General features: G+C 36.0%; 1 protein-coding gene across 1 annotated transcript; it reads right to left on the bottom strand.

The window, feature by feature from the left end:
• Positions 1 to 12,687: 12,687 nt before the first annotated feature.
• Positions 12,688 to 72,493, bottom strand: LOC118200633 (uncharacterized). Its single transcript, XM_035372597.2, has 13 exons — positions 72,378 to 72,493; positions 60,934 to 61,236; positions 55,602 to 55,719; positions 54,059 to 54,132; positions 51,779 to 51,897; positions 45,984 to 46,171; positions 45,033 to 45,131; positions 40,985 to 41,081; positions 28,300 to 28,384; positions 25,472 to 25,508; positions 23,249 to 23,268; positions 17,971 to 18,037; positions 12,688 to 14,071 (listed from the first exon to the last, which is right to left on the bottom strand). The coding sequence occupies exons 2-13, from the start codon at positions 61,209 to 61,211 to the stop codon at positions 13,907 to 13,909; spliced, it is 1,347 nt and encodes a 448-aa protein (XP_035228488.1). The 5' UTR covers positions 61,212 to 61,236; positions 72,378 to 72,493; the 3' UTR covers positions 12,688 to 13,906.
• Between the last annotated feature and the right edge of the window lie 61,146 nt (positions 72,494 to 133,639).

The raw sequence follows: 133,639 nt of genomic DNA, 5'->3' as shown, positions 1-133,639 counted from the left end.
ACTCTATGTGCTTATAATGCGTATAATTTCATGAAACATACACTTGCCCTCAAAAGAAGAAGGATGGAAAACCTGCAATGTGTGCCCTCTGAATGGAAGCACGTGCATCGTCCTATAAGGTTTCCAGTAAGCACCCAAAAAACATAAAAAAAAAAAAAAGCTATCAAAAGTAGCAAGAAATAAAAGAGAATCCCAAAATTCCGGGAACCAAAATAAATTCAACTTCAAAAAAGACATATTCCTCACACTTTCCATAACAACGAAGAGCAAAATAATACTGAATCTACTTCAGGTTGGTTTCGAAAGAATGCCCAAGAAGATCCCAAAGAAAATGAACTTTTTTGAATGGATCAAAATTCATTTAAATAAGGCTAACGAATTTCTAAATAACTCCAAATCTGCAAAATCCATAACGGACAAGTTAGAAGTTGGCATAGCAGCCGTAGATTTTTTTCTCAAACATTAATTTAGATTTCTAGACAATGTTTGGCGCAAATGGATCTCTTAAGTTTCTACATGCAAACAGCGGTTTGCACTCATCTCTTTGTAAATACTCATTCAAACTTGTGAAGCTTTACCCTGACTTTGTACATATTTCCATTACTCAAGATATTTAATTACTTTTCACCCAAATTATGTTTTAACTGTGTATTCAGCATGTTACCGTAATACGTTTTGACATTGGCTGAGGTGAAGTCTCGCCCACAAGTTTCTCAATTAAATGTGTCATCGATGAACTTCGAACTATTATTTAACCCTTTGTTGCGTCATATCCACTCTAGCAGACAAAAGTTTAAATTTGTTTATTCTTCTGTAAATGCCTTAACAGATTCCATTCCTGTGTTTATTCATTCTATATTATTAGGATTTTCAACTGTCGATCATAGATGGCTGTATAGCATCACTAAGTAACGCACTGCTATTTGGAAAATGGCTGCTTCTTTTGTTTCCAAGTTAGTACAATTTCTCATAGTAAACATTATATAATATTTCTTACATTTTCTTATACTGCCATTTTTTATTCATAATTAGTAATTTTAGACATTTTACTTTAAATGTCAGTTTGAGGGGAAAGGTAAAGATCTACCGAAAAGAGTGAATTGAAACTCAAATGTACTGCTTATCAAGCCCAAACACACGGAAATGTTTATGTTTGGCAAATAATTTCTAGAACATTTGACATTTGAATCCGATATGTACAGGTTACAAAATCGTAGCAAAATGAATTCAATCACAATAGACGAAATGAAGGTATTTTGGGGGATCTGTATGTACATGTCAGTTGTAGATTTACCATTTAGAAGATGGTAATGATCACTGCAAACAAGGCAGGAAATGATTTCAAATGCAATGACCGTAAATCGTTGGGAAGAGATTTGTATGCACGTACGTATATGCATGCTATCCACTGTAATGAACAAACTGTAGCAATTATTTAAAACGAAATTTGAATAATTTTTTTTAGTTACTAAGGTTGCTTTAAGTAGAAAAAATACAAACATTTTCGTTTAACTTAGATTATTTGTATGCAACAAAGGGTTAATGAAAAGTGCTATTATTTACTCGATCATTCAAGTTATTTACAGGTTTATTTAGTTTTCAGGTCTAGCCAACCAGAGTCACTCTTCATGTCACGCGTCTTGCCATGCTCTGCCTCCATGACTTTTATCGCATCGGCTTGAACTTTTAAATCATTTACTTTGAAATTTCATGATTATTCATTTGTATTTTCGCCTCTGTGCGTTGGTGCATTAGTTAGTTCACTTTGTTTGGGAAATCAAGCAAATGTTACTGTTACAAATTTCAATGTACTGGTTAAAACTCTCAGTAGTTGTATGCCAGCAGTAAAGATACGATACTAGATACTCTTGCATTTACGGTAACTTCCTCAAGTTTACCGAACATTTCGGTTTTTTTTCGGGTCACATTTACTCATTACACATTCATGCTTAATTTAACTAAAACCACTTTTTGGCTTTCCACAATGTGTGGTGCAAAACGCAAGTACTATATGTCAAAGTGAACAAACGCTCCACCTAAACACATATCAACTTGTTAGCGCATAATAACCTTCTTAGACACACCCTAGATTCACTTCTTAATTTTCCATGAATTAATAAACATGAAAATTACTAGAGTGTAGGTGAAGAGCCCTAAAAAACACACGCATACAATACAAAATTTTCCCCACATTCAGGCTTTAAGCACATGCAAGCTTTCGCTAGAAAACGCATGATTCGACTTGGCTAATTTTTCGTTTGTGCTATTTCAAGATTTTCTTTTGAATACATTAACTTCTAAATACATTACCTTTACATTCTGAGAAGTTTAGCACTAAATATTTATTATATATGCACTTTGAAATTTAAACCTACATTTGAAGATAATTTCACATTTTACAATCACATAATTATAGAGAGTAAAATGAAAATTTTTACTTGACTCCTTTTTTCGCCAAAAGTGCGAACCTATAAACCAATTTTCAATTAATAATTGCTAATACGAAGCTGCTTGTATCAGGCCAGAACTTTCGGTATGTTTACATAAATAGTCTTTCTACAAACAAAACCGAACTACTAGTCTTGTACATTAACTTTACATTTTTAGAATACACTATAGCTTTGTTCTTTCGCCAAATAAAACTAAAATAATTTTAGCCCTCAGCCAACGCAAATTGACTCTACAATGTAACTTCGTGTGTGAAAGGTTATCATAGAACTTTACAAACAGAAAAGATTTGTTGTAAAATTCACATATCTTTGTTTTTGGTTGCTTGGTACTCATCCATCCTGTTATTGGAGAAATCCTTTCATTTGAGGCTATTCACACTGGAGATTCTCAACAATCTCAACAGTGGATGCGCTTTCTAAGAGCTGTGGACTTTGAGCTGAACGGAACTTAGAAACGAATCGCTGTAGACTTGACTGGACTTCATTCAAGCAGACAGATGGTAAGACTTTTTCCGATATTTCGGGATGCCGGCACCTTACTTGAGTTAGGTTAGGCTAGAATTACTGTGGAATCATGAAAAAGGAGGTTCTAAATTTAAATTTAGCATTATAGAGAGCACATTTGGTAAAACTGGTACGAAGGAAAAAGTTCAAGAGTTTAATCTTAAATTGCAATCAGAACACTCTCAACTAATGAATCAATCCACTAAAAATGATAAAGATAACTCTCGCATTCAGTAAATTGAAGAAACAATTTAAAAAACTGCACACGTTTGGCTATGGAAAAAATGAAAGGCCTAAGTGTTAACACTTCTTTTCAACCACAATCACAACTCACTCGGAGTTCTAGTGCGAAAGCACGTAAAAAGAAAATTCAAACCGACTCAGAAGGTTTTTATCACCGAGATTAACTCAAAAAAGAACTAGATCAGCTGTAGCAATTAAATTACAATATGAGGACCCCGCCCCAAAAAATAAATTTGAAAATCTAAACCCAGATGACCAAATGAAGCAAGACTCAGAAAATGAAGGAAATAAAAATGATTTTTATCACTCCAAAAAAGACAACAGGGCATATCCCGGCGATAATGTTAGGTGATTTTTAACTCAAATTAAGAAAAACTAAAGGGGAAAATTGAAAATAGAGGAATAAAAAAAGTTAGCGATAGTCTTAAAGGTGTTACTCTAACGATAAATGTTTTTTAAAGTAGATGACTACAGGGAGATCACGAAAATGTTCCAAGAACAAGGAGTACCATTTCATACCTTCTAGATAAATTCCAGAAAGCCGATTAAGGCACTGATTCGTAAACTACCTCGAAATAATAATATTGAATTAGCAAAAAAGAAATCTTTGATCAGGGATTTCCCCTTTTGAAAATCAGGCAGTGAAACAGCTGTAAAGATCGTAATGTTACCCACTTCCCTTATTTGTAGCAGAATGTAAAAGAAACTTAGGAAGACAGATAATTTATCGAATTACTTCTCTCAGAGGACTTGACGTTAAAAGGTAAACTTACAGATCTCGAGCAGGGCCTGTGCAGTGCCATAAGTGTCAAGGATATGGTCACTCACGGCCGCTGTGTAACTAACTATAAGTGAAGATGCCTAAAATGTGCAGGACTGCAATGAAACTCGTAAACTCACAAGAGAACAGAGACCGGCAGTCTGTGCCCTCTGCGGAGGCCCACACGTCTGGTCCTGTAAAGGTTGGTCACAGCACCCAAATATTATTAAAAAAAGCATAGAAAATCGGCAAAAGCAAAATGCAGAGAAATCTAAAAATTTTACTCTAAAAGAAAATGAATTTCCTTCGCTCCTAGGAGCTAAAGCAGATGAACCCCCCAAAAAACAATCCGGCTGCATATAAGCATTCTGAACCGAGCCACAGACATAGGGAAAAATCCCTCCTCGTGATTGGATTTTTATGGCTTCCGATAACATCATTTCCTCTACGTTTAGGAGCGCCTTGACTTTGCTTGGGCTCGAGGGTACACCTCCATACCGCTTGTTTACATTTTGGTATCAGTGCCGAACAGATTATTACATGCGTTGTATATTTGTTCCTGTGAGATTATACTTCTTACAACACTATAGTGTAGTGAACTTAATATAAAAAATGCAGTGATTTTTTTCCCTAAAGAGGAAACGTATTGCTTCTTCTTGAGCTAACTTCGTAAATGTGTATTAATATTAAATGCATAGATTTTTAATAAATGTATTCTTAAATTAAAACCATTCATATTAAAAGTATTGTGATTATTTCATGTTCATTATATATGTATCTATTGTTTGTTGATGCAATCTGCGAAAGCATGAAACAGGTGAGTTTTCGGAAATAGCAAGCACGACGTTCGGAGCTAACATTACACAAGTACACAGTAATTTCGCGATATTTATTATCAGTCTTAAAAAGTAAAATATATTTTTATTAAATTCCTACCATTAGCTCACACTCTCCCCATATCTTGTTCAAATTTTCAATCATTGATAAAATACATACTTTGATACTTTAGTGGTTATACTGGGGTTCTACCACATTAGAGCAGTACTTCCCAGTAACCTGAGCGAGTTCCCGGGGGAGGCATGACTTAAACGCATGATTCGAGCAGTTGAAACAAATCAGAAAAACATCAGTAAAGAATAAAATACTTTTTATCATCCACTCAAGTTCAAATATATTTTTTTAACTTGTAGAGAATGACACTTGATGTTAATATAGATCTTTCACATATTAAAGTCAATTCCTACTTATTTATTCCTGTTTATGGGAACTAAAGATATGCTGTTTTTATTAAATATATTATAAGTTTTACAAATAATGACCATTTATTACGAATTCTCACGCGCTGTAAAAATTAATTTTATAACAACTTATAAATAATAGTACATGACTGTGATAAATGGGATTGTAATATTTAACAAAAATAAGTGGCAACAGTAAGACAAAGTTCTAGAGATTTTTAAAGTGTATGAAATTAAAGAACTGCAGCTTTATAGAGTGGATGAAGCGGATGTAATGTCCCATTATGTAGCGAAAATTCTCCCATATTTTTAATGTGTTAACGTGATATTAATATATGTTTAAAATATAACCTTTTAAAATGTCCCTTGATTCACAAACGGAGAATGCAGAAAGAAAGCGAAAAAAACTACAACACAACGCAAGCGACGATTAGAGAAAAAAGAAAGCATAAGGGCCAAGAAAAGCTTCCTACGAAACCTCTTCGTAGCAGGTCAAGCATATGTAGCCTTGAGTCTTGTGAAATCATTAGATGGAATATTAATTGAAGAGCTGGGCTACTCGAAACTCATTGGAAAGGTTCCTTGCAGTAATGAAGCATTACGAGAGATGGACAGAATGAGGAATTAGAGACCACCATCAGCTTCATAAATTAGAAACGAAAAAATGTTAAATAATGTTAATAAAAAATTTTTATTTGTTGACCTAAGTAGGAATTGACTTTCATTTTTTTTTAATATTGCCTGTTGAAGTTAGACAAATAAAGATTTTGAATGAAGCAATAGATATATTTATTTTAAATTGAAAGATATTACTTTATGAATATTACCCATTTTTAATGTGTAACCTCTTTTGTACCTTTGCATAAAAATAGTATTTGTCCGAGAAGGAAGTTTCCACAGGAAGCCATCTGCAGAACGCTAAAGTTAAAATTTTTCGTTTCAAAGGAAACAAACGATAATTTTCACGCTTCCGTGTCACTGATACCCCTTATTCAACGAAAACAAAACAATAAGATCCCCGCCTAAATGTCATTACCCCAAGAGGAAATGATGTCATCTGAAAGTATGTCCAATCACAAAGTGCAGATTTTTCCTTTTGCGCGTGCTTTGATATGCTTTAGTTGCGTAGACTGGTGTTCAGCAGGAATTTGTCCTGCTCTTACCAGAGCTATCAGGAGGGCGGAGTACTCATATATGCTAGAAGGACTTTTGACTCTTATCTGAAAAGTACAGATAACGCTGATGGTATGGAAAGTGTTAAAATGATAGTGAATCTACCCAAAATAAGGAAGGTCACTTTTTGCGCAGTGTATAACCGCCCTGGATACAACTCAGTGCTGCAATCCTGGACGGACTTATAAACTCGAACTCCCCCATCTTTCTAGGTGGTGATTTAAATGCCAAGCACCTCGATTGGTGGTGCCGCAAATCAAATTATAATGGATTTTGTGTGCATTCACATTGTTTTTCTGCATGTGTCGGGTGAACCTACTTAGAGACCTAATATGATCAACCGTCCGACAGATATCCTGGATATTATTATTACAACATTTAATACTTCCATGGGTATCACGGTAACATGTGACATGTCATCTGATCACGTAGCAGTGCTTGCTTACCTTGGAGTGGAAAATACCAAGAACCTACTTCCAATTAAGTGAACCGATTAGATTCTTTATTATAATATATTGATGACCATTGATTTTAAATTTGGCTCTTTACAAAGCACTTCGGACATTGAACGTGCTGTGAAAAATTTCTCTTCGCACCTGTATCACGCTAAGTCCCTAGCTACGACTGAGATTGACCGTGTCAGACATGAGCACACACTTCCAGCCAATATTCGCGAAATCATCTACTTCCGAAATCATCTCCAGAAAGAATTTAATCCTACTATCAAAACCGAAATTAAAAAGCTTACTAGGAAAATGAAGCAAAAGATTCAGGCTCATCGCTCCAGCTTATGGCAGGATAAGATCGAAATGTTTAACGACACACCTGGCTCCTTCTGGCATCATACAAGGACACTAAAACGCCCCTGCTCTGCTAGAAAGCCTCTTAATCGTGATATTATCATCATCATCATCATTTATTTACGGAACACCTTTCTGAACAGTTCATTCCCAACTCTTTCCCTTCAGATTGTATTTCGGATATTTAAGTTCATTACTTTAACGATCAATAGCTGCACTCCCCTCCCAAGGAACTTTCTATAAAACTAGCCAGGCCGCATGAAGTGCAGAGGATTATCAAGTTACTAAAATGAAAGAAAGCTCCTGGAAAGGACGAGATTACGAAACAAATGCCGAAAAAAACATGCCCTTTAAGACCATAGACAAAGTAACAGGCATTTTCAATGCATGCTTTGTATCAACATTATTTCCCGCTTATCTGGAAGCAAGCAAGCATCTTGATGATTCCTAAGCCAGGGAAAACACAGGATAATCCAGCTAACTTTAGACCCATCAGCCTGCTGTCTCTCTTAAGCAAATTCCTGGAACGAATTATTTGTCTGAAAATGCAAGAAAACTTGGATTTTCTCGTTGATCACCAGCACGGTTTCAGTAAAGGACTATCTACTACAATGCAGTTAGTTAGGTCTAAATCCAAATCATACCCTGGTAGGAATTCAAGCCAAAATCCCAGCGATAGTCGTTCAAAGACGTGTATCCAGTCGAAAGAGTCCAAAATCCTTCTCATCAGAAAACGCAGACAACGTGAATGTGCCAGAACTGAAGTTAAACTATTCTGTAAAAGCTTTCCTAGAGTTGATAAGGCAAATTATTTGAGAGTTACCCTAAACAAGAACTACAACTGGAAGGATCATATACTCAGATTTTTAAAAGGAAAAGTACACGGAATCATTTTCAGAATTTTCCCATTTTATAGTTAATAGTTTTATAATTTCCCTTATTATAGTTAATTTTTTTCAATGTGCTTGTACTGTATATCATGTTAAAATACGTGGCATTTGAGTTTGCATTTGAGTATTTCTGAAAAGATGGAAAACTCCAAGAAAGTACCTCAAAGTTCCGCACATGTCATATGAGAAACACATCATTCCAGATAACATAACCTACACCACTCAGCCAGCCACGAAGAACTCCACCTGCTCGTGGATCAAGCTCCACCATTGAACTATCGTATGCTAAAACATCCGGACTGGCTCACAAGAGCTCTTGATCACCTCAGATCTTCTTGCCTGACGAACAGCATCTACTTCCTAGACGCCACGTATTTTAACGCAAGAAGACTCTGACCATTTTTCTCATGCAGTCTTGACGCAAGTGGAAAAAGGTTATACCCCTTTTGCCTTTCCCCTCCACTAATTCGGTTCCGACGGGATACCCGACGCCAGAATTATTCATGTCATGCGTGCGTTGTGAGAACTCACCAGCGCTTTGCTGGCCAATTCAGCTATTCGTGTTACATCGGTTTGATTGGTAAATATTCTAACTGTAATAAAAGATTAGTTGCAGCATTTGCAACATGTGTATTTTTATGGTATGATGATTGGTATATAATATGTGCTGAATAATTACGTATTTTATGTCTATTTTAATTGGGAATTTTAATTGGCCCTCTCCCACAAGCAAAAATTTATTTAAATCTCTTACAGCCTTGTACCAAGAAAGGTCTCACCGGCAATAATCAAAGAAAAGGGTGAACATACCATTGAGGAACTCATGACCTCAACTCAAGATCTGACGATCGACTACACAGACGGCTCTTCCGACTCCAATCTGAACAGAGAAGGAGCGGGAGTCTTTTTCATCGGACCAGACGAAGTGCAGAAATGCCACAGTATTCCTGTTGGGAAAATCGCCTCCAACTATACATGCGAGCTCGTCGCCATCAAAAGTGCTCTGGAGATTTATCTCTCTAAAGAAGACCAGAGTTCCAAGGGCATCATCATCTTCTCTGACTGCAGATCAGCATTTCAAGCGATCCAGAAGGGCAAATGTCAACTCAGTCATCAGATCATTGAGCTCACAAACAAAATCATTGCTGGCCAAAGATCCTGCATCTTACAATGGATACCGGCTCATGTAAATATTTTTGGTAATGAGAAGGCCGATGAGCTTGCAAAGGCATCCCGTGATTCTCCTCAGCCATCCAACTGCCTAACCCTCGTTGATGCCAATGCAGTTGCCAGCCAAAGACTAATCGGTCAAGTTAAAGGAAACTCCATCCCGGAATTGAACTGTGACAAAGCCATATCTACTATTGTAACCAGACTTAGGACAAATCACTTAAAAGGGATGAGGATTTCTGCAGACGGACAGCGTAATTACACCAACATTTGTCCTCATTGTCCAGATGACATCCCACTGTCTGCCCATCACATCTTCAGCTGCCCAACAATCCAGAATAGACTGTTTAACATCGGCATTGAAGACCCAGGGGACCTACTTTACACTGATAGAGCTGCCGAGGTTGCAAAAGCTGTCTTTGACAGCTTCGGAGCTATGTAATTGCACTTTGTCATAGACACGACATCATCATCATCATCAATTGGGGATTAGTTCCTGTTTTCCATTAGACGTTTTATTTTAGAATATGTGCTTTATATTGTTGGAATACCAGTCAATTTGTATTGACTGGAACTGTTTATCAAATCTGTAGTTTTGCACAATTTAGAATTGTATTGAAAAATTTAAGAATTAGTTTCCTTCTTTTTTATCGTCTGGGAGCCAAGTCATTATTTACAAAACATTTGCTTCTGTGGATAATGGTAAAGTAGTGTACATATTACAATGAACTTCCCAGCTGCAATTTCGTGATTCCCTTGTGGATAATTGCGACACAGTGTGCAAATTGCTATGGACACACATAATGAGGTGTGCAAGCTGTTAAGGACACGAAGTTATGATGTATCGAAGTGGACAAGTAGTATTTACTTGAAAAATGAACTTAACAAACGTGTACTTCGAATTTATCAAACGTTAACTTAGAATGCAGTTTATATGAACATAGAATAGCCTACACAACATCATATACTTTGGGCTATGGAACTATCAACTGCCTTATCTGACTAGCTTACTCTGTGGATAACTGCAAAAATAATACGGACACAGATCATTAGGTGCGTAACTGATAAGAATATGAAGTTATGACGTATTGAAGAAGACATAGGTTTAAAAACTAGTTAATATATAAGTTCCACTCTCCACAACATAGATCCTATCCATGACAATGTAGTTATTAATTGATCGTATATTTATTTTTCATACGGATTATTATGTAACAATTATTGTATAGATGGCATTATCAATTTAGCATTGTAATATTACTATCATTGATTCAGTGAATGCCACTGGCGGTGTATGGTAGATTCCTTTTCGTCGCATGGACATATAACTATGATTTGGTGTAGAACCTTAGGTCGGAGGTCCATGCAACTGCGTTTCGGTATCGATTATATCGGTAGTATGTCCCCTCTTGAAATGGCGAGTAAGGTAGAATAGGGGACCCTTTGCGTCTTCCCTATCATCTCTGCAGCAGCTAAGAACGTCAAGATATTCGTTTTCGCTTATCCAAGCAACGATGCTGAGAAAATCTTCAAACTTTCTTACTTACGCTTTTATGGTCATATAACGGGGAGTGCTTTAAGAAACGGCTACGAATACTATTTTATTCGTTCGCCGAATGTAGTTCCCGGTAAAAGATTTTTCACACGAATGTTGAAATAATTTAACAACCTCGAGGAAAAGGCCCATTTGTTTGAAAGAAGCCACGAGGTTTGAGAATTATTTTATTCTGTTTTCGTCTAAAAATTATCCTTTGTGTGTAAAAAATAATTACTTATTAGTCAAGCAAGATTAAAATTCGTTGAAATTTCATTCGTCAAGTGCAAAAATAAAAAATATTAGAGAAGATGTACGTGGACCGCCGCTTGTCTTCGATCCGGTTCGACAGAACTTTAAGAACTATTTTAATATTGTAGAAAAACTATGTTTGATTGGTAGCTTTATGTCGGGAATAATGACCACATCAAGTAGCTACAAGTAAGAAATCAAAATTCTATTTTGGCACTATGCAGTAAGTAAATTATTATCATCCTTATTTTCGATTATGGCATTAACACAAAGCAATGAAATAGTCATTATAGTTTAAAAATTATCTTTATTTATTGTGGCACAATTAATTAAAAATATTTAATATTTAGCTATATATTTTACTAGATTTAGTATGCTATCACTAATTTTCTATATCTAGATGATTCTGATTTTCTTCAGAGATGCTAGCCTTGAGAAGCTTTCTATCGGGGATATCCATTGTAGACGAAAATATGCTTACGGTGTCTCAGTGCTTTTATCGATAGCTACGTTTATCCGACTATAATCTATTTGAACAAAGGTCTATGCGCAGCAAATCTATTTGGTTTTTACAGTATCCAGTCATAAAATATATGCTACATATTTTACATATTAATAACATAGAAAACAATAATGAAAGTTTTTCTTGCCAATTTGTGCCCATTTTATGGCAATAAATGATAAAAACATTAACATGTGCAGATATTTCATGCACTTATAACATATCCAACTTTCTCCTAATTTTTTTCAAACTCTTTGGTACATTAATTCATCTACAATATTTCGAAACAATAAAAAACCTCCAAAATGTTTTCCGTTATATTAACTGGAAAAAGTAATTTTAATTCCCATTTCTCAATAGTGAATTGATCAAAACCCATCTTTCAATAGTGAATTGATCAATCTTTTAATGCGAAACCTGCTATCATAATATTTAAGAAAAGTTACCAAAAGTTCGATTACCAGCATTTCTTCGCATTCTGCTCTGCTGTTTGGTTGATAAACTTCAGGTGATAGCTCGAGTGAGCACTAAGTGGAAGTTTTCTCTGCGCGCATTGGCATAAAAGGTTTGCCTAGTGGTCCTAGGAAACACTAACTGCTTTCTCTGGTATGGTTTGTCTAGGTTTGATTTGATTTTATTTTTTTTTTATGGTATAGGAGTGAGGCTTCCTTGAAGGGCTTTCTAAGGGGAAATGGCTCGTATGCACGTTACATATGAAAAAGGTCCAAGAAAGGCCTCTGCAGCCAGCCTTCTGATCTCAAATTTAACCCAGATTGAACTGTAATATTCAATGACTTTACAGATTCGCCGCTGTTGGGCACGGTTTGTCTAATAGGTCCATCACAGAATATGTTGGTTTTTTTCTTATGAGCATTTATATTCATTCAGAAATTCAGTTTGTTTCTGATCCTTATAGTTGCTATTATTGTTAAGTTACTGGATTTATTGCAGTAGAAAATATGCATTTTGAAAATGTCTTGCACTGGCTGAAAATGAATAAAATTTGATAAATACAACAAAGGACTAGTTTCTAAATTATAAGTATCATTTCTTTTCGAGGGGGAAGGTGCCATCCACAACTAAGATGTGATTAGTTACTACTGAAAACATTATATATAGAAAAATTATGAAGGGATGCCTAAGAAAAATACAATTTTTTGTGTTAATAATCTTTAATGAATATAATCCATTGAAGAGATATAGCTTAATACAGATTTTTTTCAATTTCTAATAAAATAGCATACATTTCTCCAAACTGAAATTGCAATACCAAGAATAAAAAGCAGTAAATTCAAGCAAATTTGAGAGAGGGGATATAACTGTAGCTAAGAGAAGCAAAATATCGAATTTTGTAACTTTGAGCTTCTATCAGCAAAAGTGAGGGAGACTTAAATTGTATAAAAGCCTGATCTATTGCAAATATTTCTCTCTATACGAAACTTCAGAAATCATATTAATTCTCATGCATTGATAATGCGATGCCTCGATTTCGTTCCACGAATCTCCTACCGTTACCTCTCGCAAGCTGAGAGAGATAGCTTAGAGGAGAAGAAAAGCTATTTGAGTTTACAAAGTGTTTGTTTAGCACGGCGGCAAATCATCAGACATTTTAGTCAAAATATGACTAAATCAAGCAAACGGTGGTTACGGATGAACTTCTGCTTAAGTGATCAGACACAGAGTAACATAGTGACACAGGGAAATCACTTAGTGAGTCTCTATCTCTGATTTTTGGACATCATGACATATTCTAAGCTCTGAAATGCAGCATAATCTATACAAATTATCACACTGAAGTGCTCCAGGATTCTGATAGTTATGATGGTGTATCTTTTAGGTGGCAATGTTGGCTAGAATGGAGGGTTATGTTTTCAGCGAGGAGTTTCGCTTTTGTGTCAGGACCTGTGACAGCTAGAAATTGATCTGAAGACAACTTCAAGAAGCCTTCAATACAAAACGTCCTATTGGCACATCTGTGATGCAATATCATTTAAATAAATTCGTTTAGTTTTTTCTCCGAGTATATTGACGTTCAATATTATACGTATTTAGTCGCAGAACTAAGGTACATCCATTCCTGAAAGCTGTCCTATGAGCTAATGTTTAATACGATAACAGAAAGTAGCATTTTGCTTTTGTAAACAGCGTGTTATTATATCTGCATCGATATGGCATGTTAGCGTTCAGCATTTCCAGACTTAGTTCCTATTGATTACATCCTCATACATAACTGGCTTGTTGTTTTCCAACTTCTAACCATTTAAATATGATTAAACATTATCTTTTGGTATTGCAAGTTCATTCAAAAGCAGTTCACAAAGGTTTCATTTTCTACGCAAGATATTTATATGAATAGCTGACATTTAAAAGACAATATAAAGCGAACTTTCTTAAACTTGCGACATATTTGGTTTCTTCGTTGAAGAACATCCTTTGCAAAAAATAGCATCTCTAGCAATATGAAATATATAAGCGAAAAGAGAAAGTATGGAACAAATAGAGAATCCAATCCAACAGCCCATGAAGCCACCGATGTTGCTAAATAATTCCACCCCCTAAAAAGAATTCAAGGAAAATTGATTTTTTCCGAAATGGTAAAAATATAAATTTTGAATTATATTTACATATGTCTCACCCATTGCGATAATTTCGGTGCTTTCCATTAATTGGTTCCTTAACGAAAGCAGCAATGTGTTCTGGTAAAAGGTTTGCCTGTTTTAGGTAAGATTTTTACTTAAAGCAATCATCCTTTGATTCTTACTTTTTTATATTTTAAAATAAGTTTGCATTTATTAAGTTAATCTCCAGCAGCAGAGGTATACCTACCGCACTGGAGCTATGTTGTCTTAAATTATGCAAGTAATTTGCTTTCAAATTTGTTTGAATTAAATCATCGTAACATTTCTGCATTTAAAATTAAAATTGCATGCCTTTAAGAATCTTTTTAAACTTCTTAAAATATCCATACTATTGATAGAAAAGAGAAATAGGTCAACAGTCGGCCATATTGGGAATCTTCAAACCCATTTTTGCTTTTTGGTTTCACGAGTGGGAACAAAACTTTCCTTAGGGAATGCTGGAATGTTAGGGGGACATATTTTACTTGGATTGATATATTAGGATATACTTAACATTTTGTGTAAAGGAAAGAACAAGGGGCCCGTGATATGAATAAAGTTTTTAATGAGCTATATTAGGTAAATATATCAAAGCAACACAATCTCTGCACATTTCCTTCTAAATTTAGTTCGCATAAACAATAGCTGTATATATATATAATAGCAACATATATATATACATAATAACATAATCAAGAAATGGAAAATAGGACGATTTTTTGGATGTCATTTTAAATTGTATTTGCTTTAACTGATAGCTCTTTCTTAACGGACAGGAAATAACATTTACCAGATTCACTTCCGTTCTTCAATATCCTTTAATTTAATGAATGCAATTTTAAATAATTTAAAATTTAACTAAATTTAATTCGGGGAAACAAGCTGGAAAATTTAATTTAGTTTATATTTAAACCGTTATTGGAGTTGGCGTATAAATTGCATAGTTAATCAGGTTTAACTTTTGACTTCTCATTTGAATTTATTAACATTTTGTCTATATAGGCACAATCTAATAAGGGTTGTATTATTTTTAATTTCCTTGCATTAGTTATATATATATATGTGTGTGTGTGTGTGTGTGTGTATACACACATATGTACACACTGGATTCAATACTGGCTTTTCCTATACGGTGCATATATATATACACTGGTTATCATTAGTTAAGGAAAATTCACAAAAATTACGATTACTCAAAATTTTACATGCAGAATTTAATGAAATTGACCCCAGTATCTATCACATAGTAAGGTATAAAATAACATGAATAGAAATTGCCAGACAGTTATGGTATTAACATATGTATAAAATGAACAAGTCGGATGTGTCAGTTTAGTATAGAAAAATTACCTTCAATATTCAGTATGATCTCCCATAGCAGCAATGCAACACATAAAGCGATGTGAGTTGCGATCAATTATGCAGTCTATAAGTTCCGTAGGAAGTGAGAGTGATTGCTCTTACAAAGCAGTTGCAAGCGTCTGAAGAGGAGGACTGAATGCAGCTACAGGTCTTCCTAAAGTATCTCTAACATGCTCAATAGAATTCAGGCAATAAAGTATCTCCAACATGCTCAATAGGATTCAGGCCCTAAAGTATCTCTAACATGCTCGATAGGATTCAAGCCCGGTGATCGAGCTGGCCAATCCGTACACTGAATTGTTTGCTTGCTGAAGGTAATCATCCACGATGCGTGCCCTCTGTGTTCTAGGTTGTCGTCTTGCAGCAGGAAATTATCACCTATTGCCCCTCCATAAGAGCGTAAATAAGCATCAAGAATGTCATCTCTGTAAGCATGAGATTCATGGTTCCACGTGGAAAGGCATGAAGGTCTGTGCCTCCACCCAAAGAGATACCACTCTAAACACAATCACTGCTTCCTCCGTATCCCTCTCTATCAGGGATGTTTGATAGATGATAACGGGTTCCAGATCTTCTCTAAATCAAATAATGATTATTATCGCTTTGGAGGCTGAATCCGGACTCATTCGTAAAGAGAACAGTCCTCCACAGATCAGCTGTCCAGTGGGTTGACGAGCCGAACTCAAACGTTCTCTTTTATGATATGATGTGAGCGGCACACAAATGTCTGGCTGCATCGCGTACAGATATCCTTCGTCAGTCATTCTACGCATGTCTGACGTTTACACCAACCTTCCAGTGGCTGCAATAAGGGAGGATCTGAGTTGAGTCGGAGTTGAGGTGCTATTCCTTCGGAGTTGAGGTGCTTTTATAACAACACATTTCGGTCATCCGAGCTCGTCGTAGCGCTTGGTGGTCCTTGGCTGAACCTCCTGAATGCCGAATTTATGGTTAGAAATTGTTGCCGAAGTCTATGAACTACAAAGGGTCTCACATTTAACTATATGGCCACTCCTCTTCTGACTTTGTCTTGTATCTAGTCTCCCAACAGCTCTCCATCGCAGTTCTTTGGGAAATGATGCCTGGAGTTCATTGTTACAAACTGGCTATCCCACATATTTCTTATCTCAGTAAAATAACGAGATTTGCAGGCTTGCTCTGAAATATGGAATTTTATGTTCATCGCAGATGATGTATTTCGATTGCAACACCATTAATTTGAATACTGCAGTTTTACTCAGCAAGTCTTATTTCACAACACATTCAAATTTTATACGGATTGGGTTATGTTTGAACCAGTTACCGCTATTTTTGTGATTTTTCCCTACTTTTTGGAAACCAATATATATATAAATCCAAGCAGACACGCGGAAGGTGAGAGAAAAAAAGGAATGTGAGCCGCACAAAATAGGATGCCTTCCTCTAGACAATGAAATAATTCAAATCGTTTTACATTAACAAATGGGAGATATAATAAATTAATAAATCCTAATCTATTTTTAAAGGTTAAAAAGAATTTTTAAAAATATTAATGTTTTAAAGATATTGAGATGACAAATGACATTATTCTAGATGATTTTTGAAAGTGTATAATGAACGTCTCAGGTAAATTTGATATTTTCTGTACAAGTATTCGACTTTTCGCTTATTTAGGGGAGGTCAGCAGATTTAGATAGGAGATGTGTTGCGCTTCTTTACATTATTTGTTTAATGCAAGTCTGTGTTCTTTACATTCATTTTAAACACGAATTGACACAGTTCTTAAATAAGGAAACAATAGTTAATGATGGCTTAGTTAAATGAGAATCGTTTAGTCAAGCAAAAATTTTGCAACCTATCGGTGTACTTTGATTCGGCATTTCAAACTGTTTCCTAGATGTAATGGAGCTTTGCGTCAGAATTGCAACAAAGCAATTATCTTCCTAAGGGAAGGAGTTCCTTTGTATTAGACGTTGTAAGAGAAATTGGCTCTGTGTTCACGCTATGCATGGAGAATGGTTTTCTCCATGCATAGCGTGAATGCAGAGCCAGTTCTTTGCCAGCCAGCCCGTTTGCTGGTATTTGATAGTGAAACCAGTATTGAATTATCTCTGGTTTATCGCGCGAGGCATGACGTTACCAGCTCAGCTGAAGTACCGCCTCTAACGGCACTCGACTTTGCTTAATTCATGACAGTGTAATGGTAACTAATGTTTGAATCTGGCTCAAACTAACAGGTCAATGATTTTAATACTTGGTCACTGGTGGCTCTTAATATGACAACAAATTTGATACCACTCATTGCCTATACTATTATTTTTACCTTTTCTTTTATTTTTTGCATCAAAACTTGTAAATATACAGTATTGATTCTTTGTAATATCTCTTTGCAATTCAAGAAGATGTAGCAATAAAAGTCTTCTAAAACTCTCACGTTTGTCTAGGCAGTGATGTGTTTGGGGAAAAGTATAGCATATTTATTTGAAAATACTTACCTCATATTTCTTTTTATGTGACATAACTAAAATTTCTCTCTTTGGGAAACGGATCTCAATAAGTGATCTGTGAAAGAGAAAGCGAGTGCGATGATATACATAGAAGCAGTAATATGCAAATGAAAATCAAAGCATCAGACAAAAGTACTTAATATTTTTTATGTTTTTGGTTTATATACTATGTTGTAAGAATCTAAAAACTAGAAAAAAGAATTATTTCATCGAAATTTTGTTCCAGTAATTAGCAGGACATTATTTACAAATTTAATTAATTCCAATAAGAAATCGGGTAAATTTAAGGGACTAGATTGATGTAAACGAATAAAAAATACTATACTATAACAAATAAAGATATTATTTCTTAACGATTAATATAAATCATGTAACACAAGAACAAACCCGTACTGTCCTGCTATTCCAAATGCAGAGGGGGAGCGAGGAAATCTTGCGAAACCATCTTAAAGATGCAGCAAGAATACCATCATTTACGCTACATTTCTTATACTTCGAAACATGTAGGATGATTCTCTACAGGTATTCAGAAGTACACATTGCAGATATCAGGCATTCAGATATCAATAATTTATTTTCGGCAAGCAATTTTTATTTCAATTTTATCTCGATGCATTTACTTCAGGTATAGCAAAATGATTCGGCCAGATGCCTCGACTCTAGGGACTATAGCTCTTTCACAGAAACTGTTATAATTGCTTAATAGACTACATTTAGTACACTAAACTCGCTGACCGTCAGGCCATCCTCATGTGCAATAAATCCTCTGATTACAGTTTACGATTATAACTTTCTTTCTTTAATTTAGAATTATGGGAAGCCTGCGGTACCATAGCATCAAGGTATTGTAAAAGGACAATTTATAACAAAGCATGAAAGGATGGAACGTCGAACTTTGGTTCCAAGCGCGCTGCAAAACGGTTTTATAAGCGTAAAGGGTTTCGGCACTTGTATCGTTTTATTGTCGTTTGCTAAAATTTCATTGATTTGAAACTAGATTTGAATTAGGGAACGAATTTTGGATTTTATTGCAGAAAATGTTCACAGTCTGTAGTCACTACAGGAGAAAATTAGATCCCTAAGCGTAAACGAATCTATTAAAATGGACATCCTGATCAAAATTAAAGGAGTTCTCAATCTTGAATTTAACTAACAGCTTGCTATATTTCATGGTAAGCCTGCCACTGTTCCTACCTACGATGAATTAATCGATGCTGAGTTCCACACAGCTACTTTCTCCAGTTCCCAAATTTTACAGTGTAAAGGCAAATGCCGAATCTATGTACATTGAAGATGACGCAGCGTGTTCCAACAATAAACACCCAATAAGCCTGACAGGTGACAGGTGACGGAGGACGGGGACGCCTGATGTTTAACAGAGGTAAACAGGCATATGTCCCGCGCCCTCCCCTATCTAGTGGCAGCAACTCCCAGGAGCCTCATGAGGCCACCTTGGGAGTTTATTGAAGAATTTTACGTAATTGTACATGGCCATACAGAGGCGTCTTAGGAATACATTAGTTTTGATCGATAGGCGGATGATTTGTTACATCTTGGTTTTTAGACACTGTTAGACACTAATTACAGCATATACATACACATACAAGTACATACAATTGCACATATAAAGATACATACAAAACACTTGTAAAACACATATAAAAGCACATATATAACACATATAAAACATGTAAGCACATTATATAAAAATAGAAATTAGATACTAGTTTGCACACACTTATACAAGTAAAACACATACTTATAATGAAACATATTTAAGCTAATATATAGTATACACTTACACTAAAGACACATTTAGATCATATAGACACATTTAGATCACATATCACATGTAAAATGCGCAAATAAACATACATAAAGCATGCAGGCACACTGTAGAATATTAAATTTTGTTATTAGATGATATAGTAATTACAGATGAAACTTTACTCTGGAGAATACATTATGCAATACATTATATCAGGTACACAATACTTATTTAATTTGAATAGATATGCAGCGCTTTTATATACATAATAATTACAGAATTGATACACAATGTAAAAACAGATACACTATGCTTGTAAAGCATTAGATATTAGAATTTATACTGCGCACAATTGTACAAACGAAATAAGATACTATACTACTATATACAACACAGTTATGGTGTACAATTATGCAAACACAATTATACTAACGTATTAAAACGCAGAATAAAACACTATACTACGGTATATAACACAATTGTGCACAATTATATAAACACAATTATACTTACACATTAAAAAAAAAATCTATACTATTGTATACACACAGTTATAGTACGCAGCACCATGCATGCTATGTTGCCAAGATATATATTTCTATGCGAAGCTATGAGATTATACAGGTAATGCAGATACAATATTTATAGATATAGATGAATTATACATTATGCATATGTCAGATACAGTGCAGATATAATACAGATAGTTTGAGTAATACAGATATGATGTGCAGGCAATAACTGTAGTGGAGACACTATGTTATAGAATGCGCTGAGCTTATTTTATATTATATTAGATGCACAGTGTTTATTGGATAAAAGTAGGTACACAGTACTTTTTATATACACATTGCTCACAGAACAAATGCACAGTGCAAAATCAGATACACAACAGGTTGTAAGGTATTGCAGGTAATGCACACGCAATGTAGATAGTTGCATAGTAATTATATGCTTTATATACAGCAGATACTGTGCAGAATTTGACAAATTCAGTGCAGAATGAGGTCTTGAGTGTAACGTTTCTGTATTAAATCCATATGATAAAATCTCGCTAGATGAAGATGAAGTTAAAATGAAAAGTTCAAAAATGGCTAACTACTGACGTGGACATAAAAGCTGAACTCAACACATAGCTCGAAAGAGCCTACACCCTTCTCTTGCCTAAAAAATGATGAAGCTTTAACATCAAAAACTCCAATAATGATGCAGATGCTAATAAGAATATTTCAAACTCCTATAAATCAGAAAGTCGAAATTGCAAATAATTCAGAATTTCAGCACCCGAAACTGACTGCCAGAGTACCTCTTATTATAGTGATAGACTCCGCGTGCAAGTAGATGGGCGTCATAAAAGGGATTAGAGACACCAATACCACGAACACTAAAGGAATAAAGTGTCTGATTACCCCCTTAATTGACCGGAACTCAGTTCTCTCTATTGATAACAAATTGCTCATTTATAAGACCCTTTTGCGTCCCATACTCTCATATGCCTGTCCTGTTTGGGGATACGCTAGTATTACTTATGTTCAGAAACTTCAAACACTGCAAAATGTATTACTTAGACAAGCGGCGAACTGTCGATGGTTCATCAGAAACTCGGCAGTTCACCAAGAGCTTGAGATGCCTGTTCATTTTGCTAACCTTGCTGAAAAATTCTACAAAAATATTCCAAATGTCAACAACAGCACTATTCCAGTGCTTAACTACGACTATAATACTGAAAGCAATAGAAAACAACCGCTCGAGGTCCTCAGGTACCTCGATCAGAAACTATCTTTTTAATATATGCATTCACCTAATTGTCACAAATTAAATACAGAGTATCTATACACTATCTCATACTGATTGTTTTATGGCGTTGCTGTCTTTGCTGTAAATGTTTGACCTGTATCTATTGTACATATTTTATTTTACTTTTCACTATGCTTTATATTCAATTTTATTTTATGTTACTTACTACTATCATGTTAACTTCACACACGAGGACTCTCAAATTCAGTGAGCTTTAGGCACTTTTTTGTTTTTCTTCTCTCCATGCCAATTGCTTATCATGCGCACTTACCTTCGTCATGGCCTGCACTGCAGGGGTGTTTCTGTTGGACTCATTTACGTACTCTCCCAGATTTTACTACTGCTCTGAATTTTCATTTGCATCGATATGTACCATAAACTACAAAAATTCGAAAGTCGGAAGCATTACGCAGGGATAGCGACTTCACTCGGGTACCCGTTTTTGAGAATTGAATGTATCTATGAGAAACGTTCAGACTCACAGAGCGATGACTGCTTTTTTGACTCAAAACTGAAACTATCAGCGTTTAATGAATGACCCATAGTTGGCATCCAAGCTCAGTTCACCTCGGCGCTCCGCAACCAGTGCTCCCAGATTACAGCCCCTGTTACTGCCAGAGGGGGCAGTTCTGTGAACTGAATTCTGCACACTATTTACTCCAAACCACCTGCAAACTTCACGTAATTATACTGTATATTGTACAATAAATATATAATTCTTCTCTTTGCTTTCTTTCCTAGCGTAGTAACTTTAATGGATAGCAGTGTATATTTGAATTCCAGAATAATTCCGCTCCGTATAAATACTTCCATGTTACGTCATTAAAACAATATTTAGAGACTTCTTTCATAATGACGTGCTCATCATGCATAAAACTGAGAAAACCTTTGCGGTTTTTAACAATTAAGCAAGAATGCATTCATTCACACGTGCAGCAATTTCAGAATGCGTGGCAGTTGATGGTCTTCCCTCGTGCTCAACGTCATCAATATCTGTACGTCCGTTCTCAAACATGTCGCATCACTTCGCGATAGCTTGACGTAACATTACGTTTTCACCACAATCCTTAACTCTTTAGATTTCAACCTTTAGACTTCACGCAGCTGCCGATAAATTTCACAGCATTTATACCTTTTCGCCCACAAAAAACGAATCACTGCACGCATTTCCACTTTGGGCGCCATTTGCAGCTGTCGAGACATGTTTACGACTGATTATCAGACAAACTCAAATTGCCTCGTGAAAGCCGCTACGTCACACGATGCAGCTAAAATCTGAAGTGTTGCCGGACAGTTTCATCAAAATAGCCTTTGACAGAAAAGTTTTACAAAGAGTTGCAACTAACTTTATGGCTGACCTACGCAGATGTTTTACTTAACGGGGGCAGTACAAAAAGTTAAATTTCGTGTTTGAGAGGGAAACAATTCCAGGCTCACACTAAAACTGCTTTCATAAAAGCTCACACATTATTTTTATGTTTCGCAATTAAAAATACAATGTCTATGATCAATATCTAAATCAACAAATCATACAGCCATCTTTTCTTCACCTCGTGTATTAAGCAATGAAAATTAATAAAGCTGTAGTATTATAATTAAAATATTTCGTTTGGGAAAATTTAGGTGAAATTGTAACAAATAAGTGCATTTAATAATACATTGCTAATTATCAATAAATACCAATAATATACCAATACTTACACATCCGATTCATTTGGAAACTGCAAAATGAAATAAAACATTTAATAGTGATAAAATAAGGAACGATAAAATAATTACATTAAGAATATGTATGCCAAAACTATAGTTTTTGAGAAATCAAACGCCGTGGGATTATTTTTAAAGTAAAACATAAATGTATTAGCTCAAGTAATTATATTTAGCTAGGTAATGCTATTTAATTGGCTTGCATTTTTCCATACTGCATGTCTTTGTGAATTACCACTTTGATGCTAATCTTATGGTTTTTAATCCTTATGGTTAGTCATTTGTAATTTTTTAAGTGATTCATATAAGTTATTCAACAATACAAGTGCATTTTATCTCAATAAAAATACACATAATGTTACTAATACACGAAACTTTATTACCAGTTTTTAAACCGCCCCCAGATTTTAACAAACTAACAAGGTTTCACTAACAGAGTAGATTTTACATTTCATGATTCCGTACGGATCGATGATAAAAGAATAATGTAAAAATAATTTGTAGTCTAATATATCTTGTAAAGAATGAACAATTTTTCATTTTAAATTAATAGACACCCCCATTTTGCGTAATATACTTTTAGTGTTTACTCTAAAAGTTTTAGAAGATTGTTTACTATTCCTTTTTGAGGACCGTAAAAAATTGCAGCGTAAATGTGCAAAAGCGCCAAATCTAGCAAACGCGCCCATTTAACAGCGCGGCAAATCTAGCGTGCGTGCTGATTTCAAATTGCATAAGTTTAAATAGTTTTTTTATTTCTTAAGACGCCATTGAAGTACTAGTTTAATTTTTAAGTCTTTTTTTGATTTTAAAACCTTTTTTGGTATCGTATGGATTTAACAATTTTGGAATTGTCCATGACGAAAACTCTGCAATAGAATTTTGGGGAAAGTGCAGAATCACCCACTGCTTGGCGCATTTTTAAGAATTGCACATACTCGGTATCCATGTACACATCGACCTATTTTCACTTAAAAAAAATCCGAGAATTGCACAAAAATGGCACTGCGCACACCCTTGACTTTATCTATGTACACATCGACCTATTTTCACTTTAAAAGTAAAAGAAAATTGACAAAAATCCAATTGTTTTTACCCTTGTAAAAAGCGCCAAACAAATAAGTGGGCGATTCTGCACTTTACCGAGAATTTTTCAAAGAAAAGGCATCATTCGTTATAGAAAATTATGTTTGAACAACCGAGATTAAATTATGCTTTAGCGATAACTCGGTAGCGAAATAGCGATGCAGGAATCCATTCAGTTATGTTTAGCCTTTTTTATATATAAATTATAATAATAAAAAAGTATTATATGAAATTAATCTTTCATCTAAATTAAAACAATAATCTTTGGATAGTTATTTATTATTATACTTCCTTTCTTGCTTTAGGGTTGCCGCAATTATTTTTGGCAGCACTGGCATCAACAATAGTTTGGCAATTTTTTACGGTCCTCAAAACGGAATAGTACCGCATATTGTTTTGTGTTTAATGTCGTTGCTTTGAATTACCCGAAATATTTTTTATAAATAAGGTAATGGACTGGTTTGCGTATTCATCAGATATCAATCCTTACTGGAATGCACGAAATCATCCATGATAAGGGAGCATAAACTAATCGTAATCTGAAGAAAAAATTGAAGTATGACTTAAATGTTATTTGTATTCTTTATTCTGGCATTAACATTGGTGGGCACTTTTTGAGTCGCCCTGTAAAGTTTTTCTGCTATGACAAGTCGTGTAATTAAATTAAATGCTAAAGATAACTACATCTGTAATATTTGTTAGCAGTGCACACTTTCTTTAATTTTATTAAAGATTCTATTTAAGTGTTTTATTTAAAAAGATGGCTCAAGAATATATTAAAATCCTTCTGATCTTTCCATAAAAGTTTTAAAAAATGTGTTTTAGAAGGTTTCTGTTTCATAATCATATTTTATTCGTCTGAGCTTTAGCAGTTGAATAAAAATCCGAAAACGAGTTATTCAAAATTATTTTAATTTGAAGGACTGTACATGATTTCCATTAAATTTATTTCTTGTGAATGACTAAGGATACTGTCAAAAATTTTCGGACATATGTTTCAAATCCCAAACTTGCACTGTTTGATAATTTAATACGACATTTGTGTAATTTAAATATATGCTTAGATTATTGATAAATCACTTGACGCACATAGGAAATATAAACTATGAATAAAAATAGAATTATACGTACCGGTACATCCAAAAGTTTATAATTATACTTCACATCTCTAAGAAAATGAAAAAAAAACATTAATAAAAATTGCTTTATACATTATAAAAATAATTAATTTAAAAGTATAGAAAAAATTATAAAATTTACTTATGGACAAAATTTCTGTTTTAAAGTGTTTTCGGGTAGAGCATCAGCGCATTTAAAGGATAAATCTGCAAGGACGAATGGACCTCATGCTTTGCGTATAGCTTTGAAGAAAACTCCTTAATAATTACGTCAGAAAACATAAATAAACTGATACTTTATTGAAAGAAATCATGGCTCGCATAACAGTGTTAACAGTCACATGTAGCTGAAGCAAGGTAGCAAATATATAAAAGAAATTCTCCTTAACACGCGAGGAAAATCGCGAATCATCGATATTGCTCACAGAGCAAGGTCTAAAACAGTAATCTACAAGCAGGAAGCCAATACAATTGTATATTTTTAAACTGACTGATTCACTATATGTGATCATACAGCATATTATGTATATAAGAACTGCTGGGATACTTCTGAAAGCTTCGAAAAAAATCACTCCCAATGCTTCCAAATCGCGTTTTTCGAGAATTAAAAAAAAGTTGGCAAGTTGGCGTGGAATGGAATTCTTGCCAAATTGGAGACAAACGTTATCGCGAAAGTTTATTAGGATACTTATTTATCCCATTTTAGATTCTATTTCAGCTGTCTTCGCAGTTTTGACATCGATCGATCCAGATTTGAAAGATCTACAATATAACACGCAACATGAATATTTACAAGTACGGAAAGCGAACATAAATTCCAATAAATAAATATATATATATTACATGAAAGTACCAAATAAACAACTAAATGAATAAAAATACATAAAACTTATAAAAATATTATTAAGACTGTAATTAATATATAGAAACCAACCAAAAGACGATCTCATGAACACAAATATTTTTAAGATTCCTATTAATCTGGTTGTTGAGTCATTAGGTTATTTTGATGAGGGAGACGTGAAAAGGGTGCAATGCCCTCGCCGGGACTCCAACCTGGATCTCTCGAATACAGGCCTATCAGCGGCCGAGCGGTAAAGTCACTGAACACTGGTAGTTCGGTCCGAGGTTCGAATCCCACAAACGGGCTGGTTGCATGGGTGTCTCCATGGTTTTCCACATGTGTAACGTGTATACGAGCCAGTTTCCCTTAGAAAGTCCTCCACAAAGGCATCCCCCCTCAGGCAGATAGCACTAGTGTGCTTTGCCATAATTAAATACACCATACACCACCACCTCTCGAATACGCGCCGAGTATGCTAACCGTTTCATCACGAAGGCATATTGGAAGGAGGGAGAAAGTACCACCTTTTAAAGGGCGACTGGGAATTAGGGGACCCAATCGCCAAATCCTGGTGGTGAAGAATCGTCATTTAGCCCCTTTTTTAGTTCGGGTGCCATTGTAGAGTCATTAGGGTTTTTGATCCTCGAGAAGTGAAAAATGAGCAGTGCTCTCGCTGGGACTCAAATCTGGCCTTCTCGAATATGTGCAGAGTGTGCTAACTGTTACACCACGAAGGCATGCTGGAAGGAGGGAGAAAATACCTTCTACGATAGCTGAAGTTATGTCCTGCAGATCTTACTACGCAGATTAGTGAGCTATGGTTATGTACTAAAAACTCACAACGTACTGAAGAAGATTTTAAAACAACCCTTTTATTTAATCTGAGCTTTTAATACAATAGGCACGAGTGATGCCTTTGGCTACAGACATGCCACCTCTCGTGGCGATGTAAATTGAGCAAGCTATATATTTTATTTTAATAAATGTGTAATCTTATACCACTTTGTCAACTTTCAAATTTATTTGACTGTTATTGCTTAATTAATCAATAACAGTCAAATAAATTTGAAAGTTGACAAAGTGGTGTTGCTTAATTAATCAATAACAGTCAAATTAAATTTGAAAGTTGACAAAGTGGTGTTGCTTAATTAATCAATAACAGTCAAATTAAATTCGAAAGTTGACAAAGTGGTGTTGCTTAATTAATCAATAACAGTCAAATTAAATTTGAAAGTTGACAAAGTGGTGTTGCTTAATTAATCAATAACAGTCAAATTAAATTTGAAATTTGACAAAGTGGTGTAAGATTACACATTTATTAAAATAAAATATATAGCTGACTCAATTATTTTTACCGGCGCAGAAGTTTAGAGTATGGGCTACTACAAAATGGAAAGTCAGAATAATATCGTTTAGACAGAGCTGGGAAAATTTAGCTGACAACGGAGTGCAGCAAAATTATAACAACTTGTTATTTAAAAATAAATTCTTACATGTTTATAACAATACGTACATTTAGAAAAATATCATGGTAGTTTCATGGTAAATATTTCTGACTACAGAATGGTGATTGCTAGAATTATCTTAGATTTTTAATAACTGTTACACATATAAAAATACCGAATATTTTCGATCAACATATAACATTCATAGCATGTTGATTTATCCATGACACCATTTTCCAGACCCTTATATATAAAATAACTGTTTCTGAGAAAAATACGTTTAAAGTTTTAAAACATTTCGAAAAATCGAGTTATGATTTTTTACATTACAATTCTATAATAAGCTTCCTAAGAACACGCATAATATAAAGCTTATACTAACATAAAACTTCGAAAAACAATTTGAAATAATTTTAAAAAAATGAAAAGGATTTATTTTTAAGGTTTTGAGTAATACCAGCTTTTGTGTCTACTACGCAAAATTTCAAAATTAAATAAAGGATTATATCTTACAATGCTAAATGGATCCTGAAAATAAATATTTTAACGTACCGACAAGCAGGCTTGCAGCTTGAGTAGCATTGGTTGAATTCTGGCATAAATCGTTCATCAGTGCAGTCATAATATTGATCTATATCTGAGGAAAGAAAGTAATGCATATCACTGACAAAGCAATTTAACTGCGTTAAAAAAAGTCAACTTTCATTGTTTGATATTATGCCAATTGTATTTTCTGTCACTGAGCTGAGGAACGAAGCAAAGGTAAGTTAGGATTTAATCTTGCGGCTGGAGCTTCAGTGGGTAACCTGGTCCCGGCAAGTTCTCTATCTTGTGGTGATCCTCGATAAAACTCTCTCATAGGCCCCACACATTACATGTATTATCAGAAAGTTTCGAGTACGTAAACATACACTATTCCCCTTAATAGCTCGAAACAGCGTTCTTTCTATAGACAACAGGTTACTCATTTACAAGTCCCTTCTATGTCCATTATTGTGTTATGCTTGCCTTGTGTGGACTTATTCTAGTAGATCTTTAAGGAAAATGATGCACAGAATGGGGTTTGAGACTAATTACCAATGCCCCATGGTATGTTCGAAATCGCAGACTACATACTGAACTGAAAATTGATTATATTAGAACTTTTTACTACCGACTGGCCAAAAAATTTCACGAAGACCTGGAGTCCATTAGGAACCCTGTGATTAAAATTTATGATTATGATGTAAATGATCAATGTAACATCAGAAGGCCTATGGCCATTCTTAGTGACGCTGTTGACTAACTTCAATTATACCTTGATACCTTCTGTATGGCATGTTTTGCAATGTGTATTAATGTTACTTCTTAGCTGTACTGTATATGTAAACTATTCTATGGATGTATTCATATTTTCATTTAATATTGCACACTGGGTCTTGCACTTGCCAAATTTTTGCATTACTTTTGCTATTTACTGTTGTTTCTGTTCTGCTAGTAACTTTCTTGGACGACATTTTTTCCATGTGATCATGTACCCTCTCATCGATCATTATTAATCATCGTAATTTCATTATTAAGCCCATAAAAAATTCTTGTTAAAAAAACTATATTTATGATTAAAAAATTAGAAAAAAATATATATAAAAAAATTTATTAGAAATCTTGGGCATATTATTAGTTTGCATTCTGTTCGAACTAGCGCATTTTCGATTGGGGGTAGGGTCTTTTGACCCAGGCACCCCGGTGGTACACCATCACTCGTTGCGTACATGTTCAGTGGATAGTTACTATTTTTCTAACGATGCAGATGTTCCTTTGAGATAGCTAGGTAAAATTCGATGTTTCGCCCTGTTTAGCAAGTGGCCGTTCGTCATTCAACGGGCGTTTAAAGAAGGGAATAAACGATATTCAATCAAGATACAAATTCGTGATTTTTTTAAGTTTTACTGAAGGTATGCGACAGCAAGTCAACAGAATACTATCTACTGAACATCAACGACGGATGATACAATTATACAGGGACAAATACACTAAAGAGATTTGGGTATCATATGTTTCGAGGGTAAAAGTTTACAATTGGGTGCCCCTTGTTTATTGGAGATTCTTTTTTGACGCCAAGATCGGCGCCAGGAAGGCACAATTTCAAGGTGTCAGCTACAGAAAACCAAAATAAGAAGTCAAAGAATTGCACAAGATCTGTGTCCATGTACACATAGATCTGTTTTTACTTAAAAAAACATCCTAGAATTGCACAAACTAGGCATTGCGCACTGCTTTAAATATGTCCACGTACACATCAATCTACTTTCATTTAAATAAAATCGAGAAGCTAAAACAAAGTTAAAACTATCGTGGTAACCAGAAGTGAGGTTACATCGCCAAAATTTAAAAAAAAAATGTCGCCAATCGAAGGGGCACCCAATTCTACACTAGAGCCGTTTCGAATGAGGTTGAACTTCTCATATGTCATTTCAAATTAAATAAGAGAAATTAAACAATTTCCGATCTAAGTCAAGTTATATGACGTGCATCGTGCCTAGAGTGAGAAGGTGTGAAAATCACGATTATGCAAATACTTGTGATTTAGGGACATATTCCTAAGTTAAGTTTGAAAGAATGTATTACTTATGAATACTGATGGTATCATTGCAACTAATTCGCAAACCAACTAAACTCCCATAGTCAACTTTTCAATTTTAAGATGCACAACGTTCTCATGATTCACAAAAACGTTTCAACAAGCCAGAACAAATTAGTAGAATTGATATAGGTGTCAGTGTGTCTCCGCATACTCCAGAGTAGTGAAGTAGGAGTTTAGTCCTTAGCAGAGAGAAGTGAACTGCGTATTCTGAGAGAGATCTCTCACTCCAGATCCCACTGCAATCCAGGTCTCTTCGCGTACTACTCTATCTTCATCGGTCGACTAGTAAAGTCTCCGCAAAATTAAGGTTTTGAGACAGAACGAAAATGGGGATCATCAACCAACTTGCACCAGAAGAACTTCCTTACCTGATTTGTCTGTTATGCTGGAACGAATTTCTTCAAACTTATTTGATCGTAAAGTCATCAAATTTGGACGATTTAATCAATATTAATATTCATGAGAAACTGCTTTCAGTAGTTTCTTGTTACTGCTTGAATTAGGAGGGCGCGTAATTGAAAGCACTGGAGCAAGAATCCTGAACAGAAGAACTGAGTCGCATAAAAATACCATTATTAGTCAAGTCGCAAAAATTCTAATGTTGGCAATCCGTTTTATATATAATTGATTTTATAAATCTTGCTTTAAAACATACTAATTAAATGCCACTCTTGATGAAACTGGTATTAAATTTGACTCTTGAAACTGTTATTAAAATTGATTCTTGAAAATCAAAGGAAATACCACATTTAGTCAAATTGAATTCAATAGTATTAGCAAAATTTCTGATTCAGTCACTGTAACACTTACAAATTTCATAAACTGTAATAAATACGAAATTCGATCTCTATCTCAGTCATTGAAAGTATGGCCAGAACAGCTCTTTTTGTCTGAATATTATTCTGCTAATTTTTTCCCATTCTCAGCTTGTTCTCACTAATTGTCAGAGGTCCCTGGGAGGGAAAAGCGCAAAAGTTAAGCATTTTACTTAAAAATTCTTCTCTAATGCATCTCTCCCTTTAAGTACATTTGCCTCACGTGTTTTGAAAACGCAAATTTAACCAGCCAGCTTAGGAGTTTCCCTGAAGAACTTTCAGAGTCGAATTTCAATATCGCATTTATTTCATTTATCACAAGCTAGGATGACTTTTTACCGAAAGCATGCGTATCAAGAAGATATTCAAATATTCAGATTCCAGCGTTTAATGAAACGCCGAGTTTGAAGCTAAGTGCAAGACTTTTGTTGCTGTTTCTTGCAAACTTTTTTTAAAAACAGGCACTTCAAGACAGTTGCCAGCCCTCATTATTGCTGATCGTAACGTGTCGTCATCACCGTCATCGTAACGTGTCGTCATCACCGTCATCGTAACGTGTCGTCATCACCGTCATCGTAACGTGTCGTCATCACAATATTTATTTCCTCCTGTTCAACTGAGACTGTAGTTCAAGGCAGTCTTCATTCGCGTAGCTGGAAATTCATTCTCCTAGCTGGAAATGAATTGAAGGAGGGAGGCTAGGCGACACGATTCACCTGCTGCCATAGCTGTCGTTCCTATGGTATTGAGGAAAGACGAGCGTCGGAAAATGACCCTGAAGTTCTTAATTTAATGCAACAGACCACACGTTAACGTTATGCATACACGACCTCGCTCTGCATAGTACTTAAAAATGCTGGCTGCTGTAGCGATAGCACTTGGTTCGGATCCTGGAGAACGTTTCATTATTTGTAAATGTATTATGCCTTTGTGGTTTGATCCCACGTAAAAGGCAAAGTTAGCCGAAAGTCTTCTCGAGTAGTTTGATGGCATGACTAAAAGGATGGGGCAACCCTTCTGTGGAGGATTTTCTCCAAAATTCGGAGAGAACTAGGTAATGTCGTAATCTTCTGTATAAGGCATCTAAAGCTCATACCAATAACAAATGCAATCTTTTCTCATATTCTTTAATTTTTTTCTCATATTACTATTGATAAGTCATTAAAATTATGTTATTATTTGTAAATGACTTTAGCAAAAGCAATTAAAACTATTATAAAGCACACACTTTTGTTGTTGTTTGAAGTTCAATGGAGTAAACATGCATTGTTCATGAAGTCCATTTAAAGCTCAAGAATTTTACCACACTAATGAGCAAAACGTAAGCAACGTTTCTGCTTCTGGCCGTAATTTCGCAAACAACCAACTGGGAGACATGAAATTCTAACGGGAAGAGACACAATGTAGTGTAGGGTTTATATTTATTTTAACTAACATTTATTTTAAGTTTAAACTATCTTTCCTGTCAAGCCTTACTTTCCCCTGGAACTGCCAATGCCAGAGTATGTAAATTTTTAGTAGAACGCGCAAGGATTCAAATTATCAGCGGAAGTATTCTGAGTTAAATAGAAAGGAACAAGTTTGAGGTGTGCTGTTCTTACTTCACGAGCGCGGAGGTTGTTAGCCAGAAATTGAAGAACCCCGCGTTTCGGCCTGTGTGCTTGCCTAGGAGAATTGTTAATCGTTGTTTGAACGATTAACAATTCGTTCAACAACCCCGTTCATAGGGATATTCCAAAGTTTGCTGAATTAGCAGCGGTATTGTAAAACGCGGTGAGGTTAGTTACTTTTAGAGAGCCTCGTAATTAGAGTCTTGTTATTAGTTTCTTTTCAGGTTCTCATTTTTATTTTACCGCCGAGTTGGCGTAGTTTGTGAGCGTCAAGAGCACGCACTTGTAATTTATTACGTTGAATAAAAAGGGACTTAAACCCTTAGCAAGACTCTGTCATTTATCCAGTTTCAACAGTCCCCTCTTGGTTGCGTGCAAGTTGGAGGCGCGCAACTCTACATTGGCGCCCGAGCACTTATCGAACTGAAATGGCCGAAAATCGGATGGAAGCCTCTGGACAACACCAAGAAATGGCAAGCCAATTGGAAGGATTTGGATACCTGGTCCAGACTTTGAGAGCATCAATCAAGCCAAACGTCAATTTCGACGGAAAAAATTCGGTGGCGATATTTCTAGAAGGCCTAGAAAATCACTTTCAGCTCTACCCTGTGTCTGAAAGACAAAAAGTTGCCATCGCCACATCCGCACTAAGAGGACAGGCCGCGCTATGGTGGAAGAATATAGGCAAATTTTTATTAGGGGAATTTGGAAGCCAGACATATACATTTGAAAATTTCAAAAAATCGTTAGTAAAGGCCTTCCGCATAGTGAAAGATCGAGCAAGGCTGGAAGCCGAACTATATAGTTTCTATCAACGGGATATAGAAGAGTTGACGGACTTTATTCTACGAAAAATTAAGCTGACGGATATGCTGTATGGGAAGAAACCCGATGCGAAGATTATTGAAATAATCTTACCAAGACTGTTACCCGCTGTTCAAGACTACTTCGAAATTAGAAACCCAAGAACATTGCAGGAGCTCTTCGAATTGGCGCTGAAGTTTCAAAATCGCAGAATAGCGGAAAAAGCTAGAGGGGCAACGTATTCTCAAAATACTCGAAGGAAATCTTCAAATGAGGAAACCAGAAATGCAAATCGCTCTTATGGGGGAAAGAGCTATCAAGCTAACTCATCGAACCTCGAAGGTCAAGGCCCAAAAAGAAAATTCGAAAATAAACATCCGCGTACCCAGAAGGCACAAATTGAAAGGAAAGCTTTAAACGAGTAGAGGGGCCTGTGAAAGGGAGGGTCCAGACCCCGGAAGTTTTAAAAAAACCCTCAAAAAGACATTTAAATGCGGTCATCGTAAAAAACTCACATCTACCAATTATACAAGTCCTGGTTGGCGATGTACCAGTAGAAGCCCTCATCGATACAGGAGCAGAAGGAAATTTTATGAGCGAAAATTTCTTCAAAAAGAATTTTTATAGGGTACGATTATTTAAAACCAAAAATACGGAAATTATAGCGGCGCAAGGAAAAACATGTCACTGCATCGGGAAATTATCATTAAACATACAGATAAAAGAGGAAAGCCTCAAAGTATTAATTTTTGTAGTGAAGAATCTGCAAAATCCTCTTATTTTAGGTATGGACTTTTTAAGGGCCGCGAGGGCCAAGCTGAATTTTCAAGACAGTTCCGTGGTGCTGGAGATGGACCAGAGAGTGGTGGAACCTGTGGAGAAACCGCAAATGGACCTTAGCCATCTGAATGACCATGAAAGTCAAGCCATCCAGCAAGTGGTGAGTAATTTTTCTAACTTGTTTTCAGAAAAGCCGGGTAGTTGTCAAATAGTTACGCATAAGATACAATTAACTGCCGAAAAACCTTGGACTAATCCTTATCGTTACGACAAACAAAAAGACGTAATCATCGAAGAACATATTCAGGAGATGTTAAAGAATAAAATAATAACGCCCATAAATAGTGAGTACGCGAGTCCAGTTGTACTATGTAGGAAAAAGAACGAGTTTCCTCCTTCGGATAAAAGGGCTTGGAGGTTTGCTATCGATTACAGAAAACTAAATAGTATTACTAAATTCCCAGTTTACCCTTTGCCGGTTATAGAGGAAATTATTAGACAGATCAAATCGACAAGATACATGTCTACTTTGGACTTAACGTCTGGCTACTATCAAATAGCTATGAGACCCGAAGACATACATAAAACCGCGTTTATAACAAAATCGGGCACTTATGCATTTTTACGCATGCCCTTTGGGTTGTGTGGGGCCCCATCAACATTCCAGAGAGCTATGGACATTGTTCTAAAGCCTGTCCTAGGAAAATCAACTTTAATTTATCTAGATGATATAATTATAACGAGTAGTACGTTGGAACAACACATTAATGATCTAGAACAAGTTTTTAAATTATTAAAAGAGGCCGGTCTTACAATTAACGCCTCAAAATGCAAGTTCGCAACTAAAGAACCTAAATATCTCGGTTATAAAATTTCGCAAAAGGGTATAGAAACGCAAGATTCAAAAATAAAAGCCATCAAGAATTTCCCACTGCCCAACACCGCCAAGAAACTTTCTTCTTTCCTTGGGTTATGTTCTTACTATCGGTCTTTCATAAAAGATTTCGCTAATATTGTTGAACCACTCTTAGTAATCAAAAGAAAGAGAGGTAAATTTACGTGGACAGCGGAAACAAATACAGCATTTGAAAGATTAAAAGAAGCGCTCATCAATGCCCCTGTTTTAAAATTCCCGGAGGGGGACGAAAACCTGGATATTGCAGCAGATGCGTCAGACTATGCGGTGGGTGCGGTTCTTATGCAAAATAGCCATCCTCTGGCATTTTTTAGTAAAACGTTGAATCAGACAGAAAGGAATTATACAGCTACAGAGAGAGAAACATTAGCCGTATTAATGGCTGTACACAAATTTCGAGTTTATTTCGGCAAAGCGCCAGTAACAGTCTTTTCGGATCATGCGGCTGTTGGTAGACTTTACTCGGGGAAAAACCTAACGCCCAGGTTAATAAGATGGGCTTTAAAACTCCAAGAATATAATCTCAGAATAAAATATAAACCGGGTAAGGAAAACAATGTAGCTGATGCACTTTCTCGTATAAAACTGGACGATGAAGGAAATGAACTTAAATGCGCTGTGTTGACTTCAAAAATTTTAGATTCTAGAGATACGATTATCACTGAACTGAAAGCTGATCCTGAATTTGGAAATATCTATGCATATTTGAGAGACCCCGAAAGCTTTGAGCACACAGATATCGATGCGATAAGAAATAGAGCAAAAAACTATGAAATAATAGATAATTTATTATTTTATACGAAAACAACAAACGAAAATCTTGAGTACAAACCAGTCATCCCAGCCTCGCTTCGATTAAGCATTTTGAAGGAATTACACGACGCGAAAACAGCGGGTCATTTAGGGGTCAGAAAGACTTTAAAAAGGGTACGCGAGGCGGTATATTTCCCGCAATTATACAAAATAGTAACAGCGTATGTCAGGTCCTGCAATCAATGTCAGTTAATAAATGATATTAATTACAGCCCGGCCGGGTACTTAAATAGCATTCGCGCTACATTTCCGAATGAAATTTTAGGCATAGATCTTCTTGGTCCCTTCCCCCAGAGCGAGTTAAATAAAAATCGTTTTCTTTTAGTAATAGTAGATCATTTTTCAAAATGGACAGAAATTGTTCCACTTAAACGCGCGTCAGCCAAAACAGTCGCAAATGCATTCTTACACAGATACATTTTAAAATACGGTGCACCGATAAAAGTCATTAGCGATAACGGAAAACAATTCATTAGTCAAATATTTGAAAACATATGCAATGGACTTGGCATACGCCATATAAAAATGGTCCCGTATAGACCACAGGCAAACATAGCAGAAAGAGTGAATAAAAACATAGTAAAAATAATTCGCAGTTACGTGAGCACACATCACAAGCGCTGGGATGGCTACATAAATGAATTAGCTTATGCTTTAAGAACGGCAAATCACGATACTACTAGAAAGATGTGCAAAAACGTATTGATCAGGCGCTTAAAAGCTCGGATACGGCAAGAAATAAGCAAAAAGCGTATTATGATAGAAAACGCCGTGAAGCAGATTTTAAAGTTGGGGATAAAGTATTGAAGCGGAAATTTTCTTTATCAAGTGCTCCAGACAATTTTACGGCAAAACTAGCTCCAAAATTTGAAGGCCCCTATGTAATTCAGGAAATCAAAGGAGTCGTATTATACCTTAAGAACGAGAGAGGGGAGATCTGTAAAGCAAGTCCCGACCAGGTGAAAAAATACTATAATCCAAATGATTTTGAAATCCTTAAAAGTTTCTTGCAGGACTCAAGTCTAAACGAAGTAGAAGGTCCAGAAATAACAACTGTTCCACCACCCAAGAAGCAGAGAACTGAAGAGAGACCTAGCCCTTCTACAACCCGGACGACGGTACCAAAAAGTAAAAATAAAAACTTTCAAACTCCAGCATTTAAGAAAAACAAGAATGCAGATGCACCACGTAAAGAAACCGTGGTAAAGAGAAAAACACCACCTACAACGTATCGCAGGAGAAATTATACATCAAGGAGAACGCTCCCAGGGCCAGAGAGTCAGGTGCCAGCAAGGCCGCCGTTCCGGAAACTGAAACGGCAACAGGAGGAACGAAAATACCAGGAGCAACAGAAGAAATTCAAGAAGGACTCCAGACCGGAGGACGTCAAGACCAGCCGTCCAATGGAAAAACGGAAACGACAACAACCCGACGATTACTCCGCCAAGAGGCCAGCATGCAGAGGACGCAAAAGAAAAACTAATGTGGACGACACTCGGAGGTCAGTAAGGAGAAGATTGACGTCCATGAAACCTATAACTTGGGAACAATATTGCCGGAAAAGAATGACGGAGTTTCAATCATCGAAAACTCAAAAATAAGTTAAAATCTTCTATAAAATTTGTTTTCTCTTTTGTTCCGAAATGTTATGCATAAGTACGAAGTTCTATGTTTTGACGAAAGTCAATATGTCTCGGTTGAGACTTAGTTTTGTTTTACTTTATTTAGCTCAGGCAAAAGTATTATTTTCTTTAACTATAAAAGCTAAAAACAAGCATTTTCTGTTGGTCGAAAGACCAATTCTGTTATGTCAAAGCCAAAATTTGGCCGAAGATAGAAATAACTTCGTATTCTTGTATTAATAAGAATTTTAGTTTCAGTGCCGCCAGCTTGGCGAAGAATGAGTAAAGTAAAAATTTATTTTCTCTTATTCATTTTATGGTAAATTGTAAAAATCATATGTATTAAAATTTTGTAAATGTACGTAAATACTTGAATGTTATGTAAAAGTAGAATTTAGTCTAGAAGCATAAAATTTTAGATGCTAAAAGTAAAATGCTCAAAAGCAATGAATTCAAATTTAAGTATTAAACTGTAGATAAAGTCATGCTTTAGAGCGAAAGCCTGCATGTTTAAAGATGAATGAGGGGGAAGTTAGAATGAATGTGTTTTGTAGGGTTCTCCACCTACACTTGAATTTTTAAGAATGTTAAAGTAGCTCATCGAGTTGTAGAATGTTGAGTAAGGTGTGTCTATTTGGTCGTTGAATTCTAACAAATCATGGTGGTTAGGGTAAGTGTTGTAAGACTAAAACACGAATATTCCCTTTTGACACCACACATGGTGGAGAGCCAGGGTAAAGTTAAATTAATGCTTGAAAAATTGAATGAATGTGAATTAAGCAATAACTAAGGAAAACGAATCGTTTAAAAACAAAAATTTATTCACTGTCAAGAAAGTGTAAATTATAATGTATTTAGAAAGATACTGATACTTATTCCTTCCAGCAACAAGATTGATTGATGAAGTCCAGGAAAAGTTGCTGTAAGAAGAGAGATTTATAAGTATCAACAGAAATTTAGCATACAAGTTGTTACATAAGATTTTTTTTGTGTGTGAACGAGGCTCTCGGGAGTTAGTTCAGAATTATAGAAACTTACAACAGGTCGTTTGTAGGACCTGCTTCCAAGTTTTCCAAATTCTGGCAGCGGCAAATGTAGGGTTTATATTTGTTTTAACTAACATTTATTTTAAGTTTAAACTATCTTTCCTGTCAAGCCTTACTTTCCCCTGGAACTGCCAATGCCAGAGTATGTAAATTTTTAGTAGAACGCGCAAGGATTCAAATTATCATCGGAAGTATTCTGAGTTAAATAGAAAGGAACGAGTTTGAGGTGTGCTGTTCTTACTTCACGAGCGCGGAGGTAGTTAGCCAGAAATTGAAGAACCCCACGTTTCGGCCTGTGTGCTTGCCTAGGAGAATTGTTAATCATTCATAGGGATATTCCAAAGTTTGCTGAATTAGCAGCTGTATTGTAAAACGCGGTGAGGTTAGTTACTTTTAGAGAGCCTTGTAATTAGAGTCTTGTTATTAGTTTCTTTTCAGGTTCTTATTTTTATTTTACCGCCGAGTTGGCGTAGTTTGTGAGCATCAAGAGCACGCACTTGTAATTTATTACGTTGAATAAAAAGGGACTTAAACCCTTAGCAAGACTGTCATTTATCCAGTTTCAACAGTCCCCTCTTGGTTGCGTGCAAGTTGGAGGCGCGCAACTCTACAGTAGTACTTAAAAAATGAGGAAAGTATAGTAGCAAAAAATGAATAAGACACATCGAGTGCGGAACGAGTAGTAAAAAGCTTTGTTGACAGAATAATGCTGATACAAAAGACTGTCTGATTAAGAGGAAGAGCGAGAAGAAGAAAGCTTTAATAATGAATAAGATCTCCCTTAACTGTAATGGTTGCGTTGCACCGTCTATCGATATTCAACACTCGATTATCTAATATTTTTTTGGATAATAGTTTCCATTCTTCGAGAAGTATCTGTTTCAGTTATTTAGTGTTCTCCGGAGAGTAAGAACGTGCAGCCAGGCGTCTGCTTAAAGTATCTTACACATGGTTAATAGGATTTAAATAAGGGGAGCACGCTGACCAGAATATCCTGTCACTATCTTCACTTTTCAGGAGCTCCTCAAGTTTAACTTTCCAAGAGTTCTGTGTGGCCGTGCATTATCATCCATAAAACCAAAATAGGGACCAATGACACACCGAAAAAAACGAGCGTGGAGGAGAATAATTCTTCACAGCAACGATCTCGAGTAAATTAATTTCTGTCGAAATTATGCAGCTTTGTTCGATCGTTCATCATACCACCTCACCTTACAAATACGTCAGGACCACTCCAGCAGTCTTTTCCCCTTATCGTAGTAAGCTAAAAGTATATCCTTACCTCTTTCCATACAAACTGGTGCCGAGAATCATTGTCACACTGAGATCACTCTCGTCGATAAAAAGGGTGGGACTCCATTGATGAGGTGTCCAGGCTTCGTATTACCCTACATCATGGAAAACGGTAACGCCGACTGGCTGCTGTTTATGGTATGCAGCGCGATGATATATCATTCATCAGTCATCATTGCTTTCCTTGGCTGATTGCTGCCAACCTTCCATGAAGCTATGTTTTCCGTTTGGAAGGCTTTCCATCCTCCTGAAATAACACGTTTATCAGTTCCTAACTATTGGGCGACAGATGTCAAATTACGCCCCTTCTCAAGCTTTCCAATTATTTTAACCACGTTTAAAGCAGTTCTGATGTTTACTTGTAGCCATACTACGTATACATTCTCACTTTTATTTGCAGAAGAAGGCCTGGAAATAAACCCTTTTTAAGCTGCTTTGCAGTGCGCGCGCTGATTCCTCTAGTTTTGAATGCCATGACATACCTCTTGACATCTTGGGACTGACATCTGCCGTATGCATAAAATTTCTGCTGAGGTGGCTTTACATTGCACTTATCACAAAAATCCCTTTACAACAGTTTCATCGATGTATGTTGAAAATGTATTTGTTGCATACGTTTCGCACACTAATGCAGATGCCGGAAACTGGCTCTAAGTACAGAAGATTTGTAGTTCGATGAACCTACACTTTGCACGATTTTCATTAATCTACGTTAGTTCGATTAAACTATTCACGTTTACAAACTTTCATTCTAAGGAGCAGTTTTTGTTGCATCTAAGAATTGTTAAAAATGGAGAGACTATCACAATGCCGTATATTTAGACAAGCAAAATATTTTTAATTTTTTAATTCTAAGAATTCAAAGGTAAAGTAATTTTTAGCAGAGAATTTTTGAATTAAGTTTCAAGTACTTACATGGGCATATTGTTCGATTTTCTGGAACAGTAATTACAGGATGAACACAGTTATGGCACTGCAGGGATAATCTGGAACGGCATCTGTCACGGCATATCTAAATTACAGAAACTTAAACGTAAACAATGTTGTAATAAAATATAAACCGCAATGTTGCAATAAATTTCTGTTATAACGGGAATTTAGAAGGTACAACCAGTAAATATTTATTGAGCTTAATCATTGTTTTCAAACTGTATTTATTTATTATTATTTATTGTTTTTAATTTTATTATAACTCTAATTAACATAGAAAGTCCTCAAAATAATATAGTCAAATTTAAATTTACCTTTTGCGTATTAATCAATCAGGTTAAAAGCTTATTGTAAATAAAACTCACAGTTCACTTCATTTGGAATTCATACACGTTCATGAATACAAGTCACAATTTATATGTTAGGTTATAATTCGTTTTGTTTCTCGAACACATCTACAAATACATGCCTATACAGTACAGAGCATGTATATATATGTATACAGTACTAACGAAAGTTTTAATCAAGCATATTATTATATGTTAAAATTCAACGAAAGATTTAACCAAGGAAATTATTAAATGTTAAAATTCAACGAAAGATTTAATCAAGGAAATTATTATATGTTAAAATTCAACGAAAGATTTAATCAAGGAAATTATTATATGTTAAAATTCAACGAAAGATTTAATCAAGGAAATTATTATATGCTGAAATTCAAAACAATTTATGTGTATGGACTAAATACATTAACTTTCATTTACAACATAAACTTAACAGAAATATCAGCGTTTAGGAAAATTTGAAATTTTTCAGAACCAAAACTAATAAAGGTTTCTGGGGCAGTAAAAAGTATTTTAAAGCTTAATGCTTCATCTTCTGACTTATTCAATGAAATTACTAATAAATGCAATAGCAATAACTTTGTTAAAGGAATTAAAAAACCGTCTTTCTACTAAGAAACAAGGAATTAATTTGATAATATTTTAAATAATAAATTATCATTCTTTAAAACTTTCACTAGCCTCGCTAAAGATCTCATTATATACAAAACCTCTAAACCTGAAGCTAAAAATATTACCTACTGCAAAATTGATTCCATTTATCATGCCTTTATTGAATTTGACAAAATGCTCTAAAAGTACCAGAAATATTTCCCAAATACTGACTCAAACATCTACATTTGCTTTGAGTACAATAAAAAATTTAGTAGTACTATTACGAACTACAACAGTGAGCATTTATTGAAGCACTTGTTTCTGTCATGAATCGTACTTTGAGAATTGCATTTAGCAGCATCACAAGCATATTATTACCGGAGATCATAAAATTATTAAAATCAAACAGTTTAATGAATTCATGAGATTCGGTACCAAGCTCAGAATTAACTAAAATCATTGTACGGATATTTATCTTTAAAAGATTAAACACAACCCTGACCAATTTGTTATTACTACTAGCTACTACAGCTATTCACTCAACACTTTTGACGAATGGAAACATCATGTTTACAGTGACATTAAGAATAATATCAATAAAATTCAATTCAATTATGAAAAGAGCATGAATTTCAATTACAAAGAACTTAATAAAATATACAAGAGCTTAAAACCCAATTTATTATTACGACGATTGACAAAGATAACAACATTTTTTAGTATTATTTGTAAAACTTCTGTCAAGAAATAATTATTAATGAATTAAATATATTTACCACATCTCTAAAAGTCAAGAAAACACGCTTATTAATGGATTTAAAGCATATCACTAAAAACTTAAATTAAATATATCAATAACTATATACTATACTCACTATAATAAATTCTCAATTTTGTACGTTAAAGAAACAAAGTTTCAGTGTTAACTGGTATGATTTTGAGAACTCATACACCATCTTGCCGCTTAAATTTACATTAGTTTAATTCAGCTTTACGAAATTTTTCCGCATTTTTGATTGATTGATTTCGATAATTTCGATCTTATCTAAAATATGCATTCTTGCAATTTTCTTATATGCCACAATAAAATTTTCTACAACTTGACGGTACTCCTATGGGTATCAATTAATCATGTGTCATCTAGGAACTTTTCCTTTTTGTTAAAGAATACAATTTGTTAACAATTACCATAAACTAGAACTTTTCAGTTTTACCTACAGATACACAGGTGACACCATTGCAGTTAATAACTGCAATAAAATTGATAAACAAGGCGCCTTCCCTAAATGTCTTAAACTTAACTAACAAAGATGATATCTTGGCATATTATTTAGATCTGCAAATTTATAAACTCAGCAGTATAACTTTTTGACAAAATAATACGTTTCAATTTCAAAACAAGTAAATATATTAATTTCCCGACTTAATTGCACCTTATGTATATATGTGTATATAGTTATGTGTATATTTTATATTTCACATTTATTCTCATTTTACCGTACTGACTTAGTTTAGTATATAAAACTTTGTATTTTATGCATTTTCTTATGTATATGTTAACATCAGTCAGATACCGACACTCTTGTCAAACCTCTCCTGGTCATCGTTTTTGTTTGGGGCCCACCAGCGGCCGAGCGGTAAAGTCGCTGAACACTGGTAGTTCGGTCCGAGGTTCGAATTCAGCGAACGGGCTGGCTGCATGGGTGTTTTCGTGGTTTTCCCCATGTGTAACGTGTATACGAGCCAGTTTCCCTTAGAAAGTCCTCCACGAAGGCATCCCTTCCCTTAGGCAGATAGCCTTAGTGTGCTTTGCTATAATTAAATACACACACACACGTTCTTGTTTGGTTTTCTAAAACCTTGTGTATGGTCACCCCCCCCCCATCTTCTCTTCTTCTCAGACCTCTTCTTACTCTGTCCGACTGTTACGTCATGCGCCTCTTGGGCAGACTTGTCATTGAGCCGGCAACATTGCACATATTAGCGACAGCCCGGCAATACATGTATGGATTGATTGATTGATTATTCCCGCCACTTGTTGCTGCTATCATCGCGCAATCGGATTAGTTTTTGAACTCCTTTTCACTGTGTATTTATTCATTATCATATACAGTACAGTTTTCAAATTTAGACAGAACTAAGTTTTAAATTTAGACAGTTCTAGACAGAACTTAAGAAAATATCTAGATTTGGATCTACGAGTAGATGAATAGCATGATAATCTTTTAAACTACGATAAAATGATGTGACAGAATCTATGTCCACACTAATTAAATGCACCTATGCCATACTGCTTTGTTGCTGTCTTTCGTAACTACATATTATTCGTCCAAACTTTGGCTACTGTGCAATCGTGTAATTGAGATTTTCGGCGACAGAGTCCTTGGAAATTTTAGATCGTCTCGTGTGTAATATATTTTAAGTTAGATTTTCTCATGTTATATGTATGTAAATAGCTATTTACTTTGCAGATTTATATTCAAGGAGAATTATAAACCATATAATGGAACATATTTAAACAAAAAAAAAAAAAAAAAAAAAAGTTCGAAATTCTCAAAATGAATCGTCCGACATGCAAGTTGTGCTAGTAAATTTAAGCCCCTTGCATATTTAACTGGTAATGTTTAAATGTATGCATGATATGCTAATGTATCATGTAAAAGTTTTATGAGACTGAAATACAGGGAATTAAAAAATGATGAAACACTAAGAAAAATGCAAGAAATTCTGCGATGTTAAGTAACATGACAACAGTAGGTTTATGCAAAGCATTTTTCTGCTTCTTATAATAATATATAGAATATATAAGATATATATAAGATTGGTAATAATATATAAGATTCTTATAATAATATATAAGATTGGTTCCTTCTTATAATAATATATAAGATTGGTTCCTTCTTATAATAATATATAAGATTGGTTCCTAAAATTACCAGACAGAGGTCGTTCAATATTTTATTTCGTAATGAAAGCTTTAAATTTAAAAAATGAAAATAGAGCTTCTGTAAAATACTTTTATTTAAATACATAGGATTAAAAAAGAAAATCTTTACTCTTTTTTAAGTAATGCTATAACGTATGAAAACATTTACCTGCTGAGATCGGGGCCCAGTTCTGTTATGTTTTAGCCAATTCCCTTCATAATCCACGCATTCAGTATCATAAGGTGGGGGAAGTCTGTGCTCTTCTTCCTGGAAATTTCAAGTGAAGATGACATTGGCACATTTTCAGCTGCCCCTTGGGACTTTTAAAATTAAAATGTAAATATGCTTAGTTTATTCTTGTAGGCTTGTTGTCATTTAAATTATCTTGATTACATTAACGAACCTTACATGCAAAGCTGTTAGTTTTTTATTTCTCTAATTCTTTAATTTTGGTTTATTCTAATTTTTGCCGTGTTTTCTTATAAACTTCTGTTTTTTGTTTTATTTTACATTAATAAGGAAGAGCAAAAGTGTATTAAGAGTATTATAATTATTTATTAGTTTATTTCTTCTTTATTATTTATTCCATATCATATCATATTCCATTGTTTATTAGCAGCAGCATTAAATTTTACAACCCATGAATCTATGGCTCGAGCAGTTAATTCTTCGATAATGTGAGACAACTTAAAAGGGATAAACGAAAGATAATTTATCTTGGATATTCTGATTTTTCTTAGGAGAGTTAAATCTATTAAAGAAACTTTATTTAAACAAATATTTATAAACGCATTCAGTATTTTGACAACAGTTTTAAAGAATAACAATTGCAAGATTAGCCGAATTTGTTACAGTGTTGTTTGTTTGTTGAGTGTACAGGATGAGTTGTATTCGTTTTAAACTAATCTGGATTTCAAGGTTAGCTGATCTTCATTGTTTTCATTATCATAAATACTGGAAGTTTCATTAGTTTCATTAGAAAATATTCACGATTTTCCCTATAAAAGACGTTCTAACATAATGCGTAACTAATTATTGCAAAAGATAATCCATTTCGTTGAAATAATAATTAAGCATTAAAAAATAGCAGTAAGCAGTTAAAATAGTGTATGTACTTACTGTAGAGATAATTAATGTGTAATGGTGGTAAGGAAGAAATAAATCTCTACTAACGGCAGGATTTACGTATTCTAGCGGAGAATGTATAGAAAAGAAGATGTGAGGACGATCAACTCTAGATACATCTTTCACATGAAACTGAAGGTATATCATATGATAAGCAGTCGGACCTTCAAATGGACTTCTATCTGTAAATAGATATTTTTATTACTATCTGTACAATCAAAAAAGGGGGAGGAAAGGGGGGTAAGGAAAGTAAAAAAAGAAAAAAATCTAAGTAAGGAATACTTTTATTTTTTACATTATGTAATTTTTAATTGTATGAAATCGAAAAATATCCTTGGCAGACGTTTTTACTGACTGGATTGGAAATTTAAATTTAATTAAAAAAAAGAATATTCTTATAAAGTTTTGAAAAATGCTCCATTCTTCTCAGAAATTTCGTTAAATAGCGTTGATTTATTGTTTTTGCCTGATAATGTAGCTAATGAAAGACAATCATAATACTGTATATCTAGATTTCAATATCAGTATCTCCAAAAGTAAATTTTTATACCCAGGAATTCAATATGGAATGTAGATGAACTGATAAAAAAAAATTGGTACTATTCCGTTTTGCGGACCGTAAAAAAATTGCAGCGAAAATGTGTGCGCAAAAGCGCCAAATCGAGCAAACGCGCTCATATAACAGCTCGCCAAATCTAGCGTACGCGCTGATTTCAAATTGCATAAGTTTAGATAGTTCGGTATTTCTTAAGACACCATTGAAATACTATTTTAATTTTTGAATCCTTTTTTAATAACGTTATGGATTTAACAATTTGGGAATTGCCCAGTCACGAAAAGTCTGCAATAGAATATTTTCAAAAAAAAAAAAAAAAAAAAAAAGGCATCATTCATTATAGAAAATTATGTTTGAACAACCGAGATGAAATTATGCTTTAGCGATAACTCGGTAGCGAAATAGCGATGTAGGCATCCATTCAGTTATGTTCAGCCTTTTTTATATAAATTATAATAATAAAAAAGAATTATACGAAATTAATCTTTCATATAAATTAAAACAATAATCTTAGATATTTATTTACTATTATACTTCCTTTCTTGCTTTAGGATTGCCGCAATTATTTTTGGCAGCATTGGCATCAACAATAGTTTGGCGATTTTTTGCGGTCCACAAAACGGAATAGTACCGAAAATTTCTTGAACTGATATAGCCGAATATGCTATAGATGCATGATCATTTGAACAGATAACATGATGCATGGTAAATGAGAATATAGTAAAGACTAGTTTCTTGAAAAGTGATAAACTGTGTGTTGAAGATTAAGGTACAAATGAAGGTAGAGTTTTGTTTCAGAATGGAAATGATGTCTAAGAGTTAAGTCCGTAATTAAGTACTGATTAACGCAAACTTTGAAGACGGCGACGATCTTCAATTTGAAGCTAAGTGAAAGAAAAATTTTCTTAAATCTCGTGCAATGCTTTTGAAAAGGGAGCTCAATTCTACTGAAAGGATAAGATGAAGGGACCCTGTCTTTAAACGAAGTTCTAAATTCTGTAAAAACTTAAAGCAATTCGGTTGTAATTTAGGACATATTGCTAAAGATTTATTTGCACAAAGAAATTCTAGTGGATTCAGAAAAAAAATTAGTCTACCTAAAGGGAAAATTAAATAGACAGAATTCATTAAATGAATATTTTAATAAACAGAAAATACTGAGTGGTCATAGGAAAACTTTCCCGATGCATGAACCCTTAGGTGCCTATCCTCTCAATTAATGGAAATAAAATTATCAGATATTGTAACATGAAAATATGTGCTCGAGATTGTGATGATTTAAAAGAATAGAGCTCTGATGGTTACAGTTAGAGTGAAAACATTTCAAAATTTTTGAACGGCAACGCCATTCTTTTCCTCCGCAATTTGATCAGAGCATAGAAAAACCATAAATGGCACTGGAACGATACACGAATAACGAAAATGACTGACATAAAATATTTACTACGGAGAGCATTGTAAAGGACCACTGACAACACAGAGTGGACGTCCATTGACGCATTTTGCATAATTCACAGGGATAAATAGTAGAAGAATGTATGTATGTATGTGTGATTATGGCAAAGCCTCGAGGGCTATCCAAATAGTAGAAGAAAGGCATTGCTAGTAGAAAACTTTTAGTAAGCAGTATGGGAAGATTATTTCTTCAGTCAAGTGTTCGAACGTGGTAACAAGATGACACTTAACTAATAAATAATGAGGTAATTAATAAAGCTGTATTATTTGGACGAGAAAAATGTTGCCGGGGTAATGAGAGTTTATCGTCGAAACCGTAATTTAAAAAGAGGCCCTCGTGTCCCATAAATACTATACGTGATTTGGTAAAAACTTTTGAAGAAACGATGCACATGTGATAAACCGCGATGCGGACTACCACGTATCCTGTTGAAGTTGTTTCAAAAATATAATTGGCGACCTCAAAATTAACGTTCTAAATTTACTGATCTGGCCCTAAATTCATCTCTTCCTACAGGTTCCAGATTTTTCTATCTTACGTAACATTTTAATGCAAATACCTCTTGTCCAATCAAATTAATTGTAAACCAAAACTTTGAATTGAAACTTTTCCGACTCCCAGCTTTCTTCCTCTGAAGTTCTATTATACTTTTCCCTTTTCGCATAAGCTCTGCTGCTGGCAAGACGCTATTCATCCATGCTGCTGCTGCTTACTTGCTGAAGATAACGTCGTACTTCAAAATGCAACTTTCTGTATTCAAATATAATTAGGAAACATCTTGTCGGAAAAAAAAAGGATTATTTGGGATACGTAAAAAAAATAACGATTGCGATATTTCAAGATAAGTTGTGCTAAATTGCGCCATCATGCTTTCCATTCTACCACCTTCAGCCACTACGGTCTTCTCAGTCATCTATGCAGCAGAGTTGCCAACTCACCCGATTTAGGCGGTAGACTCCCGATTTTCAACCACTCTCCCGCCAACCCGATTTACAATATATTTCTTCTTATTCTTAAAATTTCTCACGATTTTTATGGAACTTGGCTTAATACTTCGTTATATCGGGGGGAAAAAGTGATTTTGTACGTCTGAAAGCAATTGAATTTTATCTAGATTATATCTAAAACAAAACCTTGCGAATCAGATGAGAATTTCTGCTTTGTGAGTGAGAGCATACGTATCCAGAAAAGTTGTTCTCCAATGGGCATCGAGCTCCACTGCGTGTCATCTGGCATATATCGGCCAATGAGCATAAAGCAAGCTCAAAGCTGTTAGTTGTATGTTCTTTAGTTATTTCGTTCATCTTGTCCTGAGTTGTGTGAGTACACGTGACTTCGGGAAATAGTTTTAGAAATTATCATCTTTTGTTATGTCTGCGAGAAAGGTGAAATACTCGTGTATGTTTCAAAAATTGTACACAGTTGACTTTCCTTCCATTATTTCCTCAAGGAAATGTAATAAATTTGCGATGTGTACCGTCTGTCGTTGCGATTTTTCGATTTCGCATAGTGGAAGGGCGGATGTTCTCAAACATGTGCGTACACAAAAACACAAAGACAACATGAGTTGTTTTGAAAAAAACGAAAAATTAAATTTTTCTTCGGAGTTATTATTGCACAATGTCTGTTCTCTGCCTTTTTACTGGCGCACCACCTGCCACTGAATGCATCGGATCACGCTGCAGCTTTATTTAGAAAAATGTTTCCCGATAGTGAAATTGCTAAGAAATACTCAAGTGCAAGTCCAAAACAGATGCAATTGTTAAAGAAATGGGTTTGAAAAATAAATCTTTAGTTATTGATTGCATTAAAACAGCTCCATCCTGACTCTTTACGAATGGAAGCAATAATACCGATTCAAAACTGTATCCATTTGTTGTTTCTTTTTTTAAATCCAGAGTCTTCAGAAATTGAGTGAAGTTTACTTTCTGTCCCCACTTTAGAAGGACATTCGACAGGCTTTAATATAGCACAGCTAATTATTAAAACTTTAAAAGGAAATGCAGTCCCTCTGGATAATTTGCTTAGCACTTGGTGCCTATAATGCACCAGTAATAATAGGCTTGAAGACTGTTGTTGGAGGCATCTTAAGAAAGGAAAATTCAAATTTGCAGATTATGAGGTGCACCTGTCACCTTTTAAATTTAGCAGCTGAAAAAGGATCAGCTTCTTTACCAATAAATGTGGATAAACACATTGTTGATATTTATTATTATCTTGAAAGGAGTTCTAAAAGGAAGGAAAAATTGAAACAGTTCCAACAACTGCATAACTAATATTAGTGATGACGCATTAGAAAAACTTTTATTAGCGAAAGCAGGCCTACGTGGCAATTGCTATGAACAAAATTATGAAGTTTCTTTCTTAACAAAAGCAAAATCTGCCACTGTTCATAACATTTGTACGAAAACTGATTAAAGTGTCTTTTTTTTTTCCTTAAACGATGCAAGTAATAAAAATGTTTTTTATGTGTAAAGTATTTTTGTGTTGCTTGCATTTAAGAATTAGTAACTATTTAAAGTTAATTCGTTATTAAAAACTATATTTTATGATTTAAAAAATATTTTTAACATTGTGAAAAATCTCCTGATTTCTTAAAAAAGTCTCCTGATTTTTGAGTGTCATAGGTTGGCAAGTATGATTTGCAGTATCGAAAGCTATTAGAAATTCCAGTGTCGGTCATCTACGCATTTTAAAATCATTACATATATGTAAGATAAAAATGTATGAATCAGAATTATAATATAACTATAAACATTAAGTCTTCCTGGTTTAATCCTAGTATCCGGTGCACACGGGATTTGATTAATTTTGGCGACTTTATGATGAGCAGTAAAAACGGGACATATACGATGAGTAGTTAACGGGTCATTCAAAGAAAATATGTAGTTAAACATAGTATATACTATGTATATAATATATGTTCTATGTGTGTATATACATATACTATGTGTGTATAATATATATATAGACGTTCTTTGGATCATTTTTGGTGTTGGCGATAATTTTCAAAGTCGCGCCAAGGCTGCACCGTATACTAGGATTTTACCTCCTCTCTATTCTAAAATCGTAATAACTTATCTGCATTGCGTCATTAAAATTAATCGTGCGATCTTACGTAACCGTTAATACCAGATGCCTCTTGACAACCAATCACCGAATTGTAAACCAAAACTTTTCTCTTCGCGTGCTTCCATCTTTCATAACTACGCACTTCAGCTTTTGCTCTCTACTTTGTTAAGATGTAATTTCGCTGCCTTGCTTTCTATCTCAGCAATATAAAAAATGTAAATCCTCTGTGGAAAGGCACGACTAGAGTGCCAAGTGATTGTGGCCACAAATATCAATTGGAAATAAAAATGGAAGTAAAACTGCCTCGACTGCCAAGTTCTTTAAATACTACGCAATCAAAATTCTTCAATATGGATCTAATCACGCATCTACAGTGTTCCGTCTTTTCCTGTGCTTTTATTATGACATATATATATACTTGTACATATATATATACAGACCTACATACTACCTTCACCACAATAACAATAAAATAATTTAAAGATAAAAGACAAATATTTAAAAAATTATATTTGTAGGTTCTCGACTTCGAAATCTAATCACCTTATTAATGCATAAATAGAGATATGAACCTTTTTTCCTCCAATGCATGAATAAAGGCATAAATAATCAGTATAAGTTTCTTAAGAATATTCAATAAATTCCTAAATTTTCTAACATATCAAACAATTTAATAAACAGTGAGTGAAAAAATATAAAATTTACCGTAAACCACTGGATCCAAGTCCATTGTGTCTTCCGGATGCACATTATATCCGAAACAGGTCAAAATTTCCCGAGTATTTGGATCTTCGAAGTAATATGGTCCGGATTCGTGTTCTGGTCTAAGAAAACAATATAATTCTTGAATGAAGAATTAAAAATTTTTTTAAATAATGTGAATTGAAGGAAATCTCCCAAATTCTGTGTAGATAGTGACTCTTTTGATAAAAGTGCGGAAATAAAATTGAAACTAAAACGGCAAACATTGCAGCTGTAATAATTAATTCAAATTTCAAGCTTGATTACGTATGCAACATTTCGTACAATAAATTAATACTGGAGGCAAAACAAGAAGTGAAAATTTCTTAGATTGTATGTTGTATGAAAATTAATGAAACTAGATTTCATTCAGAATAGAATTAAAGTGTTTTCTGAGGAAACTTGTGAAAAGCGTTTAGATATATCGCAAAATTTATGAATACCTTATGTGTCGTTTCAAATCTTATCTTAAGGGAAAAAAAAGATATTAAGCAATCTAAACTTTGTAAAATTAACAGAATGTTTTTGTAGGTACATTAAATAGTAAAAGTACTTTCCTTTCCAATAAAATTTAAACTAGCTAATTGATAAATCTATTTTTATGCTGTTTTGGGACATATTCTTAGTTATGCTTGTTTTGGGACATAATTTATAGCCTGAATTTACAAATCGAAATATTTATGACTGTCATAAATAATGTCTGTCTATTTCTATTACCAACATGACAGTTTAGCCAGCCGGTATAGGGGCTAGTGACTGATGGGCTAAGGTTCGAACATCGGAGACGACATGGATGTTTGTAAGCGTATAGTGTCTGTGCGGAAGGAAGCTCTCAAAATTCAAGGCGAGTCGAAAGTCTTCTTGAAACACTGATGGTAGGGGAAAAAGAGTGGAAGATATTCTAACAGCCCCACGGGATGTTCTTCCTCAAAATTGGGGCGGAAGCTTAACAGTTAGCAAGGCCCGGGGTACCTAGTATATACCTGTGAAAATGTACATTTGACGGCCCTGCTTCAGTCTGTACTACAATTGTGTCATTATTCGATATTCTTTAACTTTATGTTCTTAATATTATTCCTGTACCTTTTTAAACAGCTGGAAGAGTTATTTATTGTTTTCATTAAGCGGATTTGTTTTTCTGCTGAAATAAAAAATATTGATATATGAGAGAAATGTTTATTGCAGCCTTGTGCCCAAATAATATGGTGAAATAATTTCACTTAAATTATTATTTAATAATTATGTGCACATGATTTCATGAGACATTAATTTACAGTGAACTAAAATTAGATTTCCTAGGAGATTAATTCTCCAACTAGTAAGTAATTGTAACTATTTGGCTATAGTCCTTTAGACCTCAAACTTATAAAGTAGTTTATTGGTTAGTTAAAGTTAAGCAGGAAAGTTATTTTAAAATTCATAATTTTTGTAATTGTAAATCTGAAATTTTCTTGACTTATTGAAACTTTAGTGGAAACATTTTGGAGTATTAGACAACATTCTGAAATTTCCAGATTCCAATATTTTTCTTAAATTTAATTTCAGGCCGAAAAATGAAATTAAATATTATTTTACTATTTTTATTTTACTATTATAGTATTTGCTTTTTATATTCATGTTATAAATTAATTTTTTTTCATTTAACTGACTTTAAGTTTCCTCTATATATTTTTTATAAAAGACAAAATGATCCAAATAGAGGTATGTATATAGGTTACAATCATGTGCGTAAAGAAATTTAAAAATATTCATAAAAAGGCGTAAGTTTCAATTTTTTTACTTTGCGCAACATTGAATGGTTTCATTTTTAAAAGAAGAATAAAATAGCAATAACAATAAGAGCGCAATAAATGTTTAATGCAAAAAAAGTAAATTTTAATACTTTTCTTAAATTTCAATTCACTACAAAGTTTATAAAAATTTATTACATTAATCTAAAATTATTGATAAAGTACTGTTACCCTCGCCTGCTATCAACTACTCGAAAATTATCATAAATAAAAAGAATTTATTTCCTCTAATCATAGCAGCATATTTTCCTTTCATTTTTTCAAATAATTTCAACTAGTTTCTTGGTCACTATTGGCCGAATTTAGAGTTGCTATTAAAATGCGGTTGTTTAATTCTTAACTTCTTTACATTACACTTCGATATACGCATCGTTAATTTCACTATATATACAAAAATTTCAAAGCATCAAATTTACAAGCATTAGTTGCGTTAATATTTGTTTCTTACTGTTACCTCTCTGTATCAAAAGGAGACGGATAACCATATTTCATCACTTCCTCATAGGTATAGTTGTTCTGTTTAGGCATCTAAAATATTGAAAAATATTAAGAAACGTTGATGTAGTATAATGATTAAAAAATAACTCAATATTTTCACTTTGAAGTATAAAATTCTAATAAAAACAAATCGCCTCAAGTGAACCATTGAGAACTGACAATAAAGGTCATTGTGTCAGTTATTCGTTATATGTAATATTATTCTGGTATCAGCAAGAAGTGGTTTATTTATATGTTGTTCTAAAAAAGCTTTAAATAAATAAAGAAGTAATTTATGGTGATGATTTATAGCCTAAAATTGAGTGCTTTGTAGCTTAATTGCAGAGAATCTATTAAAATGGGGCAAAAAAAGAACCTTATGCGGGTGTTTGCTTCCAATGAAACTTGTCGATTTCGAGGATGGTAAAATACTGAAGATAAAATCTTCCTTCTTTAGGAATTTAAATTGTTTGAAAAAGACCGACCTCTGTCTGACAGCCATCGCAATTCACTTGAGTTTTATTCAGAGTCTAGGGCAGTCTAAATTTGCTTTGCAGCCTAAGTTTAAATTTTACTGTCGCGTGCTTCGCTTTTAGTTCACCAAATGGTAGTAAAACATGTAGGACTTAGCTGAAAAGGATGCCAAAGAACAGTCATTGGAACACCCTTTCTTATCTTTAACTCCTTGCTTAGGAAACAATGAATATGAATACGAATACAGAAACCATTTACACCTCATGTGTGTAATAAATATTATGTGTGGAACACCCTTTCTTATCTTTAACTCATGTGTGGATTATCTTTAACTTATTTTTTACTCATACTGTTTTTTACTCATACTTTTCATACTGTTTCCAGAACAATCCAGTCTGAGTTATAATAAAAAATTAACCAAGAAGATGAAACTCGCTAAAGCGCACTACTTGTAAAGTTGTTTACTAGCTGGAACTGTGCCTTTGCTGGGTAATTATTCGCAGCTGAAGTGGAAAAGTCGAACTATAGTTCCGAGAAAGGAACGGAAGGCGGTGAATTGAAGGTAATTTAAAATAAAATACAAAATAGTTTTATCAAAAGAAGTACTTCGACAGAGTTACTTGGTTTTCAATAATGATGCGCCAAAATTAATCAATGAAAAATAATCCTGAAAAATACGTATTTTCAATTGTCCAGTCTCCTTAATGCAGGAGTAAAAGGCGTCATGCAGAAAAGAGCCACAGAAAATAAGGATTAAAGTACTAAAAGGGCAGGCCACTTTTTAATGTTTTACTTCGCTTTATTCTTCTTCCCAAGAGACTAAGTAAATAAAACCGCTAAATGCACGGAATTTTCTCTAGCTTTTAATGTTGCAAGCAGAACAATTGATGGACTGGATGCTTTTTAAGAATTTTCCTATATACTGCACAATTAAATTACGAAAATTGCCACATGAGCTCTCTCTCTTAAGGTATATAGCTCTTACACAATATACTTTTCTGCTTGATTATGGAATATCTTTCACAGAAATCTTAAAGCATTCTTACCAAGAAATAATCATTTTCTTGACATCTATAGAACGACTTCGATTGGCAAAATTCCTTCAGATTATCTGGAGTCTCACAATCTTCGGGACGCTCATAACAAAATTCTCCGCGTCTAACTCTGCAGAAATAAAAAACAAATTAAATTGTCTTAAAGGTTATAAAATCTTAAATTTATTAAATAAACTTGAAAAAAAGTCTCCATGAAGTTTTCAGTTTTCATATTCTGGAAAAATAGAATGTATTGGATTTTGAAGAGTACATTTGTTGCTAATTTTAAACGATCCATTCAAATAAACGATTAAACAAGCGATCCATTGAAATAAATACCTATCTAAATCTTCCATAATTAAACGTTTCTTTATTAAATAAATGCACAAATCTTCGGCTGATATTAAATGGAAATCAATAATGTCATAACAAGTTTTTCCCTTCCAAATGACTCGTTTATTTTTAACAATTCATTTAAATATAGTATTTTATATCTAGCCATTTAATGTCTGAAGGAATTAAATTAGTAATCCTATTGTAAGCGCTTAAAATTGTTTTAGGTGTTTACAGGTTTGGTTTGGTTCATGTATTACGGCAAAGCCTCGAGGACTTTCTGTTAAAGGGAACAGAGGTCTCCGTGGAGAACTTTCTGTGGGAAACTGGCTCGTATACACGTTACATGGAGGTAGGAAAGGGAGGAGGGGCCATTCCGCGCTAGAAGTGAAGCACTGCTTTGAAGCTTGGGTCACCAGACGGGGTGTTCTTTGTTTACATTCAGAAGCTCGCTTGACAGTATTTCGACACACGACAGTTCCATAGAAATTGAAAAAGGGACACTCTCGCATGAAAGAAACATTCATAGTGTGATGGATAATAGCAATTTGTATAGTTTAGTGACATTTACGCAAAAATCACATCTTGGTTATTTTTCGATAACTAACAACAGCGATTTTGATTATGAATTTGTTTTATAAAATTCTAAGCTGTTGCACTACAAAAATATAGATTTTAAGAAAATTGCTAAAAGAGATCTGCCAAAATTTATTTTCTAGAAGATTTGAAAAGTTTGAAACTTGATGGCTAAATGTAAATATAAAATTATGTATTTTAAAATATTTATAATTAGGCACATAGGTCAGATTAAGTTTTTATTAAATAGAGTAACGCATGCAAGGGCTATCTGCCTAAAGAGAGAGATGCCATCGTGGAGGAATTTTGAAGAAAAACTGACCTTTGAGTGGGTATTAAAAATAATACTTATAATTTTCATTCAAATTATATTCATATATATTTTTTATGTAAAACTTTCGGGTGTATGCTAAATTAGTGTAAATTACTTTACACGAAAAATATAGTGAATGCACAGAAATTAAAGATTTGCACATGCCGGAAATGATAAATAGGAAATATGTATGGGTATTTATGCATGTGCTTGCAAAACGCATGTATCTGCCTTTGACAAAATACTTAAATATTCATTAAATTATTTATAAATGTATTTGAAATGAAGAATTTATTCACCTATAAACAACTGTGAAAGTACTGTGAAGAAATCTAATGATTAAATTTATCTAATTTATAATAATTATAAATGTTATCTAAATATATAATAACCTTAATATTGAATTGTAAACATAAATTGAAATCCTGTTGACAAATACGTTATAAAACTATTTAAGCAAGAATTGTTCGTATTGGAAAGCAATCTGTTAAAAGGTATTGTAAAGCAAATGCTATGAGATGCGCACTTAAGAACGTAATAAAGAGTTTTGGAATATGTATTGTTGAAATGAAGGGTAAAAAAAAAAATCTGATAAGTATAATTAAAAGAATTGTTCCCTTTACATTTTATAATAACTCAGTTACAAGTTTTAAATAATACTTAAAAAAAAAAAAACTTATTTTATTCCTTTTCAGAAATGTTCAGAGAAAGTCAAATACTATTTAATTCCTAATAATTCTCTAATTTAAAATGATCCGAATAGAGCATTAATTATAAATTGACTTACATTTTTCGATTTAAAAGAAGCCAAAAAATCATGTCATATTTAAGAAAGTATTTTAGGAAGAAGCTCTATAAATAGAAAAGAAATAATGCATAATTTTAATATTAATAATACAATAAACTTTGATCTTAATTTTTGTACCTTAACCGAATAAAATCGAATTACCTTAATTTTTTTTTCTAATGTAATTAACGAAAACTTGTGAAAATATTTCATTCAAATTAAACCATTCTGAGAAAACTGTCCTGTGAAAAGTATAGCATTTAATTCCGTTCAGAATGAAATGTTGTTTAAAAATATGTTGTTTTCACATACTTAGGACTCTGAAGTGTTGTAGAAAAAGAAAATATATACATTTATATGTATATTTGCGACGTAATTACAAAATATTTACACCCGAACGCGTCAAATCCCATAGAACTCAATGGTAAATGACCCAATGTTTTGGTCACCACGTAGGGATCGCCGGTGCTTCAGAGCAGGGTACGGAGAAACTTGTTTAGGGCGACTCCATCTTACTTCCTACCTCCATGACACGTTACACATGGGGAAACCACGAAACGCTTATGCAAGCCACTTCGTTTTCTTTGATGTGCCGGAAACCCGGGAGAGTTGGCAGCTATGACCAACATCAGTCAAATACTAGTGGGCTTCAAATATTTCACAACATTTACACACATTGATTGTTGTAACGCTGATGTAATACTCTCTATTATCCTTACAATTAAATTTTTTCCCAATCTTATTTTCAAAAGGCCCACCAGCGGCCGAGCGGTAAAGTCGCTGAACACTGGTAGTTCGGTCCGAGGTTCGAATCCCGCGAACGGGCTGGCTGCATGGGTGTTTTCGTGGTTTTCCCCATGTGTAACGTGTATACGAGCCAGTTTCCCTTAGAAAGTCCTCCACGAAAGGCATCCCTCCCCTTAGGCAGATAGCCCTAGTGTGCTTTGCCATAATTAAATACACACACACTTATTTTCAAAAATCAAGAATCAATCCAATTTAATTCTAATCAAGAATTTCTTTTACAGCCAAATTTTCTGTACTAATAATTTGATGAATTAAATTAGAACTATTTAATGTAAGAATTATAACAAAAAGCAGATATAATGTGAAATGATTCTCCCTTAATTTTAGAAATTTTTAAGAACTTCAATCTGTGAAAAGTTCCAGTTATACTCAGGACATTTTTATGATCACTAAGTTAAAATTAAACTCCAAATTCTAACCCGAATTCAGACGCTTCAGTGAATTCTCTCAAATAGAGAAAACAGGGCTATTGAGAAAGAAATATTTTGGAATTTAGGAGAAAACATAATATGAAAGCTGACAGAAAAAATTGATTTAATGGGGGAACAAATGAGAACAGTTTAAGTATTTTAAGCAACACAATTTACAAATTGCTTTAGCGTATTTCGAATAGTCTACTAAAAGTTTCTAGGGATTTATATTTATTTTAAATAACCAATTTTAGTTAATTTGCTATTCTTTAAGCTTTCATTCCCCTAATTGTCAGCGCCAGAATATTTAAATTTGGTAGCGTGCGTGAAGGAATGCAAATTCTACGTTGAAGAAAGACTTTAAACACCGAAAGTCAATAGTAAAGAGGAAGAGTTAGTTTACTGCCTTCACCTCTGCTGCTTTCAGCGTTTGCTCCCAGACTTATTGCTGGTTCGCGTGGCTTAATTGCATTTGCTTGCTGTCACTAGTTTCCAACAGGGGTTTAAGAAACGGGATTTAGCTGAGCCCTGTAGCGTAGTTCTATTACTTGTATTTATCTTCAAATTTTTAGTTTCATTACCTGATTTCAATTACAGCCCAAGAAGAGTTGTTAGTGTCGAGTTGACGCATTGTAAATTTTAACGAGTTAATAAAGAGTACTTTTAACCCTTCTCCTGTGCAGTTACTACTATTTCAATTTCCACATAAAAGTGAATCTAGTGGACTCTACAAGCTGAAGCTTGAGAATATCAATCATAAGCTTATACAAAGGCAAACAAACTGAATTCACAAAAACTTTTACACAGCAAATGAAATTCTAACAGTATAATTATTCCACATTTTTCGTTATCGGAAGCTGAAAATAGCCAAACATTTCTCTCAATGAATATGAGATTTGATAAAATTAGGTGTATTACGGACGATATAGTAAACAAAAAACAGAGAAATGCGTAGAAAACTTAAAACTTATGAATGAATATGAGTTAGACATTCGATAAACAAATGTTAGTAATATATACAGTCAAAAGTCGTTAATCCGGACTCGTCGACACTTCGGCGATTCCGGATTATCGATTTTTCCGGATTATAGATCATCAGTTTAAATCGCGTAAGATGGCATGCAGAAATTATAAAATTAAAAATATGAAACCTTAATTTATGAAATAAAGAACAATTATGATGTAAATGGTATCAAAATTTACAAAAAAAAAAAAGCTTAATATTTATTTGTTTACTTTATTAAACATTTCTTTCAATGTAAGTTGTTTAAGTTGCTTCGTTTTATGTGATAATATTTTCTCTTTAATTCTATAAACAGACATAATTTTTTGTTCAGTTACAAAGTTCCGCTGTTCAAGTCCCGTTAATTGCTGTGCCGAGAATACCGACTAACTTGTCAAGCGAAATTTTTTCGTTTTCACTAACCTCTTTGTCACATTCTTCATGTCTTTATCCATTTTTTGCAGCAATTCCACTTTTTGTTTGATGGACATCGAAACATACTTTCGTTTTGTACGATCCTTTGGGAGCTCCAGAATCGGAAATTCTATTTGACATAATCGAAAGTTCAAGTTTACTTTTATAGTATTGCTCTTACAGTCTGCAAAAAATAATAAGCCGGATCCAATTCGAAAATTAAGGAACAACGCAATCATCAACATTAACTGAAATAGATAATTAGATAATTTTAGCTTATACCGTCCGTTATACATAAAACGCGCACGCGAAAACGTATTCTGCGCTTGTGCATACTCAAATGCGCAGTCGTAAGAGGTCTTACGCGCACGCGTAAACGCCTATGCGCATGTGTCAACGCGGCGCATGCGCAGAACGTTTTTAGCTTTGAGGTCCGGATTATAGATCATTCCGAATTATGGGTGTCCGAATTAACGACTTTTGACTGTTTATGCAATTTTGTTACAAAATCGAAACAAAATTTCAGAAGATTCCAGCCAGAAAGAAAATTAGCAGTATATAACTAATAACACTATTAATTAAACTATAACAAAAAATTTTATAAAACTGTAATCTTAAGCGTAAATGAAGCATGATATGTTAAATACGCTACTGTAATTCTTAAAAATGCTAAAGCTAGAAAACGGAATTAGTGAACTTACGGATCACCGTTACAAACAGTAAGAGCTGGCCAGATGAAATCACTAGGTTCCGTTACTGCGAAGTCTATTCTAGTTGGATAAGAATAATAAATTTTGCTAAATTCATAAACTTGAATTGAAAACCCTATTAAGCAAGCAAGTAAAACAGTATGCTTAAATAACTGAACTTTCCAATTAGTAATTTCCAAATTCTTTTCAATCACGGATAAAATGCCTTTCCTGCTGCTACTCTTTGACATGGTTGTTTCTGTATCAAAATTCATGCTTCTTTCATCCATTTTCACTAGTTTGTTACGGGTGATTCTGAAACGATAAAACTTATTGCTTTAACTGATAGTATAAAACAGTATGAACAAATTACTTCAGAAAAAGGCTATAAAACAGCATAGAATTCTTACAGGATATTTTCTTTACATAAATGACAACTTTTACAATTTAGATCTCAAACTTATTTAACTTAACAGAAATATTTTATCAGCATGGGTTTATAAGGTATTTCTCCCGCCTTCTTAGCATGCCTTCGTAGTGTAGTGTTCTGCATGCTGGGCGCATATTCCAGAAGTCCGTGGTTCGATTCCCAGCGAAGGCGTTGCTCATTTTTCCTCACTCCTGCTTCGAAATAACCTAATGACTCTACACTGGCGCCCTAACTAAAAGGGTGGTGGATGATGATTCTCCACACCCAGGATTTTGTGATTGGGTTACCTAAAAACCCCAGTCGTCCTTTAAAAGGGGAGTATATAAGGTGTTTCTCCCATCTTTTCAGCATGCCTTCGTAGTGTCATGGTCTGCACGCTGGTCGCGTATTCCAGAGATACGTGGTTCGATTCCCGGCGAAGGCGTTGCTAATTTTTCATCTCTCCTGCTTCGAAAAAAACCTAATGTCTCTAGAAGTTTAATGAAAGAGGTCACTGTGTTTTCGGATTACGAGGAAAGCCAAAGTCCTGATCATCGGCAGACTAACATACTATCGCTACTAACCTAGCAATTGACAGTCAATAAAAAATACCCATTTGAATGCTAGGCAATTGGTCTCATAACTATCCGTTTGAATGCTAGGCAACTGATCTCAAAATTATGCGTTTGAATGCTAGGTAGTTGGTCTCCTAACTGCAAACTTAAAATCGTTTTGTTTCTTAGCTAACGAAACCTAGAATGAAGCGCAGGAGTTAAAACTACCTGTAAGCAACTGAAATTCCTTATATAGGAAAAGGTTTTGGTTGAGTACGTACCAGTTCGTAACAGATTGAATGCACACAGAATTGATGAGAACTGGATAAAATTTATTTTCCCAATGAAACATTGCACACTTCAGGTAGATTCCACAAAAATACTCTTACACCTTCCCTACTACCACAAAGTGCAATAAATAATTACACTTCAAACTGTTAAGAACGTTAAACATATTGCAATGCAAAGCGCATCTAAAATGCAAAGCTCTTGCGGATATCTTAGTATTTCGAATTCAGCTCTGTACTGACATCAACTGCTGAGAATTTGGTGCTCTGTTTAATCTTATAGTTTTCTCTCGGCACCGAGAAATGTCTGGTATTTTCCACGTCTCAAAATTACAGGAAGACATATGAAGGCCGACTACGATTACAGCTACATATAGGATCAGTTACAAAGTACCATTACCTACAGGGACCGGATCAAAGTACCGCCAATGGTAGTAACGTTTGGTGCCATTTGGCGATTTCTCGCCAGTTTAGATAAATCAAAGTAAAGTATTCGAACTAAAAGAGACTTGCTCCTGTATTTTTACTTTTCCGGCAGAGCTTCTTCAGATTTTCGTGTTATTTTATAATAAAAAAAAGTACCACAGTTGCATATATAACTTCACTAAAATTGTTTACATAAGTACCAAATTTGTAACATTACGTAAGTTAAATAGTTTTTGTATTTTTTCCAAAATCGTTTGTTCATGTCTTTGGACATGCCTGACTTCGATATTATATCGGATTGGCAAGAAAGTAATTTCGGTTTTTAGAGTGAAACAAGCTCGAATTTTTCTATATAAAAAATAAGCTTCTGCAAATACCATCCATTCAGTTCGATGTCCATTTACCATTTTCTTGGTAACTTCATAATTTCGCGTTAACAGAACTTCTGGTCTGTAGAAGCAAAAACCTCAACCAAGTGGGATTTGAGGCTATCATTATTACTGGAATTTTTTTTGCGAATTCAGAAGTTTTGTAAACTTAAATGTATGATAAACCCATGGTACACGGTCGAGGAATATGGAGAATGCGATATTACTTCCCAGCCAAGCTCCAATAATTTCGTAAGTGTTGTTAAAGATGGGTGAGGACTGGCGTTGTCGTGATGGAACATGATTCCTTTCCGATTTACCAATTCTGGCCATTTATTTCTCTTTGATTGCTTCCTCCGGTTTCATAAGCTGTTAGCAGTAAATGTATGAGTTGATCGTTTGCTTACTTGGAAGCAGATCAAAATACACAACACTTTTGTATTCCCACCAAACTGACAGTATGATATTTTTCTGATGCAATTCAGCTCTTGATGTAGTTTGTGCCGATTCATCATAATCTTTTTCGATTAACGTTATTGTAGATGATCCATTTTTCCTCACCAATGATAATAGTTTCAAATAAGGGTCGACTGCATCACGTATGAAATGCGTATTTTGATTATTGATTCGCTGTGTTAAGTACATTTCCTCCAATTCATGCGGAACCCAAATATCGAACTTCTTAGAGAGTCCATGACATCTTATATCATTTTCAGTTATTATGTGTGATACAGTTAAACTTTTCGCAATGCCTGGCATAGTTATATGAAGATTCGATTCAATTATGGCTTCAGGTTTTGTCATCATCAACTTCAGAATGTCGCCCAGAACGTTGGACATATACAAGTGAATTTTTAAACTAATTGTGACACATGCGTTCTGTTAAGCAATCAACACCATAAACTTCACATGTCTCTTTGTGAGTCTCAGCCGCTTTATGGAAATGAAAAAGCAAACTGTCAAATACGTTTACTTTTGCTCCCCATGTTTAAACCTACCCTAAATTAAGAGCTGAAAACAAAAATATACAGAATTTGTTTCTATAGCAACCTAAATGTGTCGTCTACCAAATGGCAAAAAAAAAAAAAAAAAAAAAAAAAATATATATAATAATAAAATGAACATTCATTTGTGCAAACCGAAATTATTTTCTTGCCAGTCCAATATGTCCATTATACGACTTTTTTATACTTCTGTTCAAAGAACATGTAAAAGCAAGAAACATCACCGAGATATCGCCTATCAAACAAATGTACGTTGAAAACCAAAATATTATAATTACCTTCCTAATATGGTGTTAAAACAGCTGCATCCTGCCACTACATGAATTCTGTAGGTCCTTGGTTGTGTCCGGAGGAAAGGCGCACCAGATTGCAAACAGAGGTTCAGATATGCTGACATAAAAGTGTGTGTGTGTATTTAATTATGGCAAAGCACACTAGGGCTATCTGCCTAAGAGGAGGGATGCCTTTCGTGGAGGACTTTCTAAGGGAAACTGGCTCGTATACACGTTACACATGGGGAAAACCACGAAAACACCCATGCAGCCAGCCCGTTCGCGGGATTCGAACCTCGGACCGAACTACCAGTGTTCAGCGACTTTACCGCTCGGCCGCTGGTGGGCACGCTGACATAGAAGGCATAAACGTCTAACGCCTGTGCATTTACTATCAATTTCAACATTCCTCTTTTGCATTCCAATGACAGCTCGCAAGCACTAGACAAGAAACGCCCTTTTTGATGTACTCGCTCCAAGCTTTAGGGCCAATGCAATCGGCTTTCATCAGAATTATTTCAATCAACAGCCTTTCTCATTACACGTACATGTAACCAACAAAATCTTACCTCAGTGTCCTCGATAGCAATTAAATATCATTTCTATTTTTTCCTCTTCGTGGATGACTGTCTCGTATACGCTTAACACATGGGGAAAAACTACGAAAACGCCCATGCAGTCAGCCCGTTCTTCAGAAATATAACCCAGATCCGAACTATCACTGTTAAGCGACTTTACCGCTCGGCCGCTTATGGGCGGCAGCTTTTTAAATTTAATATTTAGAAACATTTTTTAAATATGAATTTAATCCTACGTAATTAGAAAACGAAACATTCTTCAAGATAAAACACAGCTTGAGATTAAAGCCGGTAAACAACTTCTTTGTTAGGTCAAAAAGGAAAATTTTCTACTTGCATCTTGCTTGCTGACGAAGCTTTCGTATTTTTTCCCCCTTTTATTCAAAGGAGGCGTCTTCGAGAATTTAATCGTGACGTAAAAGAGACATATAAACAAAATCTGGACATTACCTAAATCATACATTGCGAGGAACATCTCCTAAATCCTCATACAGGATTGGTTTTTTTTAGAATAGAACAAAACATGCGATCCTTATTTTCATAAGACGAAAGATTTTTCGTAGAAAATTTTCTTAGGAAAACGTGATTCTATTTGCCTTAGGCATGGACAAAACAGCAGAATTCTAGATGCGGTGCTGGTAATGAATTTTTTGGCACATAATCTGAAAGTTAGGATGTAGCAATATAGTGCACTAGAAGATATAACATATTGTCGCCACAAGGAAGGAAGAAGTAAGATTTCGTAAGATATACTTGTGATCATAACGCTTACTTTACCGAATGTCATAATCCAGCTGATCGATGGTGAAAATCATCTTATAATTATTTTCTACCAGTTTAGTTATTTTAAATCTAACAATAACCCTATTGAGATTATTTTTCTTTGCTAGGAATCAGAGACGATATGCTTCCAGCACCTACTCAAACAATTTCCACGACGAAAAATCTTGATAGAAAAATTAGTAGATTTTGGATTGGATCCAACTCTTGCTTTCCTGAATGACTTGCCACTCAGACCACTTTCGCCTTCGGGCGCGGTGCTCATGCACAGAGGTGTAGCTAGGGTTTTCAGCGCCCAGGGACAACTGAAGATTTCGCGCTCCCTAATGCTTGGCCAAGGATGGAAAACATTTAATTTTAAAATGTCGTAACATCAGTTTGGCGCCCCTTGGATTCTGCGCCCGGGGACATATGCCCCCCTTGCCCCCTCTAGCTACGCCCCTGACCTTTGATATTTTTAAAATTTACGAAAGGCCATAGGCACACTAGAGATATTAGTAAAAACTCTCAGTAGTTGACACTAAAAATGAAACTGAAGATTCAAGATTCATTCTTTGCATATTTCATAGAGGATGACTATTACAATAGGCTTTTCACTACCCACACCATCAATATGTTGAATTTACACTCCTAATCACCTTACCTCTTGTTTTGGATAAAACGAAGCCCATACTGCAGAAGATCCGAACTTTCCCCTTGCTTTGCCTAAATGTCCTTTCTTGGCCAGCTTCCAAACAGACCGATAGATGGCGCCACAGATACGAGCAGCTAACCCTAAATTCCATTTCTGCGCCTACTTACGGAATCACCATAGATGGCAGCACGCAAAAACGAGATCACCTCGGGCGGCTTCTGTGGACTTTACTTTCTACTCCCTCGCCAGTTTTCAATGGACTTACTTGAGATATTTTTCTTCTTATTCCTCCCTCTCCCTGCTTCCTCCATGAGATTCATCCAGGAAGCTTTCAACACCATGCCCATTGTGGATTTCCTTCAGGTTTACAGGGAAATACTGCGAATGCAGTAGAACCCCTGTGTAAATACCTTTGTATCAACGTATCTTTGCATAAAAATGACAAAAGCAATCCGTGAAAGATAAAGTTAATTTAGCCTGGTTGATAGATTTTTAACATTTGTATAAAATTATCTGCCTCCATATTCAGATCTAGCCTTTATTTCATCAGGTACAGGTAATTGAGAATAGAATGTTATAATGCACTCCGTACTTATTCATCAGTTCATTAAAATATTATTAATGAAAATCGAATCAATTTTTTTCCTTAAATCGTTGATTTTCCTTTATTTTATACTTATATAAAATTGCAAACTTCTGTTTTTTTACTTCCTTGTAAGAAGCATTGTAATCCAAAAAAATGTCCGGTACCATATTTCAATTGAAATATCCATTTTGACCATTCCCGAATCTATCTGGAGGACGTTTTCGCATGACGCCTGTGCATATGTACTATCTCTTATAAATCAAAAACGGTTAGAAACAGAATGGTGAAATTTTGTATTCGGGACTACTATGACATCTGGTTGTACACCTCCCTATTGAAATCATCAGTACCAAACGTACACATACATACCTACTCCCTTATCCTGCTTTAAAGTGTTTACCTGGCCTTTATTTTCGCAAGCGTTGGTTGTAGTCTTATTTTCCACTTACAGAAGTATTTTAAATGGCGAAAATATTCATGTTTTGGCAATGCTATTTTAAAAGGAAATTTAATTTTAGACAAATAGCGAAATCTAAGTTTCCCAGTTCCTATCCTTTGATTAGGGAAACCTTTATACTCGTTAAGAAAAAAAAATTATAAGAAGTTTCACTTCCGTGCGGCAAAAATTAATCGGGATATTTAATTTCAAAATTTGCAATTTTTGATGTCATTTTCAACTTGCTTGAGGCATCTTTTGATGAAGTTAGAAAATAAGCTTAAATGAAATACAGCAAAATATCTGTATAATTTAATAGGCCGTACAATGAAGTCATGAGTATCCACATAAGATTTCGTTTTAATTCAAAATTTTTAAAAATGAAAGTGAGTATAAAACTGTTCTTCAATATTATTGCCTCACATAAATTTTAATTTATTTCATTAATTCTTAGAACTATTTGACGTTTCGTACATAGTGGCTTATAAAGCATTTTCTCCCTCCTTCCAGCATGCCTTCGTGGTGTACCGGTACCACGCTCAGCGCGCATTCCAGAGATCCAAGTTCGAGTCCCGGCGATAGCAATGCACATTTTTCCAGTCTCCTGCTTCAAAATAACCTAATGACGCCCATAATGGCGTCATTGTCCATAAGTAAATGGACCATAATTCGTCATTACCAGGATTTGGCGACTGTGTCCCCTAATCCCCAGTCGCCCTTTAAAAGGGGGAGTATATAAGGTATTTTCTCTCTCCTTCCAGCATGTCTTGTGGTGTAACGGTAGCACACTCGGCGCGTAATCTAGAGGTTCAGGTTGGTTCGAGTCTCGTGGAGGATATTGCACATTGTTCCCGTCTCCTGCTTCAAAATAACCTAATGACTCGAAAAACTGAAGGAAAGTTTTATATATATTTTTTTTTTAATTCGAATGAATAATCCGAGAGTGCACCCTTTTAATCTATTACTAGCACAGTTTTGCCGAATAAAAGTGACGGTATCTCGTCTTCCGGAAGATTAGGTAAATTACGAAATCTAACTCTGCCACAAAGCGATATACAAGAAAATTGCTAATATTGTGATTTCTACTATTATTGGGATTAAATTGAAAATATACCATATCTTATAGCATTTAGGAAACTTGACTTTTCTCATAAAATACCGAAGCCCTCCGATGGCTAAATTTAAGACTAACAATAAAGTAAGCCAAGTCTGAATAAGAAAAACGGAAAATCAATCATTTATATACTCCAATGAAGTATTACTTTTTCATTTCCTTGTAATTTAACAGTGATTGCGTGCATGTAATATAAACAAGTTATTGAAAAATCGTATTATTCCACAATACGTTCTGTCAGTTATAATTACCACTGGAGAAGATTTCTCTGAAAGTGAAGTTAAACCAAACCCAGTGGCGCAACAGCCTAAGTGGGCCATGATCGGCAGTACCCCGATATCTGCTCTCCTTATCGTGGGCCCCGGCTGCGTAAGCATATGCCCCGAACAAGTAGTCAGCTTGTTGGAGGAACCCCGGTGCTTGGTCCCCACGCGAACGCATTTTATACATCTACTCAAGATATTAACTCAAGTCAACCTTGCTGAGTCAACTTTGCACAGCCCGGGGATCGAACCCCGAGCCTGTGGCGCTGCTGTGCCACCGAGCCTCTATCTGAAGGTGAACAAACTAACAAAAATGGAAAAAAGGAAATTTTGAATAAAATACAAAAGAATATTTAAATAAATAAAAAGAAAATGAGAAAAAAAAGGGGTAAGGAAAACTATAAAAACAATCTTTCATTCCATTACAAACTAATTTTTCCATACTTAAGCGGCGATAAAAAAAGTCTCCAAGACCTTCCCTTCTGACTCAGCCTTAAAAAGTCTTTTTAATTCGAACTTTGATAAATAACAACGATCTTACATTATTATGAAAAATAAAAACAATCTTGCATTCCATAACAAACTAATTGTTCCATACTTAGGTGGCGATAGAAAAGTCTCCAAGACCTTCCCTTCTGACTCTGCCTTAAAATGTTTGAAGCCTTTTTAATTTGAACTGTGAAAAATAAAAACGATCTTGCATTATTATGAAAAATAAAAACAATCTTTCATTCCATTACAAACTAATTGTTCCATACTTAGGTGGCGATAAAAAAGTCTTCAAGACCTTTCCTTCTGACACTGCCTTAAAATGTTTGAAGCCTTTTTAATTTGAACTATGAAAAATAAAAACGATCTTACATTATTATGAAAAATGAAAACAATCTTGCATTCCATTACAAACTAATTGTTCCATACATAGGTGGCGATAAAAAAGTATTCAAGACCTTTCCTTCTGACACTGCCTTAAAATGTTTGAAGCCTTTTTAATTTGAACTATGAAAAAAAAACACGATCTTGAATTATTATGAAAAATGAAAACAATCTTGCATTCCATTACAAACTAATTGTTCCATATTTAGGTGGCGATAGAAAAGTCTCCAAGACCTGACTCTGCCTTAAAATGTTTGAAGCCTTTTTAATTTGAACTATGAAAAATAAAAACGATCTTACATTATTATGAAAAATGAAAACAATCTTGCATTCCATTACAAACTAATTGTTCCATACTTAGGTGGCGATAAAAAAGTCTTCAAGACCTTTCCTTCTGACACTGCCTTAAAATGTTTGAAGCCTTTTTAATTTGAACTATGAAAAATAAAAACGATCTTACATTATTATGAAAAATGAAAACAATCTTGCATTCCATTACAAACTAGTTGTTCCATACTTAGGTGGCGATAAAAAAGTCTTCAAGCCCTTTCCTTCTGACACTGCCTTAAAATGTTTGAAGTCTTTCTAATTTGAACTATGAAAAAAAAACACGATCTTGAATTATTATGAAAAATGAAAACAATCTTGCATTCCATTACAAACTAATTGTTCCATATTTAGGTGGCGATAGAAAAGTCTCCAAGACCTGACTCCGCCTTAAAATGTTTGAAGCCTTTTTAATTTGAACTATGAAAAATAAAAACGATCTTACATTATTATGAAAAATGAAAACAATCTTGCATTCCATTACAAACTAATTGTTCCATACTTAGGTGGCGATAAAAAAGTCTTCAAGACCTTTCCTTCTGACACTGCCTTAAAATGTTTGAAGCCTTTTTAATTTGAACTATGAAAAATAAAAACGATCTTACATTATTATGAAAAATGAAAACAATCTTGCATTCCATTACAAACTAATTGTTACATACTTAGGTGGCGATAAAAAAGTCTTCAAGACCTTTCCTTCTGACACTGCCTTAAAATGTTTGAAGCCTTTTTAATTTGAACTATGAAAAATAAAAACGATCTTACATTATTATGAAAAATGAAAACAATCTTGCATTCCATTACAAACTAATTGTTCCATACTTAGGTGGCGATAACAAAGTCTTCAAGACCTTACTCTGCCTTAAAATGTTTGAAGCCTTTTTAATTTGAACTATGAAAAATAAAAACGATCTTACATTATTATGAAAAATGAAAACAATCTTGCATTCCATTACAAACTAATTGTTCCATACTTAGGTGGCGATAAAAAAGTCTTCAAGACCTTTCCTTCTGACACTGCCTTAAAATGTTTGAAGCCTTTTTAATTTGAACTATGAAAAATAAAAACGATCTTACATTATTATGAAAAATGAAAACAATCTTGCATTCCATTACAAACTAATTGTTCCATACTTAGGTGGCGATAAAAAAGTCTTCAAGACCTTTCCTTCTGACACTGCCTTAAAATGTTTGAAGTCTTTCTAATTTCAACTATGAAAAAAAAACACGATCTTGAATTATTATGAAAAATGAAAACAATCTTGCATTCCATTACAAACTAATTGTTCCATATTTAGGTGGCGATAGAAAAGTCTCCAAGACCTGACTCTGCCTTAAAATGTTTGAAGCCTTTTTAATTTGAACTATGAAAAATAAAAACGATCTTACATTATTATGAAAAATGAAAACAATCTTGCATTCCATTACAAACTAATTGTTCCATACTTAGGTGGCGATAAAAAAGTCTTCAAGACCTTTCCTTCTGACACTGCCTTAAAATGTTTGAAGCCTTTTTAATTTGAACTGTGAAAAATAAAAACGATCTTGCATTATTATGAAAAATAAAAACAATCTTTCATTCCATTACAAACTAATTGTTCCATACTTAGGTGGCGATAAAAAAGTCTTCAAGACCTTTCCTTCTGACACTGCCTTAAAATGTTTGAAGCCTTTTTAATTTGAACTATGAAAAATAAAAACGATCTTACATTATTATGAAAAATGAAAACAATCTTGCATTCCATTACAAACTAATTGTTCCATACTTAGGTGGCGATAAAAAAGTCTTCAAGACCTTTCCTTCTGACACTGCCTTAAAATGTTTGAAGTCTTTCTAATTTGAACTATGAAAAAAAAACACGATCTTGAATTATTATGAAAAATGAAAACAATCTTGCATTCCATTACAAACTAATTGTTCCATATTTAGGTGGCGATAGAAAAGTCTCCAACACCTGACTCTGCCTTAAAATGTTTGAAGCCTTTTTAATTTGAACTATGAAAAATAAAAACGATCTTACATTATTATGAAAAATGAAAACAATCTTGCATTCCATTACAAACTAATTGTTCCATATTTAGGTGGCGATAGAAAAGTCTCCAAGACCTTTCCTTCTGACATTGCCTTAAAATGTTTGAAGCCTTTTTAATTTGAACTATGAAAAATAAAAACGATCTTACATTATTATGAAAAATGAAAACAATCTTGCATTCCATTACAAACTAATTGTTCCATACTTAGGTGGCGATAAAAAAGTCTTCAAGACCTTTCCTTCTGACACTGCCTTAAAATGTTTGAAGTCTTTCTAATTTGAACTATGAAAAATAAAAACGATCTTGTATTATTATGAATAGTAAAAATAATCTTGCATTACATTGCAAACTAATTTTTGCCATTACGAAAGCAGAGTCTCCGAGATCTGCTGTTCTGAATCCTGCCTTAGAATGTTTGAAACTATTTTTGTTAAATTTTTAAAAAGTAAATGACCAAAGCAGATCTTTTAAATAAAATAGGTTAGGCATAGAGAAAAGGTTTGGCCCATACCTATAAGTTGGATTGCAGGAACTTCCTCGGTAACAGTAGGCGATGCTTATGAAAGCTGATAATGCTGATGTCTGTGACAGGTAGTAAAATGAAAACCATAGTTAACTAACCCTAACAATACTAACGTCATTTAACTGCAATATTTTCACAGAAAAAAGTACTGTCTTTTTTTATTTCCATTTCCATTATGTTAATTAAAAACCAAAGACTCGACAGAGGGCAAGCCTTTATACTCTAATGCTTATTTCTATTTAATTTTCCTGGCGTGATGTAGCATGAATTTTTTACATTAAATGCGAAAAAGTTGTTACTTGTTTGCTTCTCATTATTTTTGCAGTTCCGCAGCTATATTGTTTCCAGAACAACGGTATATGCACTAGTTTAATACAATTGAGATGTACTAGTTTAAATACAATTGAGATGAATAGAATTTTACAAATTTACATAGCGTGACATCTAGTCTCTTCTCTACATATAATAAAAGAAAGAGTCTGTCTGTGTGTGTGCGTGTCTTTCGTTCACGCTGCGCGTAAGCTAATAGACCCACGGCTACGAAATTTGGTACATAGGTGCATCTAGACAAGAGCTAGTGCACCTCCAAGCGGTTTTTTTTTTTTTTTTTTTTTTTTTTTTTCGAAATTAAAATTAGAATTTTTTTTATTTTATGTTTTGTGACGAAATCGCGTCATTTTCAGACATAATAGGCTATAGGAAAGCGAGATTTTACTCTACACACTCCATTTTCACATCATCATGAAACGTAGGCACTTAGCTATTTTGCGAACTTAAAATAAATTTCGTGTTTCAATAAATCGATTAAATACGAATTTATTTAACAAAGGGAGCTTAACACCTTTTCAAGGGGATTTTTTCTAAAAATGTTTGTTTTAAAAATGTACAGTTTATTTTTCTTTGATTTTTGGACGCGTTAAACTTTCATCCTTGCGACTGCTTTTACAAAAAGAATTTTGGAAAAATGATAATAGTTTATATTTTTTTTTTAATTTTTAAATGAAGCTTCCGAGTACACTTCTCACATCTCACATCTTTAAAAATGTGATTTTGGCAACAATTTTCCTTTCTTATTGTTGTTGATAGATTTTTGATGAAATCGCATCATTTTAAATAGTTTCATTCTTTTAGAAATATGGGTTTGGCAACAATTTTTCATCGTATTTCTTATGTCACTTTTTTAAGAGATTGGCATATTTCATTGTTATTTTTTTATATATATAATACATTTTTATTGATTTTTTTTATAAAGTTGTTCTGCAGAGTAAAATTCTACGCGGAATTTTATGATTTTTCAGTTGCTTTCATGCTATTTTTTGCTTATTTCACTGTTTGTAAGATAGTGAAAAGTTTTGTATGATATTTTCCTTAACGGACAGTTGGTTAATATTTTTATTAGGATAATTAATATTTGTATTAGGGGATATAGCTTATTTCCTTGTAATTTTTTTCTCTTGAAAATATAAGATAAAATATAATTAATTGTAATTTGCTTTTCAAATTTTTTGTATTCTTTTATGTTATTTATTGCTCATTTCATTGTTTTTAAGATACTGAAAAGTTTTGAGGGATTTTTTTAGGAAACAAAGTTCTTAACCTCCTTTATACCATTTGAGTTCTTAAGATTTTGCAAAGGGAAGTTGATTAATTTATTTATTAGGATAATTGATATTTGTATTGAGGGATATTGCTTATTTCATTGTAATTTTGTTATACGTAATACCTTTTTTTTATGAAGTTGTTCTACAGAGTAAAATCTACGCAATTTTTAGATTTAATGTTTGGTGTTCCCTTCAGCCATTTTTCCGGTACATTTAAAAGCCAGAAAGGCTGGCGGCGAAGCTGCTAGTACCATAATAATTCCTTACAAATTGAAATCGCATTTAGATGCATACGCTATAAAATTATGAAATGGAAGAAATACGTTATGATGAAATTTCAGGCTGGGAATGAATATTTCAGGGCCAAGTAGCAAAATGTTTTACATTGATACGGAATACGATCTTCGCCAACCCGTTGTATTCGTATCACGGCGCAATTTTATGTTCTTAATAAACCACTTATTTGGAATTTGACGGAACAAAGAACTCCTCATGCAAAAAGATCCAATGCATTTTGCTTTCTGTAAAAAGCTTCGTCATGCAGTGATTCATCTGAGGATCCACAATCAGTAATATTCCATTCCCCAGGTGAACGGTAAAATTGCTAAACACTGGTAGTTCGATCTTTGCTCGAATTCCGACGAAAGAACTGTCCACTTCAGAGTTTTTCTGGTTTTCCCAGTGAATAAAATATGGAGATGACTAAATTCCGTTTAGGAAGTCCATCAGGAAAACATCCCTTCTCATGTAGACCGAAGCAGATAGTCTTCGAATTGCTTTGCTTTAATTAGTTTAGGTAACCTATCCTATATTGAGAATTTAAATCAGAAAATTTGGCTGTCCAAATTATTCGACCAAAGCGTTTGATTTCAGAGAATTCGTCTATTTCGTGTGTGTCTGTAAAGTGTGTTCGTCATAAAATATACCACGTCCATATAAACATTCATTATTTCTTCCTATCCAATACCATCATATTTCCACTAATATAAAGAAAAATCTCTCAGCACACGTTTGGGTGCATAATGGTGGTATAAATATGAAAATTATTGGGTGTAATATGGCTGTATTGATAAATTAAAGTATCGAGAATGGTAGTTTGGGATTTATCTACTATCATTCCCAACAAAAACACAGGAATGTTGATACAAAAATGTTCAATAGTTGGCAGGATGTAATTAATCAAAGAATATTTTAAGGCAAATGACATGAATATTCGTCTTATGATGTATTTTCTTTCTCATTCCAGCCTGCCTTCGTGGTGTAACGGTAGCACACTCGGCGCGTATTCGTGCGGTCCAGGTCCAAGTTCACTGCACATTTTTCACATCTCCTGTTTCAAAATAACCAAACGACTCTTCCGTGGTGCTCGCACTAAAGAATTGTGGACAAGAATTCGACAAAAGGATTTGGCGAGTGGCTTCCTTAACCCACAGTCGGCTTTTAAAAGGGGAATATGTTAGGTATTTTCTCCCTACTTCCAACATGCCTTCGTGGTGTAATGGTAGCCACTCGGCGCGTATTTGAGCAGTCCAGGTTCGAGTCTCGTTCAGGGCATTGCACATTTTTCACGTCTCCTTCATCAAAAAACCTAATATCTCTACAACTTACTAGAATTTGCAATTTTTAACTTTTTCCTTTAATTTATGTCTTGAAATTTCTACGTTCATGCCTTTATAGCAGAAAATGGAATTACTAGAATTTGCAATTTTTAACTTTTTGCTTTAATTTATGTCTTGAAATTTCTACGTTCATGCCTTTTTAGCAGAAAATGGAAATACTAGAATTTGCAATTTTTAACTTTTTGCTTTAATTTATGTCTTGAAATTTCTACGTTCATGCCTTTATAGCAGAAAATGGAATTACTAGAATTTGCAATTTTTAACTTTTTGCTTTAATTTATGTCTTGAAATTTCTACGTTCATGCTTTCATAGCAGAAAATGGAATTACTAGAATTTGCAATTTTTAACTTTTTGCTTTAATTTATGTCTTGAAATTTCTACGTTCATGCCTTTATAGCAGAAAATGGAATTACTAGAATTTGCAATTTTTAACTTTTTGCTTTAATTTATGTCTTGAAATTTCTACGTTCATGCCTTTATAGCAGAAAATGGAATTACTAGAATTTGCAATTTTCAACTTTTTGCTTTAATTTATGTCTTGAAATTTCTACGTTCATGCCTTTATAGCAGAAAATGGAAGCATTAATTTAATATTTAATACATTTTTGTACAAGAAGTTCCTATAAAGCAACTGTAAAGACAATCAACCGCTCATGGTTTTCATGAGTACGATATAAAATGCATAGTTTTGCGTAAGTAAAGTAATAAAAACTAAACTCCTGATGCATAAAAATTGAAATATTAGTAAAACTTATGTCAGTAAGACTCCTTTCCTCTTCGCCCCCCCTCCGTATGTGAGATATACATAGATATGCATGCTATTATCTATTCTGTTCAGAAAACAATTAAATTAATAAAAGTCCTATATTTGTTGCTTTAAAATTAGTAATTTGGTCTATGTTTACATTTGTAGGATTTAGGTCTGTGAATTTCATTCCCATGAGAAAGAGTTTCAGCGTATTTCAGAATAGTCCGAGGAAAACACGAGTAAGGAAATAGAAGTTCCATAAAAGCAAGTGCTATTTAAAGAAAATGCTCATCCCTCAATTTTTTCAGCTCTTGGATTAAATATGTGTCTCCAATATGTGTCGTGAAGAGCGGAAGAAAAGGAACTTCATATTTTGTAACACTTTAACAAATTTTTGATTAATAAACTCAACATTTCAAAGCGAGCTCTATACAGAAAAAAAAAAAAAAAAAATCTGAAATGTTTCAGATTTTAAATTACGTCCAAAGGGGCGTTTTTTAACATTTTGTGTGTTACCTTTCTTTATTAAATATCATGTTCCTCGCACTTAAACCATAAGATCCAGTGCAACAGCAATATCGCAAAATAGTTTTAAAACGAGCATATCTTTAGAATTTCCGATACAGAGACTCACGCGCTGGAGATAAAAATGTTTTTTCTGCACAACGTTGCCATTGCTCTCTTTGAAATCCTTGAGTTTGTTAATCAAAAATTCGTCAAAGTTTTAAAAAATAGGAAATCGATCATAAAACAAATTTCAAATTTCAAATTTGGTCTTCCACATGCTCATATTCGTTGGAGGATTACGTTATTCAAAATTCGATGACTCTATGTACCGTTATTTTATGACAATGTGAGAAATATATATACATTTACGCAGATTTTCATTATTTAATTTCTTCAAATATAATGCAGGACTCTAACATTTTATGGCAACAGTTTGAAAAGTGAACCGACATTTATCCGTCCGACGCAAAATGCCAAAACGAAACTAATAGTCCTTCGGGATTCAAATCCCTTTGGACTAAAAAAAAACATTTTTATCTCCAGGGCGCGAGACTGTGTATCGGAAATTCTAAAGACATGCTCATTTAAAAATTATTTTCCGATATTACTGTTGATTGAATTTTATAGTTTAAATACGAAGAATATGATAATTAATAAGTAAAGGTAACACAGAAAACTTTAAAAAAGTGCCCCTTTGGGTGTAATGTAAAATCTGAAAGCTTTTTTTTTTTTTTTTTTTTTTTTTGAGTTGCTGCCAATAAGCCATCGACGTTTATTATACTTAGTTTAGGACGTAGATTAAACTTAGATTTTTAATCAAGTTATATCCGACCTGTCGTCTGTATTTTTAAAGTTTATATTTTTAATAAATGAAAAGAAGGAAGAAGCAAACTTTTTTAAGCAAAGGAATTTTAGTCAAATCTGGTGAATTAAGCTATTTTTTAAATATATGTATAAATGGAAATAAAACACTCGATACAAATTCAAACTGTTGTTAAAATAAAAATTTTAAAAAAAACTTTTAAATTTGAAGAAGCTGAAATTAACATTGACAACTTAAAGTAGATGTACTTCTAAGCATACTACAAAACGTGAGAGTTTTTATTCAGAATTTCCTAAGATATATGTGAATTTACATATTGGCGCGTTTTAAAATTTGGCACATTTGTTATAAGATATAAAACCACAAATGTGGTTTACGTACTTTGTTAAAATTATTTGAAAGTATTAACCATGACTTTAATTCGGCTCCTGTACAATGAAAAAAAGGAAAAGAAAATAGGTTGCTATAAATTAAGATGTTCGCCAAGTGATTTATTCTTGGCGCAAACTGAAAAAAAAATGCGCCAAAATAAATTTTTAATTTTCTCCCTCGCACTAAAAATTATAAAATTTAATATCTAAGCATAATTTGAGTCATACAATCGAAATACGTGAAAAAATAAATGTATCCTAAGTCGATATATATCCTAAGATATAAAATATATCCTAAGTCACGCTTTCGAGACATCAAAAACGCAATTTGAATTTCGTCAGTCGGCTAAGTAGATTGGGAGATATAGAACTGCCCCCCCCCACACACACACAAACACACTTTTTTTTTTTTTTCGAACTTTTAAACTTTTTTTTCGAACTTTTTAAATAACTACGTAAATTTCGGAATTATATTTGCTGTAACAACTAGATATTATTTAAGAAATAGGAATGATAATTTTTTGACGTGCTTATGAAACTAATACTTTGACATCAGAACAGAAGAAGACCACAGACAAATATTATGAATATTACTCTGTTGCAAACAATATTCGCTATCACTAGCCAACTCAATGCTAAGCATTTCATGCATATATTGAAAAGTTTTCTGTGAACAAAGCATATTTTTCTCGAACTTCTAAAGCGACACAAGGAATTAGGAAAATAATAACTTTCTAGTAATAATTGTTTTATTAATGTAAAAAATTTGTTTTATAACACCTAAGAACTTTGAGAAAAACTCATGGTTTATAACGAAACAGACAATTTTACCGAATGCATATGAATCATGAAAAAAGTATACCAGAATCTGAAGGTGTTGGGTGATAGAAATAAAGACGGTTTAAAACGTGCGGATTTCCTTTTATTTAAAATTTTAATCGAAAGATATTTCATGCACAACACAAACAGTTTACTAAACAGGTTTCAGAAAACAAGCGTTTACCTCACATTTTTTACGAAATTCCTCTCGGGAAATTTTATATTAGCTGTAAACTGCAATTTCTGAATTGTTAAGCTACAATAACTACTAAATAATTCAAATTATAATGAATACATATGTACACTGCTCAAAAAAAAAAATGGGACAGTGCTATATCTCCCGTTCTATTGGGCCGATTGACAAAATTCAAACTGCGTTTTTCATGTCTCGAAAGCGCGACTTAGGATATATATTAGATAACATAGGTATTTTGACACAAAATCGGACTTTTTCTGAAATAACATGCCAATTTTTTTACATATTTCTATTCTACGACTCAAATTATGCCAGAATACCAAGTTTTGTAAAAATCGTACGAATAGTTTTTAAAATATTAGCTCTCAAATTTTAGCTCCTCAATGTTAATTGAATTTGCCAAATATTTATTAATATCTCTTTTTTTATTAAACTTTTTTGATTTTTTCTCTCACATTTCGAAATTTTGGTTCATTCCAAATAAAATTTACCCATTTTTTGCGTTTTATTTTTTAAATTTCTATTTTTAAATAATTTCTATAGATTTTTCGAAAAACATTTTGAATTATAACCTATAAAATTTTTACCATCATCTTAAAGTAGGTGTATTTTTAAGCATATCTGCAAAAAATTAGACATTTTTATTCAAAATTTTCTAAGATATACACGAATTTACATAATTTCGCGTTTTGAAATTTGGCACCTTTTTTTTTTAGCGATAATAACGCCAAATGTGGTGTATGGATTTTTGTTACACTGAACTGCCACAGCTATTTTTAACCTGAAACTTCAAGTAAAATTTTACGAAGAATTAATTATATGACATTTTTTCCCTCAATGATGCGTAATAAATATTTATTAATACTATATGAAAGGCTATTTTTTAAATTATAGATGATATTATTCAAATTTTTAACTATTTTTTTTTAAATTTCTCTCGTATCTTTTCTTTTTTTAAAAAAATTAAGTGTAAGTTTTTGTAAGAGTAAATTTTTACCTTCGGCGTTTTATCGTCTGCTACTTTACTTCGTTTAAATCGAATTGTCTAAAACTGAGAATTTTCGTTTGATATTTATTTGAATTTTATGACATTAACTGCATAATTTATTTCTAAACAAACTGTTGCTTTTGAAGTGGCTGAAAGAGCGGCTGATACTATCATCCATATTTTTAAAGCACAATATATTTTTATAGAAACATAATATTTAGAATAATCATTTTTTATAAAAGTCAAATTATGATATAAACATACAACCCTCTAGAGACTGAATTAATGGAAGTTCAATGGTTATGTAGAAATTATCTGCAGCTACTTAATGGCTGGATAAGTCAGCAGATTCTGTGGACAAGTAAGAATAATTATATAAACGACACCAACATTCTGGATTCAATAAACAACGAGGATACGATGTTTACTAAATGAATTTAAGAAGTTTTAAAACATAAAAAATCAACTCATTTTTTTTCCTAAAATGTATTTTTGTGCGTAGCGTATTTTCATTATATCCTTAAAATTCTAATTTAGAATGTAATTGTCAAGAACTGAATCCTAATCATCAGTAATATAATAAGTAATTATTACGGTTATTAATAAATCCTTCTTATAAAGTAATTGCAAATATTTCAAAAAACTTTCTGTCTGAATGCAAACATTTTTCTATGCAAATATTTTTAATTTTATATTAATCAAGATTGCACACCATATTACTTATTTCCACTTCAATTCTTACCGTCAAGTCTAGTAGAATTTACAAATCAATTATATTTAATTAAGGATTGGATTGGATTATTTAATTATGGCAAAGCACACGAGGGCTATCTGCCTAAAGGGAGGGATGCCTTCGGGGAGGACTTTCTAAGGGAAATTGGCTCGTATACACGTTACACATGGGGAAAACCACGAAACCGCCCATGCGGCCAGCCCGTTCGCGGGATTCGAACCTCGGACTGAAATACCAGTCTTCAGCGTCTTTACCGCTCGGCCGTTGGTGGGTTATTTAATTAAGGAATGACCATCTAAGTTAAGAAACAGCGTACCGTAACAACATTTCAATTATTGGCGCCGTATCTTTCATGTTACTCCCGATTGGCTAGCTACATGATTTTTAATGAGTATTCGGATTTTACTAGTAACTTCACTTGGAAATCGCGCTTAAACTAGGTTAGTTGGTTATTGGAACATAGAAAGAACATGGGAGCTATTTGATTAAGATGCTTTCATAGAGAATCTTTGTAAAGAGAACCTAAAAACTACGAAAACCAACCATGCAGCCTGGGTTAGACTGAGCAGCAAACAATTAGTATTTAACAATCTTTTTTTTTTTTTTTTTTTTTTTCAAATGCTAGGTAACTGATGAGGCTCCAATTTAATATTTTATTTGTAAATATTTAAAATATTGTTGTATTCTTAGACACAAAAAGCAGAATTTAAGTTTTGTTAACTCGTTAGTAAACTACCAAGCCGTAGTGCAAATGCATATTCAATTTCTTTGGCAATAATTGTATTTACTTAATATTCTTAGAATATGAGCTAAAGAAGGAACGTTCTCGGAAGATTAAAGAAGTGTTTAAATCCAGTGATATTAGGTTTGTCTTACAACCTAATATCACTGATCAAAACGATTCTGCAATTGCCCGAGTAGTTGACTTGTAAATGGATGTGAATTAAGCAGGTGACTTTTAATCTTACGTTATTCAGCCAGAAAACGTATTCCAAATGTTTTGTATTGCATGACAATGCATCTTTCATTATTCAATAACCAGTCGGAGAATCGCTTGTGTTCCGAAAATAAGTATGTGTACTCAATCGTCCTGCATGTTCTACAAATTTGTCTTCTTGTGATTTTTTTTCTTTCCCAGAAACTAAAGTTGCCTCTCAAAGGAAAGTTTTTTGATATTGAAGAGACAAAATTAATATGACATCTACTTTTAGAGGCATGTCAAAAACAGATCTCTACAAACCTTCTCTTCCATCACTTGTGCAGTCAAACAAAAAGTTACATCAGCGTAAATTCTATAATCTATTTTTATTACACTCTGATTACTTTATTAACATACAATGAATATATACTAAATCTTCTACTTTAGCTTAAATAATTCGGAATTTTTGACGGAATTGTTGTCGGAACTAGGATTTAGAAGATAAGTCAAATTAAATATTTCGATAACCCAATAAATTCAAGTTCGAAATTTCAATATTTTATTTTCGGAGGGAGGGGAAATGTTTTCAGTTTTGGTCCATTATACTAAGTATATTTGCTTCGATTTTTTATTTTTCCATAAAAGCGAAAATTTTACGCATGGTATACATATAACGCATAGCTTCAAATTAAAATTTAATAATATACAGAGTGGTCGTAATTAAAGTTCCACATTGAAACGGTCATAAAAGGAAAACTACTGAATCAAATGTTATCAAACTTGGAAATCGTGTAAAGGAGGTCATGGGAATTTATTTTCCGCGAAAAAAAGGAAGTTCGAAACCTCACCACCAGGGGGGAAATGGCGCTGTATGCAATATTGTTAAACAAAATATGTTTCGGAATCTAACTTAACCTTTTGTTAAACGGGTTTAATATGTTGTATACCCTTAAGAAACTTTGAAGTAGGCAAATTACCATTTAAAGACGTTAAATTCGATAAATGTCGAGTGCGCCATCCCTGTAAGTGAGAATTTCGTCCGTGAAAACCACGAATTAGCGATTAGAAAATGTGAGATAGCAAATCACTCTCACAAGTGCGCACAATCTGGAAATCGTTTTCTTACAGATCGCTAATTTGTAATTTTTTAAGCCTGAATTCGGCACTAAAACATGAAGATACTGATTCAAAACGCTTTTAATCGATTTGGGCCAAAGAAATCTCTTATGTTATCTATCTAGTTCTATTGCATTCTCCTACTGAATTCGATTGCATAACAGTCATTTCACACCGTTTACTGTTGAATGACAGCTAGTTTTATAACAGAACCATTTTTTTCTGAAGAGCAGTCGACAGCTGGACCACTGCGATTGCAGCTTACTTAGAGTCAATATTAAATTGTTTCGTGATACATGAACTGCAGTAACGTGGAATTTTAGATACTACGATTTTTATGCAGGGCTGGGCACCACCTCAAGAGTGTCGCATAGTTACTTAGGCAACATTTCACGAATGAACGTCTTATAGGCCAACACTTCGCCTCTTCCCACCAGACCTCAACCTCTGTGACTTTTGTCTATGAGGTTATCTCAAAAGCACTGTTTATGGTGATAATCTAAACAATTTGGCAGAAATGAAAAATGATATACACTGATAACATTCCTCCTGATATGCTATGTGTAACGTGTATACGAGCCAGTTTCCCTTAAAAAGTCCTCCACGAAGGCATCCCTCCCTTAAGGCAGATAGCCCTCGAGTGCTTTTCCGTAATCTAATAAACCAAACCAAAACCAAACCTGATATGCTAAGAGCTGCTGTTGAGAATGCAGTAACATGATTTAACTTGCTTTCGGAAAATGCTGGACGCTACATTGAACATGCTTTGTAACACGTTTCGGAAAATATTAAACACATTTTAAACAGATGTTTTCGTGTCTTATTTCATTTAACAATATTGTATACAGCGCCATTTTTCCCCTGATGGTGAGTTTTTGAACTCTTTTTTTTCCGCCGAAAATAAATTCCCATAACCTCTTTTACACGATTCCCAAGTTTGATAACATTTGGTCCGGTAGTTTTCCTTTTATGACCATTTCAATTTGAAACTTTAATTATAACCACCATGTAAATTAAACTTTAAACGTTTGACAGTTTGGTTCAAGTCCCAGCTTTAAAAATCTATATATAAATATAATATTTTATATTAATCCTCTTAGAAAGAATGTTTTAAGCTAATTTTTCTCTCGCGTTATAGACCGTATAAAAAAAAAACATGATCTTTAGTATGATTTAGATTGTTTCAGCCGATATAAGAATCGGGTCACACGGTGGTACAGAATAAACCCTGCTGGACTGTTTTATTTCTTTGTCATTTATCAAAAATCTTTTAATTAAAATATTTATCCTTTGGACTTCGCTTTAAACTTTATTTATAGCTAAAATGACTAGAAAATGAAAAGCTGTCTTTAGCTGAAACGCAATTCATATAATTGATATTTTAAAAAATTGACAAGAATGCAAAATGTATTGAAGTCTAGCAGTCGAAAAATCTTAATTTTCTTGTGTGAGCACTGAAAATAACTGTAGAAGGAAAGAAGAAAATTAGGGAGAAAAGTAAGCAAAAATTTGCAGGGAAATTTGGCTGTCAGATGTACCAAGATGTTCAAAAAGTTGGACGCTTTCGAATATACTTTCAGGATACTTCAAAGAATTTAGGTGTTCAAAGAGAAAACACTTGGACGAGTACACCAGCAAATACCATCAATTGAGCTTGTATTAACAGAAAAGACAAAACGATATCATTGCAGATTAAAGTGAAGAGCGACTGGTTTTAAACTATATGGTTGTGTAAATTACGTTATAGAACATCATATCGTATCATAAATGGTGAATCCCATGATTTCCTCAGTCGAATTATTTGAAGATTCAGGAGTTTATCCAGTGATGTATGTGGATGTCACTTAAAGATGTTTTTTTTTCCCTTCCTGATGAAACAGCGGCCGAGCGGTAAAGTCGCTGAACACTGGTAGTTCGGTCCGAGGTTCGAATCCCGCGAACGAGCTGGCTGCATGGGCGTTTTCGTGGTTTTCCCCGTGTGTAACGTGTATGCGAGCCAGTTTCCCTTAGAAAGTCCTCCAGGAAGGCATCCCTCCCCTTAGGCAGATAGCCGTAGTGTGCTTTGTCATAATGAAATAAACCAAAACCTTTTGATGAAACCAGTCTTTCCTTTCATCTCATAGCTTCAAAATGTTTAGCCTCTAAAGACTGATAAAGGCTCTGACGAAATACTTCGTGAAGAACTTTCTAAGGGAAACCAGCTGTCATACGCAGTACACATGAGAAAATCCACGAAAACGCCCATGCAACCAGCCCGTTTACCGGGGTTCGACCCCGGAGTGAACTACCAGTGTTCAGCAACTTTACCGCTCGGCCGTTTGTGGGCCTTTATGAAATGGAAGGCGATAACTTTATTTAAAATGATTGTCAGAAATACCAAAATGTTTCGAAAAGTTGGATACTTTTCAATATACTTTCAGAATGCTTAAAGAAACAGAGAAGAAAAATAAATTTTTTTCGTAAAATTTAGTATTCGTATTTTTTTTAATTTAAAACTTTTCAATCTTATGATATTTGATTCTTGCGATTTCAAAAATAAAATATTTGACTAAAATATGAATAACATTTTAAGAAACCAAATGTAGGATAAAATTGTGTAAAGCAATGGGCACAATGATAAAACTGTTTAAAGCAGTGTATGCAAGTCATCCTAAGTTAAAATATCGGTTATACATCTCTCTTATTTATATATATTTTTTTCTGAACGGAACATTGAAAGGCGTGTAAAACTGTGCTTTACTGTATTTTCTCTTTTAATATAGTACGCAGTTTTCAAACGCATCGTAGTCTGGGTTACAAAGTATTCTTCCGAAAAAAACGCAGTTCAAATAAATAAAATCAAATTCTGGAAAATTGATATTAATAAATATATTTAAAATGCTCAGTTCGAAGGAATAAATAGAAAATTTTAAAACAATTATCTGAAGATACAATGCAACACAAACAATTAAAATAAAAGTATAAAAATTTTAAAATGACCTAAAATAATAGCTATGACGAAAAATATATATAAAGAAAACTATTTGAAAAAAAAAAATAAAAAATAAAAAAAATAAACGCTGCATCTTTATTTACGCAGTTCGAATAGGTAAATAGAAAATTTTTAAAACAGTTAATCGAAAAAAAAAAAAAAAACGTGCAACTTAAACAATTAAAATGAAATTCGAAAAAGAAAAAATTACTTAAAATAATAAGTTATAATTAAAAATATAATATAAAGAATATTATTTGGAAAAAAGGAACGATGGTGACTTTTTCTCCTAAGGAAACTAGGTTGCCATATATTAAGAAGTTCGCCAAGTGAAGTATTCTTGGCGCAAACTGACAAAAAAGTGCCAACATAAATTTGTGAATTTCTCCGTAAATTTCGCTCCAAATTTTACAAAATTTCATATTTAGGCGTAATTTGAGTCGTAGAATCGAAATATGTAAAAAAAAAATTGGTATGTTACTTCAGAAAAAGTCCGATTTTGTGTCAAAACACCTATGTTAGAATAGTGCTATATATAAATCTAATATATATCCTAAGTCGCGCTTTCGAGACGTGAAGAACGCAATTTGAATTTTGTCAATCGGCCCAGTAGATCGGGAGATATAGGACTGTCCCATTTTTTTTTGAGCAGTGTACATTATTTGTGTTGTGCAGCCGGGACAACAGGAATGAGATAAATTTTGGACTATAACGTCATACGTTTAATTTAGCATCCATCTCACAAGCGTTCTCCTGTACCGGACTAAGTAGAACGGTGCTTTGCAACACCAGGGTACCTGGGCCGAAGTCCCTACCCCGTGTAGAACAACTAGACATTTCGAACAAAATGAAGAAATTAACTTGGCTACTTATTTCGTATCTTTTTTTTTTTAATTTTTATTTATTTATTTATTTATTTTTATTTAAATTTTATATATATATATATATTTTCCAGCCAACCACCTGACTATACCTCTATTTCAGAGCATCTAAATTGTGGCTGTAAAGAACAGAAAGGACAGAAAGCTGCCAAGCGATGACACCTAAGAGTCAAGATGTTAATGACAGAAGGAGTGTGCAAAGTGTTACCAGCCCTTGATAATTATTGAGAGGTTACAGGTAATAAATAAAGATCAATATATAAAAATGCCATACAGTAAATAAAAATATGATATAAAATGCAATACAGTAATTAGGAAACGAAGGTGCTCCATACATAAACATATAAATATAATAAACAGGAATGCATTACTAAATGCTATGCTGCAGTTTACATAATCCATTCATTGAAAATGGCCAGTGGTCTATGTTCATTTTCCAGGTTGTATGGATCATAATCTGGGATCTTAATGGCAGGGTTTTTGATTGTGAGCTGCCTGCTGTGAAATCTCTTGGCAATCTTATAATAAACGGATTTGAGGGGGCGTACACCCAGTTCCTCGTGAATTTTGCTGTTACGCACATACCAGGGTGCATCAACAATTTGTCGTAACATACAATTCTGTGCCACCTGAAGCTTCCCTCGATACCTATTGCATGAGTACGCCCATACAGGGCATGCATAGCATAGTAATGGACGCAAATGGATTTATAAATGAGTAACTTATTATCTATTGATAAAACACTGTTTCGAGCAATTAAGGGGAAGAGTTTAGCTTTACGTGCTCTAAACTTATTGGTAATATTTGTAATGTGTGGGTTCCATGACAAAGTTTTACTGAGGGTCACCCCAAGGTAAGGGACTTGCTTGGCCCAGGGGATAGAATTTCCATACATAATGAGGTTCTTCTTGAACTTTTCTTTCCTCGTGAACAGAATAGCTTGCGTTTTGTTGATGTTCACCTTAATTTTCCATTGCAGAAGCCAAGTCTCCAATGCTTGTATAGTAGTTTTGTAAGTGTTGGATAGCTGAACCAGCAAATGCACTTTGTGTGAGGATTGCTGTGTCATCTACATACATAGCTAGTGTTGTGTTGTGTGTTGTAGGGATGTCGTTCACGTAAATATTAAAGTAGGTGGGCCCTAAAAGGGATCCCTGAGGTACCCCAGCCCTTATGGGATGCACAGTAGAATTTGTTCCTGAGACGTGAACGACGAAGTTTCTACCTATTAGGTAGGACTTGGTGATGTTTGTGATGTAATCTGGGAAACTCAGATTGTGTATTTTGTAGACGAGTGCCTCCAGCCAGACCCTATTGAAGGCCTTGGCTATGTCAATAAACAGTCCTCCCGTTACGTTTTTCTTAGTGAAGCCTTCGGAGATCATTTCCACAACTCGGTAAAGTTGATTTGTCGTTCCCAAGCCTTTTCGGAATCCAAATTGACTTAGGATGAGGATGCTGTTGCTTTCAATGTGGCTGTTTATTCTCTGAAGTAGAGTTGTTTCGAAGAGCTTGCTCAGCGATGATAAGAGACTTATCGGCCGATAAGCCTCTGGATCTGATGCAGTCTTCCCCGGCTTCAGGATTGGGATGATTTTGGCTGTCTTCCATGCGTGAGGGAAGTATTGTAGCTGTATGATTTTAGTAAAGAGCTTGGACAGCATGAAGATGATCTTAAGTGGTAGTTTCTTTAACATGGTGTTAGAGATGCCATCCAGTCCTGGACTTTTCTTCTTCTTAAGTCTATTGACATAGTCAACAACCTCCGAGGACATAACTGGAGGGATGTTGTTTATGTTTGTGTCTGTTGTGAGACTGTTATGAAAGGTGTAAACAAGATTTTCTGTTGTTGTGTCTTGTATGTTGTTTGTGCAAAACTGAGATTCCAGCTGCTGTGCTAACAATTCTGCCTTCTCAGTTTCAGTGTAGTGAATCCTCGAATCGCCTTTAAGGGGCGGAATGGTATTGTAGCATTTAGTATACCTAGAGATTGCTTTCCACAGTGAATTGTCATCTGTGGAAAGTGAGTTAAGGTAACTGGTCCAGCTGTGTTGTGCTTGTTCACGTGTAAGAGACTTGACTGCATTTGACAGGCGATTGAGCAGGTTCTTATCTTCCCTGTGTCTAGTTCTTTGAAACCTCCTGCGTGCAGCATTTCTCTGTTTTATAAGCAGATCCAATTCTCTGTTTCGTACCTCCCTTCTCCGAGGTACATCTATCTTGGCATCATCTCTTGCCTTGGTAATTTTTTGGGTAAACTCCTGAATAAAACTGTCAATGTCATCCCCAGACTGTATCGTAGGAAGAGTGTAGTGTATGTTGTTGAGAGCTTTGGCAAATTTTTGCCAGTCTCTCCTAAAGGCTCTGGTGTCTGTTGTGGTATACCTACTAATGTCCAGAATTAACCGGGTTGTGATCCGATGACAATTCGTCCAGCACGGAAATATCCAATGGGACACTGGTATTTCCGAGCAGGAAGAAATCAAGGATTCCGGTGGACCTAGTGGTGTACCGTGTTGGGGTTTTTCGAGCTGCTATGTGTAATCCAGCCGTGTGGGTTAAGAATTACACGTCCAGTGTCGTTTGAGTTGTAGCAGTTCCACGCGCGGTGTCGTAGTCTCCATCTAGGATAATGTGTTTTCCAAGACTGAGTAAGATTTGTAAGTCAGCCAGGACTGCAGATACATGACGTCCTGGAGGTATGTAAGTGGAGACAAGAATGTATGTTATGGAAGTGTTTGTTGTGAGTGAAATAGCAGAGGCCTCTACGACCGAAAGCTGCGGTATTGTGACAGGAAGATGTGGGATGCAGTGTTTAATCAGGAGTGCAGTGCCACCCCCTCTTGGGCGGGAGATAGAAGGAGATCTATTAGATCGATGAACAGCATAATTCTGCACGTAAATTGGAGAGGCTGGGCCAAGTTTGTGTTCTTGTAGGAACATAACATCAGGAGTGTACTCATTTATAAAATCTCTTAATTCATAAATTTTTCGAGATAACCCATTTGCGTTCCATGTAATGATATTCAATACATTGCATACATTATTCATTATTTACAATATTTACAGAGCCAAAAATTTCCTCAAACAATTCAAAGAGTAAGAATAGTTTGTCTACAGTATTTTGAGTTGCCTGTAGTTCAGGCATTTTACTTGTAATTTTTTTTAACACATTAAGGAAAGAAATACCATTGAACATATTAACAATGTCCTTAATCATTTTTGTGACTTCAAGTAGGCCAGACAGGCCGACATCATTACTATTTTGCTTCATAATGGTATTACGATCACCCCCAGTTTTCGTAATTTTTTCACTTTTGTCATTTTCGATAGTATTGTCAGGAATTTTGGGGGTTTTTCCGCTAACAACATTAGCATATGATGGACCAGTTTTAACAACATTATTATTCATAACAGGTTTAATTAAACATAACAGGTAAAATTAGCTTTTGATTTAATGCTCTGAGTTCTGGCACCCTGAGGAGCTGGAAATTTGGGACACCCACGACAATTCGCGGGATGCCCCGTTTGTCCACAATTGCAACATTTAACATTTTCGATAAATTTGCTGGAACACTCCTCCGTGTTCTCCTGTACCCAGTGGAACGGTGCTTTGGTACACCAGGGTACCTGGGCCGAAGGCCCTACCCCTTGTAGAATATGTTTAGACATTACGAATAGCTGATTTGTCATTAACTACTACTGATTTCATCTTATTATTTTTTTTATTAAATATATATATTTTGAATTTTTTAATTTTTTTTGTATATTTTTTGGGTTTTTTTGTATATTATATGTTAAGATCCTATCTCCTGGACTAACCCAGGTTACCTATTTCAGTTGCTGTAAAGGGCTGGAAGGACAGAAAGCTATCGAGTGGTGAAAAGCCTGGAAGTCAAGATGTTATAACACAAAGCAGTGCACAAAGTGAGACCAGCCCTTGGTAAGTGTGAATATTTACATATAAACATACATATATGATGCAACAAGGATATATGATTATACAAAAAGAAGGTGCTACATAAATATATGATTACATTAAGCAAAAATGCATTACTATGCTATGCTACATAATCCACTCATTTAGCATGGCCAATGGTCTGTGTTTGTTGTCCAGATTGTATGGGTCGTACTCAGGTATCTTAATGGCAGGGTTTTGGATTTTTAACTGCCTGCTGTGAAATCTTTTAGCTATGCGATAGTAAACAGATTTTAGAGGGCGTATGTCCAGTTCTTCGTGTATTTTATTATTGCGCACATACCAAGGTGCATTAGCTATCTGTCTGAGAATACAATTTTGGGCTATTTGCAGTTTGCCCCGATACCTGTTGCATGAGTACGCCCATACAGGACATGCATAGCATAGTAATGGACGCAATATGGATTTATAAATGAGTAACTTGTTATCTATTGACAAAACACTGTTTCGAGCAATTAAGGAGAAGAGTTGAGCTTTACGGGCTCAAAACTTATTGATAATATTTGTGATGTGTGGGTTCCACGACAGAGTTTTACTGAGGATCACCCCAAGATAAGGGACTTGCTTGGCCCAGGGGATAGAATTGCCATACATGATAAGATTCTTTTTAAATTTCTCTTTTCTTGTGAACAGGATAGCTTGGGTCTTGTCTATATTGACTTTAATTTTCCACTGCAGGAGCCAAGTCTCCAATGCATGTATGTAATTTTGTAAATGTTTGATAGCTGAACCAGCAAATGCACTTTGTGTGAGGATTGCTGTGTCATCGGCATACATAGCCAGTGTTGTGTTCTGTGTTGTAGGGATGTCGTTCACGTAAATATTAAAGTAAGTGGGCCCTAAAAGGGACCCCTGAGGGACCCCCGCCCTTATAGGGTGTACAGTAGAATTTGTTCCAGAGACGTGAACGACAAAGTTTCTACCTGTTAGGTAGGATTTGGTGATGTTTGTGATGTAATCTGGGAAGCCCATATTGTGTATTTTGTAAACTAGTGCCTCCAGCCAGACCCGATCAAAGGCCTTGACTATGTCAATAAACAGACCACCAGTGACTCTCCTCTTGTGCAGTCCTTCTGAGATGAGCTCTACCACCCTGTAAAGTTGGTTGGTTGTTCCCAAGCCTTTCCGGAAACCGAATTGACTTGGGATGAGGATGTTATTCCGCTCTAGATGGTTGTTGATTCTGCGAAGGAGTGTTGCTTCGTAGATCTTGCTCATGGAGGAGAGTAGACTGATTGGTCGGTAAGCAGCTGGATCTGATGATGACTTTCCTGGCTTTCTCCTGTACCTCGAGGGGAAGCCCTATTTATAGATATGTGTGCGTTAGGGTGCTCATCCAATCAGTGATCAAGGATCAAGGATCAAGGAAGTTAATTTACGGAGTGCGCTAGGCTAGGCCTTTAACTCCACATCATCAGAGATGAAATAATTACATCAAAAGAGGGGTTCATCTATTAAGGGAAAATTTTGAAGCCTAATTATAAAAATAAAAGCTTTTCAGATAATGCCTTCCGCATGAGAAAAAAGGAAAACTCTTAGAAAGTCTTTAAATTAAATTTCGTGTTTAAAAAGGGCCAGGAATAAATTTTGAGAGAGGAGTCAACATTCAAAAAGTTTTGAAAGGAATAAAAAGGTGCAATACATTTCCTTGATTCTTGATATCAACAGCAAAATAAAATCCTTAGGACAAGCAATCCGCAGAGTTGGGCAAAAAGGGCTGGGGGCGAAACCCGTTGGGCGGGTTCTAGTAGCAGTTCAGTGTGATACAGCTGAAGGAGGAGAAGAAAATTTTTGGTCGCTATTTAGTGCGACGTTAAAAGGTCCCCTTAGGGGGTCGAAAGCAACCCGTTTAGCGGGTGGAAAAGAAGCTTTTAAGAAGCTATTGAGAAATTAAGTGCAGTCGCGTGCGGCTGCGGAGATAGGTTGTCCCTTGTTAAAGAAACGTTAGAAGGCTCTTCTTAAAGAGTTAAAGAACAGCGTTCCTCCGGTCAATGCCCTTACGCATTGTTGCCAATCAGTGATATTATCAGTGATATTAATTGAACTTCCAATCAGTGATATTAATTGAAATCACGAGGTGACGCTATCTTCTCATCAGGAGTGCTCTTAAGGACTTTATGTAATATGACAGATTTATGAGTTTGGTGATTTGGCGGGTGCCAACAGGTTAATATAATTTATAATAAAGAAAGGATTTCGCCAAATTTAGGAACATGGGATGCAATTTAGATAGAGAATGGCCAACACATTATTAAGCAATATTGTTAGAATTTAATTTAATCAATTGATTTAAAAATATCATTACAGAAAAATTTTAATTTAAAAATATCATTAATTCAGAAAGCCAGCAGGATGTCATCTTCAAAGGGATTATCTAAAAAAGAAGATACCTCCAAGGTTTATACGGATAAAATGTTACGCACTTCAGATGAATTTGCCGGTGTGCGACTTCTATGTTCCTACTTTTTTCTCTAGACGTTCTCGCTTCAAGAGAATCATCCTTCTGTTACCTGTATGTTCTGGTATTCTGCAGATTTTTTTTACGTCCAGAGAATCATTGGTTTGATCGCTGATTAATGAATTTTTAATTTTTTCCTACTTGTTAGTACTCCTCTCCTTTTTAGGAGTAGCATTTTTTGAAGTGGCTGTCAATTTGGAATTTGGAATATTAGCATTTGCTTCTTTAGCGTTTTGAGCCAAATCATCTATTGTGAGATCCACAATAGGCGCCTTCCCTTGCTTTCGAGCCGCGGGGGTGATAAACCCGTCAGAGTCGATTGTCTCCGTCTTTCGCTTCCGCGATGACGTCGACTGGACCGGTTTCCCTCGCACCTCGTGCGTGGGAATAGATGCCTCTTGCTTTCTAGGATCTTCTGCGGATTGAGCGGCAGCCATCTTGGCTAAGCGCTCGCTCTCCAATATATTTAGAAATTCCTCTCTGGTTGAGGAAAGGTGAAAAATGGGTACATCTAGAGCATTAGCAATGTCATTAATCTTGTGAAAAGGTCGCCCGGTCGAGCCGGTCGTATCCACTTGCATCTAACGGAGTAGGAGTTCACTTCATGAAGCTCTTCTGCCGTTGAATTGCCTCAAACTGTTGTTTCAGGTCGTAGAACTGTATCATTAGATTCATGCGCTCGTCATCTGGCGACGCTGATTGCACAGAGGGAGCCTGATCCCTGATTTCACTCGTATCTTGATCAATAACAACATTATTTTCACAAAAATCCCCAGAATTGCCTTGCGTTGGCGGGAGCTCGTTACACGAGCGACCGTCACCCTCGCTGTCCATCCTCGGAATCCAGTCAAACAGGACTTTGATTTCTTAAGACTCACTACTGCTAATGAAGCAGACTACAGAACAGTAGTTAGATTTTTAACTGATAATCGTATAAAATTCAAATTTCACACACTTAAGTCAGAAAGACCACTGAAGGCTCAGGTGCTGGGCACTTCAACAGGCTCCTAGGCTGGGAAAGCCACACCCTGTGTGTAGCACGTGTAAAAGTGCATATTCTTGCTCGTCAGGCATTGGTTGGGGGCGGGGCTTAGTTATAAATTTTTTTAACGAAGATTCAGAATTATAAATTAGTTAATACTGGTAGAAATTAAAAAAAAAAAATAAAATGCGTATGAAAGCGAAGGGGAAGCACTTCCGCGGAGAACCCGGTAAATGTAAACATCGCCAACTTTGGCGATAATAGTTCAAACCTGGTAACCCATCGGATTTAAACTATTTGCTTGTTCGAAGTTTGCAACCATTCCTCTTGCGTTCATTTAGTTGAATTATCACTGTCGTTGTTTGCATTTGCAGATTTATATTATTCTTCTCTTATTTAGTATTATTTTTGCTGAATTTTTTAACAGCGAATAGATAGAAATATTTTCGTAGATAGATGCCGGTTCTCGGTTCGGGATGAAAGGAAAAAAACACGGCGGGATTAAAATTATGAGAATAAATCAATTTTTATGGCGTAAAATTTTAACAAGATAATATATTGTTAATGCTTTTCTAACAATAACCTTTCAGAGGACGGCAGGTGCGACATAAACAGATAATTAAATTGAAATAAAAAATATTATTGATTATCTAAGATGACAGAATAGTTGAAGCATCACCATGGTCATCAAAATTAGCAAACCACTGCTGGTGTAAGGAATACCGTATTTGACGGCATATAAGACGCACTTTTTTTCCTAAATTTGCATCTTCTCACGGTTTCCTGCTACAGGATCCACTTGATTTACCCTTACTGCCAGGTTCCTTCGGGACATCTATCATGCTACTGGGAAGTACTGCCTCAGTGCAGTAGAAACACAGTATAATTCACATAAGTATCTAAATTTGGTCTCAAAAAAGTTATACGTGAAGGACACAGGTTAACTTTCGGGTTTTCATCCGCAAAGAACCCGTTGGAGCCGTTGCATTTTTACTCGCCAAGCTCGCGGTTCATCGACGATGAGCAGAGCCGCAAACGTGATATTTTGTAAACGTGATTTTAAGTGCATGTAAATTCAAGTTAGCAAACAAAATAATATATTAAGCATATGGTAGTAAAAATTCACAGATAATAAGTATGTAGATGTAAATCTAACTGGTTAAACGTGATATACGAAAATAAATTTGTATTAAATTCAAGTTAGCACAGAAAAGAATATATTAAGTATAAGACAATATATAAGCATTTATAACGGAAATAAATATTCATTTAAAAAATATAAATTAGTATTAATGTACTGAAATTAACCGGTGAAACGTGATAAACAAAATAAATTTGTCTTAAATTCCAATTAACACAGAAAACAATATAGTCCTTACACCAGCAGTGGTTTGCTTATTTTGATGACCATGGTGATGCATCAAACTATTCTGTCATCTTAGATAATCAATAATATTTTTATTTCAATTTAATCATCTATTTATGTCACACCTGCCATCCTCTGAACGGTTATTGTTAAGAACTGTTAATAATTAAGAACACAACGGAAACAGCAGTGTTACAAATTAGCATTCACCCCTCCCGCCGTATTTTCTTCCTTTCATCATGAAACCGAGAACTGGCGTCTATCTACGAAAATATTTCTATCTATTCGTTGTTAAAAAATTGAGAAAAAATAATAATAAATAAGAGAAGAATAATATAAATCTGCAAATGCGAACAACGACAGTGATAATTCAACAAAATGAACGCAAGAGGAATAGTTGCAAACTTCGAATAAGCGAATAGGATAAATCCGCTGGGTTACCACGTTTGAACTATTATCGCCAAAGTTGGCGATGTTTACATTTACCGGGTTCTCTGAGGAAGTGCTTCCTAACTTTCAATACTGAATGCTGTTTTTAGCCCGAATAAAGGTCTAGACACACATAACGTTTTCTGCATCTACATGTGTGTGGCCTTGTAAATAAAGGTGCGTCTTATATGCTGTCAAATACGGTATATGGTTTTCTGTGTTAACTGGAATTTAAGACAAATTTTTTTGGTATATCACGTTTAACTGGTTAATTTCAGTATATTAATACTAATCGATATTTTAAATGAATTTTTATTCCCGTTATAAATGCTTATATGTCTTATGCTTAATAATATATTCTTTTCTGTGCTAACTTGAATTTAATACAAATTTATTTTCGTATATCACGTTTAAACGTTTAGTTTTACACCTACATGCTTATTATCTGTGAATTTTTACTACCATATGCTTAATATATTGTTTTGTCTGCTAACTTGAATTTACATGCACTAAAAATCACGTTTACGGCTCGGTTTCATCGTGGATGAACCACGAGCTTGGCGAGTAAAAATGCAACGGCGCCAACGAGTTCTTTCCCGAAGCGCCAACGGGTTCTCTGCGGATGAAAACCCCAATCAACTGCAGATTTTCATCCATCGAAGTGTCCGTTTTTGCAAATGTAGCATCAGAGTAGGATTTTGTCGGTAAATTCACATCTTTCGAAGTAAAGAATTCAGACAACGGCGGCGATGTATCTGATAAAGTTTGCCGCGCAGGATTCAGTTTCTTCTTGGCAGCTGCTTCACGAATTTTCGGCCGAAATTCGCACATCTTAGACGTTGCAATATGTTCCTTTTTGTAGTTCGGGCAAGTAGGTGTTTGGTGTATTTAATTATGGCAAAGCACACTAGGGCTATCTGCCTAAGGGGAGGGATGCCTTCGTGGAGGACTTTCTAAGGGAAACTGGCTCGTATACACGTTATACATGGGGAAAACCACGAAAACACCCATGCAACCAGCCCGTTCGCGGGATTCGAACCTCGGACCGAACTACCAGTGTTCAGCGACTTTACCGCTCGGCCTCTGGTGGGCCCTCGGGCAAGTAGGTGTCTGATCTTTAGGAAGTTTGCAGGTGTAGGTCAGGTGACCCTGTCCACACTTGAGACATCTGGGTGCATTACTGCAGAAAATGTGGCCATGGCCAAACCGCTGACACCTAAAGCAAATCATTGTGCTTCAGTTACCTTGGAATCTTAGGAACTTGACTCGGAGATCAAGCAGAGTTTTCTTTTTGTAAATACTCCTTCCTTCATCGTTACTCTATAAATATTTTATTTTTTACCTAATTCCCACTATGTATTAGTATATTAACTGTAAATTATCACTAATTTATGTAAACTACCATTGCATATGTGGAATCTCTCTTCAGTGAGATTTAGGCATTTTTTTTCGCTGTTTCCCGCCACTGCTAATCCATGCGGACTACCTTCGTCACGGCCTGCACTGCAGGGGTACTATTCGTTGGACTCTCTCACCGTTTTCCCCCAGCTTTGACTGATCTGAACTTTTTATTTGTCTTCGATATTACATAAACTGTTCGAAACTCCATAAAGTCGGAAGCATTATGCCGGGATAGCGACATAACGCGGGAACCCAAATTGCGAAAACACTTCGAGTTTGCCTTTCGGAGTTTCATTCAGTTTCTCGAATCTATTTTCAGTAGAAATTTCCATCTGGTCAGCCGTAGGAGGTTTCCGCGCCGTTTTCTTGGGGGAGATCCATGGATTTTCTTTCGGTTTATCATTTTCAGTCTGAGGGGCGTTAATCGCGGGTCTAGGCACTGTTGCTGCGGGAGTGCTGCATGTTTTATCCATTTCTTGAACACTTTTCAAGATTCCCGCCATTTGTTGATCGTATAACATTTTCAGTATTATTGCATGTGGAGGAGAAGAGAAGCTTGGAGCTACAGAAATCATTTCTTGAGTGACATTTCGGATAAGGTTTTCACCTTCTTTTTCTTATTTTTCCTCTTGAGAGACTTTACAGAATCTTCACGTCGGAGTGGGAATCGCATAGATTTACTGGAAATCATGGACCGGTCGCATTCTATATCGTCATCGGAAGTATCGCCTTATGTCCTAAAAAAGGACATTTTGTTGTACCCAAGGGTACCTGCAATAGCTCAGAAATACGCAGTAAAACCTAATCAATCACCAGTCCGCCTACGGGACTGGGACAGTTCGCAGTGAGAAAAATCAGGACAGCTCAGCAATGCGTCCTACACGCTCGGGAGCTACAGCTCGAATCCGAAATGAATCAAAAACTGGTTTTCGGCACCTTTCATACATCGTGTTTTATTCTTCCAATGATTCTTGCTGAGACCATACCTCTGGCAATTGTGGCACTGTTTAGGGTTTTATGAGAGTGGCCACTGGTAAGGCCAGGAACAGGAATATGATTGTGGCTTGTGAAATAACGAATGATAAAAGGGAACTAAATAGGAAAATCTTGGCTGATACTCTAGATCTGGGCATTTGCGAATCCTTTGATGATATTAGAGCTAAATTGAAAAGAGATGATGTTCCTGACCCAGAGATTACAAAAGAAGAAATTCAATGGGCAGTGCAGGATTTGCGCGGTAGAAGCGCCCCAGGACCCGATGGTATACACGCTGTTTTTATTAAAGCGTTTTATGGTTTTTATCCTGAGTTTTTACATCTCCTTTTTAACAAATGTTTTAAATTTTGTGTTTTTCCCGGTGTCTGGAAGGTTGGACGGCTCATACTAATACCAAAGCCAAATGGTAAAAAACGCCCCATTGTCTTGTTGAACTTTTTAGGCAAGATATTTGACAAAATTTTAGCCAACGGAATATTGTACTGGGTTTTAAAAGATAATAGTCAAAGTAGAAATCAACACGGCTTTCTTCCTCGTCACAGTACTGACACGGCTTTATACGATGTCACCAGCTATATTATGAATAACAAATCTGATAGGCATGTTGTCGCACTTTCCTTGGATATCTCGTCGGCATTTGACTAGATTTGCTGGTCTTCCCTATTGGGTATTTTAATTGATTTGCAAAGTCCATATAATGTTATCGAGCGTTATATGTCTTATTTTGAAGACAGAAAGGTTTTATTTAATGGCATAAGTCGTGATGGAAAAGATGATGCCTTTGCAAGAATATATAAAGGGTGTCCGCAAGGTTCCTGTAGTGCACCTCTGTTCTGGAACCTTATTATTAATAAGTTATTAAGGATCGACTTTCCAGAAAATGTTAAAGTTATCGCATACGCTGATGATATTTTGGTTCTATTAAAAGAAGAGTCCTTGGAAAAACTCGAGAGATTATTTCAACAAATTGCTCCGGATTTTGAAAGATGGAGAATCAAAGAAGGACTCCAATTTTGCCTGGAAAAGACCAATGCTCTATTTTTTTGTAAAGGGGGAAGAAAATGCAGAACCCCTCAACTCAGATTTAATGGCTCCAGAATCAAATTTGTTGGTACCATGAGATATTTAGGCGTTATTCTTGATTCCAGACTTACATTTGTGGAACATTTTAAGGCCGTACAAAAGAAATCTAACGAAATATTGATTCATTGCAAACGTACTTTCTCTGCCCATACCTTGCATATTAAATGCAATACGATTCGAGAGATTATAAAAATGTTATTGTCCCAATAATTATGTATGGCATAGGATCCTAAGGTTCCAGGGCAGGAGAACTCTGTCGTCACGAATGAAGCTAGACACTATTCAAAGGAGCTGGTGCCTGGCTATGACGCGTAGCTTCAGGTCGGTTTCCACGGAAGTCTTATGCCTCCTGGCTGGCACTTCGCCTCTCTCGATTCTTTACAAAGCTTATTTTGACAATTTTTTATTTAGGGGTGGCAGGCTGGATTTTAAACTGTATGGTGATATTCTGATTACTAAACACGCATTTGAAAGTTTTGATAGACTGCTGGTCCACGCTGCAAGCAATACTGTTTGTCATTTTGATAAAGAACTGCCAATCACGGGCATGTTCGATATGTACACTGACAGTTCGGGCATCAATGGACGGATTGGGGCAGCATTTGTTGTGTACTACTACGACACAGAGATATACCACGAACAATATAAAATGAATACGCACAATTCGGTATTTCAGGCCGAATGCTGTGGCTTGGAAAGGGCTTTATCGTATGTCCATTCTAAAATTCCAAAGCTGTCTATCGTTAACATTTACAGTGATTGTCTTTCTGTACTACAAGTCTTATGCCGCCCTGTGTTAACTAATTTTACAATTTTTAATATTAAAAACTTATTTTGTGATATTTTTAGCTCTATTGTACTTAGACTGCATTGGGTTAGGGCTCACGCCGGTTTCATAAGCAATGAAAGAGCGGACGTGCTAGCAAAGGAGGCTGCCCAATCTGAATGTATTGATTACATAGAGATCCCAGGATCTAGAAAGATAGCAAGCAGAATTATTTTAGAAGATTACTTAACAGAGTGGAAACTTAGATGGTCGGAGTCAGAGAAAAACAAGGGACATTTACGATTTATTCAGATAAAGAAACACATGAATCTTTGTAATAATATTGACGTTAATCAGTTTCTTGCCGGACATGGAAGATTCCCCAGCTACTTGAGTAAATTCTGCATACAAGAGGCAGACCGATGTCCGAAATGCGATGTCCTGGCAGACTCGGACCATTTCTTCTATCCTTGTAGTATTTTCACAAATCTGAGAAATTCATATGGCATTGTAGATGGAAATATCCTGGATGTTAGAAAACATGTTAAGTACGTGGAGGCCGTTCTGGGCTACATTAATGCAAATAAAGATGAATGTGGAATTTTAGTGTAAATTTTTAACTCTAATGGGATTTTATTGTATTGATCTGATTTTGATGATCTGAGTTTTTAATGTAAACTTTTAATTTTGATGTGGATTTTATTGTGCTGATTTGGTATTAATGATCTGAGTTTTATATGTATTATGGATTTTAATGAATTTTTATGTATTTTAACAATTCTTATTGCATTTTTGTGGTTTTATTGCAATTTTAAAGGCTATATTCTGTTTTGTATTTTATCTTTGATACTCTGAATGTTCTCAGAGTTTGATATTTTATGTCATTTATATTTTAGCTTATTGGATTTTATTTTGTGCTGTTTTGAATATGCATTTTAATTTTTATATTGATATATTGATAATGTATGTGAGATTAATATCTTGTGTTTGTTATCTGATGTTATATATTTTTATTCTGAACCCGAAAGAGTCTTCTTTTTGTCTATGTTACACACACACACCTGTTTTAGATTTGAACACCATAGAGAAAATTATATGTAACTTCTTGTAGATCTTAGCCCATGGAGAAGTAACCAATGTTGAATTTGTGCTTTGAACATGTAAATCATTTCTGAAGAATTCTATTATTAATTCTAGCATTTCCTTTAAATGTTTATACATGATTTTGAATTGTACAATTTATAAGAAAGAACCACCACTGAGAACTAGAGTCTCAGTGGTTAAATCGGAAATGATCTTTCTCTGGCTGACCTTGGAGTAGGCTTTTAATTGAATCTGATCAGTTGGGAATTCCTCATACGCGTTTTTGTTTTTTGGCCCTTCCTGGTGTTTCTTAGAGTGTGCGTTTTGTTTTATATGATCTGTGTGTTTGTAATATATGTCATGCGTTGATTGGTGGTTTTTCTCCTTTCCTTCACTTTTTTGTTTATTAAACTAACAACGTTATTTTGATTTAGTTTTCCTTGGTTGCTCTCACTTTCCTTTGTGTATGCATGCTTAACTAGTTTTGCGACCATACAGGTTTGTACTTTTACGTTTGTTTTAGTTTTCTTTTTCTAACTTCTTTTGTTGCCCGGTCCCAATCTTTGGTTTCTCGGGGCAATTTATATCTTTGCCCGATGGGCGCGGCCGGGTCGTTGGCCGCCATCGTTTGTGGTTTGACGGAAGAAGTTCCAATAGCCATAGGACAGCCATGGAGGTAGGAAGTAAGACCTTTCCTACCTCCATGAGGACAGCAATGTCAGGTGGGCGGGCTTCTTCCCATTTTATACCTCTGGCAATTGTGGCACTGTTTAGGGCCATGCGATTGCCTGAATGGCTTGATCAGGACTCCAAGGTCTAAGATGTGTTTGATGTCATATATCTTTTTACCTTCTATGCTTCTTTTAATTTCAGCTAGGAAAGTGGGCATTTTAATTATTTCTCCGTCAATTTTCTTAGTGAATTGCTTCACTGACTTAACATTCAATCAATCAGACAAATTATTGCTGGGATAGCGCGCTGTTTCCAGCTTGTGAAGAGTTGCATATAAGCACATGACTTTAAAAAATTTTGAAGTTGAAGCTGAGGTATTGAGGTGATGAAAAAAGAAAGCCCAAAGCATGGCAGGCGTAGAGGGAGGTGTCAGTCAAGAGAAGCAGGCGTGTCTACTAACCAGAGTAGGAACGCAGAGTCCGGAGGGCCGGTGCTATCCCCTGAAGCCCGAGCACATTAGAAATTAAGCAAAGTTAACATCAAATTCATCATGCAATAAAAATAGGAGAAAAATTACAAGTCCATTTTTATCATCGGCTCAACCATTCCCAGGGCAAGTAATACTTTGTCCTGTGGCGAATCAATTTTCTTACATTTTCAACAAATTCTAGGAATTTGACTGCAGTCATCTGAATCATCCATCGCGAAATCCACTTTAGCTGGACTACTAGCATCTGAGTGGGAGTCTGATGGCATCAAGGAGGTTAGAATACATGGAGATGGCGTCTCTGCTATTACAGTACGAAGAAAGTGAAGCCAGGGGAAGGAAATAAGCCACGCCACGTGAGGGCAAGAAAACGATTACCTTACTAAGCGAAGTGAGGTAAAACAACAGCTGATTTAAAGTTCTCAGTGTGTTTTCTGATTTTGTATGCGTAGATCTGAAAGGCCTAAAAGGTACTGAATTGTCACAGAGAAATAATGTTTACATTTCCGACTTCATGTCCATGTAAAACAATGTTTTAAAACGTGTATAAAAAAGTAGAATAATCGAAATGTGTATTTGAATGGCCTTCAAGAAAGAGTTTGAGTATTTGCTTTGTGTAAAGTACACGAAGAAACATATATAGTTCTCAGATTTACCTTTTCATAATAATAATAAAAGCGATATCCGTAATTAACTTATATGTGATAGCAAAACGATAAGTAAACAAGGGGAGGGGGAGTGGCTAGCTCTCCATGGAAAAGAAAACAGTTTACTTTAATGTCTGATCATAATTACTTTACAGGTCTTACCTTTTATGTGTTTAACTACATTTTATTTTTTGCTCAAGTAGATATATAATAACTGGATTTGATTTTTAGTCACATTTGTTGTGTGAGTTTTAAAATAACAACGTAAAGTTTACATATTTCTATCATTGTTTATTCAAATTCAGTTTTTTCAAAACATAAGTAATATTTATAATATGAAAAATTTGAGAATTATATATAATAAGTAAAGTATAATCAAATTATAATTTGAGTTACTGTTTTGCACAATAGTTTACACAATACTTTTAATGGTATTATTCATTAATTACAGGATGCGATTACATAATGTAGAAATTATGGCAATTACATAATGTAGAAATAAAATGAAATGACGAGAAAAGTAAAGGAAAGAGGTGCGTGAAGAATCTGCGATCCTTTACGACTACCAGGAACAAAATTGGGTGTGGTTAGAGCACGTCAATCTTTCTAAGCCACGACTAGTAAGGGCATGCTTTCCCCCCTTTTTAGGCTTCATTTTGAGAGCGTGGAGGGCATCTCCATGAGTTCTGACCTCCTTGGATGGCATACTATTGTTTTTCTGTAATGGTTTTTCAGTCAACGGAGACAAATTCATAGATTGCGACTTCCGTGCTGAAATCCTTTTCATCCTGTCAGAGACAACACGAATTTTTGGTCTAAATTCGCATAACTTCGAAGTAGCAATATGATCCTTTTTACAGTTCGGGCAAGTAGGTTTCGATTCTTCGGCTAATTTGCATATATAGGTCAGGTGTCCCTGCCCACACTTCATACATCTTGGCGAATTGTTACAAAACATCTGACTGTGTCCATATCGTTGACATCTGAAGCAAATCATGTTGCTTAGATTGCATCTGTATCTTCTAAACTTGACTCTAAGGTCCAGCAGAGTTTTCTTTCTGTAAATATTTTCAACCATCTTGCTTAAATCTTAAAGCTCGCGAAAGGTCATGTGACATTACTGGATGCCCAGTGGTCAATCCTAGAAGCTTCTCCCTCGGTGGCTACACAGATGTGCACTTGTGAAATATGCCTCCCGTACTTCTAAGTTTTGGAAATAAATCATAATTCTAGCCGGAGTTACAGACAAGAAGGCTTCGGAGCTTCTTTTATATAACTAAATTACTTCACTAAAAATTTCATCTCGAAAGTTTTATTGTTTGCAATAAAATTATATTACAAATCGCTTATTAAATTTCAATTTATCTCTACATTCTATTTAATTTTAATCACTTAACTGTTTTAATATTAAAAATTCGTTATTTTTTCAATTAAATAATAATCGACAAATATTAATTATTAATGCTTTTAATAATCATCATGGTATTTATTTATTTATTTTTGTTCCTCTTTGCTGACGGTTTTCCATAGGGCTCCGGCACTTCTAGCCCTGAGTTATGCAGTTTAAAATAAAAATAATAACTGAAACGGGATCCAGCTTGTGACAGTGTGAAAGTTGAACACTAAGTTTAGAAAAAAAATATATGCAGTAACACTGATTATTCAAATCAGGAAATGCAATGAAGAATAGTTATTTCCAAACATGACAATGTTTTGAATGCATTGTTGATCTTGGCATACACTGTATTGGATTGGTGCAACCAGAATCAACAGTCTTTAGCATTTATTGAAGGAAATTTATTTATTTTTCAGCGTTTATTAAAATTACTCGAAAGTAAAAGATTGTATACATTTGGCGCATTCAAGTACCAGTTTTTATGTAAGGAAAAATAATAATATTGATATATTACGAAATTGTAAAGTTATATAAAAAAAATTGGCGTACGTTGTAAAGGAAACAAACTCGTGCGAAAGTATAAGTTTGTTTAAAGTGCGAGTAATGGTATTGCGCCAATCTAAAACCTCTATCTCTATATATCGAGCGGCTTTTTACCTCATACTTACTCTTCGTTCAATTTCCATTACTGATGATGTAGCTGCTCCCACCCCCACCACCATTTTTGCACAAATTCTCAGAATTTGAAAGCAAATCGAATCCTCGCAAGGAAAAGTTCTCTTTGCTTTAGGAATGGTTGAAGAAATGATGAAAATGGACTTGCAATTTCTCTTTTTCTCGGTAAGATGATTTCACTAGTTTCTATCTTCTAGTTCCATAGACTCCGTTGGATGGCTCCACTTGACGGATCTGACTCGCTGATGCACTCTCCAGGCCTGATGCTCCTCCTCCACTTGTGATGTCATGCTGCCACCTCCATATACCTTATAAGAAAGGTCCATGGTCTGTAGCTTGTAACTTCAGGTGAAGAATATTTTCAATCAATCAGACAAATTATTGCTGGGATAGCGCGCAAGCGCGCTGTTTCCAGCTCATGAAGAGTTGCATATAAACACGTGACTTTAAAAACATTCTGAAGTTGAAGCTGAGGTATTGAGGTGATGAAAAAAGAAAGCCCAAAGCATGGCAGGCGTAGAGGGAGGTGTCAGTCATGAGAAGTAGGCGTGTCTACTAACGAGAGCAGGAACGCAGAGTCCGGAGGGCGATGCTATACCCTGAATACCAAGAATACCGTGGCTGGCATCAATGTTGTGTGGTGTTTGGTGAGCTCGCTATTAAAGCGCTTATATCTTGGTTAATTTGTGAGATTAGTGAACGAAGGTGCTTTTTTTCTGATCTATATGTGTTCTGGTTTGTGTTTTTAGTGATTATTTTTGAATTTGAAGCTTTATTTTGCAAGATCTGAAGATTTAAAGTTTGATGTTGAATTGCTACCTCATTTGCATACGATAAATACTTTTGGTCTTTATCTTTATACATATATTGTGCAAATTACTTTTGATGATATATTTTGCCAATGCCAATGATTTAAAAATTTCGGAGTTCCTATGGTTCAAAACCATCTACCTCCACATCAGAATTACTAAAAGCGAGCAGAAATAGGAAAAATTTTGCATAAGTGATTTACTTGATGCACACTAGAGGGAGCCACAGGCTCAAGAAAGTTTAGGGATAGAGATGAGAAAATAAAAATTTAAGTATCATAATCTTTTTATGAGTTTTTAGGTTTTTAAAATTTTTTTGTATTTTATATTTTATACTTTTTTTGGTTTTTTATAATTTTTTATACACAGTACAAACACTAAAGCAAAAAGTGGATAGGAAAGATTTTACGATTAATAGGCTCATTGGCATGTAGCTTGTGTTGGAGAGTGCAAATAATTATTGAGATCGCGATGAAAATATTCTTGACTCTTTATAACTTGGGGTTTTCATCCGCAGAGAAACCGTTGGCGCTTCGGGAAAGAACCCGTTGGCGCCGTTGCATTCTTACTTGCCAAGCTCGCGGTTCATCGACGATGAGCCGAACCGTAAACGTGATTTTTAGTGCATGTAAATTCAAGTTAGCAGATAAAACAATATATTAAGCATATGCTAGTAAAAATTCACATATAATATGCATGTAGATGTAAAACTAAAGGGTTAAACGTGATATACGAAAATAAATTTGTATTAAATTTAAGTTAGCACAGAAAAGAATATATTATTAAGCATAAGACAATATATAAGCATTTATAACGGAAATAAAAATTCATTTAAAAAATATAAATTAGTATTAATATACTGAAATTAACCGGTTAAACGTGATATACGAAAAAAATTTGTCTTAAATTCCAGTTAACACAGAAAACAATATATTCCTTATACCAGCAGTTGTTTGCTAATTTTGATGACCATGGTGATGCATCAAACTATTCTGTCATCTTATATAATCAATATTTTTTTATTTCAATTTAATCATCTATTTATGCCACACCTGCCATCCTCTGAAAGGTTATTGTTAGAAAAGCATTAACAATATATTATCTTGTTAAAATTTTACGCCATAAAAACTGCTTTATTCTCATAATTTTAGATGACAATAACCAATAATAAAAATAAAAGCATTACTTAATTATTTAAAATGCACATGCACATTTTTGCGGTCTACGAAATCAAATTATTTTAGACTTCGGAAACCTCATGGTGCTTAGAGCTGTTAATAATTAAGAACACAACGTGAACAGCCGTGTTACAAATTAGCATTCACCCCTTCTTTCATCCCGAACCGAGAACCGGCATCTATCTAGGAAAATATTTCTATCTATTCGTTGTTAAAAAATTCAGAAAAAATAATAATAAATAAGAGAAGAATAATATAAATCTGCAAATGCGAACAACGACAGTCTTAATTCAACAAAATAAACGCAAAAGGAATGGTTGCAAACTTCGAACGAGCGAATGGGATAAATCCGAAGGGTTACCAAGTTAGAACTATTATCGCCAAAGTTGGCGATGTTTACATTTACCGGGATCTCTGCGGAAGTGCTTCCCGAGGGGTTTTCATCCGCAGAGAACCCGTTGGCGCTTCGGGAAAGAACCCGTTGGCGCCGTTGCATTTTTACTCGCCAAGCTCGCGGTTCATCGACGATGAGCCGAGACGTAAGCGTGATATTTATTATTTTGTAAACGTGAGTTTTAGTGCATGTAAATTCAAGTTAGCAGACAAAACAATATATTAAGCATATGGTAGTAAAAATTCACAGATAATATGCATGTAGATGTAAAACTAACCGGTTAAACGTGATATACGGATATAAATTTGTATTAAATTCAAGTTAGCACAGAAAAGAATATATTAAGCATAAGACAATATATAAGCATTTATAACGGAAATAAAAAATATAAATTAGTATTAATGTACTGAAATTACCCGGTTAAACGTGATAAATGAAAATCTTGTTAAAATTTTACGCCATAAAAATTGATTTATTCTCATAATTTTAGATAACAATAACCAATAATAAAAATAAAAGCATTACTTAAAATGCACATGCATATTTTTGCAGCCTACGAAAACAAATTATTTTACGGGTTAAAAACCTCATAGTTCTGCATGCTTACACCTGTTAATAATTAAGAACACAACGTCAACAGCCGTGTTACAAATTAGCATTCACCTCTCCCGCCGTATTTTCCTTTCATCCCGAACCGAGAACCGGCATTTATCTACCAAAATATTTCTATTTATTCGTTGTTAAAAAAATTCAGAAAAAATAATAATAAATAAGAGAAGAATAATATAAATCTGCAAATGCGAACAACGACATTGATAATTCAACAAAGTGAACGCAAGAGGAATGGTTGCAAACTTCGAACAAGCGAATAGGATAAATCCGCTGGGTTACCAGGTTTGAACTATTATCGCCAAAGTTGGCGATGTTTACTTTTACCGGGTTTCCTGCGGAAGTGCTTCCAAACCGAGTTTCGGGTAATTAAGGGGTTGAGTAAAGCTTTAGTTCCCCGAAACTTATTCAGGATATGTGTGATGTGTGGGGCCCATGTGAGTTTTTGGTCTAAAATGACACCAAGGTATTTGATTTGCTTGGCCCAGGGAATGTTGACTTCATACATCTGGAGGGTCATACTCAGGTCGACGATTCTTTTTTTGGTGAAGAAAACAGCTTCGGATTTTTCGACGTTCGTTTTAATTTTCCATTTGAGCATCCAGGACTCTAATGCATGGATGTGTTCTTGTAGTGTTTGTACGACTGCGGCCATGGACGCATCTTGGTCTCAGTGTCGTCTGCATAAAGTGCGAGTGTAGTGCGGGGGTGGTGTGGGATGTCGTTCGTATAAATTGAAAATAATGTGGGCGAAAGTAAACTTCCTTGAGGTAAACCCGCAAGAGTTACTTTCCGTGTGGAGTGAGCATTGTTATACGGAACGACAAAGTGTCTATCGTAGATGTAATCTGTTTATTCAATTCAATAGCAATGATTCAGACGACGTCTTCTCATCTACACTAAAATGCTTAATTGAAATCTCCCGCGACCCAGCGGTAGACAAGCATATTCTGCTCCTTGCCTTCAAAAAAGCAATGCCTAAACTCAGGCAAGCAGATGCTTTAATGAGGGCATTTTATATTTATGAAAGCTATGTTGAGCTTTCAACCTAATTAGGCTTTTTTAGACCCATGTCTTCTGTTTTTTCAGTGATGAACCTTTAACAACGGCATAAAATTCAATTGTATAAATAACAGTTCAAACACCATCAGAGAACTGACCATTTGCACATGGAATGCCAATGGTTTAACTTCAAAAATTCACGAAGTTCGTGATTTTGTTGTAGAGCACGATATTGACGTGTTTTTAGTCCAAGAGACTCACCTTACCCCAGGGAATACTCCCAAAATTGGGAATTATGACATTTATTGTACTGACAGGGTGTCACAGGGCAGAAATCCCTGTGGCGGCACTTGTATCTATGTGAAGCGTTCGTTAAAGCACCACATGATACCGACCCCTGATTTAAATTTTTTGGAAGCGACAATCATCAAAATTTTCCTTCAAAATTCCTCCCCGCTGACAATAGTCTCAGCTTATTTACCTCCACTGTCTACAGCGCGTGGAAGGCCAGCTTTTCCTGTCAGTGATTTTGATAAAATTTTGAATATTTCAAATCACCTAATAATTGCTGGTGATCTAAATTCACGCCATACCGCATGGTTTTGTTCTAACAGGAACAGGTATGGTATTAGTCTAAATTCATGGTGCCAGAGTAACCATGTACAGATCATTGCTCCTACCCTCCCGACCTTTTACCCTCATAGAGGGTCCCCTGCAGTTCTTGATCTGGCTGCCTTTTATAACATATTCTTTCGGCATGAGATAAAAGTGATTCAGGAATTGGACTCTGATCACTACCCCGTTTTGATATCCCTAGATATTCAAAATCGATACTCAAAATTAGAGGAGCAAGTCTCGACAAATTGGGACGACTTTAGATTTATTTTGGAAAAAACTTCACTCCCTCCCATCAAAATTTCCAGCAATTCGGACTTTGACAGGCATATCAAAAGTTTGGAGTCTTTACTGAAAGAAGCGAGAGCTGCGGCTTCAAAGCCACGTAAACATCTAGGTGCTAGGCTCCCACCTGAGACTAAATTCAAAATTAAGCAGCGAAATTACTTGCGAAGAATTTGGCAAAGGTCACGAGATCCCAATATCCGTGCCCAATTTCGCAAGATACAGAACGAGATAAGGACCGAAACCCACTTATTAAAACAAGCGGAGTGGAAAACATTCATTGAGTCCCTAACGACTGAAGACAAATCGATTTGGCGCGCAGCCGCCCGATTACGCAAACATAAAACATACATTCCGCCCCTTCAAACGGCCGATGGCGCGCAGATGGCCTACACTGACTCAGAAAAGGCAAATGTCATAGCTGACAGCCTTGCAACTCAATTCACAACAAACCACGACTCCTACTGTAACCGTCCGGTTACACAGGGGCGCATACAAGCACGGGTTAAAGATTTTCTATCACAACCTACCACACCAGAACTCAGGCCGACGGACCCTTCTGAAGTCATGGTTTTCATTGACAAACTGAAACCTGACAAGGCACCTGGCATAGATTCTATTTCGAATCGCATGATCAAAAACTTCCCCCCTATGTTTATCGTATGGATCACGGTCCTCATAAATTTAATGCTCAGGAGAAGCTATTTCCCCGACTGTTGGAAAATTGCAGCAGTCGTTCCCATTCCAAAACCGGGACAAAATTTAAACCTGCCCGTCAATTACAGACCCATCAGTCTGTTATCTTCTCTCTCTAAGATCTATGAATTTGTCTTACTTAATCGCCTGAATGAATTCTGTCGGGATCAAAATTTACTAATCCCGGAACAATTCGGCTTCCGACCTAAACACTCCACGGTACACCAGTTACTCCGTGTAGTGGAATTCATTCATGAAGGCTTTCGTAAGCGAGAGAGAACTGGAATTGTCTATCTAGACGTTGCCAAAGCCTTTGACAGGACTTGGCATGACGGGATTATTTACAAGCTCATGCGGCTTGGTTTTTCGGCTCATCTCATTAAAATTATTAACTCGTACTTGACCGGACGCAGTTTCCGCGTGCGAGTTAACCACGAATTCTCCTCTCCCCGCCCAATCTATGCTGGGGTGGCTCAAGGAAGTCTCCTCGCCCCCGCAATCTTTAACCTTTATGTAAATGATATTCCTAAGGACCCAAATATCGATCTTGCATTATACGCAGACGATACAGCCATCATTTCTCAACACTCCAACACCTTCCAGGTAATCTCACAATTGCAGAGTTACCTTTCGACCTTAGAACTCTGGCTCGGTCTGTATAAAATCAAAATTAATGTCGCAAAATGTGCTGCCACCATGTTCATCCGAAGAAATATCCCAAATTTACCCAATTTAATGCTCTTCGGTGAACCTATTCCCTGGGTCTCTTCTTACAAATATCTAGGTGTTTTACTAGACTCAAAATTAACTTGGCAGCCTCACATCCGCAAAATCATAGCGGGTGCGACAGCTGTCAAGACCGCCCTACGCCCCCTCTTAGCTAGTCATAGCGACCTGTCAACTGATAACAAAATCTTGCTCTACAAATCAATGATTAGGCCGGTTCTTACGTATGCATGTCCCGTATGGGGCCCATCTACACTGACTAACAGAAAACATGTCCAAATTTTTCAATCTAAAATGCTTCGGCAAATTCTAAAAGCTCCGTGGTATGTACGGAACGAAGAGATTCATAACGACCTCAAAATTATGCCCATTAATCGCTATATACAGCGACTTTCGGAAAAATTTTTCAAAAATATTCAACGTGTCGCTAATCCTGTGCTTCATATGCTACCCGTATACGATCCTGCAGTTGCTTCTTCCCGAAAGAGACCCAGAGCGGTACTCAATAGGGAATATTCGACTCTGCCTTTTAAACGGGCTAGATATGAGCACACCGATAACCACGTGAATAATTACCTCTCGTTCCTTAACCCCCCCCCGCCTCTAAAGTTCTTTAATGCACACGGCATTAACTCGAGGAACCTCTTTAACGTTTCTTTAACAAGAAACATCACAGTCAAATAGGACTGCTTTAACTTACTATCATCTTTCAACTAAAATAAAACTGAAAAAGTTCCCTCTAAAACTGAAAAATATTCTTTAAATTTTAACTTCTCTCTTCTTTTAAGAAGGAACTTTCCTAGGCGCTTAACAGCGTCCTTTTTGGCTTTTTAAAACCGCAATGACTAGCGGTCAAAAATAAAATGAAACTTCTCCCTCCCAGCTGATCACTGACTGAACCACTTTTTCGACCTGTAAACAGGTTCCCCCCTCCCCCCCACCTCGAAGAGCGCGCATCGGAATTCCCCTGCGTGCCCTTCATCTGACGTATGCCAAGAAAATGATTATCAAGGTTCAAGGAAACTTCACCTTTTATATTTCTAGTCAAAATTTTTATGGCTGCCCCTATCTAAATTATTCTGGCCCTTTTTCGGCGCAAAATTAAGACCTTCTGAGTTTTTTGCCTTTTTTTGACTCAGTGTGAAGGCACTTACTCCAAGTCATTCGGCTTATCAAAATTTTTACCCTATTTGACAATACCCTCTTTCGGATGATTAAGTTTCCTTTGAAGATGTGGAGGTAAAGGCGTAATTGCCTATGAACTCCGTAAATTGCACTTCCTTGATTGCTCCACATTAGCTAGAATGAGGACATCATCGTGTATTCTCTTTCAGTTGTTTCTGAACTGGATTGAAATATGTACGTATCTCTCTGCTAAGAGATTCCATCCCCCCCACAAAAGAAAAAACTTTTACGCTGATGAAAAGAAGGTTGTTGTAATACAGGCGTCTTGAATAAATTTGTATTAAATGCGTCTGCTAGTCTCACCCAAGCATGAGCTTCGTGGGCGGGACTTGAAAACAGAAGACTAAGTATGGTTAAATCTTTCTAGTAACAAGTGGAAGTTTAAGTGATGTTTCTAAAGCCAAAATGCTTTACTCTTTAAAGCCTCTCGTTTTAAACAATACTGTATATAACCTAGGTACTACCACCACAAAGCCTATAAAGCTCACACACATGAGTTTGCCAGTAGATTTCTCACAAGTTATTTTTGCAGTCATAACCACGCCTCTTGCATTAGATTTTATTAAATAAATTTAGCCATAAATGAAGTAAACTCTTCTATAATTTAATTAAAGATTTTTTTAATTGTAGGAAGAAGCTTGTCCACAGCCTTTCGCATATTCCGAGCTGTTTCAGAGGGTTGTCAGGGCACAGTCTAATCAATGCCAATGATTTGAAAATTTCGGAGTGCCTATGGTTCAAAACCATTTACCTCCACATCAGAATTACTAAAAGCGAGCAGAAATAGGAAAAATTTGGCATAAGTGATTTACTTGATGCACACTAGAGGGAGCCACTGGCTCGAGAAAGTTTAAGGATAGAGATGAGAAATAAAAAACTTAAGTATCATAATATTTTTTTATAAGTTTTTAGGTTTTATAATTTTTTTGTATTTTATATTTTATACTTTTTTGGTTTTTATAAATTTTTATACACAATACAAACACTAAAGCAAAAAGCGGAGAGGAAAGAGTTTAAGATTAATAGGCTCATTGGCATGTGGCTTGTGTAGCATAGTGCAAATAATAAAATATGAACGCGTTGAAAATATTCATAGCCAGATTTTAAAAATCTGCGGGAGATGTGATTCTATGCGAACAGATTGATAACTTTGCTAGAAGATCTTGAATGCAGGTAGTGATGGTGATAAGGCAATTATATGGCAGCTCGCTGAAGAGACGTCCTTCCTTCATGGCGAGGAGGCTGGAACTGAGGTAGAATGCCAATGATTTAAAAATTTCGCAGTTCCTATGGTTCAAAACCATCTACCTCCACATCAGAATTACTAAAAGCGAGCAGAAATAGGAAAAATTTGGCATAAGTGATTTACTTGATGCACACTAGAGGGAGCCACAGGCTCGAGAAAGTTTAGGGATAGAGATGAGAAATAAAAAACTTAAGTATCATAATTTTTTTATAAGTTTTTAAAATTTTTTATACACAGTACAAACACTAAAGCAAAATGTGGATAGGAAAGAGTTTACGATTAATAGGCTCATTGGCATGTGGCTTGTGTTGGAGAGTGCAAATAATTACTGAGATCGCGATGAAAATATTCTTAGGCAGATTTAAAATCTGCGGGAGATGTGATTCTTAAGTAAACAGATTGATAACTTTGCTTGAAGATCTTGATAGTAGTAGCAGAGGATGGAAAAGCAATTATATGGCAGCTCGCTGAAGAGACGTCCTTCCTTCGTGGCGCGGGGGCTAGAACTGAAGTTGAGAGGGCGTGTCTTGCCCTTTTCAATGGCGGATAGATGCGAAACTCTCGGCCAATCACGGCTCTCGGTCTCTTCTGTGAGCTGCGAATAGCAGGATCGTATGCTGGGATCCGCTGAAGTGCTCGGTTATCAATCTGTTCAATTTTGAGGAATAAATTTTGACTAAGCTTTTTAATATGGTAATCTACAGGTTTAATATTTAGGTCCGAATGAATCACATCTGTACGGACGTACCAGGCTGCATTCAGGGCCATACGTAGGGTCTTACTTTGAAAAGATTGAAGTTTTTTGACATGAGTTTTTGCAGCAGTACCCCAGATTGTACATGCATACATGAAGACAGGTCTTATAATTGATGTATAGAGAAGAATTTTGTTTTTAATTGACAGTTGGCTCCTTCGAGCTAAAAATGGGTAAAGTTGGGCTCTAGCACCTTTCGCTTTGTTGAGAACACTTTCAATGTGAAGGCGCCAGGTTAATTTTGAATCAAGTACAACTCCTAGGTACTTGTAAGAGTTTGACCAGGGAACATAATCGTCGAAAAACTTTAAATTAATGGAAGGGTACGGGAGGGGGCTACGTTTGAATATCATAGCAGCACATTTAGCAACATTAATTTTTATTTTCCAAGTGATGAGCCAGTGCTCAAGGCTAGAGAGATAACTCTGAATGATTTGGAGCAAGTTTTCAAGGCGTTTGTGTTGAGCTAGGATGGCCGTATCATCTGCATAAAGTGCAAGAGTGATACTAGGTGATTTTGGTATGTCATTTATAAAAATGTTGAACAAAATTGGGCCTAAAAGTGACCCTTGGGGGACGCCGCTGAGTATAGGACGGGGTGCCGAAATGAAAGAATTAACTCGTACAGAAAAAGATCTATTAGTGAGGTACGAATTAATGATATGAATTAAATGGGCAGAAACGTCAAGTCGTATGAGCTTGATAATAATTCCTATATGCCAAGTCCTATCAAATGCTTTGGTTATGTCAAGAAATAAAGCGCCAGTAAGCATTTTGTTACGAAACTCTTCGTGAATGAACTCCACTGTCCTCAGCAGCTGGTGCGTGGTGCAGTGTTTTGCTCGAAATCCAAATTGTTCATCAATCAGAACATTGTGATTTCGGAGAAAATCATTCAGGCGTTTAAGTAACACAAACTCGTATATCTTAGATAACGAGGATAGGAGGCTGATAGGTCTATAATTTTGAGGGTTAGAAAGGCTTTGGCCTGGTTTTGGAATAGGCACAATAAGTGCTTGTTTCCAGCTATGAGGAAAATAGCAATGCTGTATCATAAAATTTATAAGCATTACTAAGAAAAATAGATAGTTGGTGGGTAAATTTTTAATCATACGATTAGAAATAGAGTCCATACCAGGGGCTTTTTTGGGTTTGAGCTTGGTAATGTATTCGCTTACCTCGCTCATGGATGTATAGAGGTATTTCTCTCGCGAAAGGCGAGGAGAGGAAACGTTCAACATCTTGTGGGAAAGAACTTGCGCTGTTTGCAAAAATTCCTTCATTATGTGGTGTAAATTGAGTTTGAAGAGAATCCGCAATTAATTCGGATTTCTCAGCGTCTGTGTGAGCCACCGCTGCGTCCGTAGCTAAGGACGGAATGTTAGATTTGTGTTTGCGTAGGCGGGCTGATGCGCGCCAAGGACTGTTATCATTGGTCGTTAGGGACTGAATGTAATTCGTGTATTGTGATTGGAAGAAATGGTCACATGATGCCTTGATCTCATTTTGGAGAGCACGGAGTTGAATTTTTAATCCTGGATTTCTATTTCTTTGCCAAAGTCTCCGTACTTTATTCTTTTCTTTAATTTTGAGTGTAATTTCTTGAGGTAATTTACGAAAATTGGGTCTAAGGGTGGGTTTTGATACTTCCTTATAAGTATCTGTTAAAATGGTCGTTAAGTGATCAACTGCCGAGTCTATATCATGGCTGGATTTAATTTCAAGGGAGGGCAAATTTTTACTTTTAAGTTTGAAACAAAAATTGTCCCAGTTTGTAGAGACGAGTGCCGGAGAATTTTGATTAAAAATAGTACAGTTAAGGTCTATGATTACGGGGTTGTGATCTGAAGATAAACAGTTTTCAACAGTCACGTGATATCCAAAAGAGATGTTTCGAAAGAGTGCCAAATCAATGAATGAAGGGGCACCCCGTGAACCATATCTAGTAGGGGAATCCGGCGCAATAATTTTAATTTGGGCGCACTGAGCCCATTTTAGAAGGCCACGACCAGCAGGGTTTGATCTATGACAACGCCAATGCTGATGGTGACAATTTAAATCACCAGCTATGATTAGATTGTTGGATAAGGTGAGCAATTTGTTAAAATCAACCACAGGTAAATTTCCACCTGGTGGAAGATAGGCAGAGATCATTACAAGGGAGGGCGAATTTTGAATGAAAATTTCAATGATTGTTGCCTCGAGTTTGCTCATATTTGGAGTGTCAATTCTGCGATGCGGGATTGAATTTTTTATGTAAATACAAGTGCCACCATGATAAACATTAGCAGGGTGTCTCTCGTCGAGTGAGGACGTGCGAACAATGAGCTCCCCACAAGCCACCTGCAGCGACGCGACGCCGGAAATCATGGCCGGCAACCCCACGGATACCAGCGCCGAGATGGACACGACCGTCCCTGTCTCTGACTCCGATCCAGTTCCAGAGGTGAATCCGGACGATTTACTCATCCAGATCAAGCAACTCTACCTACTCAAGGCTAGATTTACAGACTTGGAGCAGACTTTGTCCAGGGCTCGAAGATCTACTCCTCTTGCAAGCATCGATCTCAAGTGCGTGGAACAAGAATCAAAGGTAACGCTTTTTAATCTTACCACTCTTGCTAAACGCCTTAATCTGCCTCTCTTTGCCATTCCCCCAACTGAGGAAGAATGTATAAAAAATTACTCAAATCGGCCAAAGAACTATCTAACGATGTTATCTCGGGAAAAAATAATGCTAATTCTGTTAAAACTCAAAATTTAGATAAAAATCAATCCAATAGCCCAATCCTAAAACCTGCAAAGTTAAATGCAGAAAAAATCCTCCATAGTGCTAAAAAGATTCAAAAATTATCTTTAAATTCAAGAGATACTAACGATTTTCCTAAAAATAATAAAATTAGAAAAGTTGACGATGAAGGTTTTCAGCGGCCTCCTCGCCATCTTGTAGCACGTGGTGCGCCAAATTCCCCTTCTAAACCGCAATCAAACAATAGCCTACCTCCATTTTGGAGTGAACAACCAGAGGAGGAATTGCCTCCCACCCAACCTGCGGTTAGGGTGGAAGAGAAAAACGATCTCGTGGAGCAACCCGGCGACGGTACTTCCCCCCTACTGAAAGCTCTAAGAATTCAAAGAGAAAAATTCCATTCTTCTTTGTAGAGCCCAAAGACTGAATTTCTTACATCTCTAGTCCAAGCAACTGTGCCTACGGCCATCTGTAGGATGAAGGGTAAGTTTCTGCGTATTGAAATGCAGACCGAAGAAGATTATCGTTCGGTGGCCCAAATTTTAAACAATCAGGGCGCCGAATATAAATCGTTTAATCTAAAGCAGGATCGGCCCGTAAAGGCAATACTACGCGGCTTACCCAACTCTGCAAAAGCAGATAAAATCAAGGCTGAACTACAACTCCTAGGTTATTCTGTCATATCTGTAACCCAACTCCGTAGGCACAGGTCCCGCTATACAATGCCATTATTTTTAGTACAACTAAATCCTGCTTTAAATGTCTATGACATATTTGAAGAAACTACAATGTTCGGCATTGAGATTAAGTTCGAAAAACATATTGGGAAGAAGGGACCGAGCCAGTGTTGGCGCTGCCAAGGCTTCTTCCATAGTTCCGCAGTGTGCACACTGCCAATCCGGTGTCTGAGGTGCGCCGGCCCGCACTACGCGTACCAATGCACCAAAGACCCGGAGGAAGCCAACACCTGCGCGAACTGCCTTGGGCGGCACGCAGCCAACTGGTTTCACTGTCCCCGAAACCCAGCCAATAAAAATACCCCCCCCCTATTAGATCGGATAGCGGGATTTCAAAATTTGTACCGGCTCCGGTTAAAGCTCCAATTAGCAGCACGGATCCCTCATTTAGTGATGTCGTTTCCGGACGGAAAAATCCCGGACTACCATCATCTACTAAGGAACAGAAGCAAGCACCTGCGACGAAGCAAGCTCCGAAGCAAGCGCCGAAGCAGAGTCCTCTTCTCCAGCCAACTCCACCGGCCCAGGCTCCAGCCCCGACCGTAGATGATGGAAGCTGCACAGATACCCTCCGGAGCGTCTTCCAAATCGCCTCGGAATTCGGTATAGAACATAAGATCCTCCTCGAGGCTTTTAGAAATGCTCTCCCTAGGCTCCGAAATGTCTCCACGGGGCCTGAGAGAGCATTTTATATTTATGAGGCATACTGTGGCCTCTTAAACTAAAGGCCTCAAGTTCAATTGTGCAACTAGTGAAGATTCTCTCCTGATCTCCTAATGGAACGCCAATGGAATCAAGAAGAAGATTCACGAATTCCGGGATTTTATTAATGAGCATCACATGGACCTCTTCCTCGTTCAGGAGACACATCTGGTTGAGGGACTTAGCGCGAACATCGCGAATTATTTCTGCTACCGAAATGACAGAGAGGTATGCATCAGTGACACTGTTCGTGCTAGTGGCGGTACTAGCATTTATGTAAAACGCTCCCTAAAGCATTCTAGGATACCCACGCCACCACTGGAGGCCTTAGAAGCGACTATAGTACAAATTCATATTCCAAAATGTCCCCCAATAGCAGTAGCGTCCTGCTATATGCCTCCGAGACAGGGACCTGCATTTATCTCTGATCTCAGAAAATTAAGTGGTGTTGCAAATAACCTGATTATCGCAGGAGATTTAAATGCCCGCCATAGAAGTTGGGATTGTGTCACTGCCAACAACTATGGCGATAAACTCAAAATTTGGGCTCAGGACGCCCGTATCCAAATTATTGCGCCAAACACACCTACCCATTACCAGTTTCCTGGGGGGTTAGGTGCTCCTTCCATTATTGATTTGGCCTTATTTAAAAATATTCCAGTAGATTATTCGATCGAAGTGCTTCCGGAATTGTCCTCGGACCATTATCCGGTTCACCTCACCCTTAAAACATCCAAAATTAACCAAAATTTACCGGCGCAAGTCTCCACAAATTGGGACAACTTTCGGTATGTCTTGGAAAATGGTATTCTCCCCCCTATCAAAATTCACGATAATCAGGAGGTTGACTTAGCCATTGACAGGCTCAACCAAACCCTAGGAAGCGCATTTACAGCTGCTTCCAAACCCAAATTCAGGCAAAATTACTATAAATTACCTGATCACATTAAAGATAAAATCAAAATTAAAAACCGCCTTCGCAGAAACTGGCAAAATACACGTTTGGAAAACTTTCGAGTGCAACTGCGAAGGATCCAGAATGAGATCAAGTCTGACATTAAGAAATACACAGACGAAAAATACGCAAACTATCTTAAGTCCTTAAAGACTTCTGATAATAGCCTCTGGGTTGCTAGCGCACGGCTTCGCAAACCAAAACAGGACATTCCCCCCCCCAATGGGCACGGTCAACGACCGGATGGCATTAACAGACACCGAAAAGGCTGAACGCATAGCAGACAGCCTTCAAACACAATTTTCACCTAACACTGGACTCATGTTCGATTCCTGTGCAGAGCACACGCATGAAGTCCAACGCCAAGTTGAAGAATTTCTCTCCTCAGATACAAATTCTGAGGAACCCATCACCACAACAATGACTGAGATTTCTGCTTTTGTCAAAAATCTCACCCCTGCAAAAGCACCTGGCCTGGATAGGATTTCCAATCGCATGATTAAAAATTTACCAGTAAAATTCATATTTTACCTAGCAGTTTTGATAAATTCAATGCTAAGGCTAAAATATTATCCTCATAGCTGGAAGAATGCATTAGTGATTCCTATTCTAAAACCTGGAATGGACCCAAAGGTCCCTCAAAATTATAGGCCGATCAGCCTTCTGTCTTCACTTAGTAAAATTTACGAAGCTATACTGCTTAGATACCTGAATGATTTCTGCCGAAACCGAAATATTATTATTCCTCAGCAATTCGGATTTCGTGCTAAACACTCAACTCAGGCCCAGCTACTGAGGGTAGTTGAAATCATTCATACAGGATCTCGCAGTGGAAAGCCTACAGCTATTGTTTATTTAGATGTAGCAAAGGCTTTCGACAGATGTTGGCATATCGGAATTTTATTCAAGCTCATGCGACTTGAAATTTCGGCTAATTTTGTGCACATAATGCACTCTTACCTCACTAATCGTACCTTTTCTGTTAAAGTTAAATATTCTGTCTCTTCTCCTCGCCCTATCCTGGCTGGGGTGCCTCAGGGAGGAATTCTTAGCGCTACGCTCTTCAACTTGTATGTAAATGACATACCACAAACACCAAGTGTCGATCTAGCACTCTATGCAGACGACACAGCCATCATTTCACAGCACTCAACATTACATGCCACTCTCAATCACCTACAGCTGTATTTAATAGACTTGGAGTCCTGGCTCATTACCTGGAAAATCAAAATTAATGTCGCAAAAAGTGCCGCCACAGTTTTCTTTTCCAGAAAGAGGAATGTCCATAGTCAACTCCCTCCACTCAGATTATTTGAAGAAAATGTACCCTGGGTGGAATCCTACAAATATCTGGGAGTATATCTAGATGCGAAGCTGCTCTGGAATACCCACATCAATTATGCCATATCCAAAGCTCGTACTACAAGAACTCAACTGATGTCCCTTCTCAAAAGAACCAGCAACCTCTCTCTCAATAACAAGATCCTCCTGTACAAAAGCACCATCCTTCCGATCCTGACCTACGCAGCTGTCGTCTGGTCGACTGCTGCCAATAGCCACCTGAAGAAAATTCAAGTATTCCAGAGCGTCACGCTTCGTATTCTGACAAATGCTCATTATTTCGTCCGTAATGAAGTGCTTCATAACGATCTCAAAATTCTTCCCCTTGAAGCCTTTTTCAGGCAAAATTCGGCCAAATTCTTTAATAGATTAACACAGATCGAAAACCCAGTCTTGCATTCACTTCCTGCTTATGATCCAGCTGAGCCCAGCTCAGCTAAGCGACCTAGGAGCGTTCTTGATAGAACTTATAACATCTTTCCTAGGAAGCCAAAGCGGAGGTGTCTGCTTGACTAGGAATTCTTTCTAAAAATTTTTTAAATTAACAAGCACTTCACGGGCCTAACCCGTCGACCCTTAACTATTTCTATACTTCCACATGCCCGCCGGACCTAATTCGGCCTCGTTTCTCGGTTTTATATCCGTGCTGCTATAGGTAACATGCTCCTCCACTTGCCAAGACCTCATCTTTTCATGAAACACGGACCAGACAACTTAAACTTAAAATTATACTAGCTTTAAAGATTCTCAATATTTTAGTAAACAACTTAAACTATTTTGCTTTTAAAATCTAAATAATTATCCTAATTATTAAAATTTACACCTTTCGTATGCTACTCAAAACACTTTTTATGTAAATCTTTGTTCCAGCAATCTGCATATAAATATACAAGCTTGCATATCTTCATCATCATCTGCAATCAGGTAATTCAGATTAATCCTGTCTCTATTTTTGTTTCTTTCCCCTTTTTAATCCACCTCCCCTCTCCAACTTAAATCACCTTTCCTCTCTTGCCTTCCCTTTAACTATCTTAAAACTTCTCCGTCTTTTTTACAGTTAACCTTCTTCACGGTTCTTTCCGCTTCAAAAGTTGCTCCTATTCTTCCATCGCCACGGGCGGTAGGAGAACTTTTTCGCCTCTTGAACTCTTTCCCCCCTTCTTTTCTTTCCTCCATCCCTTGCTCCGAGCTTTAGTCGTAAGACTCTCTCCCCCCCCCAGCCCATCCCCAAGGCATTAGCAATTACTGCGGTTTTCCGTATTACCTAATATACCTTTCCCGAGCCCTGGAAAATTATGTTTCCCGGCTGATTGTCTTCCAATCTTTCCGATTCCATTAATGCAACGCATTCAGGAATTCGCCTTTATTCATCACCTCTCTCTCTTTCAACCTAGTAAAACAGGTTGAAAGCAGAAAGAATTTATCGCCCATAGTGTGGACTCCTTATTCACTTCCTTCCCTGTAAACCCTTAATGGTCTCCTTCATTACCCTTCAGCCAGTGCTTTGTCTTAATCACCTCAGTTTTCTTTAACGAAGTTGTGGAGGTAATTGCATTAAGTTGCAAAGGTACTCCGGAAAATATCGCCTTGGGCCTTGGGCCATGATAAACATCACGTGTATTCGAAGCTTGTCTGTCATTTTTATAAAGTGCATAATTTACAAGCTTGGGAGCTCTCCCTGGCTGGAGTTTGTTCTCTTGGACAAAAATGATATCAAAATCCTTCTCTTCTACATAGTCTCTAAACTCATGAAATTTGGAAAGAATGCCATTTGCATTCCAGGTGCATAGTTTAAGATTTTTCAACCCTTTCAAAGTATTGAATTTTAATGGATGTGGGAATCAGAGAATTGGAGAGTGACATAGCTCTCAAAGATGTAGTAGGCCGCGTCAGCACCAGATGCAGCCACTCTGAGCTGCGGTAAGGCGTTTTTGAATGCCAAAAGTAATTTGCTCTGGTCAATACCAGGCTGGTTAGAAATTTGGATAATAGCCATAAGAATTTCGGTACAATTTAGAGTCGAATTTGCTCCTAAGGGGACCGATAAATTTGGAATAGTTTGAGGTGCTGCCTGTTGCATACCCGTAAGGGCAGCAGAGTATGAAACTCCAGGGCGAGTATTATTTGCACTGGGAAAGTGTGCAGCCGGCAGTGTTGGGAAAGTGTTCTGTTGTAGATTAAATTTGTTAGTGTTGTCAACGATCTGACTGGGCTTGGTGCTTGGTTTTGGTGGCTGACGATTCTTTGATCCTGGGAATCTTGGGCAGGATCTCCAGTTGGCTGCATGGCTCCCGGAACAGTTGGCACATTTATTCGGCTCTTCGAAGGGCTTTTTGCAGTCTTTAGCTTGATGCGGACCAGCGCATCTTACACACCGTTGGGGTAGTGTGCATACTTCAGAAGAGTGGAAGAATCCCTGGCAACGCCAGCATTGAGAGGGACCTTTCTGGCCTTTGAAATGCTCCATTGCCACTTCTGTTCCAAGGAGTTCAGTGACAGAGTAGATGTCGGAAGCTTTTAGGCTATTATGGATTTGCAGGTAGAATAAAGGCATGGGCATCTTGGTTTTGAATTTCTTGAGTTGCGAGATTTTGTGGATTTTGTAGCCAAGCACTTCCACCGCAGTCTGCACAACGTTGATGGGTGTGTTGGAGGGTAAGCCCCTAATGACCACTTTGAGTGGTCTGTCCGATTTTAGTGTATGTGACTTGAATTGAATGTTGTTGTCAGTAAGAAATCTAACGACTGTCCTGTAATCTGATTCGTTAGTGGTGTTGAGGCGTAGAAATTCAATGTTTTGTTTGGATTGGACAGTCGGTGCGTGTCTGCGTAACTGATTCAGTAAAAAGAACCAATCAGCACGCGGTTTAATGAAGATGGGTGGTGGTGTTTGAATTTTTGGTGTTGTATTTTCTGCCGGCTGCTGCGCTATATTATCTGTACATTCTGTAACGTTTTGAATGTTTGTGTAGGAATTTGTAATTGGAATGTTGTTAGATTTATCATTGGTGTTGAGTAATTTCTTTGCAATCAAGTGTTTGGGGGGGATTGCAAAGCCGTCGCTGTCTACAGGTCTAGATCGTTTTTTATTGTCAGGCTTAGTGCTGTCTTTGGGTAGGTCAGAGGATGAGGGTGAGTTAGTGTTAGGATTTTTGGCTTCAGGTTCAGATATTGTGGTAGATTTTTGGAATTCTCTAATGAATTCTTCCTCAGCAGCAGGTAATGTAAAAAGATTAATGTTGAGTCTGGTGCATAAGGAATGTAAAGAAAATAAAATTTTCTCACCCTCATCCTTAAGTTGTTTCAACATCAAATCCTTATTCGGAGTGTCCGATCTTTGAAGACGTTGGATATCAAATAATAGGTCGGTATGTCTGGTCTTGAGTGCATAGATTTGAAGAGCGCTTTTGGATAGTTCTAGAGCTGAAGGAGAAGCTGGAGGAGTTGAATGGGTGTCCATGTCCGTGAGTACTTGAAGAGATTGAGGATTAGAGAGGTTGCCTGCTGGCGGCGCCGTATTCGTGGTTTCCATATTTCCATTGCGGAGCTCAGAGCTCCCACGTCCATCACTATTGGCGTCCATGACGCGAATCAACTGAGGTAGAAATGCCAATGATTTAAAAATTTCGGAGTTCCTATGGTTCAAAACCATCTACCTCCACATCAGAATTACTAAAAGCGAGCAGAAATAGGAAAAATTTTGCATAAGTGATTTACTTGATGCACACTAGAGGGAGCCACAGGCTCAAGAAAGTTTAGGGATAGAGATGAGAAAATAAAAACTTAAGTATCATAATCTTTTTATAAGTTTTTAGGTTTTTAAAATTTTTTTGTATTTTATATTTTATACTTTTTTTGGTTTTTTATAATTTTTTATACACAGTACAAACACTAAAGCAAAAAGTGGATAGGAAAGATTTTACGATTAATAGGCTCATTGGCATGTGGCTTGTGTTGGAGAGTGCAAATAATTATTGAGATCGCGATGAAAATATTCTAGGCAGATTTGAAATCTGCGGGAGATGTGATTCTTAAGTAAACAGATTGATAACTTTGCTTGAAGATCTTGATGGTAGTAGCAGAGGATGAAATAAGCAATTATATGGCAGCTCGCTGAAGAGACGTCCTTCCTTCATGGCGCGGGGGCTGGAACTGAAGTTGACGACGAACGACGAAGATCATATGCTTTGTAATAGTGTCAGAGCGCGAAGCGCTTTTTTACTATGTTTCATATTAAAAATATCAGGAGTTAGAGTTCGTTAATGAGCTGTCCGAGACTGGTGTTTGAGCATAGAATTGAGGTGAGCCGTTCTTCAACCGGCGAGGCGGTGGTGGCGGGGCCACACTAGTCTAGCAGTGACGTGAAAGGTAATGTAGTGCTTTTGTATAGTGGTAGCTGTAGTGACGGTGTCAGTATTAATGCCTGTGTTATGGGGCAAGTATATGTGCTGGGTACCTGTGTTTTTCAACAGGGATTGGAGTATATCGAAGGTTTGATATTTCTGGATTATGATGAAATTGGACTGATTGAAAGAAGTTGGTGGAGAGTTTGCGTATATATTCTGCAATGGTATTGATATTGAGATCTGTGTGAATGGTGTTATTTGGGATAAACCAAGGTGCATTTACAATTTCACGAAGCATTTTGTTTTGAAGAATTTGTAGTTTTTTGATGTGCATTTTTGCCGCTTGTCCCCATATAGGGCAGGCATAGAGTAGAGCAGGTCTGAGTATCATTTTGTAAAGTATGACTTTGTTGGATATGGAAAGTACACTGTGTCTGCCTAAGAGTGGCCGCTGTCATTTTAAATTTTTCTGTGACAGCACTGAAGTGTTGCCTAAAGGTGAGTTTGCTATCCAGAGTGATCCCTAGGTATTTCACCTCGGAGACCCATTCTATATCATCATCAAAATTTTGGGGTGGTGCTGGGGTGTAATTCGAGGTACCTTTACGAAAGATGATTGCTTTTGATTTATTAGTGTTGATTGCTATTCTCCAAAGTGTGAACCAGTGCTCGAGTGCTATGAGGTAATGCTGTAATTGAAGTCGAATGGGATTTGTATGTATTGCCCTCGTGAGAATGGCCGTATCATTGGCGAACAGTGCTAGTGTGATAGTGTCATCTTTGGGTATGTCATATGTATAGATATTATAGAGTAGGGGGGAAAGAACTGCTCCCTGGGGGACGCCAGCTGTGATGGGTCGTATGGTTGAGAAGGCTGAAGTTGAGAGGGCGAGTCTTGCCCTTTTGGATGGCGGATAGATGCCAAACTCTCGGCCAATCACGGCTCTCGGTCTCTTCTGTGAGCTGCGAATAGCAGGATCGTATGCTGGCATCTGTTGAAGTGCTCGATTATCAATCTGTTCAATTTTAAGGAATAAATTTTGACTATGTTTTTTGATAAGGTAATCAACAGGTTTAATGTTAAGGTCCGAATGAATCACATCTGTACGGACGTACCAAGCTGCGTTTAGGGCCATACGTAAGGTTTTACTTTGAAAAGATTGAAGTTTTTTCACATGAGTTTTTGCAGCAGTACCCCAGATTGTACATGCATACATAAAGACAGGTCTTATAATGGATGTATAGAGAAGGATTTTGTTTTTAATTGACAGATTGTTCTTTCGAGCTAAAAATCGGTAAAGTTGGGCTCTAGCACCTTTCGCTTTGTTGAGAACATTTTCAATGTGAAGGCGCCAGGTTAATTTTGAATCAAGTACAACTCCTAGGTACTTGTAAGAATTTGACCAGGGAACATAGTCATCAAAGAATTTAATATTAATGGAAGGGTACGGGAGGGGGCTACGTTTGAATATCATAGCAGCACATTTAGCAACATTAATTTTTATTTTCCAAGTGATGAGCCAGTGCTCAAGAGCAAGGCTAGAGAGATATCTCTGAATGATTTGGACCAAGTTTTCAAGGCGTTTGTGTTGAGCTAGGATGGCCGTATCATCTGCATAAAGTGCAAGAGTGATACTAGGTGATTTTGGTATGTCATTTATGAAAATGTTGAACAAAATTGGGCCTAAAACTGACCCTTGGGGGACGCCGCTTAGTATAGGACGGGGTGCCGAAATGAAAGAATTAACTCGTACAGAAAAAGATCTATTAGTGAGGTACGAATTAATTATATGAATTAAATGGGCCGAAACGTCAAGTCGTATGAGCTTGATAATAATTCCTATATGCCAAGTCCTATCAAATGCTTTGGCTATGTCAAGAAATAAAGCGCCAGTAAGCATTTTGTTACGAAACCCTTCGTGAATGAACTCCACTGTCCTCAGCAGCTGGTGCGTGGTGCAGTGTTTTGCTCGAAATCCAAATTGTTCATCAATCAGAACATTGTGATTTCGGAGAAAATCATTCAGGCGTTTAAGTAACACAAACTCGTATATCTTAGATAACGAGGATAGGAGGCTGATAGGTCTATAATTTTGAGGGTTAGAAAGGCTTTGGCCTGGTTTTGGAATAGGCACAATAAGTGCTTGTTTCCAGCTTTGAGGAAAATAGCAATGCTGTATCATAAAATTTATAAGCATTACTAAGAAAAATAGATAGTTGGTGGGTAAATTTTTAATCATACGATTAGAAATAGAGTCCATACCAGGGGCTTTTTTGGGTTTGAGCTTGGTAATGTATTCGCTTACCTCGCTCATGGATGTATAGAGGTATTTCTCTCGCGAAAGGCGAGGAGAGGAAACGTTCAACATCTTGTGGGAAAGAACTTGCGCTGTTTGCAAAAATTCCTTCATTATGTGGTGTAAATTGAGTTTGAAGAGAATCCGCAATTAATTCGGATTTCTCAGCGTCTGTGTGAGCCACCGCTGCGTCCGTAGCTAAGGACGGAATGTTAGATTTGTGTTTGCGTAGGCGGGCTGATGCGCGCCAAAGACTGTTATCATTGGTCGTTAGGGACTGAATGTAATTCGTGTATTGTGATTGGAAGAAATGGTCACATGATGCCTTGATCTCATTTTGGAGAGCACGGAGTTGAATTTTTAATCCTGGATTTCTATTTCTTTGCCAAAGTCTCCGTACTTTATTCTTTTCTTTAATTTTGAGTTTAATTTCTTGAGGTAATTTACGAAAATTGGGTCTAAGGGTGGGTTTTGATACTTCCTTATAAGTATCTGTTAAAATGGTCGTTAAGTGATCAACTGCCGAGTCTATATCATGGCTGGATTTAATTTCAAGGGAGGGCAAATTTTTACTTTTAAGTTTGAAACAAAAATTGTCCCAGTTTGTAGAGACGAGTGCCGGAGAATTTTGATTAAAAATAGTACAGTTAAGGTCTATGATTACGGGGTTGTGATCTGAAGATAAACAGTTTTCAACAGTCACGTGATATCCAAAAGAGATGTTTCGAAAGAGTGCCAAATCAATGAATGAAGGGGCACCCCGTGAACCATATCTAGTAGGGGAATCCGGCGCAATAATTTTAATTTGGGCGCACTGAGCCCATTTTAGAAGGCCACGACCAGCAGGGTTTGATCTATGACAACGCCAATGCTGATGGTGACAATTTAAATCACCAGCTATGATTAGATTGTTGGATAAGGTGAGCAATTTGTTAAAATCAACCACAGGTAAATTTCCACCTGGTGGAAGATAGGCAGAGATCATTACAAGGGAGGGCGAATTTTGAATGAAAATTTCAATGATTGTTGCCTCGAGTTTGCTCATATTTGGAGTGTCAATTCTGCGATGCGGGATTGAATTTTTTATGTAAATACAAGTGCCACCATGATAAACATTAGCAGGGTGTCTCTCGTCGAGTGAGGACGTGCGAACAATGAGCTCCCCACAAGCCACCTGCAGCGACGCGACGCCGGAAATCATGGCCGGCAACCCCACGGATACCAGCGCCGAGATGGACACGACCGTCCCTGTCTCTGACTCCGATCCAGTTCCAGAGGTGAATCCGGACGATTTACTCATCCAGATCAAGCAACTCTACCTACTCAAGGCTAGATTTACAGACTTGGAGCAGACTTTGTCCAGGGCTCGAAGATCTACTCCTCTTGCAAGCATCGATCTCAAGTGCGTGGAACAAGAATCAAAGGTAACGATTTTTAATCTTACCACTCTTGCTAAACGCCTTAATCTGCCTCTCTTTGCCATTCCCCCAACTGAGGAAGAATGTATAAAAAATTACTCAAATCGGCCAAAGAACTATCTAACGATGTTATCTCGGGAAAAAATAATGCTAATTCTGTTAAAACTCAAAATTTAGATAAAAATCAATCCAATAGCCCAATCCTAAAACCTGCAAAGTTAAATGCAGAAAAAATCCTCCATAGTGCTAAAAAGATTCAAAAATTATCTTTAAATTCAAGAGATACTAACGATTTTCCTAAAAATAATAAAATTAGAAAAGTTGACGATGAAGGTTTTCAGCGGCCTCCTCGCCATCTTGTAGCACGTGGTGCGCCAAATTCCCCTTCTAAACCGCAATCAAACAATAGCCTACCTCCATTTTGGAGTGAACAACCAGAGGAGGAATTGCCTCCCACCCAACCTGCGGTTAGGGTGGAAGAGAAAAACGATCTCGTGGAGCAACCCGGCGACGGTACTTCCCCCCCTACTGAAAGCTCTAAGAATTCAAAGAGAAAAATTCCATTCTTCTTTGTAGAGCCCAAAGACTGAATTTCTTACATCTCTAGTCCAAGCAACTGTGCCTACGGCCATCTGTAGGATGAAGGGTAAGTTTCTGCGTATTGAAATGCAGACCGAAGAAGATTATCGTTCGGTGGCCCAAATTTTAAACAATCAGGGCGCCGAATATAAATCGTTTAATCTAAAGCAGGATCGGCCCGTAAAGGCAATACTACGCGGCTTACCCAACTCTGCAAAAGCAGATAAAATCAAGGCTGAACTACAACTCCTAGGTTATTCTGTCATATCTGTAACCCAACTCCGTAGGCACAGGTCCCGCTATACAATGCCATTATTTTTAGTACAACTAAATCCTGCTTTAAATGTCTATGACATATTTGAAGAAACTACAATGTTCGGCATTGAGATTAAGTTCGAAAAACATATTGGGAAGAAGGGACCGAGCCAGTGTTGGCGCTGCCAAGACTTCTTCCATAGTTCCGCAGTGTGCACACTGCCAATCCGGTGTCTGAGGTGCGCCGGCCCGCACTACGCGTACCAATGCACCAAAGACCCGGAGGAAGCCAACACCTGCGCGAACAGCCTTGGGCGGCACGCAGCCAACTGGTTTCACTGTCCCCGAAACCCAGCCAATAAAAATAAACCCCCCCCTATTAGATCGGATAGCGGGATTTCAAAATTTGTACCGGCTCCGGTTAAAGCTCCAATTAGCAGCACGGATCCCTCATTTAGTGATGTCGTTTCCGGACGGAAAAATCCCGGACTACCATCGTCTACTAAGGAACAGAAGCAAGCACCTGCGACGAAGCAAGCGCCGAAGCAGAGTCCTCTTCTCCAGCCAACTCCACCGGCCCAGGCTCCAGCCCCGACCGTAGATGATGGAAGCTGCACAGATACCCTCCGGAGCGTCTTCCAAATCGCCTCGGAATTCGGTATAGAACATAAGATCCTCCTCGAGGCTTTTAGAAATGCTCTCCCTAGGCTCCGAAATGTCTCCACGGGGCCTGAGAGAGCATTTTATATTTATGAGGCATACTGTGGCCTCTTAAACTAAAGGCCTCAAATTCAATTGTGCAACTAGTGAAGATTCTCTCCTGATCTCCTAATGGAACGCCAATGGAATCAAGAAGAAGATTCACGAATTCCGGGATTTTATTAATGAGCATCACATGGACCTCTTCCTCGTTCAGGAGACACATCTGGTTGAGGGACTTAGCGCGAACATCGCGAATTATTTCTGCTACCGAAATGACAGAGAGGTATGCATCAGTGACACTGTTCGTGCTAGTGGCGGTACTAGCATTTATGTAAAACGCTCGCTAAAGCATTCTAGGATACCCACGCCACCACTGGAGGCCTTAGAAGCGACTATAGTACAAATTCATATTCCAAAATGTCCCCCAATAGCAGTAGCGTCCTGCTATATGCCTCCGAGACAGGGACCTGCATTTATCTCTGATCTCAGAAAATTAAGTGGTGTTGCAAATAACCTGATTATCGCAGGAGATTTAAATGCCCGCCATAGAAGTTGGGATTGTGTCACTGCCAACAACTATGGCGATAAACTCAAAATTTGGGCTCAGGACGCCCGTATCCAAATTATTGCGCCAAACACACCTACCCATTACCAGTTTCCTGGGGGGTTAGGTGCTCCTTCCATTATTGATTTGGCCTTATTTAAAAATATTCCAGTAGATTATTCGATCGAAGTGATTCCGGAATTGTCCTCGGACCATTATCCGGTTCACCTCACCCTTAAAACATCCAAAATTAACCAAAATTTACCGGCGCAAGTCTCCACAAATTGGGACAACTTTCGGTATGTCTTGGAAAATGGTATTCTCCCCCCTATCAAAATTCACGATAATCAGGAGGTTGACTTAGCCATTGACAGGCTCAACCAAACCCTAGGAAGCGCATTTACAGCTGCTTCCAAACCCAAATTCAGGCAAAACTACTATAAATTACCTGATCACATTAAAGATAAAATCAAAATTAAAAACCGCCTTCGCAGAGACTGGCAAAATACACGTTTGGAAAACTTTCGAGTGCAACTGCGAAGGATCCAGAATGAGATCAAGTCTGACATTAAGAAATACACAGACGAAAAATACGCAAACTATCTTAAGTCCTTAAAGACTTCTGATAATAGCCTCTGGGTTGCTAGCGCACGGCTTCGCAAACCAAAACAGGACATTCCCCCCCCCCCAATGGGCACGGTCAACGACCGGATGGCATTAACAGACACCGAAAAGGCTGAACGCATAGCAGACAGCCTTCAAACACAATTTTCACCTAACACTGGACTCATGTTCGATTCCTGTGCAGAGCACACGCATGAAGTCCAACGCCAAGTTGAAGAATTTCTCTCCTCAGATACAAATTCTGAGGAACCCATCACCACAACAATGACTGAGATTTCTGCTTTTGTCAAAAATCTCACCCCTGCAAAAGCACCTGGCCTGGATAGGATTTCCAATCGCATGATTAAAAATTTACCAGTAAAATTCATATTTTACCTAGCAGTTTTGATAAATTCAATGCTAAGGCTAAAATATTATCCTCATAGCTGGAAGAATGCATTAGTGATTCCTATTCTAAAACCTGGAATGGACCCAAAGGTCCCTCAAAATTATAGGCCGATCAGCCTTCTGTCTTCACTTAGTAAAATTTACGAAGCTATACTGCTTAGATACCTGAATGATTTCTGCCGAAACCGAAATATTATTATTCCTCAGCAATTCGGATTTCGTGCTAAACACTCAACTCAGGCCCAGCTACTGAGGGTAGTTGAAATCATTCATACAGGATCTCGCAGTGGAAAGCCTACAGCTATTGTTTATTTAGATGTAGCAAAGGCTTTCGACAGATGTTGGCATATCGGAATTTTATTCAAGCTCATGCGACTTGAAATTTCGGCTAATTTTGTGCACATAATGCACTCTTACCTCACTAATCGTACCTTTTCTGTTAAAGTTAAATATTCTGTCTCTTCTCCTCGCCCTATCCTGGCTGGGGTGCCTCAGGGAGGAATTCTTAGCGCTACGCTCTTCAACTTGTATGTAAATGACATACCACAAACACCAAGTGTCGATCTAGCACTCTATGCAGACGACACAGCCATCATTTCACAGCACTCAACATTACATGCCACTCTCAATCACCTACAGCTGTATTTAATAGACTTGGAGTCCTGGCTCATTACCTGGAAAATCAAAATTAATGTCGCAAAAAGTGCCGCCACAGTTTTCTTTTCCAGAAAGAGGAATGTCCATAGTCAACTCCCTCCACTCAGATTATTTGAAGAAAATGTACCCTGGGTGGAATCCTACAAATATCTGGGAGTATATCTAGATGCGAAGCTGCTCTGGAATACCCACATCAATTATGCCATATCCAAAGCTCGTACTACAAGAACTCAACTGATGTCCCTTCTCAAAAGAACCAGCAACCTCTCTCTCAATAACAAGATCCTCCTGTACAAAAGCACCATCCTTCCGATCCTGACCTACGCAACTGTTGTCTGGTCGACTGCTGCCAATAGCCACCTGAAGAAAATTCAAGTATTCCAGAGCGTCACGCTTCGTATTCTGACAAATGCTCATTATTTCGTCCGTAATGAAGTGCTTCATAACGATCTCAAAATTCTTCCCCTTGACGCCTTTTTCAGGCAAAATTCGGCCAAATTCTTTAATAGATTAACACAGATCGAAAACCCAGTCTTGCATTCACTTCCTGCTTATGATCCAGCTGAGCCCAGCTCAGCTAAGCGACCTAGGAGCGTTCTTGATAGAACTTATAACATCTTTCCTAGGAAGCCAAAGCGGAGGTGTCTGCTTGACTAGGAATTCTTTCTAAAAATTTTTTAAATTAACAAGCACTTCACGGGCCTAACCCGTCGACCCTTAACTATTTCTATACTTCCACATGCCC

The sequence above is a fragment of the Stegodyphus dumicola genome, chromosome 11 (genome assembly GCF_044657685.1).
Source record: "Stegodyphus dumicola isolate Sdum_Otavi_A_Nest chromosome 11, ASM4465768v1".
In the NCBI taxonomy this organism is placed as follows: Eukaryota; Metazoa; Arthropoda; class Arachnida; order Araneae; family Eresidae; genus Stegodyphus; species Stegodyphus dumicola.
Note: the sequence above shows the minus strand (reverse complement) of the source record. Positions and strands in the feature narration are given on the sequence as shown.

Excerpts from the sequence above, each read along its gene's own strand:
- LOC118200633 (XM_035372597.2), bottom strand. The coding sequence starts at position 61,211 with ATGGATGAAAGAAGCATGAATTTTGATACAGAAACAACCATGTCAAAG. Across the intron at positions 55,720-60,933 it reads ACTGTTTGTAACGGTGATCC|AGTTAGACGCGGAGAATTTT; the intron begins GTAAGTTCACTA and ends TTATTTCTGCAG. Across the intron at positions 54,133-55,601 it reads AAGAAAATGATTATTTCTTG|ATGCCTAAACAGAACAACTA; the intron begins GTAAGAATGCTT and ends TCAATATTTTAG.